This window comes from Semicossyphus pulcher, unplaced genomic scaffold, assembly GCF_022749685.1.
Source record: "Semicossyphus pulcher isolate SPU_LCO1_2020_fin unplaced genomic scaffold, fSemPul1.0.p SCAF_7, whole genome shotgun sequence".
NCBI classification, from domain to species: Eukaryota; Metazoa; Chordata; class Actinopteri; order Labriformes; family Labridae; genus Semicossyphus; species Semicossyphus pulcher.
Genome location: NW_027211748.1, coordinates 6,175,694 through 6,308,880, shown reverse-complemented (window position 1 = coordinate 6,308,880; position 133,187 = coordinate 6,175,694). Strand labels below are relative to the sequence as shown.

Genomic DNA, 133,187 nt, shown 5'->3' with positions numbered 1-133,187 from the left:
AGAGAGCTGGTGGTAACTGTGGTGGAGTTTTATAAGGGCTGTCACGCTCTTAGTTTACACTGATCATGACGACAACTCAACCTTTGTGTGATCAAAAAATTTGTTTGTCTGTAAAAACAATATATATATATATATATATATATATATATATATATAATATATTGACATCATTATAACAAGGGAGACCAATCAGTCCGGGGCTGTGCGAGGCTCAACCCCGGCACACGGGCTCACTTTGTCCACATGTGTGGAGACGGTGTGGAGATGTTACACAGGACGAGGAGTATTATACAGACGAGCTGCACGCTCATTTGAAAAATAAAGCTCTGTTTGAAAAGTTAAACTAGTCTGGACCCTCCTCTCCCTGCTCATCATCGATCTGTGATGGAGTTGAGCTCTGTCAGAGTGGAGATCAGTTACTGCATGAGAGCGCAGCTCCGTGCAGCAGAGTGGAGGAGCAGACAGCTTCTCTCCACAATCAGACGCTAAACAAGAGCAAACTTCACAGATCTGCAAAACTTTATGGCCGTGTTTGTGCTTGAATATCATTTGTGCAATTTGCTTTGTGAATCAGACCCTGAGACGGAGCAGACAGCGGGGGCAAATGATGCACAATTTATGGAGCTATCAGCGGCCGCAGCTCATTCTGCGTGAGTTCCCTCCTTAGTAGTGATATGTGCCTCATACAACCTAGGGGTGGTCGATATGACCTAAAATTTATATCATGGTATTTCTTTTTTGCTTTATTATATTATTACAAAATGAAAAGGGGTACTGTGATTCTAGCTCCACATAGCTTCAAACAGGAAACATATTCCTCCTCTGACAGGGCATCAGCTTTAACGCTTCAGTGATGGCTTCCAATACATGAGAGAAAACCAGAACTATCCCTTTAATACAAATTAGAATCAACAAAGGAATTTTGATATATTGCTCTATTTTTCTATCCAGCATTACATAAAGAAGATAGAAGTTTACACACTTATTGAGGCAGATGCAACACAAAAGTAACACACAGAAATCACAGTCCAATGTATTATTTATAAATGGGTCATTCTGCATAATGAGTGTTTTTTTTTAATGCTGGATTTTCACTCGTATCTGTATTTACTGTGTCGTGTTGTTACATGTACTTATGAACTCCTCCCAGCGCTGTTAAAATCACCACCTCTCTCTGGGTGTTGTGTCTCTGTGTGGCTGCAGAGAGCTGAAGCTCTGACGTCAGCTTCCTCTCTGTCTCAGCAGCTTCTGTAACGCAATGCAATCTCTTTCATCAGTCCGTCTCAAAACTGAAGCCTGTTCTTGAGGTTTAGTTTCCATATTCGGAGTCTAATCTCCGTCCACTGCAACAGAAACCTTTGTAATTTTAATAGACTTAAACAACGATTACTGTGTGAGCTTACATAAAGACTACAGCCCCAATTCAAAGTAGCAAACGCAGAAGTGCTGGTGTCTTGTCCCAGTTTTGTCCACGTCCAAAACATTCACCCGTTTATTTGTAGCTTTAAATCTGCTGTAAAAATCTCTCTTATGTCTCGTTGTGACTTCTAAGATGTGATAGTCAAGGGCTTATGGGAAATAGAGTCTTAAATTACTGTCCTTATCTTGACATATGGCGTGAACCACTCAACATGCGGTCGAGAGAGGCTGTTAGCTTAGCCTGGACTTGTGTAAGAACAAAACCCTGGAAGTTTTGGTTTCACTTAGGCTCTGTTTCTTGGCCGGGACCAGTTTCCAGGCAATCAAGTCGGCCTCCAGGAAGTTTCAGGTCCCGGCCAAGAAATAGTCTGGCACATAACCTCTGGTAAAGGGGCTAATTATCTTTTTTACACTTCTGGTTCTGTAAAAAAGGGAAAAAAAATAGAGTCCGTCTTTGCGCTAAGCTAGCAGCCAACAGCCACTTTTCAGATCCACAGCATCCTGTCCTTCAAACCGAACAGAGAACTGACACCCATTAATCAATGGCCGGGCTTCAGAGGCCATTTAATGGATCACACACTGCAGAGACGGAGCCACAGACAGGCAGAGGTGGGAAGGCCTCTCTGGCACAGAGTGCACTGTCATGCTAATCATCAGTCCTGCAACACTGAAGGCATCACGGGGAAGGAGCAGGGAGGTAAAGGGGAAACTTGGAGGCATGGTGTGTGTGTTGCATCTCTTTTAATTAAATGTGAACAAATCATTTGAGGGGAAAATTGAGTATTTCTATAATGAGATGTTTTGCATTTCCTCGTTTATATTGTTCATTAGACGTGATGCTGCAGCAGAGATTACAGTCGCGTGTGGTGCCAGCTGCTTCCATGAAACGTTCAGATAGAATAGCTTGAAGACCAGGGTTAGGAAGTGAAGGATTATCTTTAACAAGATTACGATAATCTGGTTACAAGAAATGAAAATGTAATCCGTTAATTTGGATTAAAGAAGAAGAATGTCCTATAACTTGTGGTTTTATTCTCATTGATTTAGTGTAAAATCTTAAGGAAGCCCGGACGTTTTTCACCATTTTTAAAGGTTCTGTAAGATTAATTAGTGTTTGTGAATGGGAAAATGTTGGTGAGTAACAGATTATATATTCTAATGTCAAAATATATGTATATATATATAAAAACTCATTTCTCTCACACTGGTGCTCTGAGCAGGCCCTCATACAGCCTCTGCCTGAAACGACTCAGTCAGCTCTGTCCCTTTAAGAAACCGCTCCCCTACAAGCCCACTTTATTCTGACTGGCCAACTCTCCGAAACCTGCCGAGGCTGCAATTTGTGACCAATAGGCAACCTCCGGTGTTGAAAAATTAAGCCAATGCGGAAGTGCAAAAAACTGCAGTTCCTCGAGTGGCCACTTGAGGCTCCAGAAACCATGAAACAACATTACAGCAGGTGGGAAAATGCCAATTTTTACAGCAGAAATAAACATGTTTACAGCCTGGTACAAAAAACAGTTTTGTTACAAATAGCTAATTTTATTGTTCAGGATAACTGTACTGGGATGAATCATTGGGGCCGGATCATTTGATTGACAGGTGGATCCTGCTGGCTGCCTGCCAGACGTCAACACAGACACTGAACTTAACTTCACCTGTTTGTGTTGTTGGAGCCTTTTGGGGATTTTTTCATTCAAAGTTTGGACAAATAATCTCTCAGTGGGATTTATGGAACTTTCTGTCTGTGCTCCAGCTTTTCGATCAATAAGAAATGCTAGTATCATTGTACTGATATATTTTTAGCACTAAGTAGCAGGTATACTGTGCTTGCCATAGCTGGCTTAGCGTGTTCAGTGTTTATTAAACATTTATTTAATCGTCGGTCAGTAAATAGGAGTCAGGAGTTGTTGGCTTTTCCCGGAGAGAATACAGCGGACCGTAGTGATGAAGAGACCAGTTGTTTTCTTCCTGTTACCTGTCAACTCACCGCTCTCTCACCGATCGAGTGAGCAGCGAGTCCGCTACTTCTTTAGTCTGATGAATAAACACCTGCAGTCAGTCACCGTCACAAACAGAAACTCTTGTGTGGGAATGTTAAACCAGCTCATTCACAAGGTAATGGATCAGCCACAGACACAGACTTGGTGTTTTTCAACCACTCCCTTTTCTGCAGCTCTATTCTAAATTTGGGCCCTTCAGGCTCCAGTAAACCAACATGCTGGCCGCCATATTTCGGCTTCATTCACGCAGTCGAGAAACCAATGGGCGACGTAACCGTGGCTACGTCGATTATTTATACAGTCTATGTTTGTGACATCACAAAGTGCAGCATGTAGAAAAAACTGAGGTGAGAAGCCTGGGGATTACTCTAACATACTTTAACCTACAGATCTGAAACTTACACCCACGTTTAGTCTGAACATCCATTATTGTAACTTTACATATATGTCTTAATATGTGAAACAGCAGAATACCCCCTCTTTAAGGTTTAAGGTTTCTTGTGCATATTTGATGAATGATTGAATGTACATTAAAACATGTGCTACTGTACACGAGGATTTATATAAACCAAACTCTAGAGAAAATATATGCTTAAAAAAATGTCAAATAAATGCATGGGCGGAAAAAGACAAATCTAGTTTAGTGAGAATATAACATTAGGAACATAAAACATTTCCCTCGGCTGTCATCTTTAATGCACCATAAAACATGCGATGTTTCTGCAGCTCTCTATCTGTATGCACTGCACCCTGACGCTCCGCTCTACTGTATCTCAGAAGATTCAATTAAAATACAGCCCGTTTTACATGAAAATCACCGCTGAAAAGACTTTGATTTCCATTTGTGCTTGCGGTGCAGAGATGCAGAAATTCCTCCACATCGAGGGCACGGCGTTGTTAAGAAGCCCTGATATTTTTTGTGTCTCTGCTCACAGTTTGGGCTTTAGTGCAGCGAGCGCTTCGCCATAAAGAGGGTAGTTTTCCATTGATGAGCCGGCGCAGGCAGCTTCGGCACCAGCAGCGGCAGCAAATCACTACTCTGTTAAAAGGCCCTGATGCGTAGCAAACTCTCCTGCCAAGCCTCCTCGCTCCAAATCTGCCTGCTTGCAGACCCCCTGTAATTGGAGGCATTAAACTTGCTTTGGACAGGATGGCAAATGAGAGCTTTGAGCCTTGGAAGAGAACACAGTGGTGCATTCAGAAGGGGTACACAAGGAGAAGCAGCTAAGTCGGACAAATCAGTGCCAATCCAGCAGATCTGTGTATGAGTGGGGGGGGTGTACAAGAGAGCAGTTTCGCATCTGAATGTGTGTGTTTGCAGAGAGTGTGTGTCCTGTCTTGGCTGGTGTTAATGTGAGATTATGTACATGCAGTCTAACGGCCGAGCTGCTGTTAATCTCGCAGTAATCGCCGGGATCACTCCGCTGATGATGCAGGGATTTGACGTTGGACCGCAGACTGTCCGGTCAGTGACGAGCAACCAGCAGCCGTGAAATAAAACCTGTCTGTCATGCTGCCATCACTTCCTCAGCTTTCCCACCACCGGGCACGCTCATTAAAATCTCCATGAGGAACTGTCGCCGCTGATTCCTCATCACTTAATAGTCTGTAATACGATAATGAGATGTTTTCCTTTAGGTTTGCTGCCATTTTGCATCATCTTTAAGATGCAGCAGGGGGAAAAAATATGACACTCAAGCTCTTCTGAGACGAGCGGCGAGCCAGAGCGGCCTGCGAGAGTTGGAAAGGCATCAAATGTTTAATGGTAAACAGGCTGCAGAATCTCACTTTTGACATTGTGTCAGATCCCAAGCAAACACGTTTTAAAAAAACGTCTCCTCCTGTGTTTTAGAGCTCATTAAAAAAAAAGCTGGAAGCTCTTCAAAATAAAGACTAAAAAATGCAGCTTTTCAGTGGAAGACTTCCTCCTCGGCAGGATGGTGTGCATATTCTCCTCCAAGGTCGAGCACGTCTACACTTCCTTCTTTCTCTCAATGGAAAGAGCAGCGACACCACCGCCGAGCGTTTATCTGCGATCTGGCCACAAAGCTTCCACACACATGATAAATGCCACGGTTCCGGGGTCGCAGAGGGAGATTACACACGGCGTCGCAGCGTCTGCGTGTGCGATTCTTCACACTTCGATCTGCTTCTGAAGGCCTCCGTGTTGACCTGGTGTGTGCGCGTCCTGTGAGAGCAGCAGACATGATTAGAGAACATGCGGAGAACGCGGCAGAAGCCTGATCATACAGCAGAGAGTCTAAACCCCCCCACAAGCCCGCGATAGACGAGCATCCGCTGCGTCAATAAAAACAGAAGGTGACAGCTTCCCTCGTGTAGGGGAGACAGACCCAGTTTGTGTCCTGGCTGGCAGATTAAAGCCAAACAACACGGACTCTTGGTGTGACGCCAGATTATCTTTGGCTCCTTGAAGCTCCTCCAGCAGACTGAAATCCCCAGAACAGTCGTGTGGTCTCGCTAATTGGTGCGCCGCGTGGACCAGCCTTTGATTAACCTTAAATCTTAATGAGTCCAATCCGGAGCTGCTGCGATATTCCGACTGAGGAGGTGAAAGTCGCTTGCTTATTCCTTCTTTTCATCCCAGCGCTGGATGAGAGAGACCTGGAAGTTCAGCCTCGGTGAACCCGATGAGAAATCAAAGAGAATACCAGAGATCCGTTTAATAATTTATTTGCATATGATTATCGTAAAAATACTGAAAGAGAAATGCTTATTTTTGTTGTAGTTTTCTGGCGTTACTTTTTTCTTTTTACAACCTAATACACCTTTAATTGCACAGGAAAAAGTCTGCCCTAACAGACACACAGTTTCTTCTTTCATTGTGACATATAGTTTCAGATATGTAATGAGCATTAAAGTGGAATTTCTCCATGTGTTTGCGCCTCCACATTAAACAAACAAGCATATAAACGAGGGTCATAGAGAGGCCGCAGTCAGGTCAGATCGCTGCGGATGCTGAGCCGGCTGCTCTAATAGAAATATAGGATTATTTACAGGCAGTTGTTTTCGACGGGAACTGCTCTGACAGCTGGCGTGCTGAAGGAAACACATGTCAGGAGAAATGAACCAATGAGTGAATTTGTTCTACATCAATGTTTTGTAGGTCAGGTCAATATTAAGGTGGCGAAGCTATCGTGTGGATAGTGACCTTTTTAATTCCCACTGATCTGCAACACGTACACACCACAGCACGACCACGGGCAGCAGCCTCCACAAAGCCTCCTCAGCGTCTCCTCCTTAGCTCGCTCATTCGCGTCTGTCAGGTTTCGTTAATGTGTGAAAAAACAAGCAGTGTAATAAAAAAGTTAAGCCCCGGTGCTCGTAAAAAAACACACAGAAAAAACACCTCTTTGCAATAATAGATAATAACTTAGCATTCAAAAACAATGCGTATATGAATCAAACAAGGTTAAGAAAACCTGGACGTTAAAGTCCAGACAGCAAAATGCCACCAAAGCAAACAGCTAACGTGGAACTACTTTTCTCATGAACAAGTTTCCACTTTGGCATGCACATGACGTGTCCCGCACAGTGTCCGTTCCACCTCCGCTCTGACGGAGAGACGTGTGAAGACTCGGATGCTTTGTACACATTTGTAACACGTTTGTCTCCCAGTACATGTGGAAGACAGTATTTAAGAGGAAGCAGATGAAGTGTGTGTTTTTTTTTTTGTCCTTTAAAAAACGAAATAAAAGAACAGATTTGGTTGGGTTTAAAGAAAAAAAAAAGGCTGATTGGATTAAAAGTGTACAGGAAGGTTTGGAGTTGTCTTTAAAGTTCGTTTAAAGCAGAAGTTTGCTTCATCTTGGCACTGAGTCCTCAGTCTGAGGGCGGAGAGAAGGAAGGACTGATTCCCAACCAGCAGAAAACACATGCAGACATGCAAACACAACCTGAGAGGGGGCAATAGGAAGTTTGGCTTTATGTCACGAATCCACAAGTGTCAAGTAATGAACACACACACTGCAATGGAAAGTCTCTTTAAACGCACAGTAAATCTCCAGCGGGGAGGAAATCCCCAACGCGGTCCTCGCTCTCTCTCCTGCCTCTTTTATCTTCTTTTTATGTTACATCGGGCTCTTGGCGTCAGAGTTTTTTTTTAGGTAGTTTTTATCCGCTCCGTATCCTCGGCTCACACTCTGATGGGGAGAGTTTGGCTCATCTGTTGCCGAACGATTTCCTGACTGCTGTCCGGACTCTTCCTGTTGTGTCCCGGCAGCGTCCCCCCGAGCCGCAGCAGATCCCTGCCAACACAAAGCAGCCGCACGGGTCAGAAGAAGGTTCACAGGCACTTTAAACAAAAGATACAGCTCATTATTACTTCGCTAAGTGCTCTCATTGAAGGTGGATAAAGGTCTAATCCATCTTAGTGCCCGTGAAGTTAAATTCTGCAGAGTGTATGCACCTTAGACCTCATGGTTATAAACAATAAAACACAGAAGCGGGAAAACCTGCTGATCTGGAGCTTCATCTGCCATAAATAAAGTCTGACTCAAACGGCACGCCAAATCTACTCATCACATCTCCAGTTTTAATAAAAGTTCAACATATTTCTCGGCTATCTCGGAGAAGGCGGCCGCAGCCTGCGAGTGTCCTTTGTTCCTCGGCCAGTGTCCTTGTTTTTAAGGCCCTGGCGGCTGAAGATACTCTACAGATAGCGCCGCATCTCATATCCTCTCCCTCCCTCTGTTATCTGCCCCAACATCAGCCAGCAGCCAATGGCAGGTGAGCGCGAGACGCGCGCGCAAACACGGGAGACGCTCCCTGAATCCTGCTCTGACAACACGACCCTTTCTCTCCTCCTCCTCCTCGCGCCGGCTCCGTTTATCGCTCCTGCTGTTGCATACAGATGAGGCCGTAAATTAATCATTGGCATGTCAACTGCACACGGCGACACGTATCATAACATGCGCACACACAAGCACCAAACACACACACACACACATATCCCCTTCCTATTGGCCCGTCCCAGCATTGGGCGCACCCTCCCCTGATGCATTAAAAAGCTCATTAGCAACCTAATTAAACACATTCCTCTCTTTTAGCTTCTCCTCAATCTCCCTTATTACTCACACTTCATCACCTCCTGCTTTTCCACATCAGCAGCTCTGGCTGCTGTCTGTCCTATCACCTACATTCCAGCATCCAGCCAAGTATAGGGGGAATTAAACCGAGGTCAGCCATTACATTTCCACACACAATTAGCTTCACTGAGCCCCGATCCTGGCATAGGAGGCGCCCTTGGGGCTCCGTGTTAGAGTGAAACTGTGAGCCAAGGAGCTGGCACCAGACCTGGATACTGTATGTATGAATTCAGCCTTTTGTGCTGTCGGAAACAGGAAGCCATCGCGCAGAGTCGAGGATGTGCGCTTGATTCATTATACATCTCTGCAGAGCTCAGGATCCAGCATCTAAAGCAGCTCTAATCATGCTGTTGACTGGATGCCAGGCGAACAAAACTCAGAACAAACACGTCAGTATAAGTGACTGAAACACTCCGAGTCACTGCTCAAAACAAAGTTAAAAAACGATCGTCAGCGGGGACGGCTACCTGTGAGTAAGTCGACTTCTTCACTTCCAACGGAGACAAAAAAACCCTTCAGCTAAAAAACAAATCCTCCAAAATCAACCCAAAGCATAAAACAAACCCAACCCAACGAGCATGAACCTGTTTAAGCCGGCCGTCTTTTAAACTGACATCTTATTTCAACAAACCCAGACTTACAGCTCGGCTCGGCTCTGCACCGAGAGGGGGCTTCATCCTGCACTTCACAGCCGTCAAACACAATACAGGGACGATTGCACACAAGGTGAAAGGGACGGAGTTGCATCATCCCTTTTTGTGTTAAAACTATCCCGCTGTTATTGTAGAAAAACCTCAAAAGCTCTTGGTGCTTATGTGGAGAGCCCGGCGGCAGAGTGATGCATACATTTCCAACAAAGGTCAGCTGCAGTAGCAGCTAGACTGCATCAACAACACGGCTACTTTCTGATGAAAGTTCCTGTAAATTTGTTGTGAAAAATAAACAGTTTCTTCGAGCTCAGAGCTCCAGCTGCTGAATTCCTCCACAATTGTCCCTCTTTACACGGTCTGTAAACCCGGGGAGACTTTTCGCTGCAGCTATTTAAAAAGTAAATTCAGCAAGTTTGTCTGAGAGTTGCTAAATCTCGCAGCAAACTTGTCAAGCTGGCAACAGAGAAGGGCTTTGCTCCTCCTCAAAAGACCTGCCATAACAGATTTCAAAGCAAAAACTTCCAATCCACCTTAAACCTGCGTTCACTTCAATGTAAGAAGAGACTAAATAATGACACAAATCTGTCTTTATTTTCCTTCCTCACCCTGAGTAGGAGCTGGTCACCACCTTAAGGCTGGCGGCGTTGCGGAGCAGCTTGTCCAGGGTGCTGACGATGCGGGAGAACTTGGGCCGCAGGTTCCTCTCCTTCATCCAGCACTCGAGCATCAGCTGGTGCAGCACCATGGGGCAGTCCATGGGCGGGGGCAGCCGGTAGTCCTGCTCCACTGCCGTCATCACCTGAGGGACGCGAGACAAAAGATCAAAGTCACTGTGATGCTGCATGTAGACACAACGGTAAGCTAACATCTAGATGCTAACATGCTAACACTGACAATGTTAACGTGTTCAAAATATCTACCTGTGTGGCCCATTACCCCATGGTGGGCCCTTAACTCACTGCTAGTGGGCCGCAAGAAGCGTGCTCGATGTACAAAACATCAATAAAGTTTATTTTTCAATTTTGCATCTTGTGTTGCTTAAAAAATATGTAGATGTACAGGATGTGGACGGGTTTTTTTGCACTGCATCTTACACCTCGCGCCACAATGCTGTGCAAAAAAACACACACTGGGCGGCTTTACGTTGGTGTTGCTTGGTTCAATGTTAAATGGCAAAGGCTGCGTAACGGCAAGAGACAGGAAACATTGGGAGTAGAGAGTGGGGAAGGACAGCAAAGGAGTCGAACCTGCAGCCGCTGTGTCGGGGAATGTAGCCTCCGTTTATGGGACGCCTGCTCTACCCACTGAGCTAAACCAGCACCATCTGGTGTTGATCAGAGTTGTGTCATTAGAGGTCTTGGCCGGCCCCAGAATATTTTAAAGTTATAATCTTGAAGATCTTAGTTTTGTTCTCTTTGGCGGCACCTATGGCGATAAACAGTAATTACAGGAGCACACTTCCCAGATATCCAGACAGCGTCACAGTGTGACGTCCACGGTTGGCTCCAGTTGTAACTCTTGATTTTCCTCGCTGACGGTCCTTTCAGACTGTTTGCTTCATCTGAGCGTCGAATTTGTTTCTTTTTGTTGTATCTGTAGTCATCCATCTTTTCTTTGTTTGTTCAGCCATAGTAGATTACTGTTTACTCTCAACACTTGCAGAGACCGGAAAAGCAGCCGCTAAGCTCCGCCTACCCTCTCTGGCAGACCGACCACTGCTGGCTGATGGAAAACACGTCACTAACTGGGCGTATATTTCAGCTATAATGTTTGCTCCACAGTGTTCATCATCTCAGTTTGGCCTGTTAGCATGCTAACATTTGCTAATTACCTGTTAGGGTTTGTAAGGTCACATTTTGACCTGTTGGTGGCACTAAACCTAAGTAAGTCATTACACTGACATCCTCTGGGGACCATAAATATCTGCACAAACTCTGACTGATATCCATCCAGTAATTGTACAGAGATATTTCCCTCTGGAAACAAGCTGCTGACTGACATTGCCATCCCAGCTAGCCACACTAGCAGCAAGAAAGCGTTAGAATCACATTTTACATTTATTGTGCCAGAAATCGACCCAGACAGTGCTGCAAACAAGGATTCAAGCACATTTCATGTGGTGCTTTTATAAAGTGTTAACATTTGCCTGTGACTCATGTGTATTATGCTCAGCGTTTGGCCTTTGTTAGCGCGCTGGAAGAATAATCCCAGTTACTGTATTTATTATGTCCTTCTTTCGACGCTTTCTGGGCTCGCGCTGTCACACACTCCAATCTTCTCTTCAGCTTCTTTACAAAACTACAAAAACACTTTCTCAAGGATTCTCAAAGTTGCTCCTTCAGAAGTGGCGTGATTGATGGGAGAGACAATAAGTGGAGGATGAAAACGTTGGCTCATTGATTTGATTTCGCCTAGCAACTGCTCCCCCCCCCCGCCCCCCCCCCCCCCCCCCGTAAGCTCTGTACGGGTTTTAAACTCCCCACAACAATAAAAAATTGCCATTTGGGAACAATAAAACATTTCTGCAGCACTCCTCTCCTCCTGCTGCTTGTCCTTTGATTTTTATGTCGCGCTCCTAGCCGGCGAGCACCTCTGTTTATATCTCGCATTTGTTGACTCTGTTGCTTATTGAGCGATGACTGTGGCACAAAGGCTATTGGGAACAATAGAGGGCCTCGACTTTGATGCTTTCATTACTGCATGTGGGTTCTGTTATGAAAGTTATACATACATTACTGGCATTTTTCATTCCCACTCCTTTTTTGGCTTTATTGCTATCAGCTTTTACAAGTCGCTTTTTGAAGCACAATACAGTCAGATAGTCCGGTGGGAATAAAGTGGAGGTGTGCACACTGCTTCAGCGCTTTTGTTCAGGGCGGAGGAACCAGGAGATTTCTCTCCTGCAATGTGTTGAAGTAGTGATGTCTGTGCGGCGCAGATAGCCCACAGGTAACAACTAACGCCGGTAAAATAATAAAAAAAAAAGCTTCTTCCTGAGGATTCGTTTGTTAGTGTGAGGAGGGAGGCTTGGCAGTATGGATTTGTAGAGGGAGGGAAGGCTGTAAATAAGGTGGTAAAAAGTAGAACACAGCTGCAAAAGCATCTGTACTGGAGAGATAAAGACCGCAGAACACACCAGGTCCAACATGTCACACTGGAAATCAAAGCCACAACTTAGACAGAAAACTCAACAGAAGGAGCGCTCGGCCTGTGGAGACGTGTTGCTAACATGAAAAGCTAACTCACATCCTGGTTGCTCATGTCCCAATATGGCCGCTCCCCGTAGGACACCACCTCCCACATGACGATGCCGTAGCTCCACACATCGCTGGCCGAGGTGAACTTCCTGAAGGCGATGGCCTCCGGCGCTGTCCACCGGATGGGAATCTTCCCTCCCTGCTCACACACAAACACACACACACATAGAGGGGGTGGTGTCAGCTACAGTCACACTACAGTCTCATGACAACACACACAGACATGCAGAAGCTAATGCAAATTTCACAGGCGGCCTCATGCGCTAACGCAAATATTGGCACACATGACAGTCTCGCATGCATCCGTATGTACATGTGAGCCGACTGAAGAGGGGCAAATTAACAAGCTCGATTACACAAGTACACAAACACACACACACACACACACACACGATACTGACCAGGGAGCTGGTGTAAGTGGGGTCAGCAGACGTGTCGTCCAGGAAGCGAGACAGGCCGAAGTCTGAGACCTTGCACACCAAGTTGCTGTTGACCAGAATATTCCGTGCGGCGAGGTCTCGGTGGACGTAGTTCATATCTGACAGGTACTTCATCCCCGCGGCGATGCCACGCAGCATCCCGACCAGCTGTGTCATCGTGAAGCGCCCGTCGTTCAGCTACAAAAACACAGCAGCCAGAGATAGAGCGAGCGAGGAGGGGGGAGGGGAGCAGAGGAGCGGGAGAGGAGGTTAATGAAAGAGGCGAGGGAAGAGAGGGAATGAAAAATGAGAAAAAAAGATGTGTTGAAATACGGCGAAGGAGGAGATAGGGACGAGTACAGAGGGGAGATAAGGAGGAAACACCAGAGCCAATCAGTCACCAAGGCCACATAAACATGACATCTGTCATACTGCTTCTGACAGTCACTGACAGCTGACCTTTTCTCGCTCGCTGTCCAATTAGCTGATTAATTAGAGTCTTTACTGTCGTACGAAACACATTAATGCTGCATACTGGCTGCAACGCCAAAACAAAGAGAGCTGCAAGAACAGAAACAACCAGGCGACTCAAGGTTTTTTTTTCTCCTTTTCCAAACTCGTCGCAATAATAATTACAATAAAAATCATAAATATGAAGAGCACTTCTGAAAATGCACGTTACAACAAGGCTGCAGAATAAAACAGACCGGACGTAGAATCATCAGGTTTGAAAAGAAAATGCATTTAAACACAGCTGAGGCGAAAATGAGGAAATAAACATTTGAAAAAGACATAAAATACAATTTAAAGAGTTAAAATTTGATATTGTTATGATGTTCATACGTGTTTAAAGGAGGCACTTTAAAGTGGATCACTGACTCCATTAACCTGATCCTGTTTTAACACAAAGCTTTGTTTGCATTTTCCTCTGCTCGGGAACATAAAAGCAGAAACCTCCTCCTGTATTATAAATGCGTGTTGCTCAAAGCTTATTTTCCCAACTTGAAAGTCCTTCAGTTGCAGATTTTTGCCCTTTCATATTAACATTTAAAAAGCATGAAACTAAATCTGCGATCAGGCTTTCAGGGTTTAATTTAAATTCTCCACGTTCATGAGGTGCGACACGGTGGGATAAACTGGTTATAAATCAGCATCTAACCTGTGAGGCCTCACCAAACCTGATGTGTGTGGATTGAAACCAATCAATGGCATGTCAATACACAATTACCTGATATAAAAAAAAATCTGCTAACGGGGATGAAGCTGAAGCTACGCTGCGAGCTTTTCTTCCTGACCTGAATATTAAGCAGAATTTTGATGGGAAAAAAAAACAATTTTCAGAATAATCAATCCCGTCTTTGACTCCACGACGAGACGGCAAAGAACACAAGACGTGACATGACAAAACCATAAACATCCTGCTTTGTAGTCTGCACACTCCACTGAAGGCTGACAGCAAAGCACGCTGGGATGGATGGATGTGTAAACAGCCATGATTCATAGCAGGCGTTCAAAGCCACGTAGGAGTGTATGCATGTGTGTGTGTTATTTCTGTAGATCTGCATCTACATGTGCCTATGTCCTGTGTGTGTGTGTGTGTGTGTGTGTGTGTGTTATATCTGTATATCTGCATCTATGCCTATGTCCTGTGTGTGTGTGTGTGTGTCTGTGTGTGTGTGTGTATGTCCTGTGTGTGTGTGTGTGTGTGTGTCTGCCGAGAACTGCCATTCAAAGTTTCATGAGACACACATGGACAGTTTGTGTGTGTGTTATTTCTGTATATCTGCATCTACATGTGTATATGTCCTGTGTGTGTGTGTGTGTGTGTGTGTGTGCGTGTGTGTGTGTGTGTTATTTCTGTATATCTGCATCTACATGTGTATATGTCCTGTGTGTGTGTGTGTGCGTGTGTGTGTGTGTGTGTTATTTCTGTATATCTGCATCTACATGTGCATATGTCCTGTGTTTGTTTGTTTGTTTGTGTGTGTGTGTGTGTGTGTGTGTGTGTGTGTGTGTGTGTGTGTGTGTGTGTCTCCAGGGAACTGCCGTACAAAGTTTCAGGAGACACACTTGGACAGTGTGTGTGTGTGTTTGTTTGTGTGTGTGTGCGTGTGGGTGTGTGTGTGTGTGTGTGTGTGTGTGCGTGTGTGTGTTTTAACTCTTGGGTGTCCTCGTTAGAGCAGAACTCAGAGTTCCTCTGAGTCACAGGCAGGGTGACACCGGGGGGAGCGGGGGTGAGGACAGCACAGGCCGCCGAGACGTTAGTGTTATTGTGGGACAGCTGAGTGAGAGGAGGAGGGTGAGAAGGAGGACGCGGCTCAGGCTGGACGCTCTGATGAAGAGCTGCAGCTAATGATTGATTAATCACTCCGTCTGTCAAATGTCAGATAAATAGTAAATATTGTCCGTTACAACGTCTGAAAGCCAACGATGGTGTTCACAACATAACATTAATTGGCAATTACCTGATAATTGATTCTTATTTCAGGGAGAAATGACTGTTAGCTGCTTTCAGCTCCTCAGATGTGACGATTTTCTGCCTCTCATATATGACAGTAAACTGTTGGTGGGACAAAACAAGCTATTTAAAGACGCCACCTGGGGCTTCCACTTTGTTCTGACATCTCATAAACAAGATGATTAAGGGAGTTTTGAGAAAATAATTGTCAGATTAATCGATTAGAATTGTAATCGCAGCTATTTCAAATTGCTTTCTTTGTCTGAGCGACAATACAGAACCTGAAGACGCCCGGCATGAAGGATAAAGCAGTGCTCAGGTTTCAGGAGCTGACGGCAGCAAAGCATCTATTCCTGATACTTGATTTGCTATGGAGAAAATGTGTCTGTGGCCAGTCATGTACTGTAACCAAGTAATAGTAGTTCAGTATTTTCTGGGACCTCTTCCACTTATACTCCGCTACATTTCCGAATAAAAACGGTACTTTTACTTTGATAAATATTTCCACTAAGAATCATTGAACTCAAAATTAAACTGGGAGAAATGTGATGGTCTAATGAACAGAAACAACACATACATATATACAATGTGTAACTCATGAACTCACAATAAACATTCAAACACATATTGTTATGGTGCGGTCGTTGCTAGGGAAGTATATTAAAGGACTTAGCATAGAAACATGTTTATTTTCCTTAATATGAGATATTGCAAAATGCATCAACTATCAGATATTAAGACAAGCAGGGCTGCAACTCACCACTGAATCTAAACAACGTCAGAAAATGGTGAAAAATGCCACTACAACCTCCTGAAGCTCAAAGCCAAAGATTTAGTTTACAAAGATATAAAACTGAGAGAAGCAACAAATCCTTACATGAAGAGAAGCAGACACACAGACTGTTCAGCATCCTGACATGATGAACGACTTGAACAATCAGTGATTATCAAAATATAGTTGAATAATTTTCTGTCAGTTGATGAATTGATTAAATGACTTTATATTTTAGCCCTAAATGGAGGAAAGAAGCAGGACCGTCAGCTCGCGTCCGACCTTCATTTTCATAACTGATAATCTGGATTTACAGATTCTACATAGAAATATAGATCTGTAGACAGGGACGTGGATTTCCGGGATAGCGAGTGTTCTGCTTTCTGTTTGTAGTACGCTTGTAGTCCGAGTAATATTGACCAATCACGTATCAGCAGGCTGCGGCGAATGCAGGAAAAACAGTCCGTGTGGAGAGAAAAAGCAGGCGGAACGTAATGCGCCGTAATGCCATCCCGGCTCCCATCAGCTAACTGTCGGCTACACGCCCCGGCATGTTCACAGTGCCCAGAGGCACTATCGTTGTGAGACTATAGCCGATGAGATCCACGATTGCCTTATTGATAAATCTGTAGATGTTTTGTGTTTGTGCCACGAGTCCTTGGTCTTTAAAATGAAGCTTCACATTAGCTCATGTGGGACACAGAAGTCGCCCCAGCTGTAGCAGCTTAACAAGGCGATCCATTTAAATGCAACTTCCTTATCACTCATTCCTGCTACACCAACGCTGCACACACACCGCTGCTGCTGGCAATGCTTTGCCTCCACCACCCCAGCCCTCTCCTTTCTAGTCTAGTTTGCCCACTCTGTCGACCTAAGGGGGGTTATGCATTACGATCCCTGGAAATCTGGAGCATGGGGAGGCTAACCAAGAGTGGAGCCATCAGCGCCAAGCATGACTGTGTTTCCATTTGGCAATAAATGGATAACTGTATGACAAGAGTGTTCCTGACTGAAATGACAGGAAGTGAAATTATGTCCATTATATTACACATGGTAATTTCCTTGAGCCTGAAATGACAACTTCAAAATGCTTGTTTTTTTTGTTCTCCAAAAACGCAAAGACAGATTATAAAAAAGATAAAAGCTGCAAATTAACACGTTTGAGAAGCAAATGTTTTACATATTCCTTCACAGATTACTTGAAGAATTCATCAATAATCCTGTTCATCCTCCATCATGAATTCTCCACTGAAAGACTGGATGACAGAACTTGGTCCTTTTTTTGCATCAGCTGAAATGTGTCTGATTTGGTCAGTTTACTTTTAATGCTTTGCAGTGCAAAAGACTCTATGGATCGTTTGTATTCATGCTTTAGCAAGGCATGTTTTGTGTCTAAACAGATAGGAAACATGTAGAGCGAGACATTAATACAGTAAGCAACAAAGCCAAAAGTGACCCAGTTATATGGCATCAAGATATCAGAAGAAGCCGATCAATGTCACTAATAAACCCAAATTTCTCAAACTCCAAGCAATCAGCTGTTTATTGCCCGAAGATAAAAACCAGCAGCACGGCATCGATCCACCAGAAGCGTTCAGTAACCTCATACAGCCAAACAGTTACAGTAAGCAGACTTCTCCACAGTGCAGCCATGCAAGAGAACACATTTATTGGATGTAAATGACATGTAATGGCCCCCACGCAGCTGGAAATGTACTGTGTGACACCTCATTTCTCATCCCGCCTTTGTTCAGCAGTTTGTGTAGGTGGAGGTGGTCTGTAACGAAGCCTGATCACTAATGTATTCTGCAGTCGCACAAAGACTCTCTAATACAGTGAAGCGAACGCATCCAAAGGTCTGCTGTGTGACAGTTTTCCACCAGGAGTTTGAGCGTTGCAAAGCCTGTCAGCATCAGTCAGTCACGTCAGGCAGAGACACTATGCCTGTCTGCAGGCGTTATATTGCACATTTAATCTCTATCACTCAGCAAGCGAGCGCCTCGGGGTGTTTTACAGAGAGTAAAACATTCCGATAACCCAGAGGTGTCGTGAATGACTGTCTGTGTGTGTGTTCCTCTCAGCTTTGATACAAACAGAAAGTAATCTGCTCTGTCAGAGGTGTCGCGGCACACGCCTCTCGCCAAGCTTACCCTGAGGAAAGAATCGAGCGCTCCGTTCTCCATGAACTCGGTGATGATGAGGACGGGGCAGCTGCGCGTCAGGACGCCCTCCAGCCGGATCACGTTGGGATGGTCGAACTGGCCCATGATGGAGGCCTCGGCCAGGAAGTCCCGCCTCTGACGCTCCGTGTAGCCGGCTTTCAAGGTCTTGATCGCAACGACCATCTCCCTGCGACTGGCCTGCTTGAGACGTCCGCGGCACACCTCGCCGAACTCACCTGGTTGAGAGAACAAGGTGGGGGCGGGAGTAAAGGGAGGAGGGGGGTGAGGGTGATGGGGGAGAAGGGGTTGAGTGAGAGGAGGGGTGGAGGGAAAGTGCAGGGAGAGGGAACGTTACTGGTCGGATTTGGGAGTGAAGGAGCTGATTTGAAAGAGTCGAGGGTCGGCTTCAGCTGCAGGAGAGGACTCGAGAAGAGAAAAAGGGGAAAGGACGGGAGGTCAAAGGTCAAAGATGTTGGGGAGAGAGGGAGTGGCGGGTATAGTTCGAGTGTGCAACCTGGGAGCGGTGTAAGGAGACAGAGGATGGGCGAGGAACTTGGGGGTTCTGTATGTGGTGCCTGAGTGTTTACCAGGGAGAGAAAGAGAGAGAGAGAGAAGACAGGGAGGGTTGGACGAGCAGGACCACACTGTCATTAGAGGTGAAGTTAGGACACAACATGCCGCTGGAGAGAGAAAGAGAAAAAAAACAGACTCGAGGGAGGAGAGCCAGTGAGAAGATTTTCACTTCAATCCACCCCACCAGCAGCTCTCATGCACACTCTGAATCCTAGAGAGGACTCTCTTACAGAACAGACCTCGGGGCTGGATGGCACACTCCTGTTCGAATAAATGATTAATAAACCTGAATCATTCCCCGTCTTCTGGGACAAAAACAACAGCGCTGTTTACCTGCACCGATGACTTCTTCTATTTTCACGCAGGAGATGTCTATCTCTTTGGCAAACTCGTGGACGGCGTCGTTGGGGTCCTCGTAGGTGAACGGGTCGATGTACACTTTGACCCCTGGAGAAACTGAGAGGGGAAAAATAGCAACACAGAGGAGTCAGCGTCTAGCACTAGCTGCCTGTTTAATACGGCTTAACTTTACAGTGAGGACATTTGTCAGAGCCAGGCTAGCTACTTTCAAGTCTCTATGTAAGACTATGCTAAGCTAACAAACCTCTCTGGCTTTAGCAAAATGCTAATATATCAATTTACAACATATAATGGCAAATGTATAAAAATATATATATAAAATAATTAAAGTTAAGTTTTTGAGCTTTTGGGAAATATGCTTCATGGCATCCCTGTTGAGAATTAGATAGTTAGCTTAGCTTAGCATAAAGACTGTAAGCAGGAGCACACAGCTAGCAGAAAGCTAATAAACCAGTTTTAAGTAATTGTTTATTCCCTACTCAAGATAATGTATAAAATGACGGTTCTTCTTTTCCTTAATGGGGGGGTTATGTGCTGGACTATTTCATGGCTGGGGGCAATTATTTCCGCTGGTTTCCAGGCAACCGTGCAGCGATGATATGACGTTTTTTATAAGCGAAACAGACGAGATAAAGTGCTTTGTGAGAATCAGAGGTTCTTATAGGCAGATTTTTTTTACAGTTTTGACAGAGCCAGGCTAGCTGCTTCCAAGTCTGTATGCTAAGCTAAGCTATGCTAAGCTAAGATCTTGTGGCTTTAGCTCCATAGTTAATGGACAGACATGAGAGGGGATTTTTCTCACAGCAAGAGAGTAAATCAAGTGAATTTCCCAAAATAAAAAGTGATCGCACAGACATTTATTGTGACTCATTACTCAGATCAAAGGCATATTTGTTTAACTCACAGCTCATGTGATCTGTTTGATCTTCATTTATTTATTTTCTAATTCAGCTAGTTTAAAGATCAGGGACATTGATTATTGATGAACAGAAGAAATGGCTGTAAGTGTTCCAGAGTTTGACTGAAGGCTTATTTTCCTATATCGTATACTGTATATTAACACTGTACAATCCAAAGTACAACCAGATATTTTATACAGTAAAGTTCCCATAGAAAGAGGAGTATCGTGCCAAACATGAGGTAGACTGTACGGTCAGGACTTCCTCCATGCTAATAGGTAAATTGTCTCCTGTTTCAATCAGGTGATTGGATAATTGATTAAATCAGGTGGTTAACTGTACTGGCATGACCAAAGGAACACAGGAGCGACAGTTCCCAGGCAGAACACATAAACTTACTGTATTGCTGCAGTTTCTCAGTGTACTCCAGCTCTGAGCCGCTGCGTTGCTTCCTGTAAACAAGCAGCACATAAACAAAGTCACATTCACATCATCAGCCTCGACTGTTTTCAGGTACAGCGACTGTAACGAACATCTGACTGGACTATCAGATGAAACCACCGGAAGAATCTCACAGAGGAGCTCTGCTTTTTCTCCTCCGGTGCTTCTTTTTGAAGCTTAAGAGTTAGTATACACGCTTTGAAGGCATGTTAAAAAATTAATGAGGCTCTTTGTTCAGGCTCTAACTAACAAAATGAAACATGTACTTCAGGCTGTCAGCAATAAATATCAAACACTCACTTAAGGCAGACAACCGCGATAACCACCATGGCTACAATGACCACCAGGCCCGCAGAGGCCGAGCCGACGATGAGAGGCAGCTGGTCCTGCACCGACTTCTGAGGGTCACCTGGACGAAAAAACAGACACGCATGAGTAAATAACACCAGAGACACCACCAGAGAGATTAAAGGCTGCCCTGGCCTGCAAGTGTAATGGCTACCAATTAAGGGGAACATAAAAACTACTAAGCTGAAACCCTCATTAGGAGAGCTAAAGCAGCAGATCATCAGGTTCAGACATTAAAGCAAGAGAGAGGTCATTCGTACTGTGAAGACTGGTGCTGAAGTCCATGGGGTTGCTGTAGCGTCCATATCCAGCAACTGTGCGAGCTCTGACCTGCACCACGTAAGGCGTAGCGGCCCTCAGCCCCTCCACTTTGGCTGAGCTGTGCTGAGATGTTACGGTGTGGGACATCACCTGGCCCTGAAGGAAAATAAAGGACCATTAAATAAGCAGAAGTGTTTTCTGATGCTAATCAGATAGCTCATAGCTAAGAAATCAATATTTTGGCTAGTTAAAGAGAAATACCATAAAGCTTTTAAAATAACAAAAAACACAATATTAATCTTAGAAACTTAATGTTGACGTTGTGAGCAATAAAACCAACCATTACATATTTCAATAGACTTTGAGGCTTTGCTGCTACAGCTTGGTATCACTCCTAGCATGTAGTGGCTTATGTTAGCTAATGTTAGCTTCTTGATTCTTGTGTTTCTGTTTAAGTTTATTTTTATATTTATCATCATTTAGCATGAACATTATCCTGTATTTGTCACAGTTGTCACTGTCTCAGAAAATTTACAGTTAGCTTTTTTAGCTTTTGAAATTTAAACACACACACAGACACAGTCTTTTTTAAACTAAATAAAACACGGAATTAAGCATGAAAAACATGCACCTTTTACTCATTTTCACTGAGATAGATAAAAAAGTCTTGCTGCTAAAACCTCACGATTTTGCATCGCTTAGGGTGGCTAATGTTGCTAATATTAGCTAACTTAACGTATTGCTAACCAACACTACTGGCCAGGTTTTGAATATTATTTATCACTTCCCTTATCCATTTTTTACTAGCGAAGGTGTTCCCGGTTTAGCCACAGTCAAAATGACTGACGTTAGCGCTCCATGAAAATAGAAGCCTTCTCTAGCAGCCTAAATAATTTTGTCAATGTTAAGCAGTGGTTGACGATTAAGTTACCTGACTTCCTTCATTCTTCTGCTTTTGTGTCATTTTTTAAAAATATTTTTCATCATTTATCGTGAACATTATCCTGTATTTGTCACTTGTAGCCACAGCGGTCACTGTTTTAGAAAACAGCTGTTCGCTTTTTAGCTTTTGAAAATGAAACACAAACATACTCTTTTAAAAAAAGAAATAAAAAACTGAATTAAGGTGGAGAAACCTGCACCTTTTACTCATTTACACGGACATACAGTATACATATGTGTATAATGGTCTTGCAGCTACAATCTCTCAATTTTGCACGACCTAGCTTATGGTTGCTAATGCTGGCTAACTTTAGATATTGCTATCCGACATTACTAGTCAGGTTTTTAATATTATTTATCATCTTCCCTCATCCTGTAACTGTTACTAAAGTGTTCCCGGTTTAGGAACAGTTAAAATGACTACGTTCAAGCCTGTTTGCAGACTGATGTTAGCACTCCATGAAAAAAGCAGCTTTCTCCAGCATAGTTGAACAATAAGTAGTGGTTGACAATTAAGTTTTTTACAGTCTACAGTATTTTACGGCCTTACAGTTTAGTAGTAAAGTTCCTTTATTTTTCAAGCTTCAAACAAAGAAGCAACTTAACATTTATCACAGTTGAGCTAAATGTTTGTCTCAGTCAGCTGCTGCTGGAGCTCAAATGCAACAAGCTGCTTCTCGGTAAACCATCAGTCAAGCAGATGGAACCAACACAGACTATTTCCTTCTTTAATGCAGTGTTGTTTTCAGTCTGAGCAGCCTGTAGGGATGTAGGGGTCTATGGTTTTACCATCAAAGACTCTAAGAAAAAAAACATACATCTTTCGGGCTTTGCAGGAGAATTTGATCAATACCAGTGATGCAGCATCACCAGTTGCTGAGTCTGAGCAGCCCATACTCTGCAACATAGACATTTCCAGACTCAACCAATCCACCATGAACATCATATTTCAGGATTATATTTTTCATCACGCTTTAATAGGCTTCTTTAGATACAGGGTTAGAGAAGTTCAGACTCAATCAGGCGTGCACTGTGACATGGAATACGGTAACGGCTAAAAAGTCAGAGCTTACCCGCTCATGGTATTTAATTTCGTAATCGAGGATGACCCCGTTGGGTTTCTCGGGCGGCAGCCAGGACAGGCTGAGAGTGTCTGAGGTGGAGCGCATCAGATGGACGGTGGGCACTGCTGAAGGAGCTGCGGTGAGACATTGAAGAGGACACAGTTTACACTTTAAGTCATGGAGAGTCACTTTAGATTCTGAGGTGCCTTCAAAGTCACAAACCATCACAGAAAGATAACAATTATTCAAAATCCTTCAACCCGAACGCTTTAGGAAAAACTGCTCATGTTTCACCTTCAGCGTTGTGCAGGTTATTGATTTGTGAGGCCTGAAAGAGACTCAATTGACAGTCATTGTATCGGCTCCATAAAGTGCAGAACGCTGGATTAAGTGCAGGTCAACTGGGAGAGTAATTACAGTCTGGGAGAGGTGCAGATGATGACGCTGCAGATATTAAGAAGAGGTGCTGAAAGGTGACATTGTCAGTGACGGTTGACAGAGTGCTGAATGCTGACAGTGAGGATATAAATTTAAGATTTAATCAGTTTTTCCAGCTTCTTCCTCAGAAAAACTCCAGCTGAGGGGTTTTCCATCTGTCGCTCCGTCTCTGAGCTTGTTTAACAATGTTTACTGTGTGTGTTAACACTGCTCTGGATACAACAGCTCATTAATACACTCATTGACATTGACTGAACGTAGGATCCACTAACCAGCCTGTTTCATCGTGATGTTAAGTGGTATTGATCGGCGCTGCCCTATGAATTAACTCAGTTTGTGGACACTGACGGATCTCCTTTTACTAACCCGCTTGGTTGGTGGTGATGTTGACCGTGGAGTAGCTGGGCGAGGTGGGGTTTTTCCCTGACACCCCGTTGACGGCCTGCACCTCGAAGCTGTAACGGGTGTGGGCCTGCAGGTTCCTCACCACCACCTTCCTCTGCCTCAGCCCCAGCCGGCGAGGAGCGATGTCCACGTTGTCGTCGCAGCGCGTGCACGGGCTCCGGTCCCGCAGGCATTTCTTACACACCACGTTGTAGACGAGGTCGCTCCTCCCACCGGTGTCCTCGGGCTCCTCCCACTCCAAGGACAGCGAGGTCTCGTTCACGCTGGAGATAACGTTGCGAGGAGCCGAGGGGATCGCTGCACACACACAGACGCACACATGTAGGTGTTTAATAAGTGGGCAGAGAACAGAAAAGCACACAGCTGAGGCTTTAGTCATGTTCCCTATGCAGTGCTTATATTATCCCTCAATGGTGTATGAATGTTTTAATATTTCAGTAAGAAGGCAATAACAGGAAGTACTTCTTGTACAGAAATAGAGACTAATTCTTTTTATAAAACCTGCACAAATAAAATTTTTAAATTGCTTCACGTGCCCCAAACAAATCGTAAAGACGGAGCAAAGGACAGAGAAGCATGTCAAAACATAACAAAGGGGAAAAATCCTTCCTGGTGCAGATAAATAAATCAACATATTCAGAAACAGGAGGATAAATACGACTTGTTATGCACAGGCAGAACACGGCTCTTCATCACTAAGTAATGTTCCTTTATGAAAAGCACAATCCTACACAGCTCTGCGATAAAAACCCACGTCCATTCCTATGTAAGTGTAACCCCTCCTGGTGCTGCTGGGACTTGGCTAATCCACACTTGATAGAAATTCATGTTTTTATATCAGTGAAAACCCGAGTCCTCCATGTTTCAATAGGCAGCGCTGCGTTCTGAGTGGAGAGTGTTTGAAACCTGGATAAAGTGTGATAACCGCAGAGGGGGGCAACAGAGATTCTTTTTTTCATTTTCATCCGATTTCAGCGGGAGAAGAGAGACGGCTCTACCTCTGAGCTTCCAGCTGCACAGAGTCTAAGAGACGGAGAGAGAGAGAGGAAGACTCTCAGGCCGTCAGCTCATGTCGGCCAAAAACCGCTTGTTCTCTGAGCTCGGCTCGCCCTGAGCCGCGTTTCACTCGTCCTGTCCCTCCTAATTAGGCCGGCACAGTTCAGAGTGGAGGCTCTTCTAATTGGACACCCCTCTAAAACACACGCTGAGCCCAAGCTGCCGGCCATTGACTGGCTGAGCCGCTCTTGTGCAACACACCGCTCCAAACACAAAGCACAGGCTGCCTGGCACAAACTCTGACAGACCGCAGGGACGGAGCTGTCATGCCTGTGTGTGTGTGTGTTTGTGTGTGTGTTTGTTTGGAGGTGGTGCTTGTGTCCCTGCCCGCCTGTCTGTGTGCGCTGGTCAGTGTCCACAGTGTTCCTGTGACAAGGATCTGGGGAAGACAGTTGCGGTCCGTGTGTGTGTCATTTAACGCGGCGAAAGGCCCCTGGGGGGTGATTTTACGCGGTCATGGCAGCACATGTCGCTCTCCATCAGCACGACTGCTGGGACTTCTCTGTGAGGCCTGAACATACAGAACAAGCATGGACGCTGCAGTCAGCTCCAGACACGACTGGTTACATATACTGGAATGCAGCTACAGATTTGACTCATGTTTGAATTCTGCACAGTTATTTGTGAGGCTAAAATGACGGTGCAGCTACTTTATATGTTTTAAAAGAGGAAAAAATGTGTGTAGCTGAAGGATTTCATGGCCATGTTTGATTGACATTTGGGAGCCAGCATTGCTAGTAGATGCACTTTCAACTAGTGCATGTCTCATACTTTCACAGCTTACAACATCAATACAAGAGGCTTTCCCCCCTTTTTCAACAGGCGAACACAGTGTTGAACATGTATCCTGATTTGAGACATCTGTCCCTTCACAGGAACGACTAATTATGTTGTTAAGTTTGTGTTTCACTTGGAGCTCAAATCACAGATGGGATTAACGGCAAAGAGCAACAGCTAACAGCGTCTGAGCCCCAGTTGGTGAACTGTGAAGAGATTTTACTTCTTCATTTAGTTTTTGAACTATTGATGCGACTTCATTTCAATAACAGAAGAAATATTGTCATTCGTAACTAAAACATTTGGACCCCAGAAGAATGATGAAGGGGTTATCACAATAGAAAAATTAACACTATTTTTAATCTCTATTTATTTTGGCCAACAGAAACACGTTTTAAACACTACACGGATTTATCGTCAGTTTTTAAATTGACAAGCTCTTAGCATCCAGCCGCTTATTGAGCAGTGTAACGGATGACTGTTGGTCCAGTTTTCACTGTCTTTTAGCTCTGTGTTTGGGTTCCACCACCTCCTAAAGGGATGCATCTGTCTCTTTAGCTGCTCCAATATGTTCACAAGCTAGTCAATAAGGGCCTGTGTCCACTACCGGTGATTTTTGCGCCTATTTTCTAAACAAAACCAGTGCAGTTCAGCGTTTTCATCATTTGAAACACCGCTAAGCTCGTCAGTGTCAATTCTACCTTACCGACCAATCAAAATCAAGAAGGGGCAGGACTTGTATAAACGTTGTCAACAACAATTGCAGAGGAGAAGCTAATCCTTTTGTTTTGTAGAGGGGACAATTTCCAGGTGTAGAGCTGCTGCTAACGCTAGGACATGTTTCCTTTACATTGTTTTTATGTTTTCTCTGCAAAATGTCCATGAATAAAACCAAATACTAAGCTATTAAAAAACAGACTTAACGATCACTACCAAGGAAAGTGGAAGTGCCGTCAGACAACTCTCGTAACCTGGCAACAGCAAGCGCTGGTGAGAAGTGCTCTGAAATTGAGGTTGCGGGTGCTGCCAGCTCAAATAATGCTGTTAGTGGACACAGACCCTAACTCTATCCTTCTGCTGTCTGGTGTTTGGCAGGTGGTGTGCATGGGGTTTTAATCAATCATAAACAAAGCTATGAGAGAGGTGAGAGTGAACCAAGACAGTAATATTCAGTCTGGACTGCTAAACCATGAGCTGAAACTTTCTCTAAAGCAGAGTTTGATGCCAATTCCCTGCAGCTTCCAGAAACACTTTCATCATTGATTTTTGTTATTGTGAAAACACTGATTATATATCTGCCTATTTTCCACCCTTTTTGTTCTTATAACACAATAAAAAATCCATTATGGCACTGACAATGTAATGTATGGTATTTCTTTTCAGAAGAGGACCATGGACTGTTTGGGCTTGTTCAGTGGAGGATGACTTACTGGTGCAGTCTGAGTCAGGGGGGTCGCTGTCAGCGCGGTAGAAACCACTCTGGCACGGACAAATATTGGCTCCTCGTGCACTGGTGCGGCTGTTGGGCGGGCAGGGAGAGCAGGATCCCTCCCCGAATTTGGATTTGAAGGTCCCAGGGATGCAGGCTGCATGAGCGGGAGAGGAGATAAAAGGGACAATGAGAAGAGGAAAACAAAAACAACACTGGGCTGTCACTTATCTCAAAGACAAGCGGCTGTCATATCTGCGAAAACTGCACCTCTGAAGTACCTGCGACTCTCGGTGTTTGTGCGGAAAACGCAGATAAAAGGTGAGAAATGGTGAGCACTTCAGCTTACGGTCTTATCTATACATTTGCATCTGCTCTTCCGCTCTCACTCCCTCTTCCAGGTGACATTAATCTCCCCTAAAAGAGAGTCGGGATGACAGCTAAGTTTCATGTTGAAGAGGAGGAGAAGCAGGATAAAGATGGAGATAGACTGTTGACAGGAGATTGCTGTTGTCAGACAAACAGGGACGGAGAATGCTTTCGGAGAAAAGGGATACACCCAAAACCCATCAATCAGTGTCTGCTCGGCCCAAAACCACAGCGCCGCATACAAACAAGGTCTCCACATGCACCCAGAGCGGCTCCATAATAAGCCAATAAATCAATTCAAATGAAGGGACATCAGAGTGGACGTGAATTAGCCGAGGAGTTTGTTGGGGAAATATACAAAGTGTATGGTAATCTCGCCTCGCACGATGTGTCCAAGCGATTAATTTGAATTCAGGAAGTGTCGCGCTGAAGGTTGCCTGATATCGAGTCTTAAGGATAAACCAGCATAAGCCCGGACTAAAGACGGATTCAGATAAAGGGGATTAGCAGCAAAAAGGCCTGGATATATCCGCCTCCAGAGCCCCATGTTTTACTGTTTGCCACATTCCTAACTGGTGGTGTAAAAGTGGGGTCTCTGGCAAACATCTGTCCTGTCAGCGTGAGGGCTCCTAAACCCCAGCCTGAGCGAGAAAGAGAGAGAGAGAGGGAGCGATTAAATAGTTAGGCTAAGTGGTCTTTCCGTTTGAACTCCCAACAATGGCACTTTTAGGAAAATCTGCACAGCTAATGGCTCCGCATTGTAGCTCTAAAACCATGCAATAAAAAGCCAAAGATGATAAGATGATTTTTTTCTCCCATAATTCACTGAGACCTTTAGGCTCTGCTCTCTCTGATCTGATTTATTCCTCTTCTCTTACTCGGTGCATCATCATTTTCTTTATTTGTTTGTTTCCCTCGCCTCTCTTCAAAAGGGCGCACAATCCTCTTTGCAGGGCGCGATTACTCTCCTGTTTTTGATGCTCTAATGTTTCCCCCTCTTCTATCCTCTGTTGCCTCCTTCTTCTTCCCCTCCGTTTTCTTCGCCCTCTCTCCGTCTCATGCAGCGTTTGGCTGGGAGCGCGGCGAGACGAGAGGTAAGAAATGAAATGTCTCAGTGATTAATGTTAGCGTGGCAGTGTTGGCTCACGTTGGTCTGAATGGTGTTAATGAGTGTGGCCGCCTGTAGATTAACTAACGGGAGGCCGCGGAGGAAATTACACTTCCTCATCGCGGCGGCTCGCTGACGCCCAGGAGAGCTTTTTATCAGGCTTTGGCGGCAAGCTTTTAACCTTGAGCCGCCAAATGGCAACGAATGAGCTCTCGAGCGCGTGTTGGACATTATTTCTCACGCCCAGGTGAGACGAGGCTTCGCTTGTCTGTCTTTGGCTTCCTGCAGCCCCTCCCCCCTCCGTTTTTATTCTTCTGCTTTTGGCTGCTGTTCCCATCCCATCTTTGGCTATTCACACCTTTTACCTCACACTATCTCTCTCTGCTAGAATCTCCTTTCTCTGGACTCCTTTTCCTTCTATTATCTGCGTTTTCCTCTCTGCCTTCCTCTCTCTCTCTCTCTCTCTCTCTCTCCTTCGTCCTGCTCTCACAATATTTGTATGCTGCTCCTCTCTGCAACACCTCATTAATTCATACTCTCCTCCACCCTCCTTCACCCCCCTTTTCAGGAGCCACACAATAAATGCAGAGAAGAGGGCACACACTGAGGTGACTTGCACTGAGCATATAAAGGAGGTTTGGTTAAATAAAAGTCCCAATGTCTGTTAACCACACGTACCCTGGCACTGCGTGTCGTCTGCAGAGGGTTCAAAGCCGGCGACGCATGTGCACGAGCCCACGGGAACCATCCACTCGCCGTCCCCGTTGCAGTAGAGCTTCAGAGGGACGGACACCTCCATAGCGTTAGTCACACAGGCTCCAGGAGCGATCACTAAGGAGGTGGCTTCTGCCCCTGTAGCAGTCTCTGGGAAGACGGCGAAATTGGCAATGGTGGTGGAGCACTTCTTAAAGAAAACCCTGACGGAGATGAGAGACATGCAGGCGCCCAGATCCTGGAACGCCAGGTAGAAGCCGGCTTTGGAGAGCGGCCCGAAGCTGCGCACTTTGGTGTTGATCCTCCCGGCCTCCAGCAGAGAGAAACTCTCATCCGGGGCAATGGTATCCACCTTCACGTAGGGGTTCTCCCTCCACAGAGGGCTGGTGTCTGTCGCTACGTCCCCCTCTGACTCGTAGTAAAACAGGTTAAAGGTCTCTTTGCAGGAGCCGGGGATGTTGGGGATGCTGGCGCAGTCACGCACCGAGAACTTGAGCTCCACGTAGACTCGCAGCACACCTTTGCGGGGGATAAAGTCCGTCCTGAGCCAGTTGTTCTGATTGGGCTGTCGGACGTTACACACCTGGTAGGTTCTGATCGGGCTCATGGAGTCATCGTAGCCGCTCACCTCCTCCCACTGTGGAGACAACAGAGACACACTGTGACAAAGGAAGAACGCAGCAGGATATCTGGAAATGCTATCAGGAATCTTTATTAGAGTTGTCCTGATACCAACACCAGTATCGGCCCAATACTAGAGGCCGATACCGATATCAGTATTGGTATCGGCCTCATTCAAAGCAGTATCGGAGGCTGATACTGATATCAGTGTGGATATCGGCCTCATTCAAAGCAGTATCGGAGGCCGATGCCGATATCAGTGTGGGTATCGGCCTCCGATACTGTCTTAAATGAAGCTTTAAAACAGTTAATGCACTGAACTGATACCATCACTAATTAGCCTCCCCCGACAGTGTGGTGCTAGCTGAGACTGTGTTAGCACCACAATGTTAGCAATGAGCCTTTCTCAACCTATATATTTTATATTTTTTTAATCACACTAGTATCAGAGGGGTACTCTTTAATGGACAATTCTTAAGTCTATGCATCCGTATTAGTATCGGTATCTGTATCGGTATTGGTATCTGTATCAGGATGTAAAAAACGGAATCAGGCATCTCTAATCTTCATCTCTGCTGATAAAACAAAACAGAGTAAAATGAGATTAAATACAAGTGATTATCTAATGCTTCCTCTTAATGCGACAACAGTTCTGTCTCTCGTTCAGCAACAACCGAGCTACAGCAGAACCCCACTTATCCAATATGTTGTTAATTAATATTGAGTAATGTTAAACGCGCTGCATCCTAATACAAACCATTCAAGCATAGAGGACGTTCAACACAGCAAACAAGTGTCGTCTGATACAAACAGAGTATCAAAATGCAGCACACATGCCCTCAGTGTTTATTGTGTGCATGCGGCCTGTGAGGAATAATCTGCAGCTAAAACGCGTCTAATTGCTCGAATCATTCAGAAAATTTCAATCATTACGGACTATTAATAGAAAACAGTTTCCCATTAAAACACATTTCACGCATTACGCCTGTTTGCCTTTGGATTCTGATGCGGATCACGTGTCCGAGGGTCGGAGATAGAGGGACGTTTTGCGGCTAAGATCGTCACAGATGTGTTGGTGCATATACAGAGGCTGCTACACAAACTGCACACACACGTCTCTAACTGCTGCAGTGCAATCGAAATAGCCTTGAGAGGAGATTTCTGGAGTTTCTATAACATATACATTTGTTATCTGCGCTGACAGAGATGAGGCCATAAAACTGTACATTTCCCTGATATCTATAATGCAAACAGTGGGTTATTTATTAAACTGCCCATCTGAATGCAGCGCTGTCAGTGTGATTGCACTGTGGCAGCACTCCTGAGCACTTCAGGTTACGTGGGAAATATATTATGTATATTTTCCCATGCCTACACACACTGTATGGCCTGAGAGCAGACATTTGCATCCAAGTGGAGTTTTGTTTTTACAGCATGAAGCTTTGAAAAGAATCGTTTAAAGACCAGCATGACTTCTGTATGTGTTAATATAAAGGCAGTGAGATGAAGGCTTTATGTGTGGTTAACACCGCTCTTTGTATGAAGCAGCTAACCTAACAGGATATGATAAATGGCTTCATTGGTCAATAAATTTAGTCCATTAGGAAATAACCTTGTGAGAAGTCAATCTTTTTTGATTTTTTTCCTAATTCCCTCTTGGACCGAATGCTTCGTTTCCATAACAAATGAGCTTCTCAGAAATTGATTATTTCAACTGGAAGAAAATAATGCATAACTCATCTCACGTCTCGGAGCTCCTGTGCAATTTATTCCCAAACGATGAGCCCAGGAGTCGGCATTAGACGTCGTAAATCACCAGCAACACGTTGATGCACTACCTGACAAATATGATAATTGCCGGCCCCCGAACGTATGGGCCTGTCAGGCAGCGAGGAGAGGGGCTGCCTCGCCCGGTCGTGACATATGACTTCATGGATGCTAGGACATTCAGAGCCGGCCCTCGTGGGGGGAGAAGGGAAGGAGGAGGGCTGCCGAAGATCGTTTCCATGGAAACCCACCATTTCCATTGACTGACTTTGCGCTCACGTAGCGAAGACAAATTACAGCGGCCGGGAGAGGGGGAGGTCTGTCAGGCTGTTAGCCCCGGGGTCAAATTCATGTTGTTTTATTTTCTCACCGTTCCTACAGGGGGGATCAACTGAAAACCTTAATTTCTGCCCGTAATGCGCTCTTGGGCCCACAGTACAGACGACACAGACACATGCTTTCAATTATCAGCCTCTCAATCCTGCAGAGACGAGCAGGGTAGAGCCTACCTAAAAGTCCTTACGCACTGTGGGGATTTGCTTTGAGTGTCTGCGTGTTTGCTCGTTTGTTTAAGCACTTTATCTGTCTCCAAGCTTTTAACATTTGCTAAATACTGAAAATCCTTGATTTCTCGCACACAATGCCACACAGTGTGTTACTCATTTGGTTTTTAGTATCCAAGAAAGCAAACATACACAGCAAAAACAAAGATATAAAACAGTAGGAGGTGTGCTGCACAAGGCAGTCTGGGCTCTATTAACAAGCAAATAGAACAAATGCTGTTAACGGGAGAAAAAAAAGGCTAAATACATGCACATTAACTCACCCCACTCTCTGGGAACGTGGTCCATGCCAGCTCTGTGGTTGCCCACCGACTGTCCATAAGGGTTTCTGCAAAACAAAAGAGTGGGAGGAAGGTTGACGAAGCTGAATTAAAAGGTGTGAGGAGGAGAAACCGAATTGTTGCTGCCTGACAAAGGATGCAGGTAAAACTTCCTCTTCTTTCATAACCTGCACCCACACACACTCGAGTTTTTGAAAGCTCTGACAATCGTGGCATATCTGTGATTCCTCCTAATTAATGCCTTTTCTCTTTGTGTGTGTGTTTGCAAATGCACTCCTTTCAATATTCATTTGTGGAGCAAGGAACAAAGCCTCCCGCAAGATGCCTTCAGTGGGAAGTTTTCCATTAAGAAGCAGCGGTTCAAAGAGGTCACACAAGCACAGGGAATTTAATACATCACGTTTTAAAGGGGACGTTTTCACCCTGAACACCCGAGAGTGACGCCTCCACGCTCACATTTGTCTGTGGGTGATGCAAACAGTTGTTTTCTTCACCCAGCTGTTTACGACTTTGCGAGGAGGTGAGAGCCGGGCAGACGATCCGGGGAGAGGGAGGAGGGTAAAACGGCAGCAGGATCAATGAGCATTGTTGTCTTCCTGTCAATCACGTGTCACCTGAGAGGTGGTCCGGGGAGTTTACCTCGCACCCTTCAGAAGAAGCGACCCGTCTCTGCGTTCTCAGCATGCAGCTGCGGCCGCGTCGACTCCCATTGTTCTGTTGTTGTTAGCACATAATTACTGAAACAATTACACTTTCTTCACGGAGACTCAATGACACGACGCCTGCTGTGCACCATTTGCTCGCGAGTCGTTGATAACGGCGCTCAAGGAGGGTGTGAGAGGGTAAACAAATAGCATGTTCTGTGTGGAACAACAGCAGCACTCTTTCCAAGAAACACGGCTTTGTTCTGTGGTGTGATAAGAATAATGTAGGTTTATGTTGAAAGACAGAGCGGTTAGAGTACAGTGTGTCCTTGGCTTGTGTGTGTGTCAATAATGAGGTGGTTTGATTGAGTGAGAAGATGACTGGTGCATCTGTAGGAGCAGAGCATGTTTACAGTCTAACAGTGAGTTCATTAGAGAAACAACAGTGACTTTGCTTCTTTCAAAGAGATAAAGAATAGCGAGTCTTTAGTCTGTAAAACATCATAAAAAAGCTGCAATTTCCAAGAGCCTTAGGTGACAACTTTAAATCGCTTATTTTATCCAACAAACAGTCAAAAACCCAAACTCGTTTAATTTACTGCCAGAAATTACAAAAAAAGGAGCAAATACTTCGATTAAAGAAGCTGGAACCAACAAATATTTGACATTTCTGCTTGAAAAATAACAAACAATTAAACAATTATCAAAACACTTCCCCGTTAATATTCTTTCGACCGGTTTATCATTTAATCAATAAATGTTCGCTGCTTTAAATCCAACAGGAAAGGCTGAATGTGTAGTGTTAGAACTGGAGAGTATAGAGGATTGCCATGTTTACCCTGCAGTAACTGAAGAGGCCTAATGGAAGTAGTAAGACTTCCTGGTTCTTTGTTTCTATGCAAATGAGTTCTGCTGTGTGTGTAAATGAAAACAAGCTGACAAGAGTTGACAACTTTTGTTTGATGTAAAGTGATAAACTACTCACAGTGTTTTGTTCCCCTTCACAATAATGTCAAGTTTGACAGGTCACTACAAAAATTAGCAACACTTAATAATGAGGGAACAAAAGCTTAAAGGAGTAGTGTAACAGTTTGGGATATATATGCTTCTGCGACTTCACTTGATTGACACCATTCTCGTGTCTATACACTAAGAGCAGCCGGCTTACTCAGCCTCAATAAGACTGGAAAACGAGGACACAGCTAGCTTAGTCAGTCTGTCTACTAGCATCTCTAAAGCCAACTGATAAACATTACAGTTTGGTTAATGTGTACAAAAAGCCTAAAAACAGCAAATCCCTGTTTTATAGTCAGTCAGGTGAGACTACAGGCATTTTTTTTTACCAACCTAGCTTTGAGCCCCTTTTACACTGCCAGTTCAAGGCGGGATTATTACGCCTCTGTTACGAATGGTGGAGCGAAGTCGTTCCGCCTCTGAGCCGGAAACAGAGGAAGCTTAAGCCGCTTTCCCACTGGTCAAAAAACCTGCTAAGACTCGGCTTTTTTGCTTTGTGGGAAAGGCTACAATCGGCATTCAGACCCGGGTCAAATGACTCTCCAGTAGACCAGGGTAATTATCACCTCGGCTCGGCATTGATGGGAACATAAAAACTGTGTCGACACACTAATCTCCGCCCCCTTTCTGGCGCGATGCATCTCAGCTACAAATTCAAATTCCAAAGTCTCCGTCCCAGCTGCGCTCGAACATTGTTACAAATTTGTCTGTGCCGAGTTTGATACACAGACTGAATGAGTAATAGATACAATAAAGACCTAACCACCGTAACATCTTCACTGTTGACTAACCCTGTGTCGGGTGCGTTTGTGATGTCATATGGTGACGCAGCAGCAAAGAGAGCAACAGGAGTATACTTCACTGGCGATGGGAACGGAGACAATCGGCATCTGTAAGCGGGTCTTCCCGCGTCTGAAAAACGCAAATGTTGGCGGGAAAGGGGTATTACAGAGGCATAAACGGAGGCGAAACGGCGTCTGAGTAAACAGCGGAGCTAGCAGGGCGGAACAGCGGTGTGTGTGCGTGTGTGTTTACACCTCGACGGCGGAGCTTTGTTACAGCGCTGAGGCGGAACCGCAGTGTAAAAAGATCTTATGATAGGTTTCCCTCCCGTTTCAAGTCTATCTGCTAAGTTAAGCTAAGCTTTAAGCTGCTAGATTTAAGGCGACAGATACAAAAGTGCTTTAATCCTCTCATCTAATGCCCAACAAGGAAGCTGATGAGCAAATCTCTAAAGGTTCCTGTAAGTACTGAATAAATAGCCTGATTCATGATGTTTTAATGCTTGAATATTGCAGGATGTAGGGCTGGGCAATATGACAATATATATTAAAACAATATGAAAATGTCTATCGAGTTTTTCTAGATCGTCTCTAACGTGATGTCACAAAACCAGCAGTTGAACTGCTTTACCGCTATTTTGCGGTCATTTTGACATTTTGCTTTAAGTTATAATTCTTGCACGTGGGAGTGAACCTGCAGCGAACCATCGAGGGAGGCGCTGTTTATTAACACGGACATCAACGTGCAGAAAAGGACTCTCAGTGGAAACTCAGTACTTTTTATTTGTCATGTATTAAATTCACACAGGATTATCCAAAAACAGCCTTTAACGTGTGGTTATTTAATATCGGCTAATTATTTGTTAAATCACCAGAAAGCATTTATGGAGTTATCAAGATATGAAAAATCCTGTACCGTGATGTTTTAGCCGTATCGCCCAGCCCAAGCAGGATGCATCATCACTTCCCGTGTTTTATATATTTGGTGCACAGCTCAGTTTAAAACTGATTTGATTTGATGTCACTGGATTCTACTAATTACTAACTAACAACTAATTTGGTGGCTTGTAGTAGCGGGGGCATTTGAGTTAACAAGGGGATGGCCCATTAAACATTAACTAATCACATGAACTATTAGTTACTTTGGGATAATCAACAGTTAGTGACAGGAGTCCTGCACAGGACAAGCCTGTGATCTGTAAGCATAAGTCTGGTACGTGCAGATTTTTCAGTATAATCTGAATTTGAATAAAACAGATTATAAGTGCTGCATAAAGTAAACATTCCCTTCTATTTAAAATTGAAAGAAGTGGCAGCTGCCATCTTTGTTGACAGTGAAGATCACATTTACCTCTGCATAATATTTAATAAGTAATATTTATGCAGAAAGCAAATGCAAATCTACTGACGGCTTTAAATACAAAAGAAAGTCCTGTGACTCGTTTCAGAAGCACTCCTGGTCCTCCATCGGTGCGTGCGTGACGACACGAGCGGCAGCAGTTAATAACTTCAGTTGTCGAGCCCAAATCTACGACTGCGAACAAGCTTGTTTTACTGATTAGCACGACTTGAGCCAGAGAGGAGAACTAATCAGAGAAATCAGCGGCTGTTGTCTTTGCTTGGCTGCACTCGGCCCTCTGTGGCACACAGCTGACTGAGTGCTCCTGGACTACATGCCGCTGATCCAGGCCGTCCCCTGGGTGTCTGAGCCGCTGCGTCACCCCCGTCCCTGTCCTCTCTCTCCTGGTGCCTCGAGGCAACAGTGAGACAGAAGCCGCTCATCCTCAGCTAACCACAGGTCTGAGCTGATGCTCCTTTAAAACAGGCTTCACCTCACACCATGCACATGCAGGGGCAGCGGGGTGGCCTCCCTGCATCTGTAACAAGCCGGGTCCAAGCCCCCGTGTAAGCTGGATTTCACCCCAATGAAGTATTTCTGAGCAGCGCTGAACCCAGCAGCTCTAGAGGTGCTTTCCTGTATCCCAACCTGACCTTTGACCTTGTTGTAGAAAAGAGAAGACAGCATTTTTTAAGACTCAAGGTATTTTTTTAGATTAACCATTAAATTACCCATTCAAGTATCTGTATCGGCCTCGAATGCTGCAGAAAATGTGGTATCAGGTATAAACGAGGACACCAGTCAATGCGCAGATTCGACACAAAAACCAATTAGCTGCAAACAATCAACTGGTTTCAGGTTAATTAACGTTTTAAGAAACAATGGTGTCTGAACAATCGACACCTCATGAGCCAGTCTGCAGGCTTAGACACTCTGGAGATCGTGCTGTTGCCGTCACGGTCACTCAGACAGTTTTCTGAAGAGGTAAGGCTCTTTGAGTTATGGACATCTTTTAAAGCACTTCTTCAAACTGTTTTTCAGACTTGCTAACATGTGATGTTATCTTTTTAAGCTTTTACACCTTTAAGTGATATTTATTTCTATGTGCATTTTTAAATTTGCCTCTTTTATCATCTTCATCTTCCGTCCTCCTTCACTCTGCTGTGTTTTACATCTTTTGTCTTCTTGGTTTAACTTCATATTGGCTGTAACTCGACATCGTGCTGCGTCTGGTTCTGTTGCTGTGTTACCTCCTGAGTAGGTGTGGGGCAATATATCGTCGTCCTGACTCGTGCAACACAGTTATCGTTAGACTGGCGCTAAATGACGATATCTTAATCTACAAAGATATGCCGCTCTGAACAGATTTCCCGACGATTTTGACTCAACGTGCCACCATAATTCCTCATGGTGGCTTTTATGACATGGATGAGGGTAGCGTGATCGGAAAATAATTGGCCAGAGAAGAAGGTGGTAGCAGGATAAAAGAAGAAGAAGGTAGCGGGATAATGTCGGACAGCGGTGAAAAGAAGAGAGTCCAGAGTCCTAATTTGTTTTCACAGCTGTTCTTTAGTTTTTATTTTACAGACTGAAAACACAAACTCGTTTCAGTTTGTGTCAAATTCTGCGAAACTGACACCAAACTGCAGAGAATAAATAAATAAATCCTGCTCTTTACCTTTTTAGGGGCATTTCAGTTTTCAGATATCGTGATGTATCATTACACGATTGTTGCAATATGTCAATTATCGTTATCGTGGGCCACGTATCGTATCGTGAGTTGCCCTGTGATTCCCACCTCTACCCCCACGTGTCCTGCTTTTGCTTTCTTTGTCCAACCACTTGTAAATGCTTCTTTTTAAAAGGTTGTACACAGGGGCGCTGGTTTAGCTCAGTTGGTAGAGCAATGAGAGTCATTCTGTATCCCAGCCTGACCTTTGACCTTGCTGTGGAGCAATAGAAACAGTTCTTAAAGAATTGTGTTTTTTCTTTAAGCACTATTATTAGCCAGCAGAAGGGGCAGATGTTGCGTATCCTGCAGCTGAACATCTGAGTCCAGACTCGTGTGTTTCCAACAACAACTCTCTTCACCTGAAGTGTGTTCTCGCCATCTCACTAAATCTCAAGATAGAAAAAGATCCCATTTGTTCCACAGTTCTCCCCCCTCCTTTCAAATTTACAATGCCTCTGAGATGGCCTGGCTGCTACAACTCAGATCCAGAAATCTCCCCCCTCCTCTCCCATAAAACTACAGCAGCGCTGGAGTCGTTCTGCCCCCGGGGTAAGAAAACAATGCTGCAGTGGGAACTTTAGAGCATCACCACCCGTGGCATTTAGTGTTTTTTTTTTTCCTGATCGCCCGCCGGAGCCAAAATGCCACACAACTGTGCATTCTCAGGGCGCTCTGGGAGCTCACACATGCTAATGTTTTATTCACTTTGTAAGAGAGCGGTTGCAGCATGAAAGGGAGGCCTCGCCTTGTACGACGCTGACACTCGCTGCCAACAAGCAAACATATGAAATATTAACAGCCAAACATCATCATCAGCGATCAGAGGATGATCAAATGCACGGCTATAAATAGGTGCATACAAATCTGGTGTTTTAGCTCAAAAAATGTGACTTCTGCGCTCGTTCCAGGCAAGGGTTCATTTGTATTTTGGAGCATGCTTCTCTCTACAGAAGCACAGTGATAACAGTCTACAGTGATGCTCAGTTGGACGCTTGATGAGCTCTTTTTGAACAAGTCAAGCTGACCTAATTCAATCTCTCTTCAGGGCTGCTTGCGTCTGCTTTTACAGGTCAACAAATAATGCTTCTTGTTGATATCCTGAATCGTCTGTTCACTTGATGCATTTTCCTGCGATGACACGCATAAACATGCTGTAGATGATTTTATAAAACGCTTCCTGAGTGGTCGTCCATCTAGTTTACGAGCTTTTTAAAATAAGAGTACAGTAAACGCCGACTGTAAATGAGAGTAATACAGCATTAAAGTGTCACAGTTGCTGAGGCTTTTACTGCAGCGAACTGTTGGTGCAAACTGGAGATAAGTCATCAGTGTTTCAGCTTTTGTAAATACACTCTAGGTTGCAGTCCAGCTTGCAACATCCATGCGCACACACTTGCCAAATGAAAAAAAAAAACTAGATCCAGATTCAAGCCATGTGTTAAAATGCACTGAGTAAGCAGCTAAGTAAACGACACGCTGAAAAAAAGGCCTCCGTTGAAACCCGTGCGATCATCTGCCCTTCATGTTGATCCTCAGAGGACAAACATTAGTTAACCCCTGAGCTTTGAGTAACAGTTAGTGGGCTGGTTTGGGGGGGAAACGGGGGGCTGATAGTCACAGCGTCAGAGCCCACTGGGACTTGGAGGGCTGCTGCCGCCGCATTGATTTACTTGCTGACACCAGAATTGATGAGGGATCAGGCTGGCCACGGTCCAGGAGAGGCAGATTGGACAAGGAGGGAGGGAGAGAAGAAGGAGGCGAGGAGGGAGAAATGTAGCTACAGCTCAGAGAGAGAGGAGCAGTCGCCAGGGTGGGTGGGAGCAGAGGATGTGGTGGGCTTCTTCTCCCTGGAGCACCACTCCCTCGGTGATGGAGAGAGCTTCAGGGGCTGCAGCTTACTTGTTAAGCCATTGACCTTTAATTCACACTTGTCATCTAATATGTTTCACATGTGGGTCCCTGTGGCGCTTCAGGGGCCGCGATTGATCCACCTCAGGGTCTGCGTTTAAGCTCTGAACCCAGCAGCAGGTTTAAGACCTTTGGCGTTCATCATGTGAGGAGTGTGTTTCTGCCGTACGGTGACAGTGAAGGGACAAACCTCTGGACTGCCTCTGAGCTGTGAATGTAACCTAGAAAAGGTGGGGCAGGTGGGCTTCCTCTCTCAGCTTGTGGGTGTGACATCAACAGGGGACAATAGCAACAGGGCAGTCCTTCATCCGCAATGGAAACACTTGGATGTCATCACACAAATACACACACACCACACACAGAGGGAACGGGGCGTGCTGATACATGTGTACATGAATTACAATCACAGAGCAAATTGAAACTCAGCGGAATTGCCTATTTAACAGAGCAGGCCCGCATTATATTAACAGCTTTAATTAACCAAAACATGAATGGGGTCTGGTTTACAGATGTAATTCCACCTATGGAAGCGGCAGCAGAAATGACTGATCTGCGTTTTAAACTGACGGGTTAGACTGAGCCTAATATGATTTAAAATGTCAGAAAGAAATACACACTGCACGCTCTTGTTCATTTTCCTGTTTTTCTTTGTGTTTATGGTCATTTTTCTTGGGGACAATGGGGTTTTTGCTGCCAAATTCTGATGCATCCAAGCAGCCCCCATTGTTCATTCACGGGACACAAAAGTAGGCATAAAAATAAAAGACGACATACCTTCTACAGCCAGCACCACGGGCACAAAGAGGCTGCACACCCACAGCAAGTAATCCATTGTCATAAAACAGGCTTTTGCAACATGAAGAAAGGTGTGCAGACTGGACCCTCCGGATGGATGGAGACTCAAACACAGAGCGCCGCAGCCGAGCTTTTTGTCCCCCCTCCAATGCTCATGTCTTCGGCATAGATGAAGCCTCTCACCGCCCCATTCCTCCACAATCCTCGACCAGAACCGAGCGCTTCCCAGGTCCCGTTATTCCTCCAGACTCAGGGTGAATGCGCTGCTACAGGAGTCTCATTCTCTTTATCTGACTTTACCCACACCGAACCTCTGTCCAGGAGCGCATCTCTGTGCTGCTGCCCGCCCGCAGCAGAGGAGGGAAACCCAGCTGTGAAGTGGTCTCTGCCCGCTGAGGGTCCGTGTAGTCCACTCCGGTTAACTCCGCGTAGCTGTTGCTCGTCTGTGAGGGATGTGCGTCGGAATGGCAACACTGGGACCCAGACACAGAGGGGGCTGGGGGCTCAGGCAGAGTCAAAGCACACACAATAAATGACAGGCTTCCGGTCAAGATTTTCAAAATAAAAGTAGATTACGAAATGTTTATAACATAAGTTTAAAGCGACTACGCTTATTAGGACAATCAATAGGGTGTTAATGTGCAAGATTTTATATAATAGATTCTTCTTCTTTGCTGTTAATGTTTAAAAATATTTTAATCATTTTTAGTTTTATAAATTGTCAATTAAGTAAATATATACGAAGTCTTTATTTTACATGAAGTTATAGTTTTTTGTTTTTTTTCACCATATCATAGTTTGATTAAGTGTTTATGTTCTTGTGCTGGGGGGACATATTTCCATTGATACCATTTCCCTGCATGGTATCAATAAAGTTCATAGTAGCCTATTGTTATAGCTATCACTATGGTGGCTCTTTTCATTATAATCTCCTTTATGTCATCTGATGTAGCCTAGATATTCAAGTAAATTGTGGAAGGTTTGTTCTCTAATAGCACATAAATAGGTTCAGTCAGAATTATAGCAGGATTAGCAATCAAGCAATAAAAATGTAAATTTGACTGGATAGCTATTTAGCCACGATTTTGAGCTCGGTTTCCCACTGCCTTAAAGTACAAAGCTCAATAGTATTTGATCACAATAGCATATAACTGTAATAATCACATTGTTCACATTGTTTCCTCTTACTTCTCGTATCAATACTGATGAGAGTTCAACATAAAGGTGAGTCACACCTGGTAGAAAACAGCAGCTGCTTGCTGTAAGCAAAAGATGACCTCATCCTCATCAGTGATGTCATCGCACCTTTTTTTCCCCATCACCTCTCAAACTACCCTGTTCTGACGTCACGGTTTGGGGTGATGAGCTCTATGTGCAATCCATTGGTAATTATTCCTGCAAATATATGAGCAATAGAAACGTTTCACGCATTTATTTTGAAGTCAAAAGTTCCACACTTCCGGGTTTCTGCTAATTGTCTCCGTGTAGCTTCATGCAGCTACTGGGGGGCGCGGAGGATGAGAGGGTGAGGAGGTGGGAGGAGAAGGAGGAGGAGGGGGCTGGTTGGTTGGTTGGTTGGCCAGCAGACTGAAGAGACCACCAGCCCGCAGTGTTTGTCCGTGGTGGCAGCAGGTAACATCGGGCTGGACGCTCTGCTCACCGCCGCTGAATGCGGATCAATTCTGGCACCAAACGGAGCGTGGACGCATTGGCGGAAAACGTCGATATGAGCTTTGTTAACAATGGACAGACAGCGCCTCCCGCGGGTTACTGACCGGCCTCTGAGGCTGCACATTAACCACCTGTGATCTGACTTACACATTTTTCTTGTCTGTTTGGATTTCATGAATATTTATTTATTTCTAATTTTTTTTAACAATTTCACAATAAAAGTCTACATGTGGACAATTTTAAACTCACTACCTAGCAGCACAGACAAAGTGAGGTCTCATAGGAATACTGCTGGAACACGTAGTCGGTTTTATTGTTGGGGATTCCAGCTCTCTGTGAGTCAGATCATTTGGCTCAGCTCAGCACTGGGACTCCCAAACGGTTCTTCATTTATTACCTCTGAATTACCTTGAATTTCCTGAGCAATTTTTGAACCTATGATTGGTATGTGTGAATTTTACACTGTGGGGTTGACAACACCTTAAATAACAAAATAGCCTATAAACATTATTAAATATGGGTATTGACTGATTACTTTCTCTTTTCTTATCAACGGTTCTTTATACCATTTTAAAACACCTTTAAGACATTTAAATATCCGGTCATTGTGATGATTAAAACGTGGGATATGTCAAGATGAACTGTCCAAGTTATATAACAAACTAACATTATTCTTAAATAATAAGGTCAATTAATAATTATACAACTCTGTCTACAGACCCAGGCAGGAGTCATCTCGTTTTGGACCAGCACATCACTACGGTTCTATGAGGGTGGGTGATTATGAAGTAGATACAGTGCTGCTCATCATAGTGCAGATCAGTGTCCTGACAGAATGCCTGCTCTCATTAGTTCATGTCATACTTTGACCTTTTTCAGTCTCCGTCTCTTGCAGTCTGTCCTTTTAGGTCCCTGAACACCAGACCCACCCGGTCTTTTGTCCCATGGCGGGTTCCAGCAGAGACACAGTGTGTGTGTGTGTGTGTGTGTGTGCTGTCTGGTAGCAGCTCTCAGCTTGGGGACAAGGCTCCCCTTCACACTGCTAATTCATCCCTCAGTGTGCCCACTGCTTTAACACCCCCCCTCCTTCCTCCCAGACACAGGAACACACACATGCAAAGTTTCCCCCCAAAAGTCCCCCGCTTTTATCCCCCTTCTCCCCCACACATCCCCCCTACTTCTAAGCGACTCCCCCAAATCACCTCCACCCAAAAGTTTCTTTTGTCCCTCTGGCTTTGTGCACTAATTAACTACAGTTCAGTTCCCAGCAGGCTCGGGTCAGCCTCCACTACTGAAACCAGTGATGGACAGCTCTCTTTAACCAGATGTATTCAAACCAAGACCCCCGGCCCCTAAAAAAGGCCAGACAGTGCCGTTCATGTTAGCATCAGTACAGTCATTAAAACAGGTTATAAGCGACAAAAAAAAGCAACAGTTGCTGCCGTGTCGTTCGCATTCCTACAGACCTCTCATAAGTTGCTTGTTTGTGTGTTTTAGAGGCTCCTGAGAGACTATGGAAGTGTTTTGGACAAAATTTACAAATCTGCTAATGAATTCAGCTTTGTAACAGTCCCTGAATTCCCACAGTGTCTTAAAGTACACAGAGCAGCGCATTTTCATTCTTCCTCTTATTCTGAAATACCCTGACAAGCCAAATTCTGACTGAAGGGGATTGCAGAGTGTGCCAAGCCTATTATATTTGCTTTCCTGGAGTGGAGAGAAAAAAAGCCTCTAATTGTATCTCATTGACTGCAAAAAGGGCTCCATAGAGCTACGTGTTGAAGTTCATCCGCACTGTGTCTTCAGGTGTTGTTCCTGTTCAACCTTTCACCCCTCAGACATGATGAACTGGCAGCTAAATCCCGAGATTTCGGCTGCTGACTGGACTGGGATTGTGTGTGCTTCAGTCGTTGCAGCGACAGGCAGAATAAAGAATTGCTGCTCCGGAGAGTCTTCCCATCCCTGCCGCAGATGAGAAATCAGTTCTCAGGCTCTGGGGGAAAAATACATATTTTACAGAGCATGGAGAGGAGACATGACGAGCGGCGGCTGAGGTGGAGGGAATGAAAACCGGCTCCGTGGGACAGCAGTGTTAAGCTGACAAGAGGGGATGACAGAACATCTCCACAAAGCCAGACTGTCTCCTGCAAACTACTTGTGAATTATGGAGTCTGTCCAGTCCACCGCGCTGTGCGGATAATAAACATGCATGTGCACAGAGACTCTATGTGTGCATGTGGTAGATTTACATCTGACATATGCAGCAATTTCTATTAATTTTACATGAATCTTTAAGGTCCTTGCTGAGGCTCGTACAGTAAGTCTTCTTTGTTTTGCACCACCGACTTTCTAGTGTTTGCATATTAAATGTAAAGCATAAAAACTGAAAACCATAATGCACACTTATAGTTTATATTCATCCAAGATGCATAATTTACTATATATCCTACATCAATATATGACTGGCTTAAGCTAGGCGGAAGAATCCTACAATAAAATCTCATGCAACCCATGTTAATCCTTAATGAATTCTGGTTATTTGTGAATAAATCATGAATATATTTCACTTTTAATTGGCAAAATTGAGATTGAACTTCAACATAGAATTTAGAAATCATTCCGACCACAAGAGCTTTACTTCTTAGCACATGATCTTCGTCAGCAGGTGCAGTTTGCTGAGTCATCGCATCGGTTTTTTGGGGGGGGTTGTTCAAAACTCACTCCTTTTGTTAATGAAAATGTTAACACTTACGTTAGGCTATTTCATGGGAAAATATACTGTCCTCGTGAAAATCGTGATCAAAAGCTCCAGAAAAGCTACTAAATGGACCTCGAGGCTCGAGCTGCTGCTTTAAACCACAAGAACAAACAGTGAAGCTTGGCTAACATTACACTTTAGCTAAAACTAATTTGCTTGCAGCGAGCAAATTAAACAAAGGAAGAGTTATATTATAGGAAATAATCTTACACTTTTGGGAAATAATCTTATTTGCCTCCCTGCTGAGAGTTATATTAAATTACCACTCTCATGTCTCAACAGTAGCTTAAAATTAAGCTACAGCCAGCAACCGGTTAGCTTAAGTGCTACTGCTGCTAGTCAGACATTGAACCCCTCCTAACATCACAAATTGCTGTTTTTCACACGGCTTTTTTTGCGAATAAAGAATAAAGGAGGCACAACAAATGAATTACTTTGCTTTAAAGGCACTGTTTGGCATTTGTTTGGCTTTTGTTTGTCTGAACTAAGCTAGGCTAAGCTAACCAGCTGCTGGCTTAGCTGATAATATCTTAAAAGTGGTGTTAATCTTCTAATCTAGCTCCAAGCAGGAACACAAATGAGCATATTTCACAAAATGTCAAACTATTTCTAAAGCCTAAATATGTCACAGTGAAAATGTTAGCTAAACCAAGGCAAAGCTAAAACCGAAAGATTCAGTCTTTTAACAATAACACAAAGGTGTGGATAATCTATTTTCTTTAGGGCTGCTGATGGGAGAAAACCAGAAAATGATCTGTCAACAAACGCCGGGGGACAAAGTTAATGGGCAACAACACGGACAGATAATGAGGGAAAAACAGGAGAAGACTTCGCCCAAGGAGTTTTCACATTTTTCTGCATATATTTGAATATCTGTCATTGTCAGCCTCAGCTCCTTTGTTTGCTAACAAGGCCAAAATGAAGAGCTCAGAGTCCTCCCAAGCACTGCTGAATCCTGACATGAAATAGTGCAGGAGTGGCGTTTTGCTTCATTGATTGGAGAAGTAATGATACATGATTACGATCAGACAGGGAGCTGGCTGTTAGCGGGCGCTCAGGGGCACGGTCACTGCTGGGCCTTTCACAAACTGCTGTCAGCGTGTTGTTCGCTGCGCCGCTGATTGATTAAATATGAATTGGTGTTGGTTTTCAGGAGCTTGTCGTGTTTGTCTGAAACTTCTCCTGAATCTACTCCTCTCAGGGTGCTGTCGTTGTCAGCCACAGCTCCAGGTACGACTGCACTTCCTGTGACTCCCAAACTTCACAGCTAATCAGTGGAAAGCTGTCAGTTATTTCATAGGAGCTTGCATAATGGGGGGGGGGGGGATTTCAGCAGGAGATTTCAGGATTGCAGCTAATCTCAGGCACAAATGAGCGCAGGCTTACTTCTGAAATAAAGAGTGCTCATCCGGAGAGAGTGAGGCAATACACAGCAAAAAACTAATTAAGAACAATTCCATTTTAGTGGGCACAGACAGTTTCAGCAGAAGTCTTTTTTCCTTCAGAATTATTCACAGGAGGCGTTATTGATGATTCGCCACATTCGGCAATTTTCCCACCATTCTCCTCCTCCATTATTCATCCACCTCTACTTTTTAATCTCCTGCGAGCTGACTCAGAACTCCACTTCCATTTGCAGACTGTTCCTCCTCTATGCTCATGTCTGTAGCATTGATTAAATGGACCCCAGTGGGCTGGGGATTACATTGGGGTCTATTTGAAATGGCATTTCTACAGTGTTTTTCCATTACTGAGCATACTATTGGAATTTAGATAAACTGGGTCTGGGTAAGCTGTGTTGATTTCTGAGTTTATTTGCCTGGCTCACATGGGGTCCATTTGCAGCAATTTAACAATTACAGGCTTTGGCGTGTTTGCTAATTTTTCTATGTTCACATCCCTCACCAGCCTAGAGCTCAGCCAACCAGGCTCCCACAGGAAGGCAGCGGAGAGGAAGAGGGAGTAGTGGAGGCAGAAAATGAATACAGACAATTGTTTTTCATCAGCTGAGATGGAGCAGGGGCATGATCAAACAGGACTGAGACAAATTAGATAACACAGTTTGGGGAGTGAAAGACATGGTGCCTGCTGTTTCCACCACTGTCTGTGTCTTGTAAACATGCTTGTGAGTCTATGTGTGAACTTAAGGCTGGTTGTTTAAACGATATCGCAAGAGAGGGAGTGCTGTTGTACTGAATATCAACAGTTTACTGTAAGGTAATTATCATTAAATAAAAAAGGTCAAAGTGAAGTGATACATGCAGTTAAGAGGTCCCACGCTGTTATACTCTATATCAGCACCTATGGAATGCCTCTTGTCCAATCAAATTACTCATTCAGAACCAGCCGTTGTATTCTGATAAATGCCTGTCTCCTTCATACATTAGCTTTAAATGGAGACATGTTTTCACTCTTTGCAGCCACAGCAGGTCAGAGTTAAGTACCCTGTGTCAGATTGTGGTCTTTAGAGGTGTGTCAGATCCCGCTGAATAAATTGTGTCCATTCAAGAGCTTCCATCTTGTAATTAATGTTCTGGCTGAGAAACGTGACACCCAGAGCTTTTTCTACAACTATTATTAACACATGCTAATGTTCAGTAGCCAGAAAGCCTGAAGCACTACTGACCTCTTCATCATGTGTAATATTTCTCGACAAGTGGCTCCTCCACTTCCCACCACAGGTGGAGTAATTGGGGTCAGATGTTTTTGCATCTTACACTGCTCATTTGAAGTAAAAACTGTCTGCTGCTCCGGTGTGTCCCTGCTTGGTTTAGCAGTCTCTCCAGCTAAAGGTCCACACTTTGACTGAGTATTTCCTCACCCTGCACAACCTGCAAAATGATTTGACTCAGGCTGCAGCATCCTCCACTTCAGCTTCTACTCAAGCACTAAAATTATCTCTCCGGCTGAGCAGATAGCTGCAGAGGCCACTCATGTGTCCCCCTGAGGCTAACTTTGACAAGCACAAAATGTCCTGTGACCTTTTCTGTGAGAACTTTGGACCCTTAATTAGCAGGTCGACCACAAGTAACCCCAAAATAAGATCTCTTATAAGTGTTCATAAAAGTGGCAATATTTTTGTGTTGGTCAAAACAGACACAAGGGGTTATTTTCAGTGATGGAAGAGGTATTACTCGATTTACTTAAAGCTGGAGTGTGTAACATTGAAGGCCTCGCTTAACATGTTCAAATAACGCAATTATCTTCCCCAGGTAAATGTAATATGCTGGGCTTTTTCAATCTGTTGAAACATTTTCGTGCTTGCTCATTGTTAATGATGCACTTTACATCAACAAGCAATGATTGGTGAGTAGGATATAGAAACTCAGAGAATAGCAATCCGCCAAAGGAAGTCCAGTAAATTTGACATTGGTCTGTTTACAGAGAGGAAAAAACGAAAAGAGTCAAAACAGCGAAGCGAAAGCAGTGATGGTTGAAAAAACGCAAAAGCTGTAAGCCACAACAAAGAGATCTACGAAACTGAAGATGGCACATGACGTAAACATTAAACAGAACACAGTACGGGATACGGCGGTGTTTAAAGATGGTGAATAGAACAGAAAATGTCAACAGACTCTGACAGTGACAAGACAGAAAACCTGAATCAGGTGCTGCTCTGATTTCTGCGGTCCCGTTCAACTTGTCTTACTTCACCATCAGAGTAATGTGAGTAATAACAGCTAGCTTAGCTCATTTTAATGTGAGTAAAAACAGCTAGCTTAGCTCATTTTAATGTGAGTAATAACAGCTAGCTTAGCTCATTTTAATGTGAGTAATAACAGCTAGCTTAGCTCATTTTAATGTGAGTAATAACAGCTAGCTTAACTCATTTTGAGAAGGCTAAAGAGTTAAACAAGATGCTTCTCGTCGGGGTTCCATTCCACGATAAAACCTGCTCACTATACATTATACCTTACTCAGCTCATTGTTCTGGTTCAGGTTTGGCCCTGCAGCAGGCAGCTGCTTTCTAAACAAATAAGCTCAGATAAACCCACAGTACATTACATAAAACAGCACCAAAGGGCTGACACAAACAGTTAGCAATTAGCAAGTGATATAGTTTAGCATTAAGTGGTTACACAACCACATATTTGCCAAAGCTAAAATGAGATTGAATATTCGACACAATTATAACGTCAACGGAGTAGTAAATTGACTGCACTTACATAGAGCTTTTCTCGTCTTCACTCAAAGGGCTTTTACACTACACGTCACATTCAGTGTCCTGTCCTTCGACATGTGACTGCAGCAGCTAGGGATCGAACCATCAACATTCTCATTGAAAGCCTACCACTGAACGACAGCCATCCCATGTGGGATCATGGAATTATACTCTTGCTACTGGATGAATAGATATGCAGCTGTATGCTAACATATTAGCCACAACAACTTTCATGTTTGGTTTTTGCTAATTCTGTCATCCTCAAGCGTTCGAAGAACCTTTTTATGATAAATCTTTTATTAGATACTAATAGATAGTTGTTTTTTTGTCTTTGCCCCTGAATGATATATTTATTCTTTACTCCCCAAACAGGCGGCGCATCAAACTGACATCAATTTCTCCAAGAGACCCACCGGGTACGACCTCATGGGCATCAGCTCGAAGTAAGAAAGCCAAGGAGTCAATCTGTGGGTCAGAACTCTGTGAAACCTTCTCATAATGAGGTCAGGATGATGCCATGTCCCTCGTGTGTGTGTGTGTGTGTGTGTGTGTGTGTGTGTTAAACTCCCCGAGAAAGGTTCATTTCATGTTTGAGCGGATTAGCCAGACCAAACCCCCTGCGAGGATTTCAGGCTGCAAAAACTTGTATGTAGCAGAAATGACTCTGCAGCTAAATTTAAAGGTAGTTGTGATGATGAAGAGTGCTTGTGACTGTCTGCTCCCTCCGAGCCCCTCGCTCCTCCTCATCCCTGCGCCGGGTGGTGACACCGGGCGAGGAGAGGGGGAGGAGGAGGGCCGTTACACAGAGATTTATCTGGCATGAGGACACAGGGAATATTACATCATGACGCAACCTGCTGTAGGCTTCAGCAGGTATATTCCTCATTCCTATAGAGGAGGATCATCCACTCGTGGAACAGGAGCTCCTCCTAGTGGCAGAAAGGTGAAGTGCACACAAACTCCACTTCATATTTATTCTGAGCAGGTTTTGAATGAAGGCCATTCACACCGGAAAATGACTATTGAATGACAAATAAGTACTCAAAACAAGAGTTTGCATAATAAACCCACTTGATTTTTGAGTGTCCTCTTGACGTTGTCCCACAATGCAATGCACATAATAGAGAGGAACAAATAGACATAACAGGAAACAGTAGATGTTGATGACACTGCTCTTGGAAAATCTGCACAAATCAACGTATAATGGGACACCTTTTCTTTGTGAAGTGTAATTGGCTGTGGCATTCAAGTAGAGAGTTCAATTTCTTCTTAATTAAAATGTCTGGCAAATATTGCATGGTGGTGCAGTGGTTAGCGCTGTCGCCTCACAGCTAGAAGGTTCCTGGTTTGAATCCTGGTTCAGACGTTTGGGGCCTTTCTGTGTGGAGTTTGCATGTTCTCCCCGTGCCTGTGTGGGCTCCCTCCGGGTACTTCCTCCCACAGTCCAGAGACACACCTACGGGCTTTAAATTGCCCGTCCACACATGCTCTAAATAAAGCCTCCACTAGCTCCAGGACCTCATCACAGGAGTATGTGGGCCTGCAAACAAAGCTGTGTGTGAGTGCGATGCTGTAGTACATGGAGGAGAGAGTTGGTGCACTGAACCAGGTCTGTAATGTTGAAGAAGAGTTAAGAGGGCATTTTTGGGGCACAAGCTGGGCCATGGTTATAGAGTGCTAAGGGAGATTTATGGAAGATTTCACAGAACTACATAGCTGTTTTTCTACCCCTCAAACTTTCCCCAGGGACTAGGACCTTTGGAGGTACACCACTGTAAATTTCCACTGCAGGGACCAGGGTCTAAATGAAGTCCCAGGGACCTTTCAGAAGATCTCTAGGGGTTGGACTTTCCTAAAGTACAGGGCCTGTGGGGGTGGGACTTGCAGTTCTTTGCAATTTCTGATGAGTCGAGTACTAGCAGCATTCAAAAGACCGGTAAAGCAGCAAGTGGATGAGTTGTGACGGAACCTTTGAGTCACTTAAAATGAGGTCCTGCTACTAAAAGTCTTTTACTTTTGGTGGAAACGCAGCTTTGTTCTGTCGGCCGTTCCCATTAAGTCATGACGTTAACTTTAAGGCCTCCGTGCTCACATTGTGAACATTCTGTTACGATGATGTTTTACCACAGCAAGAGCATCTAAGAGCAGAACACAGACTGTATAAAAAGATGGACGACATGACCGCTCCCTAAAAGTGAAGCCAAGACATCTCTATCGCCCCCTGCTGACTGGCTACAGTATAGGTCATAAAGCCTGCCTCCTCCATGTTAACAGATGGGACATGAGTCAAACTATAAAATCAAAATACACGTCACATATTTTGCTCTCAAACATGGTTTCTGTCATTATAGTTAGTTCTATTCATGTTGATTTACGTCCAGATGTTCATGTTTCTGACAAGTTTAGTTTTAATTAGTTATTTGATGCTATAAAAATGATGATTGACAGCTCTGTTGACAAATACGGCTCCTGCAGCCGATCTGTTCTGGATTGGCAGAGTAGAGGAGGAACGTCGAGAGGAAACATAACTAAAACAATCACTACAGTCATTGAAGTTTACATACCTGTGAACGTCTGCTTCAGACCAACACAAGAAGCTTTTCTTCTGTTGACTGAGCCAACATAGGGATCTTTGCTGCTTTTTCAGTGAGTTTTTCAGCCAAGATGTCAGCGCCCGCCTCCAAGGGGTATTTTGGATTCACTTTATAGACGTGTTGTCCATCTTTATATGTGGTCATAGAAGCAGAACCACACAACTCTCTGATTTATGTGTCATGTATGAAAAAAACCTGCCTGAAGAATGTCCTTGAGTACCTTTCCTCAGTGCTTGAAGTGTTCGAGTATCCCTGGCACTCGTGCTACTCACTCGACAGTAAACTGTGGCTGAATCTATAAACAGCCTGGTTTGGAGAAGTTGCACTACAACAGTGTCACTTCTGCTCCTTCATGAAGTCAGCAGCAGCGACAGAAAGTCTCACAACCTCTGCAGAAGAGGGGATAAACATAAATCTGGATTACACACGATGACAGGCAGCTGAAGTGTGCCAGGCTGCAGCTGTTTATCTACAGTGTGGTTACCCTGCATGACTCTAAGGTTTCGTGAGGTCATTGTGAAGCCGTCCTGCTCATCATGATGCAGTGTTTTCTGTTTGTAGTTCATTGGAAGTCTTCAGTCCAAACGCCTGTTATAAACGGCAGACATATTGTGCGGTGTCAGACCTGCAGTCTGTCAGCGTGGCACAAAAATATTTTGTTTTCAGAAGGCAGACAGCTGTGTTTGTGTTTCAGGTTCACTTTAATGTTTCGACAGGCTTACATGAGTACAAGGCTCACTACATTTTTGTGACACCACTAGTAAATTCAGGAGTCCTAAAATATGAAGGACTTCCAGTTAAAAGTAAAAATAAACCTTATTTAAAACAAACAGTTTGTGGTGACCTCACACCACACCCACACAAACACATGATGGAGGATCTTTTTCTTCACTATTATCAGGTTTAAACATAACACAGTCTTTTTCATTATAAGAGCTGATTATGTTTAGTTGAACAAGCTGCCGGGGAGGACTGTATTGTTTTGCGATTATGCATTTGTATGCATGTGATGAAGTTTTTGGTATTTATCTGATTTGCTGCTGATTGAAGGAAATTTAAAGACACACACATTGTTTTTCACTCTTTAGTTAACACAAGCCGTTGTTGCAGATGTTTTATGCGACAACATTTAGTGATCAAAAATACTGATTATTTAAAACAATATTCACAAGAGCTCTATATATTTTATAGTAAATATGACCTGCAATTTACCCTTGGAGCTGTTTAAGAGAAGTGGACATTAATGCAGTTAACGGGGTTGTAAACAGATGCTTTAATCTAAAGGCCATGTCTGCGTAAGAGTACGCTATATTTTGACTTTTTTACTTGCTTTACTTTGCCGTCACACAACCTGTTTTCTTGGCACTATATTTTGTGAACCGCTAGACGTACATGTTCCTACGCCTGTAACGCGGAGTTAGCCACTGATCAGCTGTTCGGGTCAGAGAGCGCCGTAGCGTTCTCACATGGCAATAATTCAAGCCCAGACTGATTTAAACTTCACGTTTCTGAGGATTTCAGAGATGGTGCGTTCGTGTGTGGCTAAATAACGTGGTATATAGCCTAGCTTCTGTGTGAACACGTCCCTGACTGGCACCTACTGTGCGTAGTATACTCTCTATTGGTAAGTACCTCATACACGCCCACTATCCCTTTAAATGTTGAAGCCAACGTGAACAATTTTCTGTCACTCGACTCACCTCTAAAGTAACTCATAATTATATCTCCAAAGAAGCGGACATGAAGGCAGTTAATAGGGTCTTAAACAGATGCTATTGGGGTGAATTAAGGGAAATGTAGTCTTTTTTTTTAAGCTGGCCCCCTAGTTTGGATGTAGAATATCTCTTTTATTTGATCTGTCCGTTGTTTGTCCCTGACTTCACATTTTGAAGTCTGTTAGGTGCAATAAATCATTATCATTATTGGTTATTAAAAATAAATCAATCTCACTCTTCCTCGAACCTCGTGTAGAGTCTCGAGGTGCTAAAATGCAGCTGCTGAAACAGGAGCAAAAACACCTCAGAAAGACAGAAGACGTGATAAAAAGAAATGTACAATTAATGAATGAATGGATACCCTGCTATATTTACCTCCATTAGCTTTCTAATGCATACTGGGCCTTCACTACTTCAGTGTTATTTTTAGCTCTTTCTGAAGACGTCTTAATGACCTGATGTTAAAACCAAAACACTGCTGACAGTTTAAGCAGCAGGTTTTATGCTGCCACAGTCCCAGACACTGTCCCTGGGCTCTGCAGACAGGCTTTTTTAATTCTCACTGTGTTCTGTATTTTGTTGTAGTTATTTTTTAGACAAGTAGTTCAGAGAATAAGGAAATGGATGTTAAAAGATGGCAAGCACGATTTCCTGAACCTAAGGTGATATCTTTATGTCTTGTCTTTTGCTAAAGCATATTCTAAAACAGCAGTTTTTCACTCTGGAGAGGCTGAGAAAGGGAATTTTTGGTCACAATTGACTTAAAAGGATAGTTCAGATCTCTTGAAGTGGGTTTGTTTTGAGGTACTTATCAGTAGAGCGTGTACTACATACAGCACGGCCCCTGTGTTGAGAAACCGGCCGGAGTGTTTACACGGAAGCTATACTGTTGCAGATGGGATCACGACCATGTAATTTAGCTTCTTATAAGAATTCCCAACCAAGAACCAATGTCTGCCTAAGTGTACGCTGTATGTTAATTGTTTTGAAGTTTTACTTTGCTGTCAAACAGCCCTTTTTTGGCACTATATTTTGTGAACCGCTACACGTACATGTTCCTACGCCTGTAGCGCAGAGTTAGCTGCTGTTTAGCTGTTCTGGTCAGAGAGCACTGTAGCGTTCTTAGATGGCGGTAATTTAAGCACAGACTGGATCAAAGTTCACTTTTCTGAAGATCTCAAAGATGGTACGTTGCGTGGTGCTTGCGACCCTGTCTGCAACGGTACATAGCCTAGCGTCCGTGTTCACACTCCAGCCGGTTTCTCAATATGAGGACCGTTCTGACTGTCAACGAATATTCTAAATTCGAATATATAATCGAATTGTAATAAAAAACGGATATTCGGAAATTAAAATTAATATTCGTTGTGACAAAAAAAATCAGCACTACCACGGCTGTTTGCGAGCTCGCAAGTTCTCGTATGTCCTCACGCGCACTCTTGGTTACAGAGCATCCTTGAATGCATCACAACGTCACTATGATACATTAACAATTAACTTTAGTCTCGCTGAAATGAGCTCAAACAACAACCGTATATTTAAATAAATATACCTGTCACAGCACAGCTCGCTTGGAACGCTGAATGTCCGTTTTACCATAATCTAATTACTTCATTTGTTTATTTTCAAGGTGTAGGATGTTTTAAAAGGCATGTTTCTGTTTAAATCAATATATCTTTGCAAGTAAGTTTGTCTCTCGTTGTGTTGGTATATCCTCTTGTGGACATATTGTGCAAAAATAGATATTCGAATAGTTCGAACATTTGTGGGTTTTTTTAAGGAATAATCGAACGTCATTTTTGGCCAATTTTGACAGCACTAGTTCTGACCGGCATTTACTGTGCGTAGTACACTCTCTATTGAAAAGTACCCACCCACTCCTTTTACCTTTAAAACAACAAACAATTTCAGCTCCAGAGAAGTCGCCGTTGTTGTATCAGGCTATGATGTTTGGTAATGTGTTGAGACTTGTCCACATTTCCAGTTCTGAGTACGACTATCCAGCAGAAATGAAGCATTTGTACTGAACATAAGTCATTTATTTGTCTATTTACACATTTCTACCATCTGTAATCAGAGTGAAACAGTCCAAAGTCGGCTAAAGCATCCATGAAAATACACTCAGAGTTAGAACTCTGTATCATCCACTGTCCGTCCAGCAGCGTCTCCTCTGAGGAGCTGATAGTCACAGTGGGACACAGGAAACACTCCAGCAGCTTCCAACTGTGTCTCCGTCCATAATGGACTCTGTGATGGGGGCGTGCTGCTTGCAACAGTGTTTCTTCACTGGGCTTTTTCAGTGACTCATTAAACAGCTGCCGCACACATATGCTTGCAACAGTATGTCAATGATAGAAAGAAGGAGAGAGAGCGATCCTATAAGTCAGCCTTGTTTGGAAGTTGCTGCATCCACTGCAGTCCAAACAGTAGCCTCGACTCTGCTGCTGTCAGTGAGTAAACGTGAACAAGACTCATTGTGAAGAGAAGATTTACCCTGTGAGAGGGTGAGTGTTTGTAAAGTAGATGTTTTATTAAAAGTGCAGATCTGAAAACAAGGTTTATATGAAAGGGATGAAAATATCCTACTTGGGAAAGCAGAGAAGGAGAGGAGTGAGAAGCCTCTGTGAATGACCTACGCTGCTGACTGTGTTCATTAACTTCTAACGTTATTTACAAGTGAGTTCTGAAGGAGCATTCATTCAAATATAACCATAGACTGTATATAAGACGAGGTCGTAAAGCCAATGTCGAAACAATCTCAGAACCCATCAGCCATCATCTGCCATCACTTCAGCCTCTGGGGTGGTATTTTGAAGGCCTCGGAAATAACCAGTGTCACCGAAAATGATTGATGGATATCCTCGCTAATACTTCCGCTCTGGTCCGCTCGTCTTTGATTAAATCCGGCCTATCCACCTCAGACGCAAGAACAGAGCTGGAGTTGATACAGGGCATCTACACCTAGACTGTTATCTTATATACAGAAATATGTTTTTGTAGCGATTAATAATACGGACAGTGCATCGCACCTTTTTTTTGCTCTCCACTGGGACTGTATTTCTGCGCACAACCTCTCAAACGGTTTGGTCTATACTTCTAGGAACAAAACCAGAACAGATTCTGCATTCAAATACAGTGTATAGAGACTGGGCCTGCACCATATGAGAAAACTTCAGTTAGTGCGATGACGATGATATCAGCTGTGACTCACAATACCTGTGTTTGTATCATGTCCCTCCTGAATCCAAAATAAATCCAGAAAGCTGTTTTTCACCGCTAAGCTGAGCCCAGTTAATCTGATGTTAGCTGCTTGTTCTTCATCTGATCACATTTAAATGGTGTGAAACATGATCATTATACTCAGGGCTCCGTCCACAGAGGTACAATGTTGGCACGCTTGGCGACAAAGCCCGGCTTGTTGACATCAAATCATTTTTTATTCATTGCAAAAACATTCAGACTTTTGAAATGTGTTTGTTGCAAATGCTCAGATTGCGACAGTGATGTGATGTGCGATTTATTGCACATCCCTAAAAAAGACCATTAATGAAGTGTTTTAAACCTGCATTACTCTTAAAGGCCAACAGGGGGAGACTCCACTGGTTGCAAACATAGATGGTAAATGGTAAATGGACTGTACTTATATAGCTCTTTTCTAGTCTTTGCGACCACTCAAAGCTGCTTTTACACTACATGTCACATTCACCCATTCACACACATTTATACACTGATGGCAGAGGCTGCTACCTAAAGTGCCCAACCCAAGCAATTTGGGGTTCACTGTCTTGCTCAAGGACACTTCGACATGTAGACTGGGGATCGAACCTCCGATTGAAAGACAACCGACTCTACCACTGAGCCACAGCTGCCCCCGTATAGATGACGTATATGACAAAGCTACCTTATATCTCACTTGATTACCTCAGTAAACATTTTACTTCTGTGTTCTCAACTAGTTTCTTCAATGTAGCGTGATGTTCTTTTGTAAATGATTGGCCCCTTCCCAGCTAGCAGGGAACGTTCCCGTAACATTGGCTAACATTACCTACATCTGATTATGTGTGAAAGAAAACGTTTTAATCTAATATTCAAAGAACTAGGGATGCACGATACTGGATTTTTTGCCGATATCCGATATGCCGATATTTTACAACTCATTTAGCCGATTACCGATACCGATATTTTTTCCCGCACACCTAATTGCAGAGATCATCAACTCTCTTCTGTATTGGAATTAGCGTACAGTATAATGGTGATACTCTTATCACATTTGTTACAACGGTCGGGGTGACGGGTCTTGAGATGGTTAATCAAGTTTGTAGTGTTGAAAGACTTTGCCTTGGCTCCTCCTCGCATCACCGAAGCTGAGCAGTCATTGCAAATAGCAGTTTTGCTATCTATTTTGGACACTTTGGACACCATCCGTCCCTTTTTTCCAAATAAGGTCGCTTCTGGCTACAAAAAAAACCCCGGTCCTCAAACCAATGAGTGCTTTGACAGTGGCTCCACCTGCTTCCTATATACAGTCTATGAAAATAACAGTGACTAGCATCCTCCGCGGGTACAGGTGGAGCCAAAGAAGAGCTGTGTACGATTAAAACTGTAATGAATCCTCCTGATGTCTGTTCTGATCCTGCAGACGAAACGATGCTGGCATGGAGGGACAGTCACACTGTGAGCTGACGTCCGCTGCTGTGTGCTCCTCCGAACGCCTGCCACCTCGCATATGATCGTCTGCCTTCTTCAGTATTCCTCACAGTAATGTATTGTAACAAGAGCACCCAGAGCAGTCGCACTTCATTGTTATTTTAGACACTTTCATTAATACCATTGTGAAGTTTTACACCAAAGGTTTCTGGTTCCCTCTCTCTGTTTGCTCTTCTTCACCTCACAGAGGAAGTTTTATTTAAAAAGGCGGAGGAGAATATACGACAGAATTTAATATCAGCAGGAAAAGCAACTGCAGGCTGTTCATGGACATCAGGCCTTGACTGACCCGAGACAGCAGACTGAATCATAATAAGTTATGAAAAAGAAGAAGATAAGAGATATTAAGAAAGTGTAAGTACATTTACAAGGCTACATTATTCATTCATTCAACCTTTCTTTATTTACTTTGAGGACATGCCCTCATTTTCAATGATGTCGAGATTACAACAAAACCAAATCAATATAGAAACAAATACAAACAGAATGGCAACAACACAATTAAAAACAACTACATACAAATGTGGGAAGTTTTAAAATATGTTGCAGAGTGTTTCATGTGAATGCAGAGAAGCTATAAGCAGTCTTTCCATAATACAGTGTTTGCCTGTAGGCCTTCAAGCATCAGCCAATTACTGGAACATGTTGTGTATTGACTCTGAGACCGGCGTAATAAGGAGGTGAGATATGGCGGCATGTTGCCAATTAAAGCCTTAGAAACAAATAAAAACCAATGCTGGCCTCAATGATCCATTTTCTGCTGAGCATTGGGTAGTTAGCTTTGTTTCAATTGTCCATAAGTCTCCAATATCAGCCTACTTTTACACCTTTTCCCCGTTTGTTTCTCCCGTCGATCAACCCATTATTAACAGACAGAGACACTATACAACACACAAGCGCTTCCATTAAAGTAAAGGTACTGAGAAACTGGAAAAACTGAAAATGGTCTCGAAGGACGTAGTATAAAATAGCAGGGCGGCTGTGGCTCAGTGGTAGAGTCGGTCGTCTTTCAATCGGAAGGTTGGAGGTTCGATCCCCAGCTCCCTCAGTCTACATGTCAAAGTGTCAAAGTGTCCACTGAACCAAATTGCTCCCGGTGGCATAGCCAACGGGTATGAATGTGATAACTGATTGACAGTTGGGCACTTTACATAGCAGCCTCTGCCATCAGTGTATAAATGTGTGTGTGAATGGGTGAACGTGATATGTAGTGTAAAAGCAAAGACTAGAAAAGCGCTATATAAGTACAGTCCATTTACCATTTAGTAGTAAGTATGTAGTATACGCTTCTTCAGCTTCTCTCAGACTTGTTTCGAGGTGTGGATGAGCTCCGACAACCGTAGAGCTATCCTGGCATAAACTTTTTCTTTGCAGGTCGCCGTTCCAGTTTCAGTTCCCGTTCCCGGCTGGATGTCGTCTTTCAGAAAAATACTGAATACTGCACCTCCTCATCGGCCCGTCTGTCGTAGGCTTTCGCTGATTCCATCTTCAAAAAACAGCAGGATAATAACAGTGAGCTTCCAACTGCAGTCTTTTAAACATGGCGGGGTGAAATAAACACCAGTACTCGACCAATCAGAAATGATCAGCACTGCAGGCCGTGCCCTGAAACTTCAGGGCCATTTGGAAAGTCCTACCCCCCGAGCAGGGCCGTTCCTCAAAAGGTTCCTAGTTCCTGTGGAAAGTTCCTGCTGTCAAAAAGCACCAATCACCACATACATGATCCATGTTTCCAGTTTTGCACATTTGGTTAAAGGGCACTGCATGATTCCTTGTGAAAGATTTGAAAGAGTTTGTGCTGAAAAATAGTACGTGATAGTATTAAAGTACCGAGGAAGAGCTTGTAATGTTGTAATGTGCATGTTTTGGATATTCAGATACATCTTGGTTTGCTGGATGCTTTACAAAACTACAAATAAATTGCCAACTCATGACCCCTCATGAGCAGTTTAACCAAAGAGCGATGCTCGACAAAAAAAACCCTTCAGAACTTTGTGCTGCAGAAGAGTTTTTGGAGGGTCCTAACCAGGGGTCACCTGGTTAGGAGCCCAGTTGCATTCACAGACTGTATTAATGATAGACATAATTTGGATGAGCGGGTGGCCCAGGTGAGAAGAGCAGGGTAGGCAAACGCTAAAAGCTACATAGTGAGCGCCTGTGGCTGACATAGCTGGTGAATGAGCGAGTTAACCATCATGTTTTAGACAGAATGAGTTCCAATTTGTGGTGGTAGCTCACCAGAGATCTATTTTTCACACTAACGAAGCTAAAAGAGAGGGTGAAAATAAAGCAAACCGCTTGCTTCCTGCAGGTGAACAGCATGTACTGGGTACCTGAACATAACCGTCTCCTCATCACTCCTGCCCGACGTCTACTCTGCCGGAAGAAGCCAACAATGATCCTGATAAATCAATGTATGAGAAACATTGAATGAGCCAACAAGCCAGGTACGGTGGTCATGGACACTGACACCTGCTTATGAGTGCTTATATTTAAAAAAGCAAGCGTTATTATTTGTCTGACATATGCTTGAAAAAAAACCTCAAAAGGCACCAACACGACTAACATGGCCAGGGTGTTAAGTTCACTGAATGACTTAGCCGATTTGACACCAAACAGACAGCTCGTGGAATACACCTGCCAGCCAGCCTGGATAAAATATAAACAGGATAGTTATCGTAATATTCAGTGTACGAGAAGCACGTTTAATACATTTTTGTTCATCTAAAAAGTGGGACATGCTCCGTCATGATCGTCAGTGCAGCCGCCATCCTTACAACAATCAACGTTATCGTAGGCTGAGCTCAACTACCGCACCAGTAGCTAGCAGGATTGCAAACTCGACATGGAGAAAACAGATGGTAGGCTGTAATTTGTGTGTCTTAAATGCGTTTCAAATGAAAATAAATCGAAATAGTGTTGAAATAACTTGTATGCATGTTTTTTCCTCTGGGATACCCCCCAAAGTAGACTGCGTCTTATATTGACTCCCCATATTGTCATGAATGAAAGATGTTTGATTCAGCAGTAAAGTTGTCGTTTTTAATATGGGCTTAATAGGGATTGACTCACATTTGGGACTTGCCTCAAGTGGCCACTCGAGGAACTGCAGTTTTTGGCTCTTTTGCATTAGCTTTTGGCCATAAGCCCAATACCACGGACACGACTGGAGTTTAAAATGACTGAAAGTAGTTCCAATTCAAACTAGACAGTGCAGCCTGTGGATTGTCAGGAGTAACAGGGACACATTTTAAGACGAGTTATCTGCATGCTTCGACGTCACCCAGAAAAGTTGGATTTATTACTGTGTGCAGCTTTGACTCAGTCTGTGCACAGGTTTAGGAAAAAGAAACCTTCATTCAATAAATTCTTTGATAGCTTTTGGGGGGAAAAAAACTTACCAATACCAGATTTTTACTCTCACAGTCCCAAATGTTAAAAGGGCCATGCTGACCTGCCGTGCACTGAGGTGTTTTTTCACTATCAAAGCATTTTGTCTCAGTCGGTGTGACACAGAAGCCCAATTAGTGCTCGACTAAATGGAGGCACCGATGAGAGCGTGTCGCTTTTGTTCTGGGGAAGTGTTGGAGCCCTGCGCTGGGATTAAAAGCTGTGATTGAATTGGACACCGCTGCAGAGGGAGGCAGAGGGGTGGAGAGGTGAGGGGTGGGGGGCAGTGGGTACAGGACACAGTCAGACAGGCGTGTGCAGAGAACCAAAACTGTGAATCTTCTGCCCGCTGTCAGAAGCCCTGCTGATGATTTATTGGGCACAGACTTGCCTGTTCCCACACCCACTTGACTGTAAGTGTACTGTGCAGAATGTCTCTCAACAGGCTGATCTGTTAGCTTAGCAACCCTCAGTACATCTAATATGTCCTCTTACTCCCCTGAGCGTGTGCATTCATACAAAACATGTCTTTTTTAATTAGGCTTTGGTCTGTAGGAGGGAAAACACTCGTCTGAGGCATGAGGATTAAAATATTCCACTTCCTTGTGTTGAAGAACAAAGACACACCTGATGACTCACAGGCTGTGTGTCGCAGGTACTGAACAGCATTAATCACTTGAAAATCAAAGCGTCGGTCCTCACACTGAGATTCTGTTTTTATTCTCTGGTGAGTGATCGCAGATTTGATGAAAAAGAGACTCGCTGATCAGTTGAGGTTATTGTGGTCAAATGATATGTTGTCGGATCAGCAGGACCACAATCAGACATACAGTAGCACTATGTGTCATGTTGGTTGCTTTGACTGAAATAAATTGTAGCATACAAATAATGTCCAGCACCAACAGCTTTTATTTAAAAGCTGTCCGACGCTGGGACTCTCTAAAAACACTGTATTTCATCTGGAGAGGCGTGGCTTTGCAGGACGTAACAACGCACGCGTCGGCGAGCTCTGTGACCATCAGCTGTCTCAGCGCTAACTGTACTAAGTAACTGTACTAACTAAGCTAACTTTACGCTAACAGGTTTCCTTTGAAACAAGCCTCACGTGGGAGTGCTTGGTAAAGTCTACCTGAGTTACCCGAGTCTATTGATAACATGGGTTAAATGCTCTAACCCCAACGTCAGTAGTTTGTCAACACATTTAAGGTGAATCACACTTTGGAGTAACGTCAAAAGAACTACAACACCTGATGGGATTAGCTTTTCTATCAGTGAAACGGACAATACTTATAAACTGGAAGGTGAGGAAACTGAATTGCTTTAATATACAAAGCTGGCTTAAAGATGATTTGGAATTGGTATCTGTGGAGCGAGCAGCGTCAGTCCTTGAAGGTCGTGACCGCGGCCTCTGAGCATCATTACATCAGCTTTGAATAAAAGGCCTTGATGGCAGTAACACAGGAAAATGTGTAGTGTCTAACATCATTGCATGTTTGTGGTTGTCTTTTGTCTGCTGTATGGTCTTCTTTGTGTTTTGTTGTATTATAATTTTGTAAATGAAATAAAATACAGCAAAAAATAAAGTGAATCACACCTTATGTATGCACATGGAAGCTTAATGCCTTGTCAGCTCATTTGGGCTGGGCATCAGAGTACTGAGTATATTTTAGTTGTGGCTCTAAATGTCAGTATATTTTAGCACTGTTTAGTTATTATATTTTCCAGTGTAACGCTATGAGGGTCAATTTGAGAATTTGTCAACAGTCAGGTAGAAGTCATTCTGCAGGGAAGTCTAGTCACAGTTGTAGCCGTGCCAACAGCACAATGAGCTACAATCTAAGCGTACCTTTGTAAATCAATGATCGCAAAAACTTAAAAGAATCATCTCTGTCTGAAGTTACAATCAGGCCTGAGGCCTCCCGTAGCTTTAATGTTGCAGTTGAGGCAAAGATTAGGATCATAAACAACTTTAAATTACAGGTTACAGTTTTGCTAGCTTATCTGAAAACTGACGAGACAAGCGGACGATGACGCGCATCAGACACACAGCGCTCTGTGTGACGCAAGACGTAAGGCTGAGACACTCAGGTGAAACACAGTGTTTTTCAGGAGTCCCGTACGACCATGCTTACCATTGTTTTTTTTCTCCAATGGGCACCATCTAGTTTAGCGTGTTAGCATTGTAACATTTGCTAAACAGTAAGTATTTAAGTATTAAGTAAAGCTGATGGGAAAGTAGTGGACGTTTTAGAGGTATCTGGTCATAATCTAAAGCAGGGGTACTCAATTAAACTTGAAAGAGGTCCAGTTTGAGATGGTTTTTCTCAAGCAAAGGTCCGGAACATCATAATGTCTGACCTGCGTTATGATTCAGTACCATACATTTATACATTTTGAACGTCTGTCAAATCAAATAAAGAAAATACAATTAGGCTAAATAGTTTTTACAACAATGCTAATAACTTTTACACAGAGCTCTCATAATTTAGCAATAATAATAATGAATACTTCAATATTGCTAAGGAAGTATACTGTGTGTTTGTATGTTGGGGGGTCTGGGGGGTCAGTCAGGATCTGAATGACAGATTTGATTGGCTGAGTAGCGTCACATGTGATGATTTACAACAAATTCATTGGACTGCGAGTTTCTTGGACCCCGGAATCACTACCGCAAAAACAAAAAAGCTGTGCAAGTTAAAATAGTTGCGCTTGTCAAAACTGTAAATAGGTCCGGGTCCAGAGACGACAGCAGTTGGGTCCGGATCCGGACCGCGGCCCGCCATTTGGGGAACGCTGATCTAAAGTATTCAACAAATTAAAATATTGTTCTGATTATAGACCAGAAATTTGAACCTACTATAATTTTTTTAAAATTATTAAACGGTCTCAACCATAGACTGTATAAAAAGATGGATAACATGACAGCTCCCTAAAAGTGAAGCCAAACCATTTCCCCCTGCTGACTGGCTGCAGTATAGGTCATAAAGCCCGCCTCCTCCATGTTAACAGATGGGACATGGGTCAAACTATAAAATCAAAATACACGGTGGTTTCTGTCATTATAGTTAGTTCTTATCATGCTGATTTACGTCCAAGTGTTCATTTCCCTGACAAGTTGATTTTTGATTAGTTCATTGAAGCTGTAAAAAGGATGATTGACAGCTCTGTTGACAAATTCAGCTCCTGCAGACGATCTGTTCAGGATTAGCAGAGTAGAGGAGGAACGGTGAGAGGAGACGTAACTAAAACAATCACTACAGTCATTGAAGTTTACAATCTGTGAACGTCTGCTTCAGACCAACACAAGAAGCTGTTCTGCTGTTAAACACGGATCTTTGCTGTTTGTCTCTGTTTTTGACTCTCCAGTGGTATTTTGGCTTCACTTCTGTACAAAGATGGGAGGTGGAGACGCATTGTCCATCTTTATTTACGGTCATTGGCCTCAATTCAATTCTGAGGGCTCTATTTGAGCTCAAAAAGCAAACAGACCATCGGCCAGAATATGATATATATATGATCTTTTATTGCTGCGTCAACTGTCGCCAGGACGGATTCCAGCAAAAGGATTTACAGCCTGCAGACCGAAAAAGCCTTTGTGAACATAGTTTCACAGAGAGTGGTAAGTTAGTCAGTAAAAGGAAGCAGAAGGTGAGTTTTCTCTGGAGAATACAACACAGGCATGTATGTACAGCATACGGCTTCGTCCATAGGGGCCCACAAAATCGACACAAAGAGTGATGAAAGCTGCTTTGAGGAATCATTTTGTTATAATTTACCCATGGGGGACATTAATGTCCAAACCAAATAACATGGCAAGCCTCCCTATCCCAGTGTCCTAGTGGTGCTCGTCGAAAGGTCAAGGATTCATCCTTTGGGAAGTATAAACTTTCATACAAATTGCACCAATCCAAACAGGACTGGTTGAGAGATCTCTTAGGGTCACTTCCTGCAGATAGTCCATCCATCCTGTTTATTATCCTGTTTAGTGTGGCTGGGGGCTGGAGCCTATCCCAGCTGGGGGAAGAGGCGGGGGTACACCCTGCCTGATCCTGGACTGATCCTGGACTGATAACCTTCCACACTCACACTTACGGGCAAGTTAGAGTCACCAATGACCCTAACGAGCTTTAGACTGAGGGAGGAAGCCGGAGTACCTGGAGGGAACCCACGCATGCACGGGGAGAACATGCAAACTCTACACAGAACCAAACCGGGGTTCGAACCAGGAACCTTTTAGCTGTGAGGCGACAGCACTAACCACTGCACCACCGTGCAGCCCTCCTGCAGATAGTGCTGAGGGAAATTCAGGGGGCCACAGAGATTCCTTAAAGGGACCAATGAAAGAGTCAAATCCTTCAGAGTTCATCAGACATGTCTTTGAAAAACAACCTGCTTGTGACAGAGGTTCAAAGGGATTCATCCTCTGACTCTTAAGGCCACATTACGTTACAGCCACAATAGTGTCACCATTTCTGCCTCCTCTGTTGTTCATCAACTCTTCTTTGTGTCTCACTGAAATCCTGTCATTTCTGATTCAGCTGGATGTTTGTTATGTCTTTGACACTGAATAAATGTGAATGGAACATATACAGTGTATAATTTACTCTATATGTCCCCGTTTACACACACACACACACACTCAGGGATCCCTAGGTTAAAGCAATCTCAACTTTAATCTTCACAGTGCATCAATAGGACGTCTCTCAATAGGAAAAGTAATAGAATGCAGCATGGAAAGGTATAGAGTGTCTGTAGGTTCACACTTAAAGATAATGGAAGTGTGTGTGTGTGTTTGTATGTGTGATACAAATGAAAAGATGAAATTGAGGAGAGAGGGGGATGAAGAAGGCGGCGAGAGGCTGCAAACAAGATGCTCTGATGATGAGAAGAGAGAGAGAGAGAGAGAGAGAGAGAGAGAGAGAGAGAGAGGTGGAGGGAACACCAGCGCTCAAATACGGGAAGTCAGGGCAGCGGTGACGCACTGGAGCGACAAAGCAGTCGGGGTAAAGTGCAAGAAAACGAACTCCAGGATGCAGAGACACATGATGACCAAACATCTTAAAATTGTGTTCACCTGGTAAATAAGAAGAGGAAAGGAGTCCACAAAGAGTCCATAAACAACAGGTATGTGTTTTTTTTTTATTCCTGACATGAAGTAATAACTCATCGCATGTCAAGTTGATAAACAAACCCAGTGTGGGAATCTAAACAAAGTCCTCCCTGGGGTCTGTATTCTGCTGCACATAAATTCCTATTAAGACAACATTGTGACAGCGCCGTGTGTCTTAAACTATTTAGAGCAAAGTCAGTAAATGCATCAAACATTTAGGATTGTCAAAGAGGTAATAATAAAGATAATGCTTATTATACAGCTTATTTCCTACAGTGATTCGACTGCTCCGTCTGCATGTTACTCCCACTTATGAGCCCGGTTTCTCTGCTAACTGTGATAGACGGGATCTGTAACAACAGTCGGGTGTTTTGACAGAAAAACTTCAATTTAGTTAAATGTGATCGTTTTGGATTTTTTCGTATATTCAGTTGAGCTGGTAAAAGTTTTATGGTTCATTTTCTGATAAAAATGCATGTTGCAGTTAGAAGTCAATGTGTTTGCTCTTTCGCAGTCCAACGAAACCAGACGATTTAGTGTTTAAAGCTCCTGTGAGGAACTTTCACTTTGTGTTGATTTTGGCGCCCCCTGTGGACAAAGATGTACCTATTATCTCTGATCTTGTCCTGTACACGTCTAAGTTGTGTTTTCTGGTGAAAAATCTTCCTTCATCATTTAAACATATCTCTCATTGAGAATCTTCGCCGTGAAAAATGTAAAATAATAGGCTGCTTCGCCCACATGCTGTCGATCTTTTCGTCTGACACGTACCCCGCGGCATTACAAATATCTATAAAGAAATAATCAATCTTGTCGCTGTTGGTCTTGATTGCATTTGTAGGTCATACAGATGCATCAGTCTTAATTTCACTCTGTTTCATAACCACCGACAACTCCTCACAGGAGCTTTACATGAATAACTGTTTGATTCTCCTCATTCCCCTTACATAGGAAACAGTGTAATGTATCTGTCATAGCTTAAAGGGGTGATCCAACAATTTTGTGTTGCGCTGCCATAAAGTTTAGGGACTCACAAGACAGATTAAAAAAAAAATAATTTCCAAATCCAAGCAGCAGAGATATTTTAACTTTTAACCTTTAGTACAATTCAAGTGCCAGGACAGCCCAGTGCACCAGCTGGGCGTACGCCTGGTCGTAACCTTACGTCCGACTTAAAGGTGAAAGTTAGGACTGACTTTAAATTACGCCCTGTGCACCAGCATGTTTTAAGCCCTGTTTGTGTTCTTTTACGCCTAGGATGGAGCAGGCGTAAGTTTAGAAAGTCAGGCTTAAATCCACGGTAGACATAAGTAAAAGTAACAAAACCTTAAAGAAAAACACCGTGGCAGCACGTTATTTCACAGGATAAATAAAAGGGCATTAAAACGAGAGAGATTCATCTGTGATCTTCTTTACTTTTGTTTTGTGTCATCCATATCTTCTGTCGACCATTTGGTGAGGAAAGTTAGCGAGTGGAGACGTGTGTTGCTTGGTAACAGTCAACGCTTTTCGAGTGTTCACGTGGACGCGCATCATAAGACCGGGCGCAGCTACGACCAGTGTCAGTTCAGCTTGGTGCACCAAAAAAAAATTTAAAATTAAATTAAGACGCTAAGTCGGATGTAAGAGATAAGACCTATTTTTTTTACGCCCAGATGGTGCACTCGGCTCCTGGATCCTAGATTTCCCATGATGCAATCGACTACTCTCTTTTACAGGACCCTCCTCGTCAATGCTCTCGTCTTTCAAACTCTGTAGCACCAAACCATATCAGCTTACACGAGTGACACTGATTTTCCACAAAAGCCAGTTATGATGTTAGTCAGCAAGTGAGCTAAAGTTAGCGACAGGTCGGCTACCAGCCCAGCTACTCCCTCGAAACAGCGTCAGAGAGACACCGCTTTTTATCATGAAACTTTTGGAGAGACCTCTGACAAAATTCAGCTCTGGGTTAAAATCTCAAATAAAAGATGAACACACGGAAGAAATCCCAACCCTAAAACAAGCTAGCCACTGCTCCTCTCACAGTCTCGCCCGACTTCCTGTGTGCAATAAAGAAGGGACATTGACCTCTGTGAGTACTTCAACTCCTTGTAAACGCCTTGTAAACAATGGACACAGGGTCATTTTAGACCATAAAGTAAAAAGCATGCCTTCCTGTTGCTCCTGCGCTTCTCTGTGTATGACGCTTCTTCTCCTTTGATGGGTAAATTGCAACACTATTGTGAAAGTGCAGCTTTAAAACAAAACATTATTCTCCCCATTAGGTCAAGGAACTGAGTAACCTTACTGATATATGGCAACATGCTGGCATCGAACTGCTCCCTCGCTGCTCTTTTCTCACCTGGTGCCACAGTTTTCAGTGGCCCCGGCTGCCCGGAGGCTGCTGTGGCGTGTGGGATGAATATCTCCGGGGTTTTGGCCAACGCTACTGCGGAAGAGCTGAAGGAGCTGTGCTTGAGCGAAGAGGAGTACCTGGTGGAGAAACTTGGGCTTCGGAGGGCCCCGGTGTTCCTTCCCGTCTGCGTCACCTACCTCAGCATCTTCCTGGTGGGTGTTCTGGGCAATTCCCTGACCTGCATGGTCATTTTGCGCTACAGGGTGATGCAGACGCCCACAAACTTCTACCTGCTGAGCCTCGCAGTGTCTGACCTGCTGGTGCTGCTGCTGGGCATGCCGCTGGAGCTCTACGAGATGTTGCAGAACTACCCCTTCCTGCTCGGGGAGGGAGGCTGCTTCTTCAAAACTTTCCTGTTTGAGACCGTCTGCTTTGCCTCCATCCTCAACGTCACAGCGCTCAGCGTGGAGCGCTACGTGGCGGTTGTGCATCCCCTCAAAGTCAAACATATGACCACGCGGGCTCACGTCAAGAGGGTGATCTTCATGCTGTGGGTGCTGTCCATGGTATGTGCTGTGCCAAACACCAGCCTGCAAGGGATTGAGGAGCTGCAACCATTGTTTGGACGGACGTTTCCCCAATCGGCTGTCTGCAGTACGTATAGACTAAGTGTCACGGTGACCTATATTGTCTTTGAATGTGAAATGTTTTCAAGAGGTTTTGCAGAGTTATATGAAGGTTATATGATGTTATAATACCTATTCTATCTGGGATCATGATCTAACCCTACCTCTACCCTCCACCTTTGTCACATCTCTGCTCTCAGAGGTGGTGAAGCCCCCCTGGATGTACAACCTGATCATCCTGATTTCCACGCTGGTCTTCTTCCTGCTCCCCATGCTGATAATCAGCATCCTCTACCTGCTCATCGGCTTGCAGCTGCACAGGGACAAGGTGATGACAGTGGTGGACTCCAGGTGCAGCTTTGGACCGGAAAGTCTCTCCAAGTCTCACAAGCAAAGGCTGAGCAAACGCAACGTGCAAGTCACCAAAATGCTGTGTGGGTGACATTTCTATCATGTTTGTACAGAGCTGTGTGCGTGTATGTGTGTGTGTGTCCATATGCATTTGTTATTTTTCCCTTGTACTATTGCTTACATAACCATTTGTCTCAACTTTATCTTCATAATTCAATCAAGCAACAACTGATAAATGACGCCAAGAGTACCAAAAACTGCAGTTCCCCGAGTGTCCACTAGAGGCTGGCTCCAAAACAGAGTCAATCCCCATTCAGTCCCATATTAAAATGCTCAACTTTACAGCATAAATACATGTAGCGACACAACTTTATTCTTTCTTTAATTTTTAAAGGATCTATTTTAATAAAACGTACCTGTTTGATTAATGCTGAGGCTTAAACTTATGCATAATTCGCGGGCTCTGTCGCGTGACAGGTGGGTGTTGCTAGCTGTTTTTTTTCGGTGAGTGAAAGTCTACTATTATGTATTTTCATGTTAGCATGTATTGGTGTCTGTGCTCAGCGTAGCCTACCTAGCTTGTTCAATGTTTGTCATACATTAATTTATTTGCAGTTGCCTTTGCATGTTGCCTTCCCCACAGAGCAGACAGAGAAGACAGCAGGCTGTAATAATGGGAAGAGTAGTTTTAAAGTTAAAGCTCCTGTGAGGAACTTTCAGTTTGTGTTGATTTTGGCGCCCCCTGTGGACAAAGCCGTACCTCTTATCTCTTTGCTGATTTTGTCCTGTACATGCTGAAGTGGTGGTTTTTAAACATAAAATCTCATCCTGCTTTCTTTAACAGTCATATCACTCACTTTAAATGTTTGCCCTGGAAAATGTGAACAAAGGCAGCATGCAGTTAATCACTTCGTCTGACACCTACCCCCCCCGCCAGCAGCTTCGGGCATTAAAAAAAAAATTCAGGCATAGAAATAATCATTGTGGTCGCTAATGGTCTGGTTTGATTTTGTAGGTCATATCGAGCAATCAGAATTAATTCTAGTCTGTTTCATAACCAGCGAAAAACTCCTGACAGGAGCTTTAAACCGTGCATTTAGAGTCAGTCGAGCCAGCACAAATCAGTTGCGTTGCTCAAGCTCTCTTAGCTTCTTTGGTCAAATAAATAAACAACTCTTGTTATTTAGCTAGCTAATAAATTAGCCCCAGGCAACCCCTCTCCTCTCTCCTGAAAACCAACATTGCGACAATGCCAAACCCGAGGCTTAAAAAAGGCAGTCGACAAACATTATTTTTACAGTCTATGAACTACTATACGTGTCCAGTTGCCTATTGTTAACCTAACCTGTCTATCTGGCCGGTCCAGGTGTGCTGGTGGTCATGTTCGGACTTTGCTGGGCTCCCTTCCACATGGATCGCTTGATGTGGAGCTATATGGACACCTCTGATGAGGAGCACCAGCATATATTCGGGCCCATCCACATCGTCTCCGGAGTCTTCTTCTACCTGAGCTCTGCCATCAACCCCATCCTCTACAACCTCATGTCCACCAGGTTCAGAGAGATGTTCAGTCAAATCACCTGCTGTTCTAAAAGATGGCCGACCCACTCCAGCTTTCAGATGACCCAACGCAGCACCCTGAGCGAGAAAATGGCCAGTTTGAAATCGACTTAGGCTCGTCCAAGTCTAAGACCTTACAGGACAAATGAGTCATCCATAGACCTACGAATAACAATGCCCCTGTTAGTGGTACGAAGAAGACCGGATGTTACCCTGAATGAATATAACCAAGCGACGAAAGCTATGTGACAAGCATTAAGACATGTGTAAAAATAAGCAGACTTGCAAGCTGCAAAAGTACATTGAATCCCATTTAGAGAAAGAACAAACAAGGCAATAGAAGTGAATGAAATGGCATGGACAGTGACATCATGTTTATGTAACCCATCATCTGTCTCAAAAGTGACTCATTTCTCTTTGTGAACTTAGAATGTAGAATGTATTTATTGTAAATATATGTACAGTATAATGTGGGTTATAACATTTCCAGGCTCGCCTGTTTACTGCTGTACAGTTCTGAGTGCCAACATTAACTCACTACACAGCAATGAACAAATGTGCAGTGGCTCCTGTTCTACAGAACATTTGTCTGGGAATGACTCCCAGGTGAAAATGAAAGCCGTAGTTGGAAAGCACCACTTGTTCCTGGGCGGCACGGTGGTGTGGTGGTCGGCACTGTTTCCTCATGAGTGTGCATGTTCTTGCTTGTTCTTCATTGGTGGAGACTCTAAAATTGCCCGCAGGTGTGAATATGAAGCCACTTCCCCACTGGTCAAAAAAAACGGTTACGCATCTATTAGCGGGTCTTCCTGGGTCTGAAAAACCCACGTCAACACGCTTGTTTCGATGGGAAAGGGGCATGAGCGTAAAAAGGTTGTCTGGGTCTAAAGCTGTGTCCCAATTCAGGGGCTGCATCCTACGAAGGATGTATTTGAAGGCCGATTGTGTCACAGCGGCACGTCGAGATTACGTATCCCAAGATTCACGGACTCTTATGAGACCAAGCAATAACTTTAATATGTAAACGTTTTTGGTCTCAACTCAGTCGAATAGCTAGCAATACAAATGTTTGAAAAAACTAACGGGCCTTTAAATTATCTTTAAGATAATACGTTAAGTTACATGACGTTAGCTATGATGGCTAGTTTGCCCTCTAGGTACCTGCTGCCAGGCGACAGGAGCAGTGTTTGGTGACTCAAGGGTAAGCTGGTGGGAAGAGCTGGTGATGCAAACGAAATCCTGTGTAGACCAGACCGTCTCATTTCAGATCGGCCCTTCGGCTACATTTTAAAGAGCCTTAGAAAATTACAGCTGGTATTGGTTAAAGGCTTGAGGCATGTGTTACCGTCCTCAGATGTGTTGTTATTGTTTCATGTATTGAATTAATTGCAGAGACCGTGCCTGTATATAGGACATGTGATATATGTATGTAATGCACCGGACTTCTCTGCCATTTAATGAGAGCCTGATCGTTTTTCTCAGCGTGTACCTTTAAAATATGATACATAATCTCATGATTTGCTTCGAGCGGTGAGATGTGCCTGCAGAGTTATTGTTCTTATTAGTAGTTTGGCTTGGGAACAAATGAGTATCAGGAGTCTTTGTTCTTGTTTTCATGTTCTGACTCGCACAGAGCCGCCAGCTCGAGGGCTGTGTAAACATCATGGTTAAAGTGGTGCTCGAAGAGTTATTTATGAGTGATAAGGTCTGCCAAGCAACACAAGTACATTTCCACTTGGCGGGCCTCGTCTTAACATGCAGGGGAAATGCACAAATAAAAATGATGATAATGATGATAAAAGGGAAATATGATGTCATCAGGGACATTATACAGGGGAGAAAAGGAGATCATGAATGACATGAAGTGGGAGGAGGACAGAAGAAGAAGTCAAATGACTGTATAATGACACAGTGTTATCAGTGGGCCACACCAACACTAATGAACAGCATCTGCCCACCACTTCCATCACAATAGCAACACACTGCGCACCCACTGACTCTGTAAAGCGACTGCGTCATCCAGCTGATGGTTTTCATTCTGCAGCGGGGTTATGAAAACCACCCCGGGCTCTTTGATACGACAATATGAAACAACCAATATCGTTTACCTTCACAGAATGACATGAGCAGAATGTGGGCGCTGTGAAATTAAAGCACAAATCAACCGAAATGAAACCTGTGATGTGTTTCATTTGGACTTTTTCCTGCATGTTGAGAAACATAAAGTGAATGAGATGCTCAGTGTGTGCTGCAGGACGAACGCTTTGGTGTCTCAGCGCTGGTTTTTAAGATCACATACAGTAATTTATCCATAATCCTAACATCAGCAGAGAGCTACATTTTATACCAAGAATCTTAAGTGGCAGTTGACTTACAGATCACCTCTATTAAAGCTGCAGATGATAATTCCAGCTCTCTTATATTAATATCTAATATCCTTATGACACCAATGTAATTACCTCGGATGAGTGTGAGGACAGAGGCTGCGACGTAGAAGCAGAAGAATCAGAGGCAAGACGGATAAGGAGGAGGACACATCATTAGACGATGATGGGAGGTGTTTCATAAGTTTGAGTGGAGATTGAACTGACACTGAGGCTCTGATTGGAGCTTGAATTCATTCCTACGAGTGCAGCAGCTAAGACGAGAGATTGAGCTCAGAGTACAAGGGGCTCGATGTTCAGGTGGAAGAAGGGCTGGATTCCCAAAGCAAAAATATCAAGCAGTGTGTTCAAGTACACAAAATGAGTTCTGGATGTCAGCAACTTTTTGAAAGATTGTAAGGAATCTTTGTAAAGAAATATTCGAAGGCAATGTCTCTGAATTAAACATTTTAAACACTGACTCACTTTAAAGAGGCTCCAATCATCACATCTGTTCCACCATACATGGATAATGGCTCTATAATGAGATCAGACACCATTCAAACACTTCACTTAGTGTTTTTCCTTAAAGTTGAAAAGTATAAAAAAATAAAAATCCCATTTCCTCAGACTGTCCATCTGGTGCTTTATGAATGACACTGAAACCCCTTCTACAAGATTGTCTGTGACACAGCAGCTTCCATCCTACCTCGCTGCGCTCAGTAAACTAAAACCACATCAATTCATTTTGATAAAATCTGTGTGTATGTGCAACTGCAATATTAGGAATATAAAATATATGTAACAGGCTGTGTACCAACTGTATAAGGACGATGCACCTCCATCTACTCTCGTTGTACAAAAGTGAAGCCAAAACACTACAGAGCCGATTGGACCAATACGTCCAGTTCAATGTTTGCATTAATATGTCCAATATGTGTGTCTAAACACGCCAAAATATGTCTTCTTTACACGTCCATTCATAACTTTTGTGCCATCAAGGCTTCCACGCTATTAGCATCAACACCCCACCCGTTTGTGACGTAGGTGCTGCATGGGCTCTGCATATTTCTACACTGTGGTCATGTGGGTTCTTGCTAGTGGGTACGTTTGGGCTACGTAGCTATCACATGTCCTACACGCTACTGTGATCAAGTATGTGGAACAGTCCATTTTTGCAGGGTGGATCAGTTCTGAGGGTAATTTATATTTTATAATCAAAACATGTTATTGCAAGTAAAATACATTGTGATTAAAACATATTAATGCAAAAACTTAAACTTTTTCAACTTTATTTAAACTTGACATCATACTACATCAACATTATGACATATAATGTGAATGGGATCGTAGACGATTTAAGAAGCTGACCTGAGTTGACGATATTCCCAAAAAGCAAACACACCATCAAAAAAAGCTGATCCGTCATTTCAGTTTGATCATCACTAAATGAACAAGTATTATAATCAAGACCAAAACGATGTCTCAGAAATTCAAATCATCATCATCAAATGTCAAATTGAATTTCTCTTAGAGGAAACCGGATATAATTCCTTGCTTTACAGATGGTGATGTGATTCCCAAATAACACATATCTGGAATTCCACAGTAGATTGTTGTGGGGACTAAAGTTATGTTTGTAGATCATTTTCTAGTTTAGACTTGTTGATGAAATACAGATAATTTAACAGGGAGCTTTGCAGGTCATAATCAAAGACTGTATAAAAAGATGGACGACATGACTGCTCCCCTAAAAGTGAAGCCAAACCCTCTCTATCGCCCCCTGCTGACTGGCTGCAGTATAGGTCATAAAGCCCGCCTCCTCCATGTTAACAGGTGGGACATGAGTCAAACTATAAAATCAAAACACACGTCAAATAAATGTTTCTCAAACATGGTTTCTGTCATTATAGTTAGTTCTTATCATGCTGATTTACGTCCAAGTGTTCATTTGACAAGTTTAGTTGTAATTAGTTATTTGATGCTGTAAAAAGGATGATTGACAGCTCTGTTGACAAATACGGCTCCTGCAGCCGATCTGTTCCTGATTAGCAGAGTGGAGGACGAATTGTGAGAGGAGACGTAACTAAAACAATCACTACAGTCATTGAAGTTTCCATACTTGTGAACGTTAACCTCAGACCAACACAAGAAGCTGCTCTGCTGTTAAACACGCCGGCGAGCAGGATCCTTGCTGATTTTTTTTGGCATCACTTTCGTACAATGGGAGCAGATGGAAACGTGTTGTCCATCTATATATACAGTCATTGGTCATAATCACATCTAGGAGGAGGCTGATGCCTCCCACTTTCAGGTTTTTTATCCCCCACAATTGAAACCAAATGCTGTTTCCTTTCATCTCAATAGTACCACTGATACAGTCAATATCAATGGCTTTATGTCCTCCCTCCTCTACTCTTTAACCATCAATCCAGGGGCGCACGAAGACTCTCAGCTCAAAGGAGGCGGTATTTCTCATTGGGCCCTTCTGATAGTCATTTTAAAATTCACCACTGTAAGACAGCTGATGTATCCTCTCCTATTGTACAAAAGGCCAAACATGGGCGACAGTTATGCAGGAAGCACTCTGGAGAGTTACAGAGAGTGCAGGGAAGAAGGAAAAGAGATCAGGGCGCTGCCAGAGACTAATTGACCTGTTATTTTCATATGAGTGCATCCTTCAGTTATATTTCTCTCTGCAGAGCCACAGACACAAGAAATAAGCACGCCCATGTTTGTACTGCTCAAAGGTTATTAAAACCTCGAAAGGAAAGAAGTCGCTTTTGTGCTGAAGGAAGAACTAAGAGGAGGACAGGATTCAAATGCTCTCATTCCCTCGCTCCTTGCGTTTTAATGCACCCCATTTACATCTTTATCCAATTGGCCGTCTAGCTCGATCCAAAAACCACGTCAGTGTTGCGCTGCATTAGGCCACCCAGTGGTGTACGAGATTCGGACTGTCAGCGACCTGGATCCTTTGTCACTATTCAAATCTGTAAAATACTTTTTGTAATCTGTTCTGTCATTTTTTTATTTCCCATTGAAGCAACTCTTGTTTGTTTGCTTATTTTGGATGCATTTTAAATCTGTTTAGTTTTTTTTAAAGAGAGAGAGAGAGAGAGCATCAGATCACGCAGTGACGCCTTAAGCTGGAGATATACTTTTTTTTAACTATGCGTTCATGTGATGGCTGCCACGCGTTCCCTGCGTCTGTTTGGAGCGTTGGATGTGCAAGTCCTCAAAAATTAACGTCACATGTTCACGAGACGCAAAATGTACATGAACGGTAGGGGCAGAGGCAGAGGGGATGTGACAACGAGGGCAGCAAGTTCAGAAGACAAGCTGATAAACAAAGTCCGCAATTACCCCCCTCTGTATGATGTGTCATTGCCACCGCACAGCAACAAACATGCCTGCCAAAACAGCTGGCTTAATGAACTCAGAGGAAACAAGTCCAGGGCCGTACGTCCGTGCACGGAGGAAAATGTTGGAGAAATGGAGTGTGGGACAGTGCCGACGGTGTGTGCTTCAGCTGCTGTGATCTCAGAATTAACATTATAGTCATCTCGTCAAGAGTCGCCATTTCTGTTGTTTACATCCCGCACATACTGTAGTTGCATACGGCCTGAGCTCTCTGATGTGCCCTCTAGAGGTATCCTCCAGTTGTGTACGCGAACGCAAGGTATAAAAGCAAGTATATCTCCGGCCCTAGGTTCGGCGCTGTCCACAGTGCTGAAACCACAGCCTGTACATAAAGATACACAGACCGTATATAAAGATATACAGTTATAGATTTATATAAAGGTAAACAGTCTATGGCTGAAACATAGTTTATAAAGGGGCCCCCACTGAGCATGGGCCCTGGGGCGCCCGCACCCTCTGTCCCCGTGGTTGGTCTGCGAAAGCATAACTCCTTACCTAATATAGTGTGTTCTTTTTCACATATTAAGGGGAGAGCCAAACAGCCAAGGGAAGAGACAGAAACCAGGAACGCTGAGGCAGACAGGTCAGAGGCAGGCAGGTTCGGCAGCAGGCAGAGAATAAGTGCTGGAGCACCATTACGTTAAGTTAAGCTTTATTTACGGCAGCAGGTTTACTATAACCAGACTTTACCTGTTCCGAGTTGGTAACAAGAACTCTTAAAGCCAACCTGTGATATGATGTGTTTCCGTTAACAGTTAATTGCTGTTAAACGCTGTCGCCTCACCAGAATTAAACCTAAAATAACTTAACAGTAAGGTTAATTGGAAATCTCAACACATGGAGCACCATGCATTGGCCCTGTGCATAGTGTATGTTATCTCCTCCTCCTCCTGCAGTGGCCGTGCACTTGATAAGCAGGTGTAGCAAATGAATGGATGGAAGGTTATTAGGAAACAAGTATGAATACAAATGCAAATGTTCTCATAAAGTAACCTGGTGAGTGACTTTGATCATTTATACAGTTTAAAGTTACAGCATACGTACACATTGTGCTAGCTTAGCCATCACCCCCCCCTGTTTTTTGCCACAGCAGTCCCTGCGCAATCAAAAGTACACAATGTACATTCGTTATATTAAAACAGGAACAACAATACTGTACACACTGCAGAGCACACTTCATCAGAATACATTAAACACTTCAAAAAATAGGTCAATAAAACATAAGGCACAGTCAGGTTATTTGAAATAGTTGCAGCTTGCTTGTACAGGCATTAGTGGAGTGTCAAGGCTGTGTCACACAGCAGGACACCTGGTGCAATAAGCTCATGTACTTTCAGAAAAATATACTTACAGCAACTACAGTGAGTGTCAGTGTAAGCAAAAAGTAAATGAGAGACTGAAAAAAAAGGTAGATAAAAGGGAAAAAGGATATCAACGGCACATTGATTAAACTCTTGCACCGCTCCACTGTTTTCATTATGTCTTTGTTATACGAGTCTTAGCGGTGAGATTAGCTCTCCACTCAATTTACACACAAGCTATTTCACAAAAGACAGCTTACTACGAGGACGCAGGACTTCTGCTGTGACTGCATTCTCCTTATGTTTAAAAGTCGGATGCTCTTGTGAAGAAATGCCTGCAAAGTCCAGAGAAAGATACTCCCCAAGAGAGTGGGAGAAAGTCAGGGTTCACATAATCCAGTAATCTCATTAGCTACAACAATACTAGTCTGTTGTTTTTTTGTCCATACAAACATATATTGGATGAATCGCCATGACATTTAATACGGACATTCATTGTCACCAGAGAATAAGTCATAATGACCAGGTTGACTTTTCCTCTTGTACCATCATGAGGTTCAAATGTGGTTCACGCATCAATGATCTTATTTCTTATAACGATACCAACTGGTTTTTAGCTAATTAGCACAAGAAAGTGCAAACTTGGGAGATGAAGTGTGTATGTATTTTCCCGGAAATTAACCAACGAAAAAGGAGCCCATAGCAATAAAGAGGTTCCGAGTGTGTTGCTACCTGAAGGGATTGTTTTTATCCTCTATTGTGGCTGCAGTTAATTAGGTTGGGTAGTTGCCTTTTTTGTTTCTGTGATTAATTACACCAGTGTTAAAACATTTGCAACTGTGATGTAACCCAGTCCCTTTAAAAGCAAGCATGTACTATGGTACATTTCTCTTGTGTTTCCCATAGTTGATTAATGTACGAAGAATCAATCCACTTACTTAGTTGACTCCCTGACTTTTCGCAATCCAAGTTCCCAGGTCCCTAAGTTTCCAAGTTCCTAAATTTCCAAGGTCCTATGGGCCAAGTTCCAAAGACACTATGCTCTGGGGGTCCTGTGTTCTCTAGGTCCTAAGTTCCCAAGGTACTATGTTATCAAGGCCATACGTTCTTATGGTACTTTGTCCCCAAGCTCCTATGTTTTCAGAGTCCTAAGTTTCCACGGTACTACATTCCCAAAGTCATACATTCCCAAGGCCCTACCTTTCCAAGGTACTACATTCCCAGGGTCCTAAATCACCAGAGCCCTTCGTTTCCAAGGTCCTATGTTATCAGGGCCATAAGTTCCTATGGTGCTTTGTTTCCAGGGTCCAAAGTTCTCAAGGTCCTATAATTCCCAAACAGGTCCTATGTTTCCAAAGTCCTTTATTCCCAGGGCCATAAGTTTCCAAGGTACTACATTCCCAGGGTCCTATGTTCACAGGTTTGTTTGTTTCCATGGGTCCTTTGTTCCCAGGGCCATGACTGAGGTCCATCTCAGTCATATGTTCTGATGGTCCTATGCTGTTCCCCTGTCCCCATGTATAAGTAGCTTTCTGTCACCCTCCTTGAATACATATATATAATATATATTATATATACAAACCATAACGTTATACTAAATATGTACTACAGTTTTGAAGCCTTGAATTTAGCATTTGGCAATTGCCTTGTTTTTTCCCTTTTTTGCTGAGCCATAAGTTACCATGTTGATGAGACACTGAGTATTCATCATTATGCGTCTTTCCTGATTTACAACATAATTTGAAAAACCATTAACCTGCTGTATAGAGGAAGACCTGAAATGTGTTTACTGAGGTAATAAATAAAGTGAAAAGTGGGGTCATTCTCTTGTAGACCTCTGTATCAGACCTCTTTTTACAAATAGTGGAGCTGTCCCCTTCTGGCCATTAGAAAGAATGCAGGTTAAAGGCACTTCTGCATGGGCTTCACTTTTCAAACCCCAAGGCCACTTCCACTTCGTTTAGACAGTCTGTGATCCCACTGCTACTCTGTTTAATAAAGCAGAAGAGCTTGCTGGACTTCCAACAGAAGCGCTTGAAGATTACCAGCAACATCCTCTTGAGTCTGTGTTGATGAGATGCTCTCTGTAGACCTATTGTTTCAGCACTGGATAAAACAAGTCTTTACTGTACACAAAGCATCGCAGCACATCTGTTGCAGAAGAACACCTAAATATGGGCATCAGCAGCAATGAGTTAAACTACACTAATAAATCTCTCAAAGAAATGTAGCCTCGTCTCTTGTTGGAGACAAGATTAGTCAGAATAAAGTTGTTCTAAAACGTGTATTGATAACTAAGTTCTTGTCCTAAAAATAACGCACAGTCCTGCTGCTTTTTTTTATTAAGAACTGAAACTTCAAACAATTTAAAGCACTGGGAAACTATGTCCAGTAATAAGACTGTAATTTTGTTATTCCCTCTAACAATACCAGCTTCTTTCAGCTAACTACACGAAAAGCACAATCCTAAGAGACATTAATATCTCCTTCCCCTGAAACGAACACAACAAAAGAACTCATAGCACAGTGCAGGTTCTTTAATATAAGAAATTGTGTTAAGTACGTTGCTACCTGAAGGGATTTTTTAAATCCAGTGTGCAGTTAATTAGGTTGGGTAGTCATGGGTTTTTGTGCTTAATTACTTCTTGTATATTAAAAACCACATTTGCAACAGTGATGTAACCCAGCCCCCGAAGTTAATATGTAATGCTGTATATAATTGTCCTTTTTGTATATAGACTTATATGTCGGCATGTTTTTTCATCCGTATATAAACCTATATTTTACCGTTATAGTCTTGTCTATTTTTTGTCATTCCTAATTATCCTTCTGCTTCCTCTTTAAGAACACTGAGAACAATAAAAGAAACAGTCCTGTTCTTTTGTACCTCTATAAACTAGGTGGCTCTCTTACCAGGTTCCAAGGGTTTGTACAGAGCTAGGCAGCTACTTTGCTGCCTGGACTTGGAACAATCTGCAGAACAAACTGCATCTTGAAAATCTCGTCCCCTTGGAACAATTTAAAGCCATGTTAAGAGTCCATGTTTCTGAAAAATATAACCGGTCTGAGTCTTTTCCTTGTGTGTTTGATGACTGTATTTCTTGTTTGTTGTTGTTTTATCTTTACTGGAACCGTAACCAGTATGGTGTCTGGGCCCGGTCTCCCTCGGAAAAGAGATTTGAACTCAAAGGACATCCTGATTATATAAAGGTTAAATATGTGAAAATAAATAAATAAACTACTTTGAAATTAAATCAAGCACTCATTTCCAGTGAGGAACCGCCGTCTTCCAAGGAAAGATTTAAAAACAACATATTTAGATGAAGCTAATTAGCAGTAAGTCAGTGACCTCTTTCTACTGTTTAAAGAGCATGCACAAACAATGATAGATAGATAGATAGATAGATAGATAGATAGATAACTGCTCTTTAATAAGTCTGATGGCAGCTAATAGAAAGGACTTCCTGTCTCGTTCAGTCCTGCACCTCGGTGTAATCAGCCTGTGACTGAACGTGCTCTGCTGAATCACCTCCAGGCTGTGGAGCAGGCTGGAGGGATTTCTCAGTATGGACTCTAGTTTAGAGAGCATCCTTGCCTCTGTCAACCTGCTGAATATCATCCCTTTTTGTTCCGATGATGGAGCAGGCCTTCCTAATCAGTTTCTGTCTGATGTGCGAGCACCCTCTCTCCGGCACGTCAAAGGACATAGCACTGGCCTGCAGATGTTAAAGGGCCGAAGCCTTGTTAAAAAATACAGATGGCTTTGTCCCTTCTTGTTCTCACGTACTTATTACATAAGAATGACTCAGGGTTACAGTTGATGAAGAAAAAAACTGTTTAAGTAAAAAAAAACTTGAAACTTCTTATGGCCATTAGTTGGTAGGCAAAAGTCACAAACTTCACGGATCGTTATGGTCAAGATTTAAACATAAACTGTTACTTACAATGTGTACAGTGAAAGACATTCGTATGGTCTTTCTCCTGTTTGGTTATTTAGTTATTCTATTTTGACGTGGGCAACACGGTGATGCAATGGTTAGCGCCATCACCTCACTGCCAGGAGGTTCCTGGTTCGAATCCCGGTTTAGCAGTATAGGGAAGTTGTATGGTTTCCCTCCTGGCACTCTGGCGATTCCAAAACTGCCCGTAGGTGTGAATGTGAATGTGAGTGTGAGTGGCTGCCAGTTGGCAATCAGTCCACCTCTCGCCTAATAACAGCTGGGATCGGCTTCAGCCCCCCGCGGCCCTGAACAGCATGATGGCTTAAATTCTGTCTTACAATGTACACAGTCTATAACTCATGATTATGAATGGGTTGAATCTCCGAATTAAATACTAGCTCATTTTACATCATACACCATGTAGTGGGACTATCTTTTAAGAAATTGTGCTGTCCTGACCAACCTGTTTTTATACTTATTTTGTATTCTGTATGTTATGTCTGTCATACTGCTCTGTTTTTAACTGTGTAAGCACTTTGAATTGCTATATGTATGAATAGTGCTTTATAATGAAACTTGCCTTGCTGAGTAATGCCAGCTTACTGACGGGCAGCTTAATTAACCTTAAAGTCAGACGAGGATTTATGTTCCACTTGAGAAAACATCTTAAAATTTATGGCGGCAGCATCTGCTGTCTTATTTGTGTTACCCCAGAGTGAGAGAGAAGGGGGCGTGTGTTGTTTTAGGGGGACAGAGTCTGTCCTTCATTGCATTTTGGTGTTATTGTCAGCTGTTACGTCCTTATGTGCCTCCTTTACATCATTACCTACTACAATACTTCAAACACATGGTGCAGCATTTGAAATAGCCCGGTTTTATTACATGGTCAGCTTTCTTTGCCTTTTGAGTTCACAGTGCTGTGTTAGATGTACATCTTGGGAATGGAAAGTTTTGTAGTCTATATTCTGAGACGATACAGCCTCTGTGAACGCGCCGGGCGGTAAGCGATAATCGACTTCCCGTCATGACTTCCTTTTCCGCGAGCTGGATTGTCACAGAAAGAGAAACCGCTTTCTTGTGATTTACTTGTTATTAACGGGTCTTACCTTAGCCGAAACTTCAACATCATGATGCAGATTAGTAAGAAGTACAAATTCAAGCTTTGTAAGCTCCTTAAGAGGAGAAGAAAACTTTTAAAATGCTCGTTTGTTGAACTGAGGTCGGATCGATGTGATGCATTCAAGGAAGTCGGGAAATCTGAACGGCTTGGGTGTTACATTTTAGATCTAGAACAGAATATTAGGTGTTAGCATGCAGATGTCTGTTCATAGAGATTAATAAGAAGCTAAATCATCATCAGATAGCCGCTGATGGGAGCCGGGATGTCATCACGCTGATTACGTTCCGCCTGCTTTTCTCTCCACGCGGACTGTTTCTGTAAACACTGCAGCCTGCTGATACGTGATTGGTCAATATTACTCGGACTACAAGCGTAGTTCAAACAGAACGCTTGCCTTCCCGGAAATCCAAGTCCCTGCCTACAGATTCTACATTTCTGTGTCGAAAATATAAATAGAGATTAAAGACCAAATAATAATAAATTCTATTTGGTTTTTTCCTCTAGTCCAGTAATTTTGACAACTCATTACATCTGTTCTATCTGTTCGGCTCACTTTGGTCATTTCAAGACTGAAGTGGAAGAGCCAACCAGGGCCAGTCCCTGTTTCTCCTGGTAAAAGCTGAACAGTCAGATTCAATGATGTTCAGAGATGGTGATTCTGTCACAGTCCTGGGTTCTTCATACTGCACCTTGCACATGAACGTATCCTTGGCCAATAAAGCCGATTCTGAAATGCAAGTTGTTTTTTTTATTTATTTAAAAGGCATCAATTCACAACTTTGATAACAGAACTTGTAAAAAAAATAGAGAAGTTCATACAGTGAAGAATAGTCAAACATTTCAGCTAAACATTAAAAAGAACTGAAAATGTGAAAAACATTTTAAACACGGTTGTTTATCAGTTTGGTGTGAATAGAGGTCACTTTGCTCGCATGTGTTGTGGTATGAATGAAAACCGTTACAACAAACACAGCCTCTTCTGTTCAAGATAAAATTTATAGAAAAAGATCCATGTAAAAAAAAAAGTAGCTTCCTGCTAACCAAGTAGGCACCACCGATCTATATGTAATGTTAACTTAAACATCAGCAAACTAAAATAAACTGTACACTAAATTGGCAGCTTACAGTGATGATAAGTGTTAACAACATGTCTGAATAATAAGTAGAAGAAACAGCCCAGGCGATAACAAACTGAATATTAAGGATGAAACAAGCGGTAAACAAAAAGAAACAGGTAAATCCACTGTGAGAGCCAGACTTTAAAAACGCTTCCCGAGATAAAGACGAAGGAGGTAGATGTTCAGGCATCTTAGTCCCATTCTTCTAAACACTGAATGTTTCAGGGGCTTTTGGGACAGTACTTCCTCTCAAAGCTGGCCACGTCAAACTTCCGGAGGCAGCCTTTGTAGTTCATGTAGCGGATCTTTCCGAAAATGGGTCTCTCTGCCCAGCCCTGGTCGTGGATGCCACAGATAGACCACATACAGCCTACAGGAGGGAAACGCAGCAGGGAGGGCATGAATATGTGAGAAATGGTTTTCAGTACATCAGTGTCACTTTTGCACAAATGAGAATTGTGTCCTTACCGACAAAGCCGTTGGGGTCCTGGCCATCCAACTCGTAGCGATCGTTGAGGTAGAGAGCGATTGAGAGCGCCTCCTCCGGTGAAGAAGTCCACTCCAGGATCTTTTTGGCCCAGTACATCCTCAAGAAACCGTGCATCTTCCCCTCACTGACCACCTGGTACTATTGGAGACGTGCAACAAACAGATGTAAGTAACAAGATATAACACAGATAAGTGAGAACAGTTAGAGCCGCCGTGTTTTAGACTCAATGTCGTACCTGAGCTGCGTTCCAGAGCTTGTCGTGTGTCTTTGCTTTCTCCAGCTGCTCACGCGTGTAGAGATACGGCCTCTCGTCTTTGGCATGATCTCTTAAGGTCTTCTGAGCCCACTCATACGCACCTGAGTACCAGTAACACAACAACTAAAACATTTGAAACATATTCTACAAAATGTCAAACAAATCAGTCAAATGAGCTGACATCTGACTGTATCTAACGGTAAACTTTTCCAACAGTGAACAGTGTGTTACTTGATTATATCTGCACTGACCCTCCACACTGTCGTATTTCTTGTTGTAGTAGCAGAAGTTGTCAGTCAGCTCCCTGCGCACCACCAGCTCCTCGATGAAGGAGGCGACTGTAACGCCGGCCTTCCTTCCACTGTGCTGAACTTGCAGCGCCACGCGCTGCGCCGACAGGTGGCCTGATGGGAGGAAGAAGAGATGGTTCAAGAGGATGAAGAGAGAGACAGATAAAGATAGAAATATTAAGGGGGTATAAGAAACTTTTTGAGCTTAATCACTTTGATCTGGTGTCATGGTTGGTCACTCAGAACTTTGAAATTAGCATAACGTTACTAATGAAATTGCAGGCATGCTAATGCCCCCTGCTTGTCCATGATGATCACCCAACCTTTTCATATAAGTCACATCTAACAGTGTGATGGCCTTGTCAGCATTACAAATTTTCTACATACTTTCATCGTCATACTGAAACTTATATTTCCATTTTGACTAAGGTTCAGAGCAGGAACACCGAAGTTTTTTAATGTGTACATTCTGCTTTTGATGTGGAACAGAGGTTTAAAGGGTCAAAAGAGGCAGAGCTGATAGCAAAGAAGATGGTTTGTGAAAATGACATGCATGTTGCAACGACAGTCACATGTATTGAGTAAATTGCAGGGTCACCAATATTGATCCCTGTGGGAAACCATTGTCAACCATTTGGGGATATGATTTCAGACCAGCAACAACAAGACATTGAACTCAACTGGAGTGTTGTAGCAGTTACCGTTTTGTGCCCAGGTCCAAAGCTTAGACATACACCAATATTTTATGGTCATAATCATGACAGAAAATGTTAGAAAGAGGCAACAAAAGAGAAAATTCACAAGAGCAAATTCAAGGTTTTTCGAGGTACTACTGACCGAAGCGGATCCACGGAGAGAGCTGGCTGAGGGCGGGAGCGTTTGGGTCATTGCGTTGGGTGTCAAATGTCTTAAGGCGCACATCAATGAAGGACTCCAACATGGCCACTCCTGCCTTGGTGCCTGGCTTAGCCCACTCTGTCTCCCCTACAGTTTTGTCAACCTCCAGGGAGGCAAGGGTGTCGTCCCAGTCTATGGGCTGTAAGGTGAAGGTGGGAGAGAAGACAAAAATTGAGCAGAGATCACAGCTGACAGTGATGAGCTTATGTATACACTTCACAAGTAACTGAATACTTCAAAATTAGTTAAGGAGAGTCCTGAGCCTTTCACCTAGCTAACGTTAGGTGAAGGCTTAAACCAGTGACTGGCATATCAATCACTGCACTGCAGGAAAGGCACATATCCCTGCAGCTTTACTATCAAGTGCTGGGAAGGAAATGTAAACTTTTGGACAGTTATAAAAGTCTCCTGTTTATATTCCCTCATCAATAAATAATGAGCAGAGAAGAGGAGCTGTTGAAGGTTAAAAGAAAGGTGCTTTACTGCGGTAGTGTGACTTAAACTCCACATCAATGAGCTCACTGACAGCTCACTCTCGCTTGCAATGATGTTAAAAAACACTTTCAAAGCATAATATTTTAGGAGTAGGATTGTGTCATCTTAACTTATCAAAAAGTCCTTGAATGTGATATAAAAACATGAATATGTGGCTTTTTTTCTGCTTACTATGACATGCTAACTCTTATTATACACAAGGTGCCTTTCACTTTTGCTACAGCACTTACTTTGGCAGTTCTAGTTGCTGTGTGGGGGTGTTTCTCCACCAGAGGGAAATCAGTGAGGTACTCTGGCAAAAGCTTGGTGAGCTTTCCTCTGATAGTCCTGGCAGCGTACTCGAGTTTAGGTGATGCTACCCAGCAGGGAACGATATTGTGGGTATCAACCTATAAAAAGGAAAATAAGGTGTTTACCAGGAGAAACAAATGGAATTGCAGGTAAATTAAATTGCTTTTCTCATTTTCTCCTTGTGATCCAATGTGACAAAGACAACAACACTTTCTTCCTGTCTGAGATTTCATACCTGTATAAAGGGGATGTCTTTCGGAAGCTTCTTTTTGACATCTTCCAACCACTGCAGCGGCTCTCTGAGTGGGGAGAAGTCTGTCACCACCGCCCCCATGCCTCGGTCCGAGACAAAGCCGGGGAGAACTTCCCCCGCTGAACCACGCAGCAAGTGGAACTGGATGTCCAAGGTTTCGCATTCCTGTTTTGTAGAGGCAGAAAATTAGACATCACAGACTTTGTGATGGGTTAAAGTACCTGGATCATGATCGAATGGAACAAGTGTCAAGAATATTGGATCATGTGTACAGAGTATTGGACTCTTGTGTCTTCTAAACACCCAAAAACCATCACCCTTGACTAATGGAATAAATGTGTTGTAATTTTTCTTCTTTTAAAGACAAACTGACTAATGCACTACTGGAATTTCTGCCAATATTGAGTGCATTCATAAGAAAAATCATGAATCACTACCTTCGAAACTTCTTTCAGACCTTTCACCATAAAGCTGTAGTGTCTCAGAGTGGACAGCTCTGATTTTGGGACGACCAGGCAGAAACAGATGTGCAGAGGAAGGTTCTCCTGCACAGCGAGCCGCTGAGCGTGGATCAGTGCCCAATTATCTAACACACACAGGGAAAAACACACAATACATGTTGCCAATGGAGACGCACAGAAGAAGTTTAAAGAGATAAAATACAAGGCAAAAGTACAAGCCTAAACAGATCTCTCTGCACAGCTTGTAGTTGTTTTAAGTGTTCACCTTGTACTCTCTGGTCTCTTGACATCCAGTACAGGACACCCTCTGAGTCCTGCTTTATCTTCTCAGTGTCAGATATAAAACGAAGGCGTTTCTTGTTGAATTTCATCTCCTTTTTCTCTATCCTCTGCTGCTTTAGATGGTCCTGCAGCCAGTCTCCAGCTCTCTCCTGCTTTGCCTCCTTCATGGGAGCCAGCTTCTGCTGCTTGGCGCTGGGCTTTTTAGCAGCAGCAGCAGACGGTGCCTTGCGTTTTTTGTCAGACATGTTAGTTTGACTGGTGAATGACACGGTCAGGTAAGAGAATACTGCTGGGTGCCCCTGACTTCTGTGTGTAAGAAGTGTGAAGAATTGCCTTGGTGCAGAGGACAAAGATGAGCTGCAGGGAAACCACAGTGGAAATGGTGAGTAACAAAGTCCGATTGTAAAACATCACTTACATTAAATATTACTTAAACAAGCATTTGTTGAACTAATCAGATTGCATTCAGAACAAAAAGTTATACGTGATAGAAAACACGACGACGCAGACAAAGTTCTCATTCAAAGACTGTCGAGTCTAATATGACTTACCTCCTACGAATGCACTGCAACATACAACGAATAAAATTGAAGTTTGTCTGTCAAAGGTTATTTGAAGATAACAGAAAGAAACAACAGACCAAGTTGCTGGTCTTGTAGCAGCAAAGAGAAGCGTTAGCGGACACCGAATTTCCCTTTACACAACCAGTTACATGAGCACGCTGGGTTTCGTAACACACTATTTTGATTGATTTTACTACATTTCCCACAGTGCAATGGCAATACCTTTAAAGCGCATGCGCCGCGCCGTTTACGTTAGGAGGAGGTTCGTGTCTGTTGTAGTATAGCCTCAAAAAGGACGTACTGCTGGCACGGTTTACAACTATTATCGGATTTCTTATTTCACTTGGGATTGTTTGTCGGGTTTTTTTTTAAGTATGAACAAAGATGAATTTACAGCAGGGCGGGGGAGAAGACAGCCAGTTCCAGATAAAGTCGACATGTCACTAGGTAAGGAGCTCGCTTGCTAACACAAACGTTACAAAAATAGAGTACTAGCTAATGTTAACTACTGACTGTAGGGAGGTTGCCAGCAGCTAGCTAGTAAGCTAGCGTGCCAAATATATCTCATTTGAGCAGTTGAACGCCCTTGTTTAACATTGCTCGTGTGTTAAATTCATTAGATGACATCATTCGGTTGAACAAGAAAGAGCAGCAGTTAAAAAGGAGACAGGCCCCCGTGAATGGCCGACCCGTCAAGAAGAAAGGCCGTTTACCTCAAGGAAGAGTTTCGCCAAGGACTGCTGGACCAGTCCAGAGAGGTGTGTCTGCTTACGCTGTCTCACTTGTTATTGTGTCATTGGTCACCTTTGCATTTGTGTTTTTCCAAACATGTATGCACATGTGTAATGTCGCTAATGATATCCTTACCAGGAGGTGGCGTGCCCCGAGGAGGAGCGCCTAAGTTAAAAAGCAGGAGGGTCCCTCCCCTGCAGGTTCGACGAAGAGGTCAGGGGGTTATCACAGGACTGGCAGCCAGGAGGCCAGGTGCCCTGCTCAAACGAGTTGGCACAATGAACAGAGCAGCTATCGCCCAGGTAATGGAGGACAAACTGAAGTACACATGGGCTTGATAAGAATCTCAGCAGATGTGATTACAACTTCATTCCACCACAGCATCTGTAACTGTCTTTCACTCTCCTTTTATTAAACTACAGTGAGTTGTGCTTAACGTACCCAATATTAAGAAACGTCATCCTACTTGGGGATTCATTTACTTTTTCAAATTGAAATCAAAGTTATGTTAAAATATAAATAATCATTGCTGAAGTGCATACAACAATTCAAGTTTACTTAAGTTAAGTTACTCACTGAGCCTACCTGCTCCTTTTTTAAGAGGTTAACAATGACTCTTCTTGTATCTTCTGTTACTTAAATATTTTTAGAATCAATCTGCATCATGTTTACATTCAGACAGTAATTCATTGATTCAGTAGCATGTTTATCAATTAAGTCAAGCTCAAAGGCTATCTTGGTGTCTTTTTCTATAGAGCTGCATTTAGAGATGGATTTTCAAATGTTGTGAAATCTAGTTTCAATGCTGGTTTTTCAGCATGGTTATCCACGTATGTATGCATCATAACAGGCCTTTGATGATGGTGTATTTTTCCTCCACTACACTTCCCTTTTCAGAAAACAAGACAGAAAACAAAGCCCTTCATTCAACGCCCTGAAGCTCAGTACAGGAAGCCAGAGGTACAGAGGAGGCCGTACAGGCAGCCTGATCCACAGAGAGGCCCGAATGTAACGTCGGTCAGGAGACCGTTTCAGCTGCAGCGACGGTGAGAACTGATTATAACCGCTTGTGTGCTGTGCAAATGTTCGAATGTATAGATCTTTTATTGCAGGAACCCAAAGTCGGGATTTTTTGGTATTTAATCAAATACAAAATGCTGTTTTTAAGAGGCGTAATCTAGAGTGTAGTTGAATTTCAAGGTATGAATGCGTGTAAACGGATCTAAATTTAGCTTGTTGATGTGGTTAACTGCTGTGTATGTGGCCACACACAGCTGTATCTTAATACTGCTATTTGTGTTGCACTCATGCAGACCCCTGCCGCCTGTCCAGCAGACTCAGAGGGAGGCACGCCAGGCCACATTTCTTTTTCGCAGAGGACTCAAGGTACACGTTGGTTACATCATTGAGGTGTTAAATATACTGTATTTCTTTCATTGGTTTTCAGTCAGCATATGGAGTATAACCTGTTTATCTGAGCTTTTGAAAACTTAACACTAAATCCAAATGCAAACACAGCTTTGTGTTTATTTTTCATGTTTATATTTCAGGTACAGGCCCAGGTGCAAAAGCCAAATCCTCGCTCTCCTCCAGTCAGAACCCGACAGTGAGTATCTCAGAGCTCACCGAGTCTGTTTTGTGTCTCTGCTGTGTGTGCATGTGTGAGGAAAAGGAAATATAGTGAGGATATGAATCATTTGGAGAGGAAAGGAGACCATTGTTTCCCATTGTATAGTCGGTGTTTGTTGTGTTCATGTGACACTTTTCTGTTTGTCCACCAGGTGGCGCACATCAACAACCAGCAGTGGAATCTTGACTGTTTCAATTGACAACCCCACAGCCAGGACTCAGCCTGAGTAAGTATCACAAACTGAACAATATTTACACTCTGGTTTAAGACATTATTTTAGACACACATTTTTCATTCATAATAGAGGATGATTTCATTATGTTACGTACATATAGAAATAATCATGCTAGTTAAGACCCTCCCAGAAAGCGTCAGAACAAAAGTGAGTGACTGAGTTCTTTGCAGGCCTCCCTCTGCTTGGACGCTGCACCCCCCCGCTCCCAGCTCTGCTCCTGTTAAGGTGGAAACAGTGGAGAAGAAAATTCCCAAAGGCGTGCCTCTGCAGTTTGACATCAACAGTGTTGGAAAACCGGTGATAGCATTCTACTATTTTGTTTAATTTTATGAAATGTTTATTTGTATAGGGAGAAGAATGTTGAATGTAAACAGATGCCACAAGCCAAAAACATTTATAGGCTAAGCTCATTTGCAAAGCTGTCCCTACATGGAACAACGAATACCCAAGAGACGGAATAAAATAAACTCAACTATAATGAAGAACACAGCACACAATAACAAAGACAGGCTGGTTTGAGTTAAAAATTGTCCCAAATTGACCCACCCTAAACAGAATAAGCTTATTGCCCAAATGAGGATTTATGTAAGAACACCCTGTATATTCTGTGTAGGTGCTTCACCTGTTATTAAAGGGCCAGTTTGGACGCTGTCTGCTTCTACAATGGGCCCTGGAAAACCTCCGCCAGACTACGTAAAACACATCGTCTGATGGAGGCCAGGGAGCTCTACACCACTCTAGAGCTCTAAACTACATTTCCTCAATCTGGCGCCCGCCTCCGATGTCATGTCTCATTCAAAATCGTCAAGTTTGAAACGTAGACTGCAGACCTGAAGGTCTTTTCGACAATCCACCGGTATATTCTCATTGTATTTCGGATTCTGTACCGCTCTGAGCCATTGCCTGCAGCGATCAATGTCCTTGACTGGAAAACGGTAGTATTTCAATCTAGCGTCGCGCTGGGCTGTTCCTTTCAGAGGGAGGGGCGCAATGCAGGCTGGGTGTTGTAGGAATGTAGAATGGGCGAAACCACAAGCTGTTGGTACGACTTTCTCCACAGCTATGGCGCCAATTTAAAATATTATTGATTACAGAGAGCTTTGACTGACAGCGGCTTTTTCCAGGGTGAATTGCTCCTTTAAGCCCAAAACTCAATGATGGCAATGACACAATCTTTTGAAGCTTCCTGTCTAAAATTTGAATAACACTATTGGCTTGGTTGTTCTGCTAAGACTTTTAGATATAGGACCATGTTTGATATAAGCATTCCTATCCTCTTAACTTTACTCCACACAGTGTTAATGTCTCTGTCATGCTTCTCTCTCCACAGCAAACGTCGATAACCTTGAACGAGCGATTCCGCATCCTCAAAGATCAGCGCACCGCCACAGCACACAGCAGTAAAGGCAGCCGGTTTGTCACTGTGGGTTAGAGGACAAGGAGACGGTGACAAGTAACACTCGGCAGCCGCTGTCGTCCTCTTCAGACACACAGTGAACCTGACCTTTCTGGTGGATGGGATGTGTTTTGACCCACTGACTGACTTTACTAAAGGGAAGGAGGGCAACCGTGGGACGAACGAGTGCAATGCGCACAACTGAAGCATCTATAGAAGAGAATGTTTAAAATAAGTCCCCATTCATTGTCCATATCATTGTACTCCGCTGTTTGTATTGTGGATGTCCTAAAGTGGGAAGAAAGGAGATTTTCCCCCTCTGGACTTGGAACTGATGACACTACTATAAAGACTGCGTGGCAGTATTTCTTTCAGAGAAGACCGCTATGTATTTGCCCAGGTGGGATGTATGTCCAGATAACTTTTTTGACATTTTTGAGAATTATTTTGTAAAGTTTGTTCCAATAAATCAGTTTCTCTTAAAAGACTTGGTTGAGCTTTAAATCAGTTTGTAGCACACTGAGAAACTTCTCTTGTAATCAGACAGTGCCATCTGGCTGTGAAGTAGAAGCTAGCCATCTTTATATTAATCATTCTAATTAATCATAGAAATGTAGAATCTGTAGGCAGGGACGTGGATTTTAGGGATGCCAAGTCTGGTCTCGGTTTGTTCTACACTTGTAGTCCAGTTAATATTGACCAATCACATATCGGCAGGAAAAACAGTCTGTGTGGAGACCAAAAGCAGGTCGAATGTAATCCACCATAATGACATCCCGGCTCCCATCAGTGGTCATCTGAGGAAGATTTACCTTCTTTATAAACAGACATCCGCAGCAAGTTGATGCCAAAAATCATGCCATGTCATGTCATGGGTATGAAGGTGTCATGTCGGTCTTATGCGCACCCCTTCAAAGAAAGTGTTACCCAATCTGTGCTAGATCAAAAATTCAACATGAGACAACCTCCCTGACTCTTTGTCACGAAAGCCGTTCAGCGTTTAGATTTCCAGACTTCCTCGAATGCATCTGATCGATCCGACCTCCGTTCAACAAACTTCTCATTTTAAAAGTAGTTTTCTTCTCCTCTTGAGGACAGACCTGACAAAGCTTCATTTATACTTTTTACTAATCTGCTTCATGATGTTGAAATTTCAGCAAAGGTAAGACCCGTTAAAGTCAATCACAAGAAAAACGGTTTATTTTTCTGTAAACAATGCAGCGCGCGGTTTATCTATAACCTCTGACTAAACCAGACATGCCTACATGTTCACCATTGTCCCCAGAAGCTATATTGTCGGCAGTCTATTGCCAATGGGATCAGAGATTGAACTTTAGTTATTGCCTCCAAAAAGTTCACTCACAAGCACCTTCCGTCACATTGTATCCTGGGTTCAGAAAAATAATTTGTTCCAGAAGTTTCTCTAGTAATTTTCCAGGAACCAACAGGTTTTAAATGTCCAGAGAACGAGGAAAAATGAGAATCAACTTTTTTCTGGTAAGTGATAAAAGAGACACATTTTGGAATCTGAATATTGCTTTTATTTAAATACATTAAAATTTGCAATGTAACAAAACTATTGGCATATGAAATTCAAACACCATTTAAATGAACAAAACATGGCTCACTTCATTTTTCTGTGACTAGTGTCAGTAACACTAGGTTATTTTTCTCTCCGCCCACTCTGCCCTGCTCTGCTTTGTACCCCCCGCCCCCTCCTCCCTCCCATTTACACTGTTCACAGACTATCTTACAATAAGAGTGCTGAATAAAAATGAGGTAAGAAAGTGGTTTGAAGATTACAGATCATGCAAAACATGCTGAACAGCAACAAAATATTCTGTGAAGGAGGAAGTAACAAAACAAAACCCAAAAAAAAAATACATGTGTGCATTTAAAAATAATCAATTTACACAGCTTTGCATCTTTGGTTACAAAGTAGGTTGAATGATTTCACAGCTTCCCCCCCCCCCGGCCCCCTTGGGAAAAACAATGGAGGAAAAAAAAAATGAGAAGGAGGGGGGTATGGCAACACTAATTCACTTTCAGATTAAAGAGTTGTATCTTCACCAGATGCCGTCTGCAGGCACACGTTAACATTTGATGAACAGGCGGAGTCACCCATCAAGGCTCTTAATACTTTGCACTTTACAAAATGTACATTCATACTGGATCTTTACGTCTTGAGCTATGGATTGGCAATTGGAGAGTTAAATTTGAGTTAGTGTTAAACATTTGTCAGAATTTACCTTTGCCTACTTTTTTAACAATTAAACCTAAAGCGTTGCCTCTGGGAAGTCTGGCCAAAATGTTGGAACACTGTAAAAGAAAAGAGGAAACGAGTCGCCGGGCTACTGTTTAACAGGTGTCGTGAAGTTGTTCATGTGTGAAAATAGCAGCCCTGTAATAAATAAAACACTTAACAGTAGAACTCAAAAGACCGATGCAAGGGGTGGACTTGATGTAAAAAGTAACGGCAGCGGTGTGGCGCTCCGGAAAACAGACTCTCACTCTCTCCCACGTCTTACTTTACAACATGAAACAGCAAGGCTAAAAATACCCCTTTACCCCTCATTTATCTCTCGTTTAAAAAAATAATCGCTCTTTTTTTTGACAATCACGCCCGTTTGTCCCTTATGTGAGGCGAACCTCTCCCTTTCCACGCCGTCGCTTTGAGCAGGGTTCAGGCCAGCGTCGCCCCCTGACCCTCCCCGTACACGCTCCAGTCTCCACACACATGTCTTCTGTCCAAGTCTCTCTGTCTCTCTCTCTGATGATTGCATTAACACTGGAAAGGCCCACAGTACAGATGCATACACACTTACATCTCACAGCCACACTTCCTCACTCACCCTGGCACACACACAAGCTGTACTTTGTGGTCAAGCTGGTGGCTAAGAAGACAAAGAGTTTTTTTCTTCTTTTTAATTTCACATACACTAATTTGTAATAGGTTGCAGAGAAGCTTCTTTTTTTCTGCCCTTTGAGAAGCAGGGCAGATGCACTTCAAGCAGAGGTGACGTTGGGTTGCAGTTGTTGTTGCTGTTGGCTGGGATCGAGCTGAGGCTGAGTCTGGAGCTGCTGGGGTTTGGGGTGGTGCTGGAGCTGGGGGTGGGACTGCGGCTGAGGCTGGGGCTGCGGCTGAGGCGGGGGCTGCGGCTGAGGCGGGGGCTGGGCTTGAAGCGGAGGCTGGGCCTGTGGTGGAGGCTGTCCGAGTCCTTGCTGGGGAGGCGTGGTGCTGGAGCTGGCCGGCGACTGAGAGGGCAGCTGGGACAGCTGCTCGCTGTTGGCCAGAGATTTCAACACGGCGTTCTCCCGCTCCAGAACGGAGTTCCTCTCGTACAGCTCCTTGATCTGCTCCTTTAACACCTCCACCTCCTCACGCACTGCATACATCAGATGGCTTTTCACCAGGTCCTGCAGGAGAGAAGAACGGGGCATGAAATGTGTCACTGGGTCGACAGAATAAAAGACGCGGCCAAAGGCGGCAGAGTCACACGGAGGTTAATTTATCATGTTTAAGCAAGGACGACAGAAGCTCAAAGCTAACGGCTACGTTTATTCATGCATTAATTTATTGTGTGTATGATTACAGACAAAGACAGGAGGATGCTTAAAGACACTACAGTTCTTAAAAGAGGGAAAATGAGTCAAGACAGGCAAGACAGCAGGGCAAAGGAACTACATTTTATATGACTTGAATGAAGCACCATGTTTCTGTGTATAGATTCTGGCCCCTGAGGTAGCCCACTTTCCATGCAACTGAATACCTACTTCATAAGTTAAGTGCACGATTAATGGTAAACAGATTACTCACCATTGCCTGTTCTATTTTATTATCAATGGCAGCAACATTGGTTCCCGAGGCCCTGTGAAAAAGAAAACACAGATGTTAGAATTAGTCTCGTAGGTTTCAGGATCCAAACCCTCCCGGGTAGCTCATACCTTTTTTCTGCTTTCTTTTCTTTTTACCAACAGACAGTAAAAAGAAAAAATACTGAACAAGAAGCTCACCCGCAGACATGTCATAAATTAAATGAAAACCCCCAAAGCTGGGAAAACCAGACAACACACTTGAGCTCAATTAATCAAAGCGGCTGCCATCGGCTCGCCACAGGAATCTGGGACAGATCATGTAAAATGACCTGTCGTCACTACCAGTCATACCATGAACATTATAGCTCATATCTAGGTCAGGTCAGTGCAGGAGAATGAGGGAAACTTGGAGGCACAGGAAACACAGCAGGCCAGAGTTAGTGCAGAAAATAAAGCATTTAGTGAAACTGCCACAATCAGTAAAGCTGCTGTTTAGTGCTCCGTGATTGATAGCAATGTCAACAGGTAGGAGCTCAGAAAATACTAGGATTATTACTCGCATATACTTCTACCATATATGATGGTAAAACTATAATGACCTCATTTTGACTCCATTAAATCCAATAGAGATCAGTTGTATTTCTGCAGACACAGCAACAGGCGCCCTGAGATCTGCTGAGTTATCAGCACATACCTTGTGCCACACACCCAACATTCATTTCAACTGGAGTGCTATGCTTTAAAACACACCGATTAAAAGCATACAAATCAAAGAGTTTGTGTTGAGAAATATTGTAATATTGAGAGATTTATCAAAGGTAACTTGCAAACGAACCAAGGTCACTTCCACAGAGGCTAATGGCTGTAATGTTGAAGAAAAACGTCCATGCACTACAGATTATAGATCATTAATCACGTATGAACACCACACCGCTTCTGTTAGGCATGCGGATCTCTGCGGGGGAGGCAGTAACTCCGGGGCCACCCAACGTTTACCTGCTGCGGCGGGTCCGACAGCACAGCAGCAGCGGCTCGCAGGTGGCGTCACGCCGGCTCGGGCCCCCGGGGCAGCACGGTGGTTTGAAGGAGAACGTGCACGGCATGGCGCTGACCGCTGCTGAAGCTACACCGGTGTAAAAGGGGTTACCGGTGCGGTCCGCAGGCGGTTTAGTCCGGTAAGTGTGACCACATTAGGAATAATGAAACATGAACCGACGGGCGGAGGAGTGAGAGGAGCTGACAGGAGGAAGAGGGGGCGGAGAGACAGCTCTGCTCCGCCCGCGTCATAGTGTGACTAACATTAGTAACTCTACTGTATGCATCTACAGGGGCGTGTACGGAGGCCCAGACGTGCCAAGAATTAAAGTTCACTATTGGGAAATAGGTCAAGAAAATGTACGACTTGTTAAATATAACTTAATGAGGCTTTTACAAAGTGAGGGGTAAATATCTGATTAACATATATTAACGCTTTAGCAGCAGCTGTGGACCATGACCCTCATCTTAATGTGGTGCATTGGCTTTTAAAACTTTTTAGCTAATTAGCACATAGCAACAAACACAAAGTACAGCTCCGTCTTAGGAAAATGTTAATAGTTTTAGGCAGTGTTTCTGAACTTTTTTAAGTTATGTACACACTTTAAAATAATTTATCATGTGAGTACCCCCTGGCCCCGCTACATATTTGGAAGCATAATAAAAGCCTTTATGAAGATGCAAAATACAGAGCTGTGTTTGTTTAAGTGTTTGCTTATGTTTATTCTTCTCAATACTGACTGCATTTTATAGGCCTTATTTTCTCTGCTTTTCATTTTCTCTCTATGTTTTCAGCTGTATCGCTGCATCTTTAAACGGTTTTTAATGAACTTATTATGGTATATATATTCTGGGAATTCATGACTGACGTTTCAAATTAAAAAAATCAGTCAGTACCCCCTGTAGTTCTCCAATAAGCCCTGAGTCACACTTGTACCTCCATTTGAGAAACACTGAGCTAAAGATTGCTGCTAACTTTCTGCATGGGAAAATAAAGTAGAGAAAGGTACTTTGTACAAAAAAGGAGAAAAGTTGGGTGAAGCTGTACACAACAGTGTCACAATTTAAAAGTTTGTCCACCAGAGGCCACTGACAAGCTTATTCTTCAAACAGTAAAATGTCTTAATCAGTATATATTGTACAAAACTGTAACAAACTTACGGAATCAAAATCAAAACAAATGAATATTATGGATAAATCAGTATTAAGATTTTGCAACTCTTCAAATTCAGTCTATGACCTAAGACGTGCAGTCTTACGCCTGTTTACAAGAGAGGACCGATGCCACCGTGTGGCAGAAGATGTCTGAAGGTAGACACCAGGTTGACCGTAGACTCCCCCCAAGGACACAATGTTCTTTTGCTCAACACGATGCAATGTATGTGCGCGAGGCCGACGGAAGCTCTCGGCAGATCGTTATCGACGTGTTGGACCGAGGAAGGAATGTTCTCCATACCTCTGCTGCTATGAAACACTGTCACTCACATCCCCTGTCCTACACCGCCTCCTTTGATCTCTGTCAGATATGACATCGTCTTACATGAGCAACATGCAAATACATCTCACAATGAACAAAGAAGATGCGTGTCGACTTAGACACACAGTGTCACTCATCCTATACTGACGGAAACACACCCATCACCTCAAGAAATAAATTAAAAAGTAAGAATCACATTTCTTCCGTCAGTACTCACTAATTATATCTCTTTCCCTCCCTCAAAGACCACACTATGTGACCCCCCATGACTGGTTACATAACCGATGTTATGAAGAGGAAAAAAAACATCATCAACCTCGGCTTCACCCTGTAACAAATGTGTGTTTAATTTAGACGAGGCGTCACACAGGCCCTCCTATAGTTTTCCTCCCTAATTTGAGTTTTCATTTGGCCTGTGCCCAAAGGAATCTCTCACTCTATAAAGTGAATGGACTCTGCGGGCAACACCCTGATTGCTTCACCAGTGGCTTCAGACAGTACAGACACAAACATGCTCGACCATTCTGTGGCAGCACAACATAATGCTCCTCATAATGACGGCACCATATTAGCCTCCTGATTCAGACTTCACCAAAGTGTTTTTACTTTAGGAGAAATACAGGGCATCTGTTGGAGGATATACACACTTAAAGACCTGCTTTTAAGAAATATAAAATGCTGCTTAAAATAATAAATTGTGCCTGATTTTTTCCTGCAAAATAATAAAAATCCTCCCAAGGCACATGCTCCTTCTCCTTCATTAAAAATACACCAATCTGCACAGTCCCCGCCCACTAGGCAAATTTACAACCGTCCCCTCCGTCGCGTGCCTGTAGCTGACCTTTGACTCTGCCAATCAATCACAGAAATCTGAATGCTTGTTTTGATTTTTCTATTTTGCTACGTTAGCTTCTGTACGCTACACCATGGCACAATTCAGCCATACCTGTTCAAAAATTGAAATTGATTCAGAAGAAGAAGAAGAAGAGGAGCAAATTGGACAGGGTCGCATACAAGTGGACGTACCAGAACGGTAATGTATTTTCTGTATCGCTTTCTAACTTGTCATAACGTTACCGTTAGAAGCACAACGGCTCGACTATGTTATCAGTCAGCTCGTAATGTGTTAGATAAAATTAGCTAGCTTGAAATGTAGTTACCGTTAGTAGTCAGTAATGAGTTTGCGAAAATTAGGATGATGGTTACAGCTGGCTTGCGTATCGCCGAAGTGGTTGCCATAGGTTACACATAATGACATGCATAGCATCACCCTGTCCATTAACGGGATTGGCTCCTTAGGTTTGTGACGTCTAAAACCTGCCAATCTGAAAGCGTGTTGTTCAGCCTGTCCTTGGTACACTGCAGTTTAAAAGCAGACAGGCCCAGCCATGGAGATGACTGCTCATGTTGTCCCTGATATGTCTTGTAGCACATGAAGAACACCACATGGAGATGTTTACAAGGTTAAACACTTGATGTTCACTGGAGGGGGTCTTTAAACTTTTTTATGAACTGCAATGGTACTAAAGTTTTTAGACATGTAAGCAAGCACAAGAAACAAGAGAGTTGGAGTTAAGTTGAAAACAAATAAAGGGAAAATTAAGCGTTGTCTTGACAGGTTTTCCTCCCATCAACTTCTTTATCATTTTAATGCTCTTATGTAGATATTTTACTCTGTTGACTTTGGCTCCAATAAACAAAGAACATTTAGAGACTCAAACATGAATTACACTAATAAGTAATTTGATTTGTTTAAACTGTACTCTGTGAATAAATGTAGAAAGTAAATCAACAATGAAGACATCACGTTCAGATGTCGGGGACGTTCATCAAACCACAGTCTGCTTTACATGCTTCAACTAATGATAGCTGGAAAAACACACAGAGTACTCCAGGACAGATATGAGACAGATGGGACAAATTAAAGACGAGTTCCGATGTTAAGACGCTGTAAAGGCAGCTGTTCTGGAGACACACGAGAGAGTTTCTACATTTTGACAACAGACAGACGCTCCCGGGACTTTAAGGAGAAACAGACCTGGGTTAGGATCTGATGGATAAAAGTGCATCTGGGGAGGAGAATTGTTGCCAAAACGTAAAGTGAAAAGTGAAAAACGCCCATTATGATTTCCAAGAATGTCATTAGTTATATTCATCCTGCTAGTTTTGTCAGCGCAAAACTCGAAAACCGCAAGATATTCTGTTAACCATGACAAGCAAAAAAAATCATCAAAACTGCTGGCAGTAATCGTCTGCTCTGTTAAAGCTCCTCGTCCTAATGACTGTGGATGACCTCACGTCCACTAAAGCAGCGGGTATGAAGCGTTTCTCTTGAGGTTTCCTCCTCTTGCAGGCTTCACTGGAGGATAAAAAGAGAGGAAAACCATCACTGGGACACGGGACAGACAAGCGATGGGCTTGTAACTATAGAGACCGGAAAACATCAACATGCGATAATAGGTCCCAGAGTGTTTCAGACTGATTTTCACATTAGATGGAGACAACAGTTGGATGATTAAATGTAGTTTTTCTCTCTGGTTAAGATAATTTTGTTAAGTGGTGATGTTCTGGGCGTCTTCTCCTCACTTCAGCTGCAAATGTACTTATTACATTGCAACAAGCGGGAATAACAATCAAGCAAAACCCATATTAGGACACCATGTGGTGCCCCAAGTAGAACTTCCAAGAACGACTGGCACAGGATGGAAGGTTTGTGGGCCAGGACTTGAGTGAGAAATGTTTGGGGGCTCAGGAGCGAGTGTGTCTGGTTAAAGCAGCGCTCCTGACACACATGATCTTATTTAAGCCGTTTGGATCTCATGTCAAAGCCAAGAACTCGTTTGAGCGCCTGACTTCAATACAAAACATGTTTGATGCACAGTTAGGCCTCCTCCTCTGTTGTTCCAGCGTTGCAAAGCAAACAGTATATAAGCACTGAGGTCAACCCCCGCGGGCCCGAGGGCTGGGCGCTGATCCAACAATATGCTAACGAGGATTTGAAGCTACTCTGCCAATGATTACGCAACCAGCGCCTCTTAAAGCCTCAACTTTTACATTAACCTGACGTTTATGAGCTCCGGCTGGTGAAAAACATGCGTGTCAATAAAAAGTCCATTAGAGGCAGAGAAGTTTACACTCACATGGAGCGCAAACAAGTGTAGTAGAGAGGGCGAATCACTCATCTACACATCGAATAGTTGTCATTCCTCGCCTCTGGCAGAACTGCCGGCGTGTTTCAGAGTCTTTTAGCTTAACCTGGGGCATGATGGGACACGTTCAGAGCTTAAGAGGGGACGCCTGAGCGTAGGCCCAAGGACAACAGGTGCACAAGTCTTCATGTTATACATTATTTTACAGCGTAAATGTTGCCCTTTACTCATCTGGGCCTGAGAATGAGGCTTTGTGATGCAGACCCGACAGGAAAATCAACACCAGGAGGATACAGAGCTCGTCTTTTCACACTCATATCAAATGTGCTTATATTCAATTATACCCAAGACCTGACAACTGCCTCTGTTTATGTTACGTTACATTACACAGCTGTGCGGTGGGGCATCGGCAGAGAGCCAGCACAGAGGAAAGGAGGAAGTGCTAAAGTAACAACTGAGCACGCATTGAAGCTGCTCGCATGGCAGGACATGAATAGAAAAGTCTTATGAGGGCTTTAAGTCTGAAATTAAGATTGACACACAGGAACACAAGACAAATGCAACTGTATATGAAGAACTTAAAGAGACGGAGGATGGAGAGATGGCAGGCGAGCTCAAGCACACAGAAAATAAGTCCTTGTTTCCTCTTTGGTGTGGTTAAAGCAAACTAATGTTCAAACTAAAGGTTAAATATATCATTTTATTGATCAAAGTTGGCGTCATCTAAACATAATCAGTGAGAACGTTTTTTGGCACAGTGGTCCTTTAAGCTAAATGCTAACATTAGCATGCTAACACGCTAAAAGTCATAATGCTATGTTTAGCTTCTCTGTAAAGCATAGGCAAGCTCACATTTTCTTATTAGCGCTGAAGACAAAAAATAAGCTGAGGTTGAGTGATGTATCTTTGCTTTGTCAGGTGTTTGGGTCATTTTGCAAAGTACTGGAGAGACTGAAGAAGGTCAGGGAGTCACAAAAGTCAAAAGGATGCTTCCTCTGGGAGCCACAAATCTCTGCACAAAATTTCATGGCAATCCATAAAATAGCATTGAAGTCAAATGTAAAATGGGGGACATTGTCTTCCCTCGAGTTATTAGATCCTATGATTTATTTGTAATACTGTAATATGCTTAAACCACAGACTGTAAAGAAAGACATGACAGCTCCCCAGTACCCCTTTCCCACCTAAAATTAGTGCGTTGACGCAGGTTTTTCAGACCCTGAAAGACCTGCTTATAGATGCCTGTTGTCTCTGTTCCCATGCCTGTGGAGTATATTCCCGTCTGTCTCTTTTCGGCTGCGTCACCATCTGATGTCAAAAATGCGCCAGAAACAGGTTAGTAAAGTATTTTATCTATTACACATTTAGTCTGTTTTTAACAAACTCGGCGGCAACAAATTTGGAACGATGTTCGAGCGCTGCTCGGACAGACATGGATTCAATTTGTAGCTCAGATGACAAGGAGTCGCAGAAGTTACCGACGGAGCATAGCATCCCAGCGGAAAGGGGGCGGAGACTAGCGTGTGGACAAGGGTTTTGTGTTCCCATCAATGCCAATGCTGAGGCGATAATTACACCTGGAATCGACAGGATCCGTGTCCGGCGCGTTCCGTCTGCGCTGTGGTTCTGTTCCGTCAGAGGGAGCGAGCCCTCGCCCACAGGAAGCGTGTCTGATCTGCATCGCATCGCAGCGGAGCGCTGGACCAAGCAGCTGGATTCGTGAGATCAAGATCGCGTGAGAATCAAAATTACGCGATAACATCAACGTTAAACAGAGCAACCAGGGTCCAAAAATAGCACCCGCCAAATACAGGTAAAAATCTAATTTGGCGACTAAATAAATGAGGTCGGGCGCTCCCATTACTATAAAACATACTTTAAGTTGTTGACTAAGTTTTGTTTTGCAGCAACGCCGCACGTTGCTGGCGTGTCCATGAATAATTATATCGCCATCCTTTATCTGACCCTGGCTGACCACCATTGGCGCGCTCAGGCTTCTGTTATTTAGCTCGCGCAGGGCTTTAGTGCATCAACATTCTGATGAGTACGAGTTTACACTTTCACTCGTCGCACCTGACATGTCGCAGGTGTAAGAGAGCAGCTGTTAGAAACGTGAACTAGTCGTTGGCGGACCGTGGGCGTCCTCTGTTTACATGTATGCGTCCTTTGGACAGTCACACAGCCACCCCGGCAACCCGGTGTTGTCGGGGTGTCAGCTCTACTGGGGGCTGCCGGACGGGGAACTGACGCTACATTAGCCTGCTAATGAGGACTTTTTATAGCAGCTAATTATTGAGTTTCCATGTGCCGTCACTGCATCTAAACTACAGTACTGACATGTGCCACTGTCACTACGGGAGGCAGAGGAGAAGCTAAACACCTGGGACACCTAGCAGGAAACAGCAGAGGCTGTCGCTAACAGCTGAGCTACAGTATGGTCACTAGCGGACCTGAAGAGCTTGCACATGTCAGTCGGATGAGCGATGAAGGAGAGAGCTGAGTGCTTGATCAGAGCTACTACAAGTGCAGTTTATTAATGAGCTGCACTAATGAAAAGTTTATTTTGTTGCAGTGATGAAATAAGTACTCAAGAAAAAAAAGTATAAATGTATGTATAAATAATGTATAAATACTCATTACAAGCAAAAGCCCTGCAAAGCAAAAGATAAGATAAACCTTTATTTATCCTGATATTCTTGCAGTACAATAACTTAAGGTAGCCTACTCACTGTACAGGACGGCCTACTTCAGAGTTATATGTTTAATATCAGTGGATTATTATTAAAGCATTACTGCTATGAGGAACTTTCAGTTTGTGTTGATTTTGGCGCCCCCTGTGGACAAAGCCGTGCCTCTTATCTCTTTGCTGATTTTGTCCTGCACATGCTGAAGTGGTCTTTTTAACAAAAACAAATCTCACCCTGCTTTCTTTCACAGTCACATGTATCACTCACTTTACATTTTTGCCCCGGAAACGTAAACAAAGGCAGCGTGCAGTTAATCACTTGGTCTGACACCTACCCCCCCGCCAGCAGTTTCAGGCATTAAAAATAACTATATAGAAATAATCAATGTTGTCTCTGATGGTCTGGTTTGCTTTTGTAGCTCATATAGAGACATCAGAATTCATTTCAGTCTGTTTCATAACCAGTGAAAAACTCCTCTCAGGAGCTTTAACAGACATACTCTTATAGATGCTATTTTAATGATGAATGAATAAATGAAATGTGCCATCATACAGCTATAACATTATTTCCATGAACAGAGGTTTGAACCATCACTCTCAGACACGTCGCTTTGGACTAAAGCATCTGCTAAATGAAATTGTGCTAAAATGTCACAGAATTTTGCACATTTTCTCTTTCACAAGCTTTCCTATGACTTCACTGGGTTTGCCTAAAACATGATGCCAAATAAACCTCAATCAAATAAACCAATTAGGTTCGATACCAGAGATCACCGCCAAGATCCACCAAACACAGTCTGAAACAAAGCTGTGGTTATCCTCTGCTCCATGGAAACAAAAGCAGCCCTTTGGCAGAGCGGTGTATCCACAACAGCAGCGCTCAGAAAAAAGAAGTGAAGCATGTGGCTCATTACAGCGCTCGCATCTGTGCCGTCTTACCAGGGTGGAGATCAGCTTCAACTGGGCAAATGGAGGAAGCAAAACACTGACGGTAAATTCAATGATGAGCCGTCATGTGCTGTGATAACACCACAAATCACCGTTTAGATAAAGACACTGCAATGTGGATTTACCTGTTTGAATCTATAAACCAACAGAGCAAATGGACTCTTATTACTGTGTGTGTGTGTGCGTGTGTGTGTGTGTGCGTGCGTGTGTGTGAGTGTGCGTGTGAGTGTGCGGTCCCTCGGTGGCTGGTGATGGTGTGTCAGCTGTATATTTCTCTAAAAACAGTTTCATTTCCTGTCACATAGATATGGTTTCATGTGCTTCCCTTTTTCATTTTGGTAAAAGGCATCATAAAAATGTTGAAGGCTCTTAGTCACTCGACACAGACAGGGTCGTTTTTGTATGTCACCTGGTTTCTGTATTATTAGCCCATATTTAACAGTTTGATGGTTCAGTGCAAAATTAAATATGCAACTGTGAATAAAAGTGATTTGCACTGTAGAAACCAGGTCATACTCGGGCCGAGTTACACACTTCATGCACACACTCTGCAGCTGCATTCATCCACCTCAAAGCTAAAAGCTCAGCATGTTAAAGCGTTTATAACTGCTACCATTGTTTTATTTTACACAGTTTTAGTCATCTTCTATAAAGCATGGAAATATTTTACCAAAGCAAATCCCCTCTGAGGTCTTGGGACTACAAAGGGAGTCTAATACTGCACACGGCACGAGCAGTCAGATGATCAGACAGCCAGTAAACAAAGTGTTTACCAGATCGCTCACCGGGAAGTGAAAATACAGAGGGGGGATAAATCACATCTAAAAGTGCCTCATCTGTACCTGTAAGACTCAAGTGTCTGAACGCAATGCACAATTGAGGTTGACATTTTAGGTATATTAGATATTATCAATATGTCTTAATAACTGGGTACTTTCTAAATAAAATGCTTAACATTAAAAAGGATAATGTAACAAAGGTTTGCATTAAAATGTATCGCAAACTGGGACTCCAGTCTGTTGCCATATTGTTGCAGAAGAGGAGGCTTCAACAAAGTGAGTTATTTACGAACGAGTGACGAACATAAACATAATGAAAATATGCCAAGTATGTTTGTTTCACTTATCGCAGAGAAAAATTGCAGACTTGTGATATAATCGCCAACTCTGGTTCAATTTCACTTTGTTGCATTTGCTTTTAACAATTTAAAGTTGGCTTTTCCACCAAAGCCAAGAATAAAAATTATTTTGCTAAATTTCATGGTTTTTATTTAATTTTTGGTTTACACTCCAGGTGTTTTTATTAGTACATTGACAATGTGCATAAAAATGGTAACTATCATAACCCACTTACTCTTACGACTGATTCCCTCTCATTATTTTGTTTAAAGAATTTTAACACGGGCTGAAAAATTCATCAAAATGTTATGGAAATTGCTGAGGGTGAAATTTGTTGAAGGTGAAATGAGTGTCAAAATACTATTTTAATTTAAATATTGTGCTCTGGCCAACACATGCAGAGAGGTAGGTATTCAATATTTTTGTTTGGAACAGATCAGTGTTCATTTTAGAAGCTATTTTAGATTAAGTCTTTGTCCTAGTTTTAGTCACATTTTAGTCATTTTTACCCTTTATAGTTTTAATCGCCGACGAGTGAAAAAATTTGATTCCTGTTTTAGTCGATACAAAGTCATCACATTTCAGTCAAGACGTTTTCTCTCTCTTCTCGCTTTTGCCCGTTTACTTAAGGTAAAATTAGTACTTTAAATTTAAGCAGATCATCCAAACAGTCAAAGAACCAGTGTTGCCAAATGTACGATAACTATATCGTATTTGTGCGATAATTTTGCCCTCTGTACGATGTACGATCAATAATGCCAAAAAAGGCCAAATGTACGAAAATGTTGCCCTTTCAAAAAAACCCACTAACAGTTCAGCGGTGCATCCCTCCTCATTGCATCTCTGAATGTGCGGGGATTTATGCAGGGATGTGTGAGGCTATTTCAGAAACAGCACCAAGCGTGCGGCACAGCGAAAAGAGTTTCAGAAGTTCTGTCAAGTTGAGCCTCATGAACTTCTTCAGCCATCACAGACCCGCTGACTCTCTCTGCACCAAGTTGTCAAGCCAATGTGCACACAGTGGGACGCTCTGAGGCTTTTCTTCAGCAACCAGTGTAGATATAGCGCTTTTATTTTGAAGGGTAATAACGGAAGGAATGATTGTGTAATGGGCTGCAATTGACTCTGTTGTGTGAAGCATACAGTTGCCGTCTCATTCAAAGGACGGGACCTCCGTGTTGTTACATTAATATGGTCCGCAGGGCATAGTTTTGCAATTCAGTGTGATACTTTGACCCTTCATTGTTTTTTTCATATGTATGATACAATCATTTTAAAGCTGTAGTACGATATTACTGTATTTTCAATCTGGCAACACTGAAAAGAACGATGAGGACACAGCATCTAAGGAAACTTTTCATCATCACTTCTCATTCAAACAATCTGTCTGCAGCAGACAGCCGCTGATTTGTGCGAGAGAAGCGTCACATGACACGTAAAACGCCACTTCTTCTGTGAGCACGCACAGGGCCTGAAGCAGACAGCCTGGGTTAACAGAGAAAGTTCATAACCACCTTCGTGATACCCGTTATCTCCAACCGGGTTACGCAGTTACATGAATGCATTGCTTGTATTTTAACTGACTGAACGCACAGTGGGGGACAATATTGTTAATGTGGGACAGTGACCACTAACATTTTAGTCCTGTCTCGTTAACCAAAACTAAACATACGCATTGTCAGAGCTTTGATTGTCAACGATCTATTTTTAGCTCGTCAACGTCTTGTCTTTGTCATGGAAAATAGGTTGTTTACAAATATTTTTTGCACCACACCATAATCAATCAATGTTTATCAATAAATATGAGAATAACGATGTAATAAATCATTCCCTTTACTATCGCATATCATATCAATATTAAAATATAAGTCAAAATAATCGCAATTAGATATTTTTTTCTAAACATCCCCTAATATGCCCAAATTTTAACTCATTTATAAATTAAGGACATTTTAATGTTGACCAATCCATTCTCCAGTGCGCTCTGCTGGACAAAAAGTACCAGAGAACGCACTTTAAATTACCTCTAATCTTGTTTGGCATTTCTGTTAGTTATCCACCAATATACTACACACGCACGCACGCACGCACGCACGCACGCACGCACGCACGCACGCACGCACGCACGCACGCACGCACGCACGCACGCACGCACGCACGCACGCACGCACGCACGCACAGGTTTATATACAACTAGCTAATATTGAATTGAGCAATATTTTTCCCTGCCTGTTTTTTATCACCGCAAGCAAAAAAAAAATGGGACTGGGGGTAATCGATTGAGATTGATCTATTGCCTGTTGTATAGGACAGGTAAAGAGAGACATGTGACAAGTGTGGGGGATGACATGCACCAAATAATCATCAGACCGGGATTCGTACCTGCGATCAGTGCATCCAGGGCTGTGGCCTCTGTACATGGGGCACCCCGCTCCACCAACTGAGCTAAACCAGCGCCCCAATTGAGAACATCTTTGCTCATTTTTTAGATAAATTGCTGATAAAAAATAATCATTAGTTCCAGATGTTATTTGGTTAGGCTTGTTTACATCTCAGCAAGTTAAGCAGGAGACTAAAGAGATGCTGACCTGTGAAAGCAACACAACAAACCAAACCGAGAGCGTGTCAGAGAAAGCACCAGAAGCAGAAGCTTGGTGAATTTCAAGCGAGAGAAACGATGTTGAGAAGTCTATTGGCCAATCCAGCTTTGTTTCCAAACTCAATCCATGCACACGGAGGAAGCAAAGCTGCTACTCAACACTGCACACATGCCTGTCCAGTCCAATCCAGTATCGTACTGTACCTATCACTGTGGGCCTTTGAGTCCCTTAATCTGCTGCCAGACTGGAAGGCCTGGTAGAAAGCCTTGGAGGGGTTCCTGTGGTACGCACGCCGAGGGAAAGGGGAGAGGAGACAGAAAGATGGAGGAGGTGAAACAGTTAAAGAAGGTTGATTCCTGGAAATGTTTTCTTACGCAATTTAATTTCCCCTCACAAAACCCCTTCGCTGGTACTGTGCGGAGAAGACTCGAAGCTCTCCATGAAACATATGGGACATGCAGGCAGAGTAGAGCAGAGGGGGCTGGAGAAAGGGAGTCTTGACCCTCGACACAGGAATGTATGTTCAAAGGTGGGGACAACCTCATAAAGCGAAAGGGCCTCCCTCAGGCCATTCACCTACAGTACGTCGGCCATCACTCAGGCTCAGTGTGTTCTCCTACAAACCAAAGGCACGGTGAAAAAGGCAACTTAACGTTTTCAGCTGACCAAGTGAAATCTTCTCAGTTACGGTGATATTAATAGTTTATTTACAGGATTTCTGACTTTTCATGTCATGGAATTTAGCTTTACCTCCGATGTTCCTGGTGATTAACTCCAAGTACACTGTGTTCTGTGCCAAGGGATGTATATTCGGGGAAAGGGAGAGGAAATCCCCACACTGACCCCTACACACACACACACACACACACACTCATTTAATCTACTCCAGGCTCGTGCCTTTCAAAACTAACTACTTCACTCCCACATTCACACAAATGTAAACGCACACTGACATGAGCGTACCCGCACACACAGACTTACACACACAGGGGGAATGAGGAGTTGATTTACAGCATGTGTGTGAATATTATAGCAGCCAAGGCTCTTTTCCTAGAAATCTCTGGCACAAACTCGCTTTGTCACATTACCTCATGACTAAACACTCTCACAAACCTCCCCCTATGCCTCTGCTTAGTTTTACTTTTGCGGGATATGGCGCAAGAAAAACCAACACATGCGCACACGTGTGGCAGGAAGGCGCACACCTCCACAGAAAAAAAAACATCTCTTTTTTTTTTTCAGAGCTGTGTGTGTACGAGCCTGCTATGGGCTGTAATCATGGAGGTCAGATGACTTAGAGTCCAGGACCTCTTCATGAATGAGGTAAGAACTAGGGAGTCATCATTCCCTGTTTTCAAGTAGCACATTCTCAAAGGCTCTCTTTGTAACTCATGAAACATGTCAATATCCATCCATGAAAGACCGTCTTTGTTAACCAGCCAGTCGATGCCGTCTCCCCAATAAACCCAGAGCATCGAGAGAAGATACGTCGGCAGAAGAGCAAAACCCCCTCTTCTTTTCCTGAACCTCTCTCTCTCTCTCGAAGCGCTTAAGCTAACCTGAAACAAAAACAACAGTTGCACACGCTCAGGCTTTTGCCCACAACTGCCCCCGAGCAAACGTTTGACCCGGCAGCAAACGGAAATAACCTTTTGGGAGCATTCTTGCCGGCTGATGTCAAACATCTAGCTGGAGCATGACACATGGTTTTTCCCTTCAGCGTGCCTTGCACTGCAAACCAGAAGCCGCGTCAAAAGGTTTAGTTTCACGGTGCTGAACCTCTTAATAAACCTGCTAACTCATTGAGCACGAGACAACCCGCAGTGGCCTTAAGTGACAAGAAGGAAGTGCAAGTAAAAGTGCAAGAAGAGGTAACGAGAGAGAGGAAAGTACACAGCAAACAAAGATTTTACTCCCCATGTTAAGGTGTTACAGTTGACATTTGCAAGCTTGAGCATATGTATCCAGTGCAAGAGGAGGTGTTAGCAGTGACCTAGCAAAGTAACTTCCAGTCTAAACCCTCCCATGCTTCTCTGTTTAACAAAGCGTTAGTGTAGCTTTAATGCTTTGAGGCACAGGAAAGAGGACTGAGGTATAACTAACCGAGTGGCAGTGGCAGTAGACGGACAGGTAGGGTAATTGGGAGACGTGGGGTGCAAAGAGAAGTAGAAAGAATGTGTTGAAAGCTCTCAGTGTTGGTGCTCATAAGGCTTCAGGTTCTCAGCACCATCCATCATCTGCCTCCGAGCAGAAGTAGGTCAAAACTATTTAGATTTCAGCCGCCCTATGGGAGCTTCTTGCAGTGGGGTTTGGTGTGTAGACGGAGGGAGATGGAGCTCACGGAGGACCAGGAGCCGCTTTAAGATTAACCCGAGAAGATTGTGATCTTTAACGTCCCACTATCATAGGTTAGTGCAAGGACACTGAAGAACTGCATCCCCATGACGACCGCATTAAGCTAGTTTTACATTTTGAACCTGGGCCACAGTTCCTCAAAAAAGATTCCTTCTTACAGGGTACTCCATGGGTACTTCCAAGAGCTATGAGGGCAGGAACTGGTCAAACACAACCTGCTTTATTATGTAAAGGCTAAAAGCAGGCACTGTTTGCAGTATCAAAATATCTAGAAGCAGGAACAGCGAGCTTCAGTCCTGCAGCCAACTTCCCAAAACAGAAAACGGGAGACTTACAAAGAGAAAGAGCAGCACAGCAAGCGAGAGAAACTAAACTGAAAGTTATTTACAAATCTGTTCATGGCCAGTTTGTTAAGAGGACCTCCACTAATTTGACACATTAAAGTCCGTTAACAGGTCTCGAGGAGTACTTATCGATATGTGATAAGTAAGAAAAGAAGTGAGTTAAATATACCTCTATAACCCACTTCTCTTATCCGTCTTTGGCTCTGGGCTCTAAGCTACGTAAACCGCTACTAGCTTAAAACCTCGGATACTCCGATCAAAATGACGTCTGTTGCGTGAAATGGGGTAACGTCAGCACCAGGGCTGTGATAGTGATTTTTTGTAACCGCAGTGAAACACTAACACCCCCTTGCAATGAACCGCCGTCTCAGCCCGCTGCCGGAGTTTTATTTAACTACAGAGCGTCCCCCAGATGGTAAAACATCATCGACATGATTGAAACCAGCGTGAGCGGTGGAAATGCGTGTTTATTAACCACAACAAAGTTCGGACTCTTAATTATTGCAATGAAATTTGTGGTGACGGGCTAGTTGTGTTTGTAGCAGCTAAACAAGCGTGTCGCCAGACTGCACGCGGTCTCGTCGATTAGATGTGCAGAGGGTTAAAACTGCGGTGCTCTGACAGCAGGGTTTCCTTTGCGTTCACATAACCGCGTTCGTGCGGTTACCGTGACAGTAGGCAATAGCAGGCACCATGTTTTGACAAAGAAAAAGATCTACTGTATGTCGTTCTGTTGCACACATTTTTAAACAACATTGTATGTCTGACAAAGTTGAAGGAGTCCAATGTGACATCAGTAAAGCTCTCTTGTAAAGGAAACAGAGGGAGATTAAAAACAGCACATACTTGTTACATTAGAGACACACATCTTGCATTTTTGGCATTTTACTCCAATGCTTATCAGCACTGCATGACTCCTTTGCAACATTGGTTCAAACATTACAGTCGTACAGCAGCAACAAGTTAACATCTGACATGTTTACTGTTTCGTCTAAACTCCAGCAACAGTTAGCAGTCATTTATATTTTAATGCATTACATTTATTTTCCCTATTTGTCTAATTGTTGTCGTACCGTTCAGTTCCTTAGTTTATTTACAGACATTTTGTCCAAAATATTATACAATATAGTTCTATGTATATTTGTATTTAAGCAGGTGATCACATGAAAATAATCTTTTTACTGACTGCTTAAGGAAGGAGCCTTAAGACACACATTTGTAGGTCTGATTATTTGATAGAATAATTATTTAAATAAATAAATATATTGACAATACATGTGATGAAAATATTGTCTGCTCAGCTATTAAAAGCCAGAAAAGTGAGTCGTGGAAATGCTTCAAGTCACTTGAATAGCACTTCCCAAAAACAAGATAACAAGCATATTCCCAGCTAAGCTTATCTGCAGCGCCGTGCAGCACATCCCCTGTTAAACAACCATTAAATCCTTCGCACAGAGCTGGTGACGTTTCTGCCTGTCAGAACAATGGAGGGCCTCCATACCTGGGTTGGAGGTGATGAGTGAAGCAAAGCCTACAGCCATACTGACTAGTACACAGCAGTCCGACCTGAACAATACATCTTTCTTTTTGAACATAGCTCAGAGGCTGAGAGGAGGCCGGGGTCACGCTGGATGAACGACTTGACGAGTGTACACAGAAACCCAAAGCACACAGTGAGTGGTTAAAAAGTTCACGGCAGAAGTTTAACTAGAACACTGTTGCTAAATGCACTCGGTCGTTACTTTATTGGGAACACTGAGAGACCTACCTCTGCTGATTATTAGATTATTATGTTCAGTTTTAGCTGACACTGTTTTAGAGTGGGCTTTATTTTAATTTGTTAATTATAGAGGCTGTAGTTTGTTGTGCTGTTAATGTGTTACACTATGAAGTATTAGAGCCCGACAGATATATCGTTTGGCCAATACTATCGACTGATATCGGCCTATCACCGATATATCAGTATCAGTGTATATGTTGTTAGGTATGCACTGATATGAAACCTTTAACACAGGGCTCGACATAAGCACTGGCCCGGTGGCCCCATGGTTTGTAACCCCAGCCTTACATAAGGAGAAACAAAGTTATAAAACCGAAATAACAGATTATTTCAGGGTCAGTGAATTTGGAAAGTTACTGGCCTGGATTGCCAGTGGAAAATTGTGCTCATTATCAACCCCTGTAGCAGAACATATAACGTACAGTAACAAGCAATGCTTAGGGGGGTTCTGAAATGGTGTTTCACATGGTTCTTGCAGCAAAGCACGCTCTATTTACAGTGTTCACGATACTCTCAGCACCGTCTGCAGCACATGTAGAGGTGGTCTACACTACAACTGGTTGACAAAGCATAATAACCTTATAAAAACTTAAATAGAGCTATTTGTTAGGCTAGCTTCGATAGCCATATTGATGCATAGACAATGCAGAAAAGATTGGTTTTCATTCCAACTAAAATGTTCACAATGTCGGACATTATATCGGTATACAAACATTTTTTCGTCTTGTAAAACGATATCTGTATCGACCTCAAAAATCCTGTATCAGTCAAACTCAACACTCCTGTTGCAGGTAAGATTTATTTCAGGGCTGCATTAGTAAGACTTATGTGTGCTTATAAACTGATAACTGTGCAGTTATCTTTAACAATATCGCTCCTTTACAGATATTCGAGGTGGCCCTGCTCGGCTCTTTGCAGCTGGATAAAAATGTGCCCACTGAATGTCATACGATATGACCAGAGAGCCCCACTGCGGAAGCTGGGAGAGAGAGGAGGAATATTAAATGAATAGAAGGTGGAGAGCGGTGTGCGGGACTCGGACTGAAAACAGGATACAGCAGCAAAGCAGAGGTCACAGAGGGGAGGGAAAGACCCTGTGGAACATGTCGTCTGTGTGTCACTATCTCACACACGCACCCACCACTTCCCCACAAATGAGTGGGCTGTTAACGTGGACGGTGGATTTCTTCAAAAGTAATGGCTCAATCCCTCAGTGAGCGGCCCCCACCCCCAACATGGATACTTGTGCAACCCATCCCCTTTTTAAAGACACACCCCTCATCCACCCACACAGACACAGGCGCTCGATTCACAGTGGCAGTAACGCTGGCCATGACTCCCCTCCCCTCCCCTCCCCTCCCCTCCCGTCCCCTCCTCTCTTACCTCCTAAGGAGTCTGATTTTACATAAGCTCCTAGTATGAGGACAATAAACCATACCTCCCCAGCAGGAGTTCAATCACACACACTACAGATGCTATACATTCATGCCAATGCTTCTGCACGACACAAGCATCCACTCTGCAAGTGCAACAAAGACATTACTACAATCAAGCAATGTTATTTTACGCCTTCAGTCGTTGGAGCCATCTGGGAAACATTAAGCTGAGCGAATCAAATTCTGAGAATGAGAACAACATCTTCAGCCTCCGAGTCTGTATCTCCACTGTTCTGCTTTAATTACTTGCAGGGAAAACTACAGGGTGGAGGAGGACAGGGACAAACAGTCGAGCCTTCCAAATAGCCAAGAGAGGTTTTCAGGTTGTGCAAGCTGTGTCAAAAACAATGTGTGGGTGTCTGTACGTATAATATCTTTCTGTGCAATACAGGTGATAGATAATAGCTACTGAAGAAGTCCATTTGAGGAGAAAATGGAAGTGTTTTTATGGTAATAACAAGCTAAATAAACAGTGTAGTGGAAACGTCGAAATTAAGCAAGAGAAAAAAAGAGCAAGAGGAGGGAGGGAGGGGTGGTTGGGGGTGTATGGATTCGAGCATAGCTAAAATGCCTGCTGAAGTGAGGCACAACAAGTTTCACTCTGCAGCTTCCTCCACCTCCTCTGAGCATACCACAGTTGCTGCTGCACAGGAATGTCATTCAACACTTCATCTGTACATGAACAACTGCCGTGCCTCATCTGTCAGTCAATCTGCGGGGCGGCAGCAGGTACAAACAGCAACCACACTGATGCTGCAAACGTGGTAAAAACAGGTCGACTTGTTCGGCGTGCCCACAGCTCTTACAGAACCTTCTACAAATTGCGGTGTGTGTGTTTAACCAACGTCTAAAAGGTCCCACACATAAATATAGTCATTAGGTCCATGTTGCATTGCAAAAGAAAAGGGCCACTACGTGACAACGAGCACAGTTGGTCGACACACCCCACTGTCAGGCCTCTTATCTGCAGAATGGGGGCACAGTGGAAAGACTACTGCTCACTGTCTGATAGGGCCCGGCTGTCGTAAGAGACCCCTGCTCTTATCAGCACGCGAGCTGGGTTGTCTCACAAGCAATACATAGGTACTCCAAAAAAACACACTGCATGAAGGTGTTGTCGCAAACATCAGTTACGTTTTTAAAAGACACAGCTGCTAGACAAGCAAACATTTTAAGCAATGTTGTTTTGAGCCAAGATGTGTGAGAAGCATGTGAATTTGTTTCAATAAGTGCATGAGTGGTTCATTTTGTTAAAACTGCCTCAAGGACGACTTTGGAACCTTTTAAAGGAATAAAATAACTCCTCTATAATCTCTCCCATGTGAGGGAGGCCTGTGGGAGCTCAAGGGGGCACACAGGAGGAGAGACGTGAGGAGGAGAGGTGAAAAGGACAGATGTATGCCGGTGCTGTAAAGACAACAGGATTTTAGTTATGTATTTGACCCATTGATTCGACCTGCTTTTTAACAGGACACAGCTCACGCAGGCAATTATGGTACTCCAAACCCCTCAGCACATGATTAACCTATGTATGTCTGTATCCAGAATACCGTTGATTAATCTGCTTAGAAATCAGAGAAAGTTCACCTGCAGATCTTCACCTGCAAATCACGCTTTAAAGTTGTCATCATTGTCAGAGAAACCCTGTGAGGTTTCTCTGTACATCATTGGGCACATTGCAAACAGGAAGTTCAATAAGTTATTCAGCATAACTTTTAAAACAGCGCCAATTTGCAAAATGTTAACAAACGCAGGCTAAAGAAAAAAAGGGCTCCAGCTACCTGACATGTACTGCCTGTTTACAGCATTATGCAAACTATAGTTCTAAAGCTCGGAGCATGAATTTCTCCCCAATACAAGTAAGATTAAGAATCATAATAAACAAAATCAACTAGTATTAACTTCTTATGCTGCACTCAAATTGGCGGGGGGACAATTGTCTGGATTTTGACTTTGATAACTTCTCTGGCATAAAAATAAGTGTGTGTATAAAGCTAACTGACATGTTGTTCAGCTAGGTGATGACACAGGAAGCAAAAATATAAAGTTGTGATTAGAAACTGAGCAGCTTCCCTTAAGTGAAGAACATGCACTGTTTCAGAGTTTGTCCACCCACGTCAACAAACTAAAATGAAGTGCCAGTGTTCTGCAGAGTGCATACCCTGTCTGGTCTGATCTGTAAGACTGTAAGTGGAAACCACTGACAGACTTCAGGAACTGCAACACTTCCGCTCATGCGTGCTGTCTACTAAAGGTGAAACAAGTTTGCTAAAAGTCAGTCATTGAGAGAAAGATGACATTTGGTTAACCTCCATCCACCTATTTGTGCAACCTAAAGGTTAATTAAAAATAATGTCTACAACAAAGAGCCAAAACAGTTACTCCAGCCAATCCTCTGTAAACACATTCCTGAGGGGAGCCTGATGGTGCTCTGAGTGCAACACAACAAACAAAAATCAAAAACTACTGACAGTGTTTGTATTGCAAAGTGTTTTCCGGAGCTGGACCTAAATTATAAAAAGGCCAGACATGCAGCACATTGGCCAGGAGAAGCCTGAGGCTAAAGCCCCTTTCCCACTGGTCAAAAAACCCACTAACACCCGCTAACACCCGGCTTTTTTGCTTAATGGGAAAGGTAACAATCTGCATTCAGACCCGGGTCAAATGACTCTGCAGTAGACCCGGGTAATTATCGCCTCGGCTCCGATCGGCATTGATGGGAACACAAAACCCGTGTCGACACGCAAATCTCCGCCCCCTTTCCTGCGTGATGCTATGCTCCGTCTGTAACTTCTACGACTCCTCGTCATCTCAGCTACAAATTCCGCCCGTCTCCGTCCGAGCAGCGCTCAAACATCGTTCCAAATTTGCCTTGCCGAGTTTGATTAACAGACTATGAAGACCTAACCACTGTAACATCTTCACTGTTTACTAACCCTGTCTCCGGCGCGTTTGTGAGGTCAGACGGTGAGGCAGCAGAAAAGAGACCGGCAGGAGTGTACTTCACTGGCAATGGGAAAAGAGACAATCGACATCTATAAGCAGGTCTTCCCGGGTCTGAAAAACCTGTGGTATATCACAGAGCAGCTAACTTTGTGCACAGTAGCAACACATCTTTTGATGTTTGCAGCCAAGGCCATCACCTCAGACACTCTCCTGGAGGGTGAGCGCTAACACACGCACACAAGTCAAATACACACCCTTACACACACAGAAGAGCAGTATCACAGGCGTCATGTGTGTGTTTAACAAGTTGTTGCCTGTGCAGTGGAAGATATGTGTGTTCTCCTCCACTGTGCTACACTCCACTTAGTTCTTTAGGGCCTAATGAGAAACAACAAACATTAAATTTCCTTCCTGTGTGCCCCTTTTCTCTTCCTTCTACACAGCCCCCCCCTGCCACACGACCATGAAAATAAACCCTGTTGTTCATCTGACAAACTGAATGACCAAACAAAAACATTCACAGAGGCTTTGAACATTCTTTTGGTCACAGAAAATGGCCAAACATGCCTGCTGTAACACTTTTGGCACATTAACACCTTACACCATGCGATGGTTTTGTAAGTACTATGAATAATGTTCAACAGACATAGTGAAGACAGATTTCTAACACTTAGCATTAACATCTATAGACTGTTACCTGTCCACTTCCCCGTCGACAGGTATGTGGATTCCAAACAGGCTGTTGACGGTCGGTGTTGCGAGCTGCAGGCTCTCAGGCATGAGGGGCTTCGTCGCTTCCTTCCAAGAGACGACAGGAGATTGTGTGTTGACGAGACCCTCCAACTTCCCTCCGTCACTACTACCATCTCCATGTCCATATCCAGCTCCTAGGAGGCCCTGCGCCCCCAGACCCACTGGAGTCTTGCTGAGGGGAATCTGACCTGGAAGCAAACTGGAGGTCGTCACATTTGGCATGGCTGCACTGGAGGCACTGGGCACAGCAGCGGGCACAGTGGTGGGCACACTGGAGCTCGCTGCAATGGCAGGCACATTTTGTACACCGGAGGATGCAGAGTGGAGGCCGAGGGGCTGAGGCTGTCCAGCGGCTGCAAACTGAATCACAGCCTGCTGCAACGTGGATCCACAAACCAGTATGGGGCCTCCCACAACTCCCATTCCTCCAGTCTGCTGCTGCTGCTGCTGCTGCTGCAAGAGGCCCGGAGCTGGCTGTCCTGTAGGTACCGATCCACCTCCTGCTCCTGCAGCATCTCCAACCTGACTTGGCACAGGTGTCCCTCCAGACGCTACCGAAGAGAGCCCTGCAGACAGGCCGGACACTGGGAGGGACTGGCCAGCACCAAGAACTGGCTGCTGCTGCTGCTGATAGTACTCCGTCTGGTTCTGTAGAAGTCCAGATGTCTGGCTGCTCAGGTGGTGGCCCAGAGAAATCTGCTGCTGCTGCTGGGGAGGGTAAGGGATGGGCTGGGCTGAGGGAGGCATGATGGGGGACTTCTGTATGTGGACACCAGATTGAGGCAGGCCGTTAAGCCCAATAGGCAGCACATTCTGGGGGACAGAAGGCTGGAGCCCTCCCACTGTCGGCTGAGCGGGGAGCGCTGTGGGCTTGCTGCTGGAGAAAGGACTCTGTGAGGTCGACCCACTCACACCTGGCTGCCGGGCACTGTAGTTCTGATGGAGGATCTGCTGCTGGGATAGCGTATCCACTGACTGCATGCGGGATGACGACAAGGAAGCATCCGCCACTGAGCCCAGGCCCTGACCTGAGAGCGTTGCCGGGGTTACCACAGATCCTCCTGTAAGCCCGAGCCCACTGTCTCTGTCTGCAGCAGGGTCCGGTGCTGCACTGGCATGCCTGATGCTATCTACAGTCCTACTGACAGCAGAGCTCTCAGAGTCTTTCTCATAGAACTCTGTACAAGTCCACCTGCCTCTTCTGAAGGGCTCACCGGTACCATGATCGAGTTTGATGACCCTGAAGCGTGAAGTGCAACTCACCGTGGAGGTGGCAGGAGGAGCTGCTGCACTGCTGGTCACTGCAGCAGGCTGGGATGCGTTTACTGACACACCGACTGGAGCAGACTGTTGTTGCACCGCTCCAGGCTGATTGGTGAGGGGTAAACCACTTGCAACGCCGATCCCCAGCGGCTGCTGACCGGCTTGAGTTGATCCCGACACTCCCCCTTTTCGAAACTCCGCGATGGGATTACTGGACAGCGCGGGCAGCTGACCGGGTTGAGGTATGTGTGATGGTGCCATAACACTGGTCGCCTCTGGCTCTCCGACATTATTCAGGCCTTCTTCTGAGGAACTTCTGTCGCACGCGGGCTCGTACTCAGCACGAGACATGTCGTATATTTCCGAGGAGACATCTTCAGTCCGGGACTCGTCCGGGTCCTCCAGACTCTCCGTGTCGTCCGTGGCACCTATAGCCGCCACCTGGGCCTGAGTCACACTGGTGATCTGGAAACAGCTCTTTTTCTTGGCCGGCATTTTCGACATATTGACAGCCTGATTCCAAGTCCCGTATGGCTATGTTTATCCTCCGTCAGAAAGAGACGCCGCTTCCAACAGCTTAGATCATATTAGACAGCACACTTTACCTAGCTAACTGTAATCAAGATGAATCTACGCCATCCCTCTTCCTCTCTTGGTCTCCTGTTGCGTTTCATGAGCTCATAACGCAACGCCACACTTCGTCTCGTCTCGCAATGCGGCTTCAGACACTGACACCAGCAGTCTGTACTTTCAGCTTTGGGTCGGTCCGGACCGGCCTACTTGTATCCCGGTTGTCAAAAGGCCGTTGTCGCAGAGTGTTGTCCAGCTGCGGGAGCTACTTCAGGCTGAGGAGGGCCCACAGCCCTCCACTCACCGAGCTAGCTAGCAAGTCAAGCCAACTGGCTGCTGCACACCCCCCCCTACGTCGGAACAAGTATGTGAGACATCTTCCAGAAAGCAGTCCTTCGTGTCCTCTTACGTCACCAGCTCTAAGTCATTCGGTGGCGATGCTCACTTAACGTTCGAGGGAAGAAAAAGCCTCTGAATTTCACAGATTTAAAAGGTATTTGTCTCTAAACAGCGCCTACAGTTACCTCCCTCAGTCAGTCACTCTTGACAAGATGGCTATGTTGTATGCAACCGCGCTGCATCGTGGGTAGGTAACGTGCGCAAGGATGTTTACGTACGAGGCGTCTGAGAATTCCCCCCTTTTCATGCGTTCAAGACACCGTCGGAAATATTAGAATTACGGTAAGCGCACAGGCAAACAATAACAATTTTTGTCTCAAGTAATCAAGTTTTCGTCCTAAACAGCCTCTAGCCTAGATATCTCTATGGATATGATTGTTTAGTATCTCTGTAGCTTAAAATGCATGATTTGTTGTGACACACTGTGGGGGGAAAAAGCTGCTGTCAGTGTTGGAACACAAAATAAATCACCAACAATAATGATTGATTAATCATTTAAAAGCCTTTTCAAGGCAAGGCAAGAGGTAGAATATAATAAAATACACAAATATACTAAAGTAAACAGTTCTCCAGAAAAAAAGGGAAATATAATCTGGTTCCAGCTTTTTAAAATTTGAGTATTGACATCTTTTCTCAGCTCTTGTCACTGTCAGTAAAATATCTTTAAGTTCGTACTTGAGGTTGAACAAAATTAGCAAATTGAAGAGATGACCCGGGCCTCTGTAAAAATCTTTATGGGCATTTAAGCACTATAATCTCAATATTTAATAACATCTTACAGATCATATGAAAAATCCATTCATAAAAAAACATAATCAGCGGATGTAATGATAATGGAAGTTAGGCCAATTGCAGACTTAACTGCTGGGCCCAAATTACCGCCTGTTTCCCCTCTCTCCATGTGCAGTAGTGAATCCTGCAATATAAGGTAACATAGCATAACTTGACTTTTGCACTTATCTGGCTGGTTCTGTTCTGTAAGTCTGTTTTATACTGGAGCAACTTCTCAATTATATAGCACATCCAGATACTGTTCTTAACAATTAGTTATGGAAATTGTTATTGAAAGTTCTAAAACATAGTAAGCAGCAGAATACCTCAGTGTAGCGAACATTTAATTAAATGTTTCTCTTTTGTTTCTGACCAATCTAACAAGTTTATCCGATACACCACAAAGGTCAGATTTTATTGAAGGGCACCTGAAGGCATCAACTCTCTCCCTCGCTCTTCCTTTCTCTCTAGGTATTTGTATAAGCTGCAGTGTCACTGTACGCCCGCTGTTATTATCACATTTGTCCTTCAGGAGCATTTAATTTAATGGTTGTACAATAATCTCATTAAAGAGATGCTTTGAAAGAGGCTTGTGATAAGAAAACATTTACATTTAAGCTTTAAAGTTAATTTGGGAACTTTGAGGTTGCCATGTATAACAGATAGTGAAGTGTAAAAACATCAAATCAAAGACATACTGAAGCTGTTCATTTAAAGTTCTCCATATTTGCAGACTTTGAGATCATTTAGTCAAAGCTATACAGCATAGGTCAGTTTATCTGCGTATGAACACACAACGCTTAAAATAGGGCACATGTCTTATTCATATGGATTCAAACAGTTGCATTTTACAGTCGCTCCATAAGTTTGATGGTGCTAGGATATTATAACAACCCTCTATTACAGATAACAACACTACTTAGTAGGATATAGTTTGCCAATTGGTTAAGCTGAATCAAAACATGTCATTGAAAGCAGCATGCTCTAAGAAAATTGATGCTGATTTTCTACAGTGAGGTTAAATGAACAGTCCTGTATGTTATGCATGAGGCAGTCAAAGCCTTGCATTTCATCTGCAGCATTTGGTAGGGTGACAAAGTTAATCATTTTGTAATCAACCAATGTAAAAAGAAAAAATCTAAAATAAAGCCCACTTAGAATTTGATACTTTTCAAGCATATGAGTAAATGTAAATCTGATTTTAAAAAAGTGTTTATGAATCTACCAATTTTTAATTTAAACGGGTATTTACACATGTTTTTCATGGTTCTGCATCAGAGAGGTAAACTGAGAATCAGACAGGAGAGCACTGCCCCTGGTGGCCAAGGGGTGCTATTTCAGTTCCAAAGGTCGCAGGCCTCTTTTTCCTTTTTGGTTACTTAGGATGAACTTTGAACTCTCAGCCACCTAAGCTGATTTACGTTCCTTAATTCTATTGTTTTATGCCAATCATTTGCAGCATATCAACATACACCCAGCTCTTAGCTTCTCGGACTATTTAGCCGTTTTACACAAATAAAAAGCCATAAATAGTGTTTCAGAGAATAACAGAATAACAGTGGGACTCTGTGTGCATTAAGTCCTGCTTGCAGGATACTTTAATGAGTCTTAGCATGATGACAAGTCTACACTAATGGCAGGAAGTCTTTTGTCAGCAATTATTTAGTTTCTTAATCATTTAATCTGCCCTGAAAATGTTCTCATTTAAAGTAATAGTCAGGCTCCTGCATTCTTTCATGTTGCTGCAGCTATGAAAATCTGGCAAAGGTTCCTGGTTTGATCCCTGGTTTGGCCAGTATAAAGACGGGTTACGTGTCTCCTCAGTAGCATTAGATGAATTGGAATACTGAAAGAGAGAAACTTTCATTCAATCTGACCCTTATTTTCCTTCACCGTGGTTGAGGGCTAAACAGAGCTCAATGCTGTTGGTATAACAGTAATGTTTTATTTTTTATTTTCTTCTGACCTTTTGAGACCCAGATTTCCAAAAAGTATTATGTGCTTACTTTTTTCCACAAACTGCAATTGCATGATTGATAAAGATGAGTGAGCATAACGCATTGTTAATAAATCAAACAAGATCATTCTCATTATTTAACTGTGACTATGACTATAGTGACATAGACTATGACTATGCGGAAACAAAATAACATATAATATACATTTTTGTTTTGTTGGTATTTGCATACAAAATTATGAAAAAGGGTTGTTCTTTGAGGTAAAACAGTACGGAAGCCCTAAGTGGACATGCATCCACACATTTTATTGACTCCGTTTTCTTGAGATCTCGATTATTTATGTTGTTATCCCGAGATAACAACGCTGCACCACCGTAACATCAGATGATCATAACCCGTATCTCCAGGGTTGCAAAAACACAAAACAAACATAATATAATAAAATAGGCTTAACTTACTTTATTAGTGTGGGGGATAGCTGCATGGCATGTCCTGGTCTGTAATGTCACAGTGACCAGCCTGTTATGTTTTCTAGATTTCCCCTGAAAATTATCCTGTTATCACGAGAAATCAAGATTATCCTGAGATAATGAGAAAAATTACCTGTTACAATGGAAAAACAGCTTTGTTCTCCTGGATAATGAGAGAAATAAGGCGAGATCTTGACAAAACAAGCGTAAATTACTCGTTCTCACTGGAAAAGGAGAAAATAAACTGTGTGGATCCATGTCAGCTTAGGGCTTCCATAAAATAGTTCTCAAATAAACAGTTGTTTAATTTTCAGTTGCAGACTACGTGAAAACATGTCATTAATTAAAATCACGTTTGGAAGCAATTCTCATACAAATACGGCAATAAACAAGCATTCAACTGAAAAGACAATGTTAAATATATATGTCTTTTTAAACTGGTCTTGAGCAATCCCAAAAACAGAATACCGGGGTTAGGCTACTGCAGATAACATTTAGCCTATACATTGTGTAGGCTATCTCAAAAGTTTAAGTAATTCACATTTAGCAAGAAGAATTTGTTTATCAGACAGTGAAAAACGTTGACTGACGCCCCTTAGATAAAAAAACAAAACAAAAAAACAGGCTGTCACTGATGAATACTTCACAGTTACAGAGCACCAGAACAAACACTGTGTAAAGCCAACATCCACTGTACCTAAATAAGATTGTTCATCTCATTGTATGAACTCACCTTTTAATCATGAAAATATCATCTCTCATCTGACATGACTCTATGCACACTATTTTTTACTGTAAATACCACTTGTAAATGAACCCTTCAGTAACATAAGTACATCATTTCAGCATCCTTTGCACTCCTCATGTTTGCATTATTGTCTCTCGTAGCATGTGCATATTAGTTTAATATTTAATGTATGCTTGTACATATTAGTCTAATGTCTAATACTTGATGTCTAAGGTAGGCTTGTAGATTTTAGTTTAATATTTAATGTTTAATGCTTGTAGGCTACATAGAGAGCAAAGTTAAACCGGAGTCAAATGTGTACATACCCGGCCAATAAAGCGGATTCTGATTTGAACCCCTTTCACCTCATGTTTCCTGAATGCACTAAGGGTAACTGCAATCCACTGATATGGCAGTCTGTCATTATTCCTACAAAATTAAACTACAACCAATGAATGAAAAAATTAAATGACAAAACGATTAAATCAGCAAACCCCCATCCTCCTCCCTGTGTGCCCCGGTATTCCCTCAGACAGTTGACTCTTGGCTGAGCTGCTCAGTCCCTCTGTATTCCGCCGCCTGCTGCCGTAAAGGCCCAGGGGAGGGCGCTTTTTGTGCGGAGTGATCTGATACGGACTACACCCAGCCGCTGCCCCAGCCTTGACGTCGGCGAACGTCGAAGTGCGGGTTACATTGGAGACTCCTCAGTCGACTGTAGGCTTTTCTCCGACTGGGCTGCCTCTTGCTTGGCAACATTACTTCCAAAGCTGTAGGGATTTTTATATAGCATCAATTTCTTAAAAATGTCTTGGGATTGCTACATAACTAACATGATGGAGGATGGCAGCTGTCAGGATTGCGCCATTGTTGGGTATAAGGACCCTAAATATGTTTGGGCAGCATTTTCCGGCGGTGTGTTCGCCAATATCACGGTAAGAAGCCAAAATGAGGTAATGAAGAGTGAAAGTAGGCTTCAGTTTGACAGTGTTGTTATGTGTGACCCACACAGACTGAATAGCGCTAAACTCGTTATCTTGCAGGGTGAGTAGCAAGCTAATGGTAGCGTGTTAGCTTAGCGAGCTAGCTAGTTCATTGGTGGCCTGTCTTCCTGCTAAGGAAGCGCTGCGGGATTAGACCGCGTGTGGATCAGATAAGACTCCACTCTTTATGGCTTGCACGTACAAGAAAGAAATTAAGAAATTTGTTTTATTATTCTAAGCTATCTTTTAGCAAGGTACTGCTGAAGGGAGCTGATTTAAAACGAGCGAGTAGACTGTGTCTGATTTAAGAAAGCGTGCATGCTTTGTGTGTATGCTAACGTGTAGCAGCTGCACTACCGGCTACCTGTGGTCCAAAAGGCTAACACCAGGTTTGTCAGCCTATAGTGAAGCTTTCCTAATTTAAAGCAGAGCAATCAAACCGCATATTCACACGTGTACCCTTTTTATTGGAATTGCAATGTTTTTCATTCATGGAAAGATATCGGGGCTAGTCCGCTGCAGAGACGTCACTTTACTTCCGCGAGTCACTGCAGACAAGGGAAAGGACGCGTTCAGGTCCCGGTGTTCTCGCCCGACTGGTTTATGGCCAAACCGGTTTTCATAAGCCAGCTGCTTATGTGTTTACTCAACAGCAGCAGTTCTCAAACGAGAACGTGGATATGGCAATTATTAAGGAAGGCAAACCACACAACAACACTGAACTCATTGTATTATATTTTTATACTCTTATCATATGTGTAACAATACTACACATTTAAGGGGAATGGTTGAGTGCACTCAGCGTTGTATTGTGAGTAAAATTGTATCAACTGAATAGTGTTAGTCGCTTTACAGTAACAGTTATTTTGTAGGGATGCACCATATTGGATTTTTTGCTCATGTTTTCCAACCCATTTGCCGACTGCCGATTTCAATACCGATATATATATAAGACACGTTTTTTTCCACCTAATTGCAGAGAACATCGAGTCTTCCCTCTAGTGTATTTGATATCATGCCTACTCTTATTGTAGTGGCCCATTGGCAGATGCAGAAATAAAAGTAATGAGATGTTCAATACAGTGCCACACAGTCACTTGGCAGTATAAGAAAACTCCTTAAACTTAAGTTATGTACAAAATATTTTGTATGCAATATTTTCTTTCAAATAAAACTACTATTGTCAAGCTTTTTGAGGGAATCATCGAGCATTTAGGCATAATTAAAACATCGTTTTCTAGACTATTCTTATGCAATACCTGTACACAATCTGTAGTGTATGCTTTCATGTGTATCAAAGAGACGCAGCGAAACCCCACAGTTTAAGATAAAATAGAAACTATACATTAATATATATTTTTAAAGTTGCTAGGAAGTTTTCCTTCAATTACTGATCATATCGTTGGCTTATCCCTTCACTTCTGGTAAAAAATCTAAAATCAGAAAAGACTTCTCAGGGAAATAATGTCCTTTGTTGTAGACCTGTAACTAGAAGCTGTTTTGTTACATCTGACTGACGTTGCAACAATCCTGTGGTTTGGTGGGATTTTCAGGCTCAAGAAATCGATGTCCTCGTTGGTGCTGACAGGGATACCTTTCACACCAATGGTCTCCTCCTGGGCGCGAAGAAGTGTTCGGTCCTCAGAGACAGCCTGCTTGTTGAAGCTGACTCGACGATGGACATCAGGACAAAGAGCCAAGGAGGGGAATCTACATACAACATCGCTGTGGGACGAGCTGAAAGAGGTAAATATATAGATTAAAAACATTCATTTAGTTTTCCTCTCTTAAAACAGTGAGGAAAACACGAAACGTGCTCCGGCATGTTGTAAATGGGAGATGTTGTAGCGGCTCGGACCCGGAAATACTAAGGCGGAGATGTGGAGTCGCCACTTAACAACCGCACTATCGTCTGGGTAAAATACTGTAACACAATAACACACTCTGCAAAATACTTGAAATTTCGTTTGAAACTGCATTCACAAGCCATTTAAGTCTATACTGCTGTTCAAAGCTAACAACGCTCTGGCAGACTTTTTAATCAATTCTCACTTAAAACTGAAATAGAGAAAACCCTGGGTGCGCTGCTAAAATGTTTATGCGGGAAACACTGATTGCAATCAAAACCAAACCCTTCGTCAAACTGCATGTTTGACGAAGGGTGGTCAAATTATGGTGTCGAATATATTTCAGTTAGACCAACATGTGCAATGAGATTTTGCAGTCTTTACACATAATGTACAGAAAATGGTGTCCACCTTATTAGTTCCTTGCTTGTTTCTTTATGTCGGTCTTGTTTTTGCAGAATGAGCCTGTCCCTTCTTTGGTGCTTAACGCTCTGACAACAAATGGTTTCCTTACATTTCCACATGCTCATTAATGTTCAGTTCACTGCTAAAAGCAAAGGTCAGCCGTAGATGTCGCTACCTATGAAGAACACTGAGCCAAAGCTTGTAACTGTTGCATTAAGTGGTGATATTCAACCATGTGTAGTAGAAATGTCCAAATTGTTTGAGTAAGAAAAAAAATTGCACTATTAGAGCCCTGAATTCTAATAATTTGGGAGTCATTAATCCCAGTCGCAGCGTCACATTGTGGGGAAGTTGGCCCTGTGTGGTACGTGGTTGAATATCCCTGCAGAAAACACTTCTGGTGACGATTCCTCTTACTTGGAATGCCTTTCCTTCCTTTTTTTTCTTAACTGTCCTCTTTCTATCTCTTTTCTTTCAGTTTTGGTTCTTGTAATGGGCAAAGAAGGGGTCCATGGAGGCGGATTGAATAAGAAGGCTTACTCAATGGCAAAATACTTGAGGGATTCAGGGTTTTAATGTTTTCAAGCCCACTTAGATAAAAATGAGGGACAAAAAAGAAGAGAAAAGAAAAATTGCTGTTAAGATTTCTCCTACAAGCAGTCAAATGTCTGGGAAACTTTTAAAAGCAATGAAGAGTGGTAAGATACTGTCCCCTCGTTTCCGTTATTTTGTTTTTCCTTGTGTGCGCCAGCATTGGTTTTAGCCATGGCAAAGGAGGGGGTCCATGGCGGATTCCTTAAGTTAACAAAGTTGCTGAAGACCTGAGGTCATATGGATTGTAAGCAACCTCTTCACCCATCCATCATCAGCTCGCTCCTACTCACCGCATTGTGTTGACACTACTTAAACAGCATACAAGGATCCTTCCTCCCCAGTCTACTTTTATACACAACTCTTTGTTTGCTCGACTCGCCACCTTTTTTTTTTGTTTGTTTGTTAAACCTTGCCCACTTTAACATTGTACCTCCAAGTTGGCGCTAAAGTAATGACATGTTCATTGAAATAACTAAAAGAGTGCAAAAAATGTTAGCAAAGTGTAACACAAAATTGGACTCGCCTCGTATAACGTTCACTGGTTAATAATCCAAGGAGGAAGTACACATGTAAAGGTGGTGACAGTTTGCATATATGCTTTGTGAGCATTATTAAAAGATGCCATTTTTGGGGTTGTTTTTTTCCATCAGCATTTAAAAGTTGCATGCATTCTGTCTTTAGCATACAAATCGCCCCCCCCCCCCCCCCCCCCCCCCCCTCTCTGTCCCATCGTAATATTCCAGCCAAAACCTTCTCCCCATCTGCCTCCATTAAAGAAAACTCCTCTGACAAAGTCCCGTATGTGTGTTCCAATTTGCCATCCTTTCGCCCGACTTGTTTAACCCTCCATCACATGCTTTTGCTGTTGTACCTGAATGTGGTCTTAAAAGTTAATGATGTGTTGTTGGGCTGTCGTTTGAGTGTAGTTTAAGGTCAGCATCAAGTCACCATCATAATAGTTCAACACATCCAGGAGTCTCAGTGGACATTCCACCTCCGTGACCGCTTGCTTGGCTTCTGCTGTTTGTAAATTTTTCTGAAAAGCAGTACACACTCATGTCATGTGGAGTTGTTTCTCCCCCTGCCTCCCCTTTTGGACCAATTGTCAGTTAAAGAGGATTATCAGAACTACATCAGCTTATTCTGATTGACTGTAAATCATTAAGACGACTTCAGATGACTGTAAAACATGTAACTGCTTCTTTAGACTTCTGCACTACTTAAACTTTTCATCACTAATTGATTTGTTGCTGACTTCATGTCCATTAACCAATGAACCTGTAATGTCATTTTACTACAGTATGAATGCATTTTGACTGTAATCCCAGGCTGTTGGCCTCCAACACCTTGGAAATTATTTGCCTTGTGCTTTAGTCATCAAAGGTGTATTCACAAATTGTCATAGTACGGTACTTAGAAGTAAATTTAAAAGAAAAAAAAAAGCGATGCTGTGTACACTAAACATATTGAAAATGGTGTTGGTTGGAAGAAGAACATTTGTAAGTTGTCTTGTGAAATTTTTCTGAGAATAACTGTGTATTCTGTGCCATAAAAATCGATCTGATCTGTTGTTACTACAAGTTGGATTTTTAACTGCTGCCCTGGCAAGAAGTAACTTTTAATGGCACTTTCTGAAAGGGATATTTTGGCATCAGTAATCTCAAGGCTTTGTGGAATATGTACAGAATTAAACAACAGAAAAATGAGTTGGCATTATTTTGTCTTTTTTTTCAGTTGGAAATTCCCTCTGCCACAAAATCTGCTATTTCAATTGATGACATCTTGTTTACAGACAGATCAAATAAAAGTTATTCCAACCAGAGTTGAAGCCAACATGTCCTGTCTGTTTTTTTTTCAGTGCAAACTTATTTTTGGACAGATTCAAAAGTTTTAAGGTGTATAGCTTTTATTGAGGTATTCAGTTCAGACTATTTGTTGAACTAGCCACTGCTCTCTAACAGGAGAATCTAAGCATCAGGGGATTTAGTCCAGTTCTTTTCCCTGTGGATCCAACTAGATCTGAGACATAAGGAGGAAAATGAAACGCTATTTAAATGGGCTGCAAGCTGTCAGTAATTGGAAATAAATGTCTTCTATCGTCCGACTCCAGTAGTCAGAAAATGTAATAATTTGTTTTGAAGATTAGAGCATTAAATACAGTTGTAGATAGAAGTACTCCCTAACTCAGACATGTCCAAAGTCTGGCCCGGTGGCCAATTATGGTACAAGGTCATATTTTATAGGGCAGTCAGCTTCCGTCTTAAAATGTATTGTGTATTAGATACTGGATTTTTGGGGGCGATTCTGATATCGATACGTCGGCCGATATATTCACATATGTTCAAAATGTATCTGAAATAAAAATATTAAAATTCCAAATCTGAAAAGTTATTGTCACATTTGCATGACATACAAAATTCAAATAAAGTAGTGTTTCTGTAGCAACTTTAATAGCACTAAAATAAAATATCAAATTAAATGGAAGTGAGTACAACAACACAAAAACACACAAAAGTAGAGTAAAGTCAAGTCACTAAACACAGACCAGCTCATTTGACAGACTGATACTGTTAATAATAGTAATAAAAGGCTTAATGAGCAGGATTTTCTATATCAAATATTCCCTATTAATCAATGTCATAATCCAGGAGAAGTGTGTGCTGGTGTCTGTATCTGCAGAGGATCTGCCCTTCGTCTGTGTTTCTATTCTTATCATTCTGCTCTGTTTGGGACATTTTGGACGATCTATGGAGTGTCTATCGCGGGGCAGCGGTCTGGAGCTCAGCCAACAGTCCGCAGGTCGGGACTCAATCAACACGTAGCATCACGGTGACATGGCTGTCTCTGTGCTCTGCTCTCTGTCTGTCTGTAGCACCGTAACATCGTAACTTTAACATCTTTATAAGACGTGAAAGGGACTTCACAAAACCTCTTCATTTGCCGAAGGAGCTGCAGGTGTGACGGAGGGTGGAGTAGACAGACGCACACACCTGGCAGCAGCGCGATGATGGCTTATTAAAACAAAACCCTTTTTTTTTTTTAATGAACTTTATTGAACAAATATAAAATATACAGTACAGACAAGTCCTCACGAGGTGCTAAGAGGGTAATACATTTTCAGTTTTATATTAAATAAATAAATAAATAGCATAATCAAAAAATCAAATCAGTGACAGATAAGATAAAATACATAAAGAAGGAAAAAACACAACAAAAACTCATTAAATGCGACTTTGCTGAGTATGTCACTCCTCACCAAGAATCCCACCAAGAAGCTCCACTGTTCTGTTACTTTGTTTACTGTCTATTAGTTTGAGAGGTTTGAAATATTGTTTTAGTTCATTTAAAAATGCAGTGAAGTTAGGG

General features: G+C 43.2%; 6 protein-coding genes across 6 annotated transcripts; 3 read left to right on the top strand and 3 right to left on the bottom strand.

Moving 5' to 3' along the window:
• Nucleotides 1–6,103: 6,103 nt before the first annotated feature.
• ephb3a (eph receptor B3a) lies at nt 6,104–41,304 on the bottom strand. Its single transcript, XM_069685525.1, has 15 exons — nt 40,855–41,304; nt 32,644–32,708; nt 29,394–30,066; nt 27,240–27,395; nt 23,938–24,273; nt 23,143–23,267; nt 21,127–21,283; nt 20,819–20,927; nt 20,477–20,529; nt 19,152–19,274; nt 18,234–18,481; nt 12,836–13,051; nt 12,424–12,573; nt 9,783–9,976; nt 6,104–7,687 (listed from the first exon to the last, which is right to left on the bottom strand). Exons 1-15 carry the CDS (start codon nt 40,916–40,918, stop codon nt 7,576–7,578), a joined length of 2,781 nt encoding a protein of 926 aa, XP_069541626.1. The 5' UTR covers nt 40,919–41,304; the 3' UTR covers nt 6,104–7,575.
• A 27,982-nt stretch (nt 41,305–69,286) lies between these two features.
• LOC138612043 (neuromedin-U receptor 1-like) lies at nt 69,287–71,971 on the top strand. Its single transcript, XM_069685341.1, has 3 exons — nt 69,287–69,974; nt 70,147–70,380; nt 71,664–71,971. The coding sequence occupies exons 1-3, from the start codon at nt 69,287–69,289 to the stop codon at nt 71,969–71,971; spliced, it is 1,230 nt and encodes a 409-aa protein (XP_069541442.1).
• Nucleotides 71,972–84,819: 12,848 nt separating this feature from the next.
• On the bottom strand, nt 84,820–89,117 carry cpdp (CPD photolyase). Its single transcript, XM_069685246.1, has 9 exons — nt 88,822–89,117; nt 88,533–88,681; nt 88,078–88,260; nt 87,782–87,940; nt 86,997–87,195; nt 86,121–86,273; nt 85,849–85,970; nt 85,592–85,751; nt 84,820–85,493 (listed from the first exon to the last, which is right to left on the bottom strand). Exons 1-9 carry the CDS (start codon nt 89,081–89,083, stop codon nt 85,345–85,347), a joined length of 1,536 nt encoding a protein of 511 aa, XP_069541347.1. The 5' UTR covers nt 89,084–89,117; the 3' UTR covers nt 84,820–85,344.
• Nucleotides 89,118–89,665: 548 nt separating this feature from the next.
• Nucleotides 89,666–93,881, top strand: LOC138611698 (UAP56-interacting factor-like). The gene is made up of 9 exons (XM_069684894.1): nt 89,666–89,848; nt 90,022–90,159; nt 90,272–90,435; nt 91,031–91,179; nt 91,447–91,519; nt 91,684–91,739; nt 91,915–91,989; nt 92,169–92,295; nt 93,329–93,881. Exons 1-9 carry the CDS (start codon nt 89,776–89,778, stop codon nt 93,428–93,430), a joined length of 957 nt encoding a protein of 318 aa, XP_069540995.1. The 5' UTR covers nt 89,666–89,775; the 3' UTR covers nt 93,431–93,881.
• Nucleotides 93,882–94,937: 1,056 nt separating this feature from the next.
• LOC138612209 (TSC22 domain family protein 2-like) lies at nt 94,938–122,213 on the bottom strand. The gene is made up of 3 exons (XM_069685526.1): nt 119,782–122,213; nt 97,212–97,263; nt 94,938–96,811 (listed from the first exon to the last, which is right to left on the bottom strand). The coding sequence occupies exons 1-3, from the start codon at nt 121,602–121,604 to the stop codon at nt 96,401–96,403; spliced, it is 2,286 nt and encodes a 761-aa protein (XP_069541627.1). The 5' UTR covers nt 121,605–122,213; the 3' UTR covers nt 94,938–96,400.
• Nucleotides 122,214–126,653: 4,440 nt separating this feature from the next.
• On the top strand, nt 126,654–130,510 carry LOC138611829 (profilin-2-like). Its single transcript, XM_069685078.1, has 3 exons — nt 126,654–126,927; nt 128,529–128,721; nt 129,706–130,510. Exons 1-3 carry the CDS (start codon nt 126,799–126,801, stop codon nt 129,801–129,803), a joined length of 420 nt encoding a protein of 139 aa, XP_069541179.1. The 5' UTR covers nt 126,654–126,798; the 3' UTR covers nt 129,804–130,510.
• The last annotated feature ends 2,677 nt before the right edge of the window (nt 130,511–133,187 follow it).

Coding starts and splice junctions, on each gene's coding strand:
- cpdp (XM_069685246.1), bottom strand. CDS start 89,083: ATGTCTGACAAAAAACGCAAGGCACCGTCTGCTGCTGCTGCTAAAAAG. Junction 85,752..85,848: donor AGCTCTGGAACGCAGCTCAG/GTACGACATTGA, acceptor CGTCTCCAATAG/TACCAGGTGGTCAGTGAGGG. Junction 85,494..85,591: donor GGACCCCAACGGCTTTGTCG/GTAAGGACACAA, acceptor TCCCTCCTGTAG/GCTGTATGTGGTCTATCTGT.
- LOC138611829 (XM_069685078.1), top strand. CDS start 126,799: ATGTCTTGGGATTGCTACATAACTAACATGATGGAGGATGGCAGCTGT. Junction 126,928..128,528: donor GTGTGTTCGCCAATATCACG/GTAAGAAGCCAA, acceptor TGGGATTTTCAG/GCTCAAGAAATCGATGTCCT. Junction 128,722..129,705: donor TGTGGGACGAGCTGAAAGAG/GTAAATATATAG, acceptor CTTTTCTTTCAG/TTTTGGTTCTTGTAATGGGC.
- LOC138612043 (XM_069685341.1), top strand. CDS start 69,287: ATGCTGGCATCGAACTGCTCCCTCGCTGCTCTTTTCTCACCTGGTGCC. Junction 69,975..70,146: donor TCCCCAATCGGCTGTCTGCA/GTACGTATAGAC, acceptor CTCTGCTCTCAG/AGGTGGTGAAGCCCCCCTGG. Junction 70,381..71,663: donor GCAAGTCACCAAAATGCTGT/GTGGGTGACATT, acceptor TGGCCGGTCCAG/GTGTGCTGGTGGTCATGTTC.
- ephb3a (XM_069685525.1), bottom strand. CDS start 40,918: ATGACAATGGATTACTTGCTGTGGGTGTGCAGCCTCTTTGTGCCCGTG. Junction 32,709..40,854: donor CGTGGTGCTGGCTGTAGAAG/GTATGTCGTCTT, acceptor TTTGTTTTGCAG/AAACCCTTATGGACAGTCGG. Junction 12,574..12,835: donor CCACTTACACCAGCTCCCTG/GTCAGTATCGTG, acceptor GTGTGTGAGCAG/GGAGGGAAGATTCCCATCCG.
- LOC138612209 (XM_069685526.1), bottom strand. CDS start 121,604: ATGTCGAAAATGCCGGCCAAGAAAAAGAGCTGTTTCCAGATCACCAGT. Junction 97,264..119,781: donor GTCGACGGGGAAGTGGACAG/GTAACAGTCTAT, acceptor TCTTTTTCACAG/GGCCTCGGGAACCAATGTTG. Junction 96,812..97,211: donor ATAAAATAGAACAGGCAATG/GTGAGTAATCTG, acceptor TCTCTCCTGCAG/GACCTGGTGAAAAGCCATCT.
- LOC138611698 (XM_069684894.1), top strand. CDS start 89,776: ATGAACAAAGATGAATTTACAGCAGGGCGGGGGAGAAGACAGCCAGTT. Junction 91,180..91,446: donor CCGTTTCAGCTGCAGCGACG/GTGAGAACTGAT, acceptor GCACTCATGCAG/ACCCCTGCCGCCTGTCCAGC. Junction 92,296..93,328: donor TCAACAGTGTTGGAAAACCG/GTGATAGCATTC, acceptor CTCTCTCCACAG/CAAACGTCGATAACCTTGAA.